The sequence below is a fragment of the Stegodyphus dumicola genome, chromosome 12, assembly GCF_044657685.1.
Source record: "Stegodyphus dumicola isolate Sdum_Otavi_A_Nest chromosome 12, ASM4465768v1".
Lineage (NCBI taxonomy): Eukaryota > Metazoa > Arthropoda > Arachnida > Araneae > Eresidae > Stegodyphus > Stegodyphus dumicola.
This window is the reverse complement of record NC_140779.1, coordinates 14,609,364-14,720,726: the sequence shown is the minus strand read 5'-3', so window position 1 is coordinate 14,720,726 and position 111,363 is coordinate 14,609,364. Positions and strand designations below refer to the sequence as shown.

Sequence of the window (111,363 nt, the reverse complement as noted above, 5' to 3'; positions counted from 1 at the left end):
TAAATGGGCGCATTTGCTAGATTTGGCGCTTTTGCGCATACATTTTCGCTGCAATTCTTTTACGGCCCTCAAAACAGAATAGTACCCTAAAACCTTTCAGATTTTCTTTTTTGTCTTTTTTTTTTTATTATTCATCTCTAATTTTAATAAATCTAATAACTTTATTGCTAAAAATAAAAATTTCGAGATGAAATTTCTACTGAAATTGTTGTTCAGTTCCATAAAAGAAGTACCGGAGTCTTCTTATTTAGGGTTCCGGTGCGTTCCGGCTAGAATTATAATTTATCCTAAAAACTAAGAAGTACCAAAGCCCGGCTCCGGTGGGTTCCGGCGCAATTTAAGCTCTGCTAAAGAGCCAGTCGTTAGCCAGTCAAATCTATTAATGATTTGTTACATTCTTATTTTCTGATAAGTTAGCCACAAGTGTAGGTTAATTGTGAACACCAAGTGCGTTCATCTCTTCATTTTAGTTAAAATAAAAGGTTATTTAAAACCTTCTTCTGCCGTAATTATTCTTCAAGAAGACATAGCGAGTATTCGTTACTTCGTCTTCTACGTAGAGTCCACGTTGTATGCTACTAAAAAGAACACAGAGAGAATCTATAAATTATATGCTACATTTCTATTCTTTGTATCAGGTATTTGGAAAATGTGGCTGCAATCTTTATTTCTTCAAATATTGATTCTAAACGTATTTTTTCCATTTAAGGAGTTGCTTCAAATAAAGTCTCGAGTACACAGTTTTAACACTGTGAATGAAAGGGTTTTGTAAAAATAAAATCTACCGTTTTATATAGTTCCTATAAAGTAAACATTTTGTCTAATAAAATGTTCATTATGCTTTAATAAATTAAAAGAAAGAAATTCTATATCATTGGGTTGAAACATAAGTAATGGCCGTTTTTTTAATTTAAAAAGTTTTATTTTAACAAAAGAAAAAACAGTAAATTAGTCAGTAATATCCGAGTTTTTGAACTTTCCGCATATACCCAAGATGTCGAACTATAGGCATTTGACTACAACCCATTCGTTCGGCTAATTCTCGAGTGGTTTGACGCGCGTTTGTTCGTGCAGAAGTTGATTCAAACGCTCTTTTCATCAAACTCATTTGGTCATCCGGAACGAGAAACGTCGTCGAGGTCGAAATTTCCATTAACAAAAATTAGCTGAGACAAAAAAAAAAACTCAGATACGCCATCATGTAGAGAGAAAGATTCTCTTTCGAATAACACAAAACATTAAGCCAATGAATTTTATTTTTACCGCGTAGTTTTAAACACAACATAAACGGATAATACATATGTTTCAACCCAATATTATGAAGAATAAATGGAGATATTTAGGAAAAAAGAAAAAAAAAAAAAAAAAAAACTGCAGTTTAGAATATTTTGCCATGTCATGTTCTAATGACTCCCTGAAAAAAACCCACGGAAGAAATTCCACAGTCATGATTATGGCACGACAAATACCCAAACAAATTTCTTTAGGGGGGGGAGGGCTTTATCCATTTTAGGCTTTGACCACTACTAAAGCAAAAAATCTGATGTGTACACCACATGACTTCCTTGTACGGAATATTAAACTATACGCATTTTTTCTTGAATTTCATTTAAATTGATTGGATTGAATTAAATCTACTTCGTCGACAGCGCATAAACCACAATAGAATAAATGCACTCTTTAAAATTCACTATATTTGTTTACTATAACGACACTCTGAATGCACAAAATTTATATCATTTGAAGAATTATCGTTGCCACATGTTCTATTCAAATACTATAATAAAGCTAAAACGATGTATGAAAGAAATTAAGCAAACAAAACAGAAAAGAAACAGTTTTTCACAGACGATTTAGTATTTCTCATTTAATTCATTCAGCTCTCACTTCGCGACAAGGCAAAAATACATAAAAACTCAAAATATCTGCATTAAAAATTACGAAGTAAATCTTAAACACTTGTTTCCTCGAAAAAATTCCAGAAAGGATTAAGCATGATTTAATTCGCAATAATAAATGAAAGCGTTATTTTTGTGTTGCGAAGCTTAGTCTCTCTAGATTGGCAACAAATCTACAATTCTGTTGTTTCAAATGTAAACAAATATGTCCGCCATGTTATTTAAAACTTAACTGCACTTAAACAGCTTTTAAATTGTTGATAATTGTACAAATATTGCTTCCAGAATTACGAAAGGCATAAAAACCTTAAACGGAAGATAAAAAACAACATAATTCAATCATTTTTAAAGCAAAATGTACAATTTACAAACATATAAGAGTAAAGATACTGAGATCACTGAGCCGGGTAACAGAGTGGATATATATATATATATATATATATATATATATATATATTTATATACATTTGGAGCGGCCGATTGCAACCAAAATACGAGGTGCACATCTACATGTTATAGCAGACCTATATACAAACTTTCAACGTTCTGAGGCTACTCGTTTTTGAGTTATGCGAGATACGTACATATGTACGTACGAACGAACGTACGTACATACGTTCGCACAGACGCCCCGAAAAATTCTCTTCAGAATTAATTTTAAAGCAGTTTTATAATTTTTTTGGAGGAAAGGTGTCTTTTATTCTGTCCTTACGCACAGATATCAAGCAAAAACATCGTTAAATTGCATTCGATAGCGGTCAAAATGGATATTTTCGTTGAAATATGTTGCCTGAAACTTTTCGCGATTACAATACTTCCTTTTTACTTCGTACAAGGAAGTAAAAAGGGCTTATCATTTTATTATGGAGGCACTTAATAGGCGGTCACTGTTATCTCTTATAATAAGCGATAGACAATTTACATTCATGCCTCTTCTGGGATTCGAACCCGGGCCCTTTGGTACGGTAGTCGATGCCACTAACTACCTTTCTGTCTGAACAGTATTCACACGACTATAAGGTCCATCTAGTGAAAAGCTCACTTGGATAGAGACTCGAATGAATAATAGGCTACATGAATAAATATTTGTACGAAAAAATACAAACACGGAAAAGAGAAAAACATTGGACGCACAAAAATAACCCCTTTTTTAGTTCCTTCTCCGAAGTCCCCCCCCGGGGGTCGACGTAGAGAACTCTGCGAAGCTACTGGCTAGGATCTGTACCTGGGCAGTCTTGGCCACGGGGGTATCACTCAAAATTTTATCTATTGCTGAGAGGTGGACTGCTGCAGCAGCACAATGATTTAAATTTAAGCTTAAAATCTTCATATTTAAAATCAAACAAAACAGTAAAATATCAGTTAAAATCTCAACAATAAAAACAAGTTTCATAAGATTTTAAAACCACTCAGTCTCTTCTTCACTGTTAAAAGCTATAGTATGTAAAATCAAATCACTTAAAATTTGTCAATATAATATCAAAAGTATCTTACCTGACGCGAGAGGTGGGCGAGACAATCAAGATCCAAAAATCTAATATAGCACAAAATCCTTCTTGTAAAAATCAGGAATAGAAGTTTGAAAAATTTGTGAAAAACAAAATAGAATCTCTAAAATAAAAAACACGTAAAAACAAGGAAATTTGTCAGTCCCAGCCAACGTGCTAATTCAGCACCATTTTATAATTTTTATAAATCCAAGTGATCTCTAATAAAACGTATTTCTTCCAAAAGCACCGGGCATTTGAAAAAACATCATGAACTTCTGCATGTTTAGTACCATACTTCTTATTAATTTCTTTACAATTGATACAACACTTGGCAGTCGATTTACATTCCGATCCTAAATGATTTAAAGAACAATTACTGCATGCTAATTCGCTCTTACAAAGTTTCTTCAGGTGACCATATCCATAGCAATTTGAGCATCGCTTTGGACGTAGAATACGGGCCACGGATACCTTGGCCACGGGGCTATAAAATTTATGAACTTGGTGGTTCTGAAGGCTCCAGGAAAGGTCACTTATTGGCCGGCCTCGGAGTCTGGCATGTTCTGAGCGGTTGGATCCGCAGCCGGGGGGTTATCCCCCCCGGTTTGCTGGGTAACGGACTTCTGCGACGGGCTCGGCCATGCAACTGGCAGGTAGCAATTGACGACCAGTGCTGCCTGGTGTCATATCCAGGTGGTGCGCTGCTTCCCTGGAAGGATAATAGTGGAGGTTGAACCTCCACGAAATGCCCAATGGGGGAGTGGACGTGTAATGTGCTTAATTGTTCACGGGGCAGGGCAGCGAAGATTTATCTTATCCTTCTTCGAAGTAATGGAAATACTGTAATCCCGAAAAATTTCGGGTATCATATTTCAGCAGTTCGGTTTGGTTTAGTTGATCATGGCAAAGCACACTAGAAATATCTGCCTAAGGGGTGGGATGCTTTTGGAGAGGAATTTCTAAGGGAAATGGATCTTTATACCTATTACGCATGGGAAAAACCATGAAAATGCCCATGCAGCCACCCGGTTCAACTGAAATAGAACCCAGCTCAAAGCTACCAATGTCCAGTGATTTCACAGCTCGACACTAGTGGGCCAACAGATATTTCAACGGATATATCCATTTTGACTGTACTTGAACCCATTTGGATGACTATTTTGCATAACGTTTGCATGCACGGACAGAATACAGCAGCGGTCGCCAACCGGTGGTCCATGATAACGTTTTGTTGGCCCACAGAAAAATTGGGGCATTATTTATGTTTTTATGAAGATTCAGTCTAAAAAAGAACGAGTAACAAAACCTATTATGAAATACAGATTATACTTTTTAAAAAAAAATTTTAGCAATTTTTAAATTTTTACTTTTCGTGAAATTCCTTCTGAATTCAGCGATTTTTTAGCTACTTTTGCAGGTGCACCAAGCGACATTTGAAAGTGAGAGTTGGTATCCACGGATGTGCTGCTGTTATCAATATTAGCATGAACTGGAATTCTCTTTCCTATTGCATTACAAACATATGCTATTGTAGTCATTAATAATGCACTTTTTCTGCGGGTCAATAGTCAACTTGATGGATTTTTATGAGAACCATCTGCATTCTTGTTTATAATTCTATCACTGGAAGTTTTCGTTTTGTTTAACTGTTGATCGATGGTGGCACTGCTGAGTAAGCGATGATTATTATGTTTACAATAATTAAAAATTCGCGGCATAACGCTATCAGTTTATTGATATCACTTTGCTTTTGCCAACTTGTTTATGCTTTTTGTAAAGTTCCTTTTCAGTGATATGGAAATGTGAAGCTTTCTGTACAAGAAGGTAAGATTTTTGTACTTTTCATGTAATTTTTCAGTGGGAACGAAATATGTGTAATTTGCTAATTATTACTGTATAAATGTATTTACCTTTTTTTTAAATTCATGTTAGTGGTCCGCCAAAGGTAAAATTGTACATGTAGTGGTTCGCGAAGTTCTAAGAGTAGATGAACTCTGGAATAGAGAATTCTTTTTTTCCAAAACGGATTGTAAAAAGGATTTAAAGTGGATTTTTTTCGGAATTTCTGTACATACATAGGGTACGTACGTATTTTTGTATCTCGCTTAACTCACGTTGAAATTTGCATAGGACTGCTAAAACATGTAGTAGTACACCTCCCTTTTTTATTGCAATCGACAGTGTCAAACGTATATACACTGAAGTGACAAAAGTCATGGGATAGCAATATGCAAATATACAGATGGTAGTAGTATCGCGTAGAAAATGTATAAATGCGAAGTGCTTTGGCAGGGCTTTCATTTGTGTTCAAGTTATTCATGTGAAGAGACTCTGACGTGATTATGGCCGCACGACGAGAATTAACAGACTTTGAACGCGGAATGGTTAGTTGGAGCTAGACGCATGGGTCCTTCCATTTAGGATATCGTTAGGGAATTCAGCATTCCGAGATCCACAGTGTCAAGAGTGTGCCGAGAGTATCTAATTTCAGGCATAACATCCCACCATGGACAGCGTAGTGACCGACCACCTGCACTTAACGACCGAGACCAGCGACGTCTGCGTAGAGTTGTCAATGTTCACAGACAAGCAACACTGCGTCAAATAACCGCAGAAATCAATGTGGGACGTACGAGGGACGTGTCCGATAGGACAGTGCGGCGAAATTTGTCCTCCTTGGGCTATGCCAGCAGAAGACCGACTCGAGTGCGTTTACTGACAGCACGACATCGCCTGCAGCGACTCTCGTGGGCTCGTGAGCATATCGGTTGGTCCCTAAACGAATGGAAAACCGTGGCTTGGTCAGATGAGTCACGATTTCAGTTGGTAAGAGCTGATGGTAGGGTTCGAGTGTGGCGCAAACCCCACGAAGCCATGGACCCAAGTAGTGAACAAAGCACTGTTCAAGCTGGTGGTGGTTCCATAATGGTCTGGTCTGTTTTTACATGGCATGGACTCGGTCCTCTGGTGCAACTGAACCGATCATTGACTGGAAATGGATATCTTAAGCTACTTGGAGATTACTTACAGCCATTCATGGACTTCACGTACTCAAACAACGATGGGATTTTTATGGATGACAATGCGCCATGTCACCGGGCCACAATTGTTCGCGATTGGTTAGAAGAACATTCTGGACAATTCCAGAGAATGATCTGGCCACCTAGATCGCCCGGCATGAATCCCATCGAACATTTCTGGAACATCATCGAAAGGTCAGTTTGTGCCCAAAACCCTGCACCGTCAACACTTTCACAATTATGGACGTCTATAGAGGCAGCATGGCTTAATATTCCTGCAGGGGCCTTCCAACGACTTGTTGAGTCCATGCCACGTCGAGTTGCTGCACTTCGCCGAGCAAAAGGAGGACTGACAAAATATTAGGAGGTATCCCATGACTTTTGTCACATCAGTGTATATATATATACAGGGTGTCCCAAAACGACCGCATAAACTCTGCACAGCTAGATTCCTCGTTGGGAGGACATAAAAGCTGCCCAAAGTAGCGTTCCTGTACGATCCATAGTTTACGACAAAAATACTAAAACCAATGTATGACGTCACTGTCGGTGAAAGAAAAACCGCTTTATTGAACATATTAACAGCAGTATATGCACAATTTAAAGCAGATGGTCAAAGTGTCCGCCGTGCATGTCGAGGCAGGCTTGAGCACGCTGTGGAATGGCTGTCATCACACGTTGCAGCATCGCGGGGTCCACCGAAGTACAAGCAGCATGCCCAGACGAGCAACTAAGTCCATTGGTGTTGTCAACTACGTCTCCATACACCATCCTTGAGATGGCCCTATAGGAAAAAATCCAACGGTGTAAGATCTGACCAACGTGGCGGCCATAGAACCGGACCCGCACGTCCGATCCAGCGGCCGGGGTATTCCATATCCAGCCAACCACGTACAGGAGCACAGAAATGCGCCGGAGCCCCATCATGCTGGAACCAAAGTCCCTGTATTGCCGTTAATGGTATGTCATCGAGGAACTCGGTTAAGAGTTCATTGAGAAACACCAAGTACGACTGTCCCGAGAGCCTTTCAGGTAACAGATATGGTCCAAGCAGGCGATCCCCGAGTATGCCGGCCCACACGTTTAAGAGACCAACGTTCTTGATATTTCTGCGGCCGTTTTAAACATTATCGTCTGAAAAAGATATGCCAATACTGTTGTTGATATGTCCAATAAAGTGTTTTTTTCTTGCACCGGCAGTGACGTCATACTTTGTTTTTCGTATTTTTCTCGTAAACTATGGATCGTACAGGAATGCTTCTTTGGGCAGTTTTTGATGTCATCTTCAACTTGCCTGAAAGGATCGGTTAATTAAATTAGAATAATTCGAAGAAAATGAGTTAAAATACAGTTGAGGAAAAAGTGTGCATAATTTAAAAGGCCGTACAATGAAATCGTGTGGTGTCCGGATCAGATTTTTTGCACTCGCAATACTTTCAATTAATAAATTATAAATAAAACATTATATTAATTAATTATATTATGTTAATTCATTATATTATATTAATTAAATAAAGTATTATATTAATTTTATAAATAATATTTTTATTGTTACCAATGCAGAATGTATTTATGATCGTAATTACAATAAACGGAATTATTATGTTTAATAAAATTGTACTTATGTGCGTAATCTTCCGTATTCCAACGAATTTTTTTTTTTTTTTTTTTTTTTCAATAATTATCAGACTTTTATTTGACTGCTTTGCTTTTTAACCGTAAAAATCTAGAAAATCCCCTAGTGAAATTTGGATACTAAATGCTCTTCAAATAAATTTCATAAAAGGTTTTTTAATAACAGTAATTACGGTAGTAAAAAATAACCTACATTAAAAAAAATTAAACTACTCAAACCAATACCAAGGTAACATTTTTGTGTTGTATAAGAATTTCCCTTATAAAGGGGTTTTTAGCTCAAAGACGTGTTAGCCCAGATGGGCTATTGGTCTGGAAATAGCATTTTGCGTCAAATGAATTTTCAAACTGTTGCGACTGATTATTATCCCTGTATTATATTTGCAGAAATTAAATAAAGAAGAATCTACATGAATCTATGAATGTTTCTTGCATTGCCAAAAACGAAGGATACCTAGAGCCATCCAATCTTGAATAACGTAATCCTCCACCCAAATATGGGCACCTGGAAAGTCCCAGTTTGGAATTTGTTTTATTGTCTCTTTCATATTTTGTAAAGCTTAAACGGATTTTTGATTCACAAACTCAACGATTAGCGAGAAACATACTGTAATGCTAGTATAAAACAGAGAACATAAACATAGTGTAATATAAAAATACATAAATGGTACATTTGTAGTAAAGTAAATAAGTGATAATAATGTGAAATATCAATGTGAAAAGAAATAAGCAGAAAATATGTAATAAAATGAACAAGTAATGCAATGTAAAACTAGTATAGTATAAAAATACATTTAGTAGAAAGGTTGCAGAGGCATTTGGTATTTTTTGGTAGCAGGCAAGGTGAAAAATTAGCAACGCCTTTGCCGGGAATCGGACCGCGGACCTCTCAATTACGCGCTGAGCGTGCAGACCACTACACCAGGAAGGCTCGCTAAAAAGACGGGAGAAATACCTTATGTACTAACTTGTATTACAAATTAAGATTTAATTTGAAATTAATATAGATAATTAATGAGAGAATTAGATTTGTGCAGCGCAGTTTACCTGAGATGAGTTCACTTGGGGTCACGTGATAAAAAACTGCGAATCAAGATGTTGTACCATGAAAGCATAGTAAATTCTTAAATTAATGTATTTTTACAAATTTATTGTCTTTTTATAAAATTTTAAGCTATATTAAAATGTTCATATCTTCAAAATAAAATTTTTTCAGAACTGACATTGGTTGACATTTTTTATGTGTATACTGTATATTGACGCCAATAAAGTCTGCTTGGCGAGATTTGCGCCGGCGAAACGGAAAAATACCGGTATTTCTCCCGCCTTCTTAGCGAACCTTCGTGGTGTAGTGGTCTGCACGCTCAGCGCGTAATTGAGAGGTCCGCGGTTCGATTCCCGGCGAATGCGTTGCTAATTTTTCATCTCTCTGGCGTCCAAAAATATCTTAATGTCTCTACAGTGGCGCCCAAACTAAGAGGGTATTGTTTGATGATTTTTTTATTTTGAAGGCATAAACATTTTAATATCGCTTAAAATTTTGTAAAAAGCCAATAAATAAAGACAATAAATTTGTAAAAAGTTATTAATTTAAGAATTTACTATGCTTTCACGGTTCAACATCCTGATTCGCCGGTTCATATCATGTGATCCCATCTCACGTAAACTGCGCTACAAAAATCCAATTCTCTCAGTAATTATCTACATAATTTCAAGTTAAATCTTGATTTGGAATACAAGTTTAAATGCAAGAATTATTTTAATTCGTACGATTAGCTTAGTCAGAAGTTATGTAAAACCGCAGTGCTTTACTTCGCTAGTGCATTCTCATTAGAATGGATGAATTTAACCCTTGACGTTGCCTTTTCTATATTTTCGCCCTCGGGTGAGCGGTGCGATTGCATCCTAATAAACTTAATTACCGCAAATGGCCTTTTGGCATAAAACTGTAAAAATTCTATGTAATTAATTGTATACCAGTATTGAAAGAATCAACCTGATAAGAAATGGCTGCGACTTGTTTTGAAAATGAAGCGTAAAAAGTTACCAGCGAGGATACTCCGTTTGGCATCAGTTGTATCCCTATTGGAGACTTTATCGCCTGCGCCGGCAAAACGGAAAAGTACTTATAAGGTGACAGGTGTCGGAGGGCGAAGACACCTGGCCTTTAACAGACGTAAGCAGATATACGTCCAATGTCCTCTTCTGACTAGGAGCAACAACTCCCTGGAGCTCCATAGGAGTACCCTTCGGAAGTTTAGACGAATACAAATACAATAAATTCGCGGTTCGCCGTTCATTGTAATTCGTATTATCACACTATATTGCCCTAATGATTCAAATTGCACACAGAAATGATCTGTAGTTCTGCACTGCAGAATATATGCTGTTTTGTTGACTGAGGCAGTGAGTCTGAGGCAGTCTTATATGACCTGGTAGATGCCCTTCTGAGGGCTGGCATTCGTGATGATAATCAGACATATCTTATCCACCGTTATACGATTTTTACCGATAATAAAGCGTCTGTGAGTGTCCACATTACTAAAGCACTGACGTAGGTGAGTGGCGTTGGCGAAAGATCGTCGATTGACTTGGTAGTCTGAGAAGCCTTCTGCCCCGCAGACGCACGTTGCAGTTGCCAGAATGCCAAAGCGAAAGAAATAAATAGGAAACGGTCCGTGGTCCTTGAAAAAGTTGGTGAGTTATGGGAAGACAGGTGTCTTTGAAGGCTGACTTTCGGGTAGAAATTGGATGTACATCTCCCGCTGTCACCTAATAAGCACTTCAAAGCCAACCCTACGCATTTGCGACTATAATGCGCGTCGTAATCAATGTACAGCAGTTAATTTCTCCACCTCATTTGAGATTGTAAAGGGTGTCCCAAAATTAACGCAAGATTTGAATTTGGCGCCATTTTTGCATTAAGTTGTTGGCAACCCTGAAAAAAGAACAGTTTGAAAGCCGAGAGTTTAGGCTTAGTGAAAATGGAGCGTTATACGATACAGCAACGTGCCTTCATTATTGAACAATATTTTTAAAATAATGAAAGTTTGGCGGCCGCAGTTCGAAAATTTTATACAAAATATGGTGAAAATAGTGTTTTAACCTCGTCAACTGTGAAAAGATTAATTGAAAAATTCGTGGAGACTGGATCAGTTGGAGACGCTAAACACACCGGTCGTCCAAAAACAAGCCGTTCAAATGTCAATATTGAAGCAGTGCGTGAGAGTGTTGGTGAAAACCAGGAACATCAATTCGGCGTCGTGGACAAGAATTGCAAATTTCATGAAGCTCCCTAAAGCGTATACTCACAAAAGATCTGTGTCTTCATGCTTACAAAATTCAATTAACACAACAACTGAAGCCTAATGACCATGAACAGCGAAGAGAGTTCGTGGAATGGATTATTAATCATCAAAAAGTGGATGCTGGTTTTTCGAGCAAAATAATCCTAAGCGATGAAGCACATTTTTCACCTCGATGGCTTTGTTAATGGCAAAAATTGCCGTGTTTGGGGGTGGGAGAACCCACGTGTGATTAGCGAAAAACAAATGCACCCACAACGTGTCATTGTTTGGTGCGGATTTGGGGCAGGAGGCATCATCGGACCATACTTTTTTGAGAATGAGGCTGGTCAAGCAGCAACTGTTAATGGTGCTCGATATCGCGATTTGATAACACAGTTCTTTCTGACGAAATTGGATGATACTGATGTGGCCAATATATGGTTTCAACAAGACGGTGCCATATGCCATACAGCCAATGAAACAATTCAATTACTGCATGAGACATTTCCTGATCGTGTAATCTCTCGTTTCGGTGATCAAAATTGGCCCCCTAGATCATGTGATTTAACACCATTATATTTCTACTTATGGGGTTATTTGAAGCCAAAGGTCTATGTCAACAATCCCACAACCACACGTGCATTACAAGAGGAAATTAAACGCTGCATCAACGAAATTCAGCCACAAATTTATGCAGAAAGATCATGTAAAAGTTCGACGAAAGGCCATTTGCCCGATGTGTTATTCCATAAATAACCCTATCCTATGTACTTTACGATTCACTTAAAAATAAATATCTAAAGACTAAAAACTCTCTTTTATATTTAATTGAAATCTTGCGTTAATTTTGGGACACCCTTTAGTTAACCAAGTTAACCCTCATTCGCGCTCTTTTCATGAAGCAAAACACGCTAAACGGTAATAAAAATCTGTCGTCAGAAATTTTTTCTAAGATTAGTTATCCCTTTCTGTAATTTTCTACTTCCTTATTTTGCTTTCCTTGAGGATTCTCCAGCTAGTTTCAAAACATTAACTAATGCCAAAAACTTTCGAGAAGTTCCGAGGTAAATATAATAAGAGAAATAAAAAGGAGCTCTTTATAAATTAATTTTTAGATTCAAAAACACTCTTAAGAAATTTGATAAAAGAATGTACAATTATAATTGTAGATAATAGATAGGATATAATATTTTTGACTATTTTTTATCTTAAAACCACAACAAATGTATATTCTTTTGGTTAAAATAAGACATTTCAGAGATTAAAGGGAGAAAGAGACATTAAAATAAGACATTTCAGAGATTAAAGGGAGAAAGAGACATTAAAATAAGACATTTCAGAGATTAAAGGGAGAAAGAGACATTAAAATAAGACATTTCAGAGATTAAAGGGAGAAAGAGACATTAAAAATAGTATCTGCCTCTTCATTTCTGATTAATTAATGATGAAAGAAAAGTTAGATATTTTTTGAAAAGTCGAAAGCTATTTTGCTGATTTCATTAACCTTTTCGTCATGTCAGTGAAATCGCCTACTATCTACTGCGTTCTTAGATTAACACTTCACATTTTTCCCAAACACCGGTAGATGGCGGCATCATCAGACTAGAAATGCACGAGAAGGGTTGGTGACCATGGACCTTATAAGAAACAGACTAACCCAAACGGGTTTGCTCCCTTGTCTGAGGCGTTGCCGGCTGTCACCTTGATCACATCCGGAGGAGTAGGGATGACTTGCAGAAATTGCGGGTATAATTGTCAAGAAAAAGCTGGTTGTAGCGTCTCATTTCACAAATTAGAATTTCTCCTTATTTTTATTTTTGAAATTGAGATTGACTTTTAAAAATTTAGTATATTTAACAAGCATAATTAACGTTCCAAATAATTATAAAGCTATTGCATGCTTTCAGGACTGGATTTTTTTTTTAGCTTTTCCTATGCTGTAAGGAAATTTGTAACTACTACTTTAGAAAATAATATTTTAAATCTGAACTAATAGAAAATTTCAAACAAGCAATTTTCTCTTGCAATTTTTATGCTTTTTATTGGTGTAAATAAGTAAAAAATACTAAAATGTTTAAAAACGAATTTTTGAAAGTTTTGTTTAAAATTCTAAATTGTGCTGCGTTTTTAAAATTATGGATGAGTATTATAGCACAATTTCTATAAAGGAATTTTATTTCAATTATATTTCATAATACATCAGAGTGATAAAGACTTTTGACTCCTTAAAATTTTTATACATTTAATTCTAATATTAAAATTGTATTTAACCGTAATAATTAATTTTGCTTGTATTTTATAGTGATTATTTTTTTTATTTATTTTTAGTTCTGTATAAGATTTTTTTTTTATTTACTGTTAATTTAATTTATTAGCCCAAAGGGGCGGTAGCCTAGAAAGACTGCTAGTTTCGAAGCGGTATTTTGCGCTGTTTTACTATAAATGTCCGTGTTTCCTTGCAAATTGTTGTTACCAAATATTATCGCCCTGTATTACATGTAAAGGAATGAAATAATGAAGAATGTGCATGAATACATGTATGTTTCTCGCACTGTGACAAAAACGACAGTATCTAGAGCCATAAAAATTTTTAATAATGTAATCCTCCACCCGAACATAGGCATCTGGAAGGCCGAATTTCGGATTTGTTTTAATCTATTTCATATTTTGTAAAACTTTAACGAATTTTTGATTAACAAACTCAACGAGTTCAGAGCGAGCACTGTACGGAAAATAACAATTTTATCTCCAGTGCGGAAATTCTAAAGATATGCTGTTTTCAAATGTAGTATGTGGTTTAAGAGCGAAGGACATGATTTTCAATAAATATAGGTAACACACAAAGCTTTTAAAAAAAAGAAAGCTTCTAGATTTTATTTTATCTTTTTTTTTAATTCATTACGCTCAGAAATTTTTATGCTCCGAATTTTATGAATTATTAAAATAACTAATCCACTTTAATGTTAATAATTTAATGATCATATAATCAAATAAATATGATCGTTTTGTAATGTTATTATAGTTTAGAAAATCACTGCCTGAAAATGTTCATTAAATTTTAAAAAAATTATCTGATCTTGTTTAATTTTACCTTATTTATTTCAAAGCATCGCGTACTATCAACCTTCTTTAATTTTACTTTATTTTTACGCAGAATTAAGTTCATAAATTTTGTGCTTAGAGTTGTTACCGTTTTACCAAAGTAAAGATGTTTGTACAAGAATTACGCGTGGAAAAAAAATGCGCGAAATGCAGTAAAAAGTGCTTTAATGAGATATATTAAATCCTATTTGGAAAAACTGTGGCTTTCATGATGTTATCACTATACAATGTATCACATTTAATAATTAAAAAGAGTTATGTGATACAAACGCCATACTATTCAGTATTAAAGTAAACCAGATCGTTCCTACTCTTTCTTGCCGACATGTCGGTGACGCGCACCCCGCCCACTGGGTTAGTCTATCTCTTATAAGGTCCATGTTGGTAACATTGCTAAATTGCTAAGCAACAAAAGTATTAATTTCAAGTTACATTGCGGTTGAAAATGAATCTTTCAAATTAATGATTGCTGTTACATATTTATTAACTGTATTCGGTTAATATTACTGAGTCCGGTAGTTTGAATTGTTACAGTTGTTTTGTAACAAGATATTTTTAATGTTAACAAATACGAGGGTTGGAACTTTAATTGTGACAATTATTTATTTACAAGGAATACAAAAGTGATTCATGTCACCATGTTTTACAGTCCTTCAATATAGTCGCCAGCATTGTGTACAACCCGTTTCCAACGATGTGGGAGTCGCAGAATACCTGTGGCAGCGCCTGTTTTGTTGATAGTTTGAATGGACCGGTCTACTGCCGCAAGAATCTCAGGAACAGATTGGATTAAGTGGTTCCTTCATCTTAGGAATTAAGTCACATCCACAAGGGCTTAGATCTGGGGAGTATGGTGGATGGTAAAGCACTTCCCAGCCCCATCGCTTGAACAAATCAGTCACAGCTTGCGCTGCATGCTGCCGAGCATTGTCTGCAAAATGAGAGGAGCGTTCTGCATAAAGTGTCGCCGTTTTTTTCTCAAAGCTGGTCGGAGATTGTGCTCCAAAAATGCGCAGTAATACTGCGCAGTGACGGTCTTCTGTGGGGGAACGGTATGCGTTAGGATGACACCATCACAGTCGTACACGAGAATCACCATAACTTTCACATTGCTGGGGTTCTGACAAATTTCGAACGTCGTGGTGACCCGTGATGACGCCATTCGTCTGATTGGCGTTTCAGTTCTGGCTGGGTCTCATCCAGCGTAATGATACGGTGTAAAAAAAGCATCTCCTTCGCGCTCATAGCGCTCCAGGTGGGTTCGGGCAGCTCTTATTGTAGCCATTTCTTCATTTCCGTCAATTGATGTGGAACCCATCGTGAAGCAATTTTTCTCATGGACAGGCGTTCCTTCAGAATGTGCAGCACAGTCGTATGCACTAATCCTGTTTGTCCGGCCAGCTGACGAATCGTTTGGCGGCGATCACTGTCCATTAGTGCGGCAACAGACTGCACGTCTGCATCGCTGACACTCGGACGACCTGGCCACAACATGCCTGCCACATTTTGGCGTCCTTCATTGAATGCTTTCACCCATCTTGCTACGGTTCTGTAAGGCAATGCAGATTCCTCGCAAGCCTCTTAAAGGCCTTGATGACACCGTCGTGCTGTACGACCTCTGGCACATTCAATTTTTATCCAACATCATTGTTCTTGTTTTGAAAACATCCTGACAACACTTACTTTAGACCGTGAGCTAATACAAGGATTCGTTCTTCGCGTCACACCGCACGCACGTGACGTAGGCAGGACGAGTCTTTTTGCTGAGAGGTAAAGTAGGTATGTAGTTACGTGTGGTATACGCGATATTCTTTGGTTTTGTTGCGTAGCGTTTTTTCAGCTGTGTTGCCACTATTAAAGTTCCAACCCTCGTATATGTGTATCTCAACGATTGCGTTTTAATATTTTAGTTGTAATGAAAATGCAACAACTGCAGTATGCAAAAGAAATCTGAGTCGCAATGTGAGAGTAGAAGCACATGCTCTAGGCAACTGTCTACTTGTCATATGTCAAAAAAAGCAATGATGGTAGTTTTTTAAGCAACCTTGATTGTGCCTTGATTTTCATAATGGAGCCTTGATTTTCATAATGGAGATGATGTGCCTTGATTTTCATAATGGAGATGATGTGCCTTGATTTTCATAATGGAGAAAATTTAAAGTTGTCATTTCGAAAAACTGCGGAAATCTACTTCACTTGCTCCAAGGACAATCACTGTATATTTCTTTCAGTAACATGCCGTTGATTTCATTAAAGAGGAGTAAGTATAAAAAAGAGATAATTTTTAAACAGATAAAGGAACAAGAAAGCGCAACATGCTGAAGCAACGTTTCGTAGGTGGTCTTCCAATGTAACCTTGGAGTTTTATGAAATAAAAGTAGGGATTTCCAAGAAAAATGGAACAGTTTAAAAGTTGTAAATATCTATATAATCAAAAATATTATGTATTGACTGACATTGTACACACTGATGTAAAATGAAATCCCAACTCCATGAAGGAGTTGTGCCAGATAAAGGAAATTTGGGAGCAGTGTTTTTACATCTGAAAGATGACACTATTCAAATTTCGCACTAGCTGAATAAGTGTGGTACATAAACATGCAAGTCACGTTTGCTTTAAATACATGATGTAAACTTCGTATTCTATATTTATGTTCTGAATTGGGTGTTGTGAGTGAGATTTGAGTCAAGAATATCTTTTAATGAGACGATGAAAGAGCATCAGCAGCTTCCTTGGGTGTGAACGAGGTTATGGAAGAGAGCTAAGAAAATTGGATTGCCTTTTATCCATATTGCAGAAAGACTTGATGGAGATTCGCAATGATGACGCGAGGGTGCTGTCTCAAAAAGGCCGGGGTCCGGCTGCACATGTTCCACTACTCAAAACGAAGACTGCCGTATTCGCTACATGTCCATGGTACATTGCACTGCATCTTCAGCAAACACTCCAGCCTTTGTTGACACCAAAGTGACACAGCGAACTGAAACAAACTGATGACTCAAGAGAAAGCTCTGAACCAAACGCCCTGTACCAGCCATGCCACTAACGTCACATTACTGACATCTGTGACTTCGGTGGTGTCAAACTAAAACTCATTGGAAATTTGATGTGCTCTCATATTCTGTCTTGTTTCCAAAGATGATCATATGTTGGTTGGAAAGAGTCCAAATGAATGCTTGGAACGAAGTGGTCTGCGACGTAGACATATTGGATCTGCAGCAGGTGTTATAGTTTGAGAAGCAATTTCCTATGACAGCAGGAGCGCTGTTTTCATTATCCTGCACACCTTAGTCAGATTAGAGATTGCACGGATTGTGCTGACATTATTGAGGAATATTCCGGGGGGGAGGGCATTTTTCAACAGTATAACTCTCGTTCCTATACTGCTGCTATTACCCAAAAAACGTGCTCTGCAAAGTGTATGCTGCCTTGGCCTGTGATCACCCGAACTTTCTTGCGTCGAGAATGCATTGGACATGATTGGATGAATTGGTCCTGTGATAAGGTCACATAAAGAAAGAAGAAACTGAAGATTAATATGGACAAGGATGTCTCGTGAGCATAAGATGAAAATTATTATTATTTAACTTCCTAATACGTTTTCAATAGTTGTTAAAATAGTTGTGAGTAAAATAATTAAATTGTTGGCAATGTTAAAAACGCAGGCTCGAGAGTCACGTATTGCTCTCGCACGTAAAATGTATAGAATTTGATTTCAAGAAAAGATAGGTTTTTCTCTTGTTGATTGTATGTAGCCATTTCTTTTTGGGCGTTCAGTAAAATTTTCATGCGGTGTCCCATCATTAGTGTTTTCGTTGGAGTTCGACACCACACCGTTGAAGCATTAGCACTACACCACAGTTCATTATGCTGCATAAAATATTAAAATGAAAATACTCATGAAATAAGTGCAAGTTAAAAATACTCATTATTATCTGTAAGTCGCCTATTCCTTTCTTGAAGAAATTTTTCAATGATGGCATCGTAAAAGTCTGTGGTTTTTGCTGTTTATCAAAAAAAAAACCGGTACTATTCGGTTTCGAGGGCCGTAAAAAAATTGCAGCGAAAATGTACGCGCCAAAGCGCCAAATCTAGCAGATGCGCCCATTTAACAGCTCGCCAAATCTAGCGTACGCGCTGATTTCAGATTGCGTAAGTTTATATAGTTCTATATTTCTTAAGACGCCATTGAAATACTAATCTTTAAATCTTTTTTGGATTTTAAATCCTTTTTTGATATCCTATGGATTTAACAATTTGGGAATTGCCCATGACGAAAAGTCGGCAATGGAATTTTGGGTAAAGTGCAGAATCACCCACTGCTTGACTCGTTTTTAAGAATTGCACATACTCGGTATCCATGTGCACATCGACCTATTTTCACTTAAAAAAAAAATCCTAGAATTGCACAAAAATGGCACTGCGCACCCCCTTGACTTTATCTATGTACACATCGACCTATTTTCATTTAAAAAGTAAAAGAAAATTGACGAAAAACAATTGTTTTTACCCTTGTAAAAAGCGGCGAACAAATAAGTGAGCGATTCTGCACTTTACCGAGAATATTTTCAAAGAAAAGGCATTCCAAAGAAAAGGCATTCATTCATTATAGAAAATTACGTTTGAACAACCAAGGAGATGAAATTATGCTTTAGCGATAAGTCGATAGCGAAATAGCGATGCAGGCATCCATTCAGTTACGTTTAGCAATTTTTATATAAATTATAATAATGATCTGAAATAGTTATTTACTCTTTTGCTTCCATTCAGTCATGTTTAGCCTTTTTCATATAAATTATAATAATAAAAAAGTATTATACGAAATTAACCTTTCATCTAAATTAAAACATCAATCTTAAATAGTTATTTACTAATATACTTCCTTTCTTGCCGCAATTATTAGGGTTGCCGCAATTATTTTTGGCAGCATTGGCATCAACAATAGTTTGGCGATTTTTTACTGCCCTCGAAACCGAATAGTCCCAGAAAACCTTTTTCAGTGGTTACTAGTGAGTGAGCCTGTCATCACACTCCGTATTACGTATAGAAGATTTTTTGTGTTTTATACATGAAATCATTCGCTCTATTGTGGATGTGCTGAGTGATATCGTTAATATAAGACTGTAAAATTTGTAAATTTCTGGAAACGCTTCATCCACTCAGTTTCTTTAAAAAGAAGCTCGTAATTTCTGTCACTGATTTACTCCTAATTCCGATAATAAATAAACTGCTATTAATTCACTTCATAAGGTAGGAAAAATTAAAGAAATTATGATAGATTTATTAAAGCGACGAAAATAAAAATTATCTGGTAATAAGGATCTGAAGCCATGGAATTTTTGTGGATCAACTAGCTCATGAAACCGCAGCACTCTGAGAGCTTTGAATTTCACATCCGTATGAAGAATTACTATGTCAATGATTTCCTTATAGAGAGGCAGTTATCTGAGATTTTTCTGTATCATCTTTTTTTCGCGTTGCTTCCTATGAGATTCAAAAACCTCAGTAACTCATTGACACCCTCATTCTCAGCATGGGCAGACGCTGTGAAACCTGCCTAGCAGTCAGGGGAGATCATATCCCCTATTAAAGACCGGATGTTTCTTGCTGGATACCCATCACAGGGATGTTTCGGCTTTCAGTCGCATTGCGCTCCATGCTACTTTTTCAATAAAGCTTCTTTTTATCCCTCTGATTTCTCTTTTAGTAAGTGTTGCTTACATTACTCATGTACTTACGTATTGGGGATCTTACGGTATTAAATGTGTTGATTTGGAAAGCTTTTGTACAAAGTTATATTGAAAAAACCGTCTCGTCCTTAATTTTTGCACACTAGTGTACATCTCTAATGAAATTCGTGGAAATAATATCTTTAAATGAAGTGCAGCAAAATATGTGTATAATTTAATATGCCGTGTGGAGCCGTTGGTCGACAAGGAAGTCATGTGGTATCCCCGTGAGATATTTAACTTAGGTAAACCAGATCCTTTACCGAAGTGCACAATAGGAAGACCGTTAAATAAAGATTATTGATAAAATTGCCAAAAGATAAATCAGTGATGCAATTTATCAATTTTACTGATTTTCACAGTATCCATTCTTATGTTACTACATTTCCCCAATTATTTCTTTAAAGTGAGTGCTGATTCTGCTAACAGAGATCCCGGATGATATAAGCTGGGTTACTAGAAGCTCTTCTGTAGTTTCAAACCTACGTCATTGCCTTGTGACTAAGTTAAGACACAACCATGGTAATAAATACTTTTTTTCCCCCTCATTTGAATTTATTCGTGCATTTCTTAGCTTCCAGATTTCCATTTTCTTATGTAAATTTCAAGATTTTTCTGCGTTTTTGGAATTTTTGCAGTACCTTACCACTTTTCTCTTCTCCTTCACCGTCATTTCTTTTTCGTAGAATTTCTTCTGAAAATGATGGATCAGTTGTTTTGTTCACACTAAATATCAGCATTATTTTCCTTTTTCCTTTTCAGTATTTAAAAGCGCAAATTGTTCAGCATCATTGGCATTATCTTTTCTAATTAGTATATTAGTTTTTGTTTTAAATGCAGTTTTAATATTAGCTGTAATTTCTTTTCAAATTTTGGTTTTACTAGAAGAATTCTTCTTCATCTAACTTCTCTTTTTAGCTACAATTTTCGTATTGTCTACAATAACTTTTTCGCATTCGGGTAGAATCTCTTCCGTATTTATTATTTTACGGAGATCTGAACATTAATTTCCCATTTCTGGTGACTCAGTCTTTGCACTTCAAGTATAATATGAATTTTTATATCGTCTTCCAGTTCAAATTTTTTAGCTTTTTTAGTTGCAATTTTTATTTGTAATTGTATACTTCCTTTTTAAGAATTTTTTTCTTCTGCTATTTTTATCTGCTCTGTTCTATAGTTGGCAATTAATGCAAACTTCAGTCTATTTGCGAGCATCTTTTTAATGTTTGGCCGTTACAAATCGGAAGTCGTTTGCTCTGTTGTAAGTTAAATTCCTAAATGAATTAAGCCATGAATTAAGGATGTTTCTATCTATTTGTTTATGATTAAAGCGGGATATTTTTGATAAGCTGTGGACTTAAAAATTCAAGTGAAATATCCGGTACGGATACCTAACAAACATTCGCTTTCGAGTGGTGCATAGATCATCGCTCTCGATGCATCAAGTCTCAACTTAACATCGCTCTCAGGTTATAACGTCTCATATTCTTGGGCAGCATAAAATGTATGAAACGTCTTAAGACTTAAAGCGAATTATCGCTGTGATTTGTTAAGTACCACAGAGACTGAAAAGAAGGATGCAAAGGACCCTTTTATTTAACTCAAATAAATTTAACATAAGGCACCACTCGGGCTTAGAGAAGCCAGCATTTATGGCTTAAATCAAAGATAATGGTGCTACTTTGGTAGACGGTTGTACGGATTTTTGGCGATTAACTTTGGCGCAATTGTTGGCGCGGTTTTTTACAATAGTCAGCCATCTTGAAAAACGCTGTTTTTACGTATTTTGCGCATAGTAAAATACTCGAAACTTTAAAAAAATAAATACCATTAAAAATAATGGATTAATTTTTTTTTGTTGAATTTTTTTTTATTTATTTATTTATTTCTTTTTTTTTTTTTTTCTTTTTTTTCTTTTTTTTTAAAGATGCCAGGCAAATGTAAATAAATACATTTACTACGAGTATAAAATACTAAAGTAAGGTTAAATTATTATTTTCATATAGCAAAGAAATAGAATAAAAACACAGCTATAAAAACATTGTGCCAACGTTTAATTGGATAAAAATATTACGTAAATTGAATATCGAATTAAAAACCATCATACCAATGTTTAAAAGAATTAAAATATTATTTAAATTCAAATACTTTAAAATAAGTAAATAAGAACGCTTCATACACTAGAGCTAAAATGACAGCAATTAGTTTATTGCCGGTAAAAAAAGGAAGAATGTCTAATACTTTTTTACCATTACAGCGGTTATTTCTTCCACCGTGACCACAATACCATATACGGCCGTCCCCAGAATCGGCTCTTCTAACGATCTTCATCTGTGATCCACATTTCTCGCACTTCATTGAAGAAGCAATTAGCGAAGTTTCCTCGAAAAATTTAAAATATATTTCCTCTGACCCTAGTAGCAATTTATAAATAAATCTTTGATTTGGAAAGCTAGGTTGGCTAAAATAAGGTCACAAAGGACAATTTTTTTATTCCGATACCAATAATTCTTGGTACTTACCAATAACAACATTAATCTTTGAATGGGACATATCCTTTTCCTATGAAATCTAAGGAATTCGAAGAGATGAATAAAATTTTAAAATGGCGCAGTAATGCACAAATATTCAATAACCAATCAGGGAGCTGATTACAGCTCGTTAATGCACAAATATTCTGTAACCAATCAGGGAGCTAATTATTTAAATAATCATACATAATAAAATAATTTTTCAAAAAAAATTGCAAAATTAAATTGTATTTTAATACTTAACAGCCATAAATAATGTTTAAAACATTAGATTAAATTTATAGATATTATTAGATTAGATTTATAGACACCTTGCTTTAAAACCAATTACTTTTAAAGCAAGGTGACGTCATTGATTACATCATCCACAACATAAATTATACAAAATATCATAAACAATAAAATTTTTATTTCAAATAAAAATGCAAAATTCACCATTACAGCAATTAGACAATTAAGTAAGGTACAATTAGACAAGTAATTAGTACAATTAGACAATTAGACAAGTAAGGTACAATTAGACGCAAGTTGGTTCTGACCTAAAGTCGACATGACAAGCTTAATGGCGAGAATAACGCAACGTCGAAGAATACTACTACTACCAAGAAAATCAAATTAGCAACGTGGCCTTCAGCAGGCAGAACACGCTCTGATTCTACTGTCTAAAACCTTCCTCCTTTCTACCGCATTTAAATATACCGAAAGCTAGAAATTTACATTATGGCAGGAATATGGGAAACAAGGAGGACAGGAAGGCAGTTTAACATAACATTTAGTTTATAAACTAGTTAATAAACTTAATGAGACCTTACAAGGTGTTGATGATTTTCCTCTCATAAGAATAGGCATCTCTTCCGATTTTAAACTAGCTGTTCATTATCAGATAGGCATCGAAGATAACTGCCAATGGACAATCTGCCTGATTCTCCTAGTTATACAAACTGATGTTAATATTAAAAGGGAGGAAAGTTGTTTCTTTTTATTTTCTGTCTTTATTTCTGTCTTACTCTCTTTTGCGTCATTACTGGTCAGCTTTAAAATTACGTTAGTTGTCCAAACATTTTTAATAATCATTTGGCAAACTTTGTGTCCGCTGAATCTAATAGATTTACCTTTTTTATGTATCTCTTATAATCCAAGTAATTTGTATTCGTTCCTAAATATTGTCAGTATCGAAACACATGCGAGATGTGGGATCGATTTATTGGTGAAATAAAGTGGATGACAATTAAAGTGGATGAATTTTGCAATAATATACACTGAAGTGAGAAAACTCATGGGATAGCAATATGCAAATATACAGATGGCAGTAGTATCGCGTAGAAAATGTATAAATGCGAAGTGCTTTGGCAGGGCTTTCATTTGTGTTCAAGTTATTCATGTGAAGAGACTTTGACGTGATTATGGCCGCACGACGAGAATTAACAGACTTTGAACGCGGAATGGTTAGTTGGAGCTAGACGCATGGGTCCTTCCATTTAGGATATCGTTAGGGAATTCAGCATTCCGAGATCCACAGTGTCAAGAGTGTGCCGAGAGTATCTAATTTCAGGCATAACATCCCACCATGGACAGCGTAGTGACCGACCACCTGCACTTAACGACCGAGACCAGCGACGTCTGCGTAGAGTTGTCAATGTTCACAGACAAGTAACACTACGTCAAATAACCGCAGAAATCAATGTGTGACGTACGAGGGACGTGTCCGATAGGACAGTGCGGCGAAATTTGTCTTCCTTGTGCTAATCCAGCAGAAGATCGACTCGAGTGCCTTTACTGACAGCACGACATCGCCTGCAGCGACTCTCGTGGGCTCGTGAGCATATCGGTTGGTCCCTAAACGAATGGAAAACCGTGGCTTGGTGAGATGAGTCACGATTTCAGTTGGTAAGAGCTCATGGTATGGTTCGAGTGTGGCGCAGACTCCACGAATCCATGGACCCAAGTTGTCAACAAGGTACTGTTCAAGCTGGTGGTGGTTCCATAATGGTCTGGTCTGTTTTTACATGGCATGGACTCGATCCTCTGGTGCAACTGAACCGATCATTGACTGGAAATGGATACCTTCAGCTACTTGGAGATCACTTACAGCCATTCATGGACTTCACGTACTCAAACAACGATGGGATTTTTATGGATGACAATACGCCATGTCACCGGGCCACAATTGTTCGCGATTGGTTAGAACAACATTCTGGACAATTCCAGCGAATGATCTGGCCATCTAGATCGCCCGACATGAATCCCATCGAACATTTCTGGGACATCATCGAGAGGTCAGTTCGTGGCCAAAACCCTGCACCGTCAACTCTTTACCAATTATGGACGTCTATAGAGGCAGCATGGCTCAATATTCCTGAAGGGGACTTCCAACGACTTGTTGAGTCCATGCCACGTCGAGTTGCTGCACTTCGCCGGGCAAAAGGAGGACCGACAAAATATTAGGAGGTATCCCATGACTTTTGTCACTTCAGTGTATAACTCATAGTCTGGGGAATCGGTTCTGCTGGTATCCTGAACCATTTGAAACTGGACTAATCGAGAAACTAAATAAAGATAAAATGATATTTGGTTCCCAAAAGTTTTTCCTGCTTTTACTGTCTTATGAAATTCAGTAATCGTCTTCGCTAACATGAACTGACACCAAACTTTAGAGGAATTATCGCTGAGTCTAACAATACAAACTGAGACTTGAAAAGGATGTAAAAGAATCTTTATTTAGAGCTAAAGAAGAACAGAAGGCACGTCTGGTGCTTACATCTCAGCCAGCAGTTATAACGAAATAACTTAAAATAACAGTAAGTTCATATTTAAAATAAGCTAGCAGCCGGAATCCTACACATATCAATTTAACTCGAAGTTGGAGCAAAACCTAACCGACGCAGAGATTCAAATATCCACATTTTAAAATGCTCTCCAATGTCCGACTAAATAAAGTCTGGCGAACTCTGGTAGTTCGAACCAGCTCAAATCCTGTCGCCATTTGGCAAGAGAGTTTTTGTAATTTTCTCCGTGTGCAATTTGAATGCAATTCGATTTTTCTTAGAAACCTCTCTTCGAAGATAGTATTTCATTGAGTTGTTGATAACTGCTGTGTGCTTACCTATAATCAGCGGTACGATACACTAGCGAATCATTTAATATCTCTGAAGCTCTGCTGCTTTTATAATTCTCGAACATTTACGAAAGAAAACTGTGCATTTTTGAAAGTTTAGAAATGACAGCTTGTTTTAAACAAAAAATTTTAAGATCTACTTTATTTTTTTCTCTCTGAAATCTTTAATGTTTTCAACGTATAAAACTGTAAAGGATGTATTTGGCATTTTATAATTGTGAACATATTTATGTCACAGTATATTTTAATCATAATGGCTAAAGATCTTAGGAAAGAAATCAAAATTTTCGAAACAGATGTTTAGAATTAAAAATACAAACGTTAGAGTTGTTGATAAATATTTCCAAAGGTATTGATAAAAATTGCAGAAAGTTATATCTTTGTATTTCGTTCTTTGTTCAAACTAATCAAAATTTATTGTAATAAATTTCCACTATTTTAAAAAGTTTTAGTGTACAGAGGGTTTCTGAAATATTTAACGAAAATGTAAAGGGGACTGAAATAAACAGATTTTATAATGGATAGTGCTTTCAGGTGGTAAAGAGGCGTTATTGATAACAATAGGCGAAAGCCATTCGCTGTTGTTATTCATCATTCCCAATGCTGATTTTCAGTAGTATGCAGAGCTACGAAAGCGAAGATTGCTGATTTGCATTTTATCTTTGGATCTGCCGATAGAAACGAAGCAGCCGCCCAAAGAATGTGCAGAAAACGATTCGAGTTAATAGCTGCCATCGTCAAATGTTCCAGCTGATTAACTGACACCTAATGCGAGTGCGAATCTTGTATTACTCTTGGTGGTTTCATTTTCGAGAACCTATCATAAAAAAATTTGATGTGTACACCACATGTCTTCCTTGTATGGAATATTAAATTATACGCATTTTTCCTGCATTTCATTTAAACTTATTGAATTAAATTAAATATACTTCGTCGATAGCGCATAAACCACAATAGAATAAATAAGCTTTTTAAAATTCACTACATTTATTTACCATAGCGATACATTGGGGCTAGGTTTACTTAACAGCGTCACATCTCATTCATTTTATAACTCAGAATGCACAAAAGTTATATCATCTGAAGAATTATCTAATCGTTGCCATATGTTCTATTCAAATACCATAATAAATCTAAAACCGTATATAAAAGAAATTAAACAAATAAAAAACTAAACAGTTTTTCACAGACTATTCAGCGCTGCTTACCTAATGCTCATGCGCTACATTCTCTTCTGTCCGAAACAGACTGGCGACAGTACTTTCTGCTGATATGAAACACTTATTTCCTCGCATTTCATTAGATATGTATTTCTCATTCAATTAATTCAATTCTCACTTCGCGGGAAGGCAAAAATAATAAAAACACAAAATATGTTCCTTAAAATTTTAAAGATATAGAAAAACATAAAACATCAAATACAGTTTAAAAAAAATTTTAAAAACAATATTTACAATTAAAATTGCAGTTCTACGCAAAAACAAGCAGTTCGGCTAGCGTACAAGAAAACAGATTTTTCACTGCAAAAAACTTAAAGTTTACTTTTGGTTTCACTCAACAAAAAGACACCGAAGGCGTGGACGTTATGCTGAGTCAATATGTGGGATAAGTTAATAATTTAAATGCTAATTCCAGAATGGATTAAGCATAATTTAATTCACAATAATAAAAGAAGACGTTACTTTGTTGCTGCGAAGTTAGTTTCCCTAGATTAGCAACAAATCCACTTCTAAGTTTCAAATATAATTAAATACGGCTGCTATGGCAAAAAATTAGGCTTAGCCGCACTTAAACAACTTTTAAATTGTTGATTATTCTAAAACTATAGCATGCAGGTTAACCAAACGCATAAGAACTTAACCAAAAGATAAGAACAACATAATTCAATCATTTTTAAAGCAAAAAATGCACAATTTACAAACATATAAGAATATAGAAACTGAGTTCACTGAACCAAGTAACAGAGTGGATATATATATATATACTTTTGGTGCGATCGATTGACAACTAAAATAGGAGGTGCACATCTGCATGTTATAGCAGTTCTATATACAAAATTTCAACTTTCTGGGGCTATTCGTTTTTGAGTTATGCGAGATACGTATATACATACGTACGGTACGTACAGACGCCATTAAAATGTTTTCAGGATCCATTTAAACCAGTTTTATATTTTTTTTTGGGGTGGGGGAAGAGTCCTTTATTCTGTCCTTAAATACAAATGTCACGCAAAAACATCGTTAAATTGCATTCGATAACGGTCAAAGTGGGTATTTTCGTTGAAATATCCGAAATTTTTTGCGATTACAATACTTTCCTTTTTACTTCGTACATGGAAGTAAAAACTAAATAGTTAAAATGCTTATTTAGTCTTTCTTACTTATTTGTTGTTCGTATCTTCTTTACGAGGCAGTGTTATTTTCACACTTAACATTCCATTACAAGATCTGCTTATTTCGGTCCCTGTCTTTACATTTTTGCTGGATATTTTAAAATCACCTTATATAAATTTAAAAGATTGAAAGATTAATTTATTAATCATAAACCCAACACGCAAGTTTTATTCGTTATTAACACTGAATTTTAATTAGAATGTTAATAAATTGTTAATAAATATTTAAACGTTTTATAAAAAGAAACTTGTAGAAATAAGAAACGAGTTTAATGTTAGTTTATTCTAGTTCTTAACTCAGAAAAACTAAACATATATATTTAGTAACATAAGTTGATAGATAGTGTCCGGGAAGGTCCCAGTACCCTTAGGATTGAGTATCACAGAGGAAAATGTCAATGCAATTTTAGTTGTGGTATTGTTAACGTATTGGCAAGACGAGGGAATCATAGATGCGTGGATACAGTAGAACGGGGCTACATCCATTTCAGGAGTGCGATTTCATTAATAAACAATTTCCAGACAACACGCCTTGACGTGGTTCTGCAATATTTCCAACTTTTCGAAAGGGGTCTTCTCCACGTAATCCCCTTTCGAAAAATAACCCTTCAGATCCTCCGCAATATATCAAAGAGAACATGGAAGAGTATACATCTCTGTGTATACCATAATGTAGCATATACAGATCCACTCGAAATACGGCCATGCTCTCTGGATACTCAAACCAGGGGTATGGAAACTTCTCTCACACAGATACACATAGTTTTAGTGACTGTATCTTAAATTTGCTTTACAATAAAAGGAAAAACATCGTTTGCAACTGTCCTTGGTGGATTTTCTTTTAATATTAAAAGTTTTACCTCTGCAGCATTGAAAACATTCCTTTTTTTTTTACTTGGATACGTATTTGGAACAATTTTTTCACATATAACCGAACTTTGATGTTTTTTTTTCCTTTCTTGTTGACAATATTACCTAGCATAGCTTTAGATATCGAAACACCATGGCTTTCAGAGCGTTTTTTAATAACTAGATACGAATAATTTTCGTTAGAAAAAGCACAAATACATCCATTGTATCTTTAAAAGCGCCATTTTGTATGTAAACAAAACTGTCTAGTAGCAGACGATTATTTATACTTTCAAAGAAATATAGCTGAAGTTAAAAAAGAGGATTTCCAAGCAGACGATTTTTTATAGCAAAGCCAAAATCGTTTAAAAATGTGCAGACAAACTTCTGTATATCATGATGATCTTTTTAAATAAATTATTTTAACAGTAAAATTTCTTAAAGGGTAAAATAAATATGTTACCAAAGGTCAAATTTTGCATAAAAGCTGCAATGAATTGAATGGAGGGAGAGCTATTTTCATTTGAATTCATTTTAACTTGAAGAGTTTTCAGTTTAGGAACCATGTGAATTATCATTATCAGAAGAACTTATCAGTTTGTTTTTCACTTGATTTTAACTTGAAGAAGATAGTATGATATCTTATATATATTTCGATGCATAAAAAATATGACAATCTTTGTAAAACTTATATGGGAAAAAATAGAAGCTTTCAATAAAAGCTTTAAATATACATTTTTTCGGCAACATGTTACCACCTGTAGCTCACAATTATATATTTAGGTATATTTTCATTAAATTCAGGGCTGGCGCTATGCTTTTTGCTGCTCGCAGCGGTCCTAATTACACTGTCTGCTAAAGACAGTCACTACATATTTATATCGCACTCGTATTAAGTCAAAAACTTAATTTAGTGAACATAATGGAAAATGTAAAAATTTCAGTTTACTAATAAGCAGTAGGGAGGAGGGCGGCGACAAGTTTCCTCTTTGGTGGAAGAATAGTTTAAGTGAGGGAGTTTTGAAGTTCAATAAATCTGATAAGAAGGGCTGAACACCATACTTATTCACATACACCCCTTTTTTTTACTAATCTTTCTGCTTGAAAACATGAAGGAGAATACGTAATATAAATAATTGTTGTGTGTGTGAGAGTGTGTGTGAATATGGCAAAGCCTCGAGGGCTATCTGCCTAAGAGGAGGGATGCCTTCGTGGAGGACTTTCTAAGGGAAACTGGCTCGTATACACGTTACACATGGGGGAAACCACGAAAACGCCCATGCAGCCAGCCCGTTCGCGGGATTCGAACCTCGGACCGAACTACCAGTGTTCACCGCTCGGCCGCTGCTGGGCCCTAAATAATTGTTGAAGAGACGGCTTAAGTGAGAAATACAGCGCACTAAAAAGCACACATAAAGACACACTAATGTTATTATATTATGCATTCCAAAGAACTTATCAAATTCAAAAATAGTACTTTTCTTACAGAAATACTTTCCTCTTTGTGCATACATTTTATATTGTTACCATAAATCAGAAATTTCTAAATCATATGCTGAAAAATCTAGGGAGAAAAGTGCGTGAGGGGAAAAATTTACTGCGGTATTTATTAATATGCAGTGGAACCTCGAGATACGAGTTTAATTCGTTCCAGCATTGAACTTGTATATCGAATTTCTCGTATCTAGAAACAAATTTCCCTATTGGAAATAATGAAAATCCAGTTAATCCGTTCCGCACCCCCAAAAATATTAAATCAATTTTTCTAATAAATAACACTGGTAAATAATATAACCGTAGTTTACCTTTATGATAGCTTTCGAGACTGACCTTAATTTCTTCTCGTTAATCGACATCAACAACAGCTTCTAGGAGTTTTGGACGGTGGGGTAGCTCTTTTGCCTACATCAGGTTTCTTAATTTCTTCCTTCTTCAGAATAGCGCAAATTGTCGATGTCGAAAGGCCGTAAGTCTTCACCAATTCCGTCACTTTTAAGGCCCGTTCATACTTGATACTCAACGACGCTATCGGAGGTAAACCGGCGCATGAAACACGGCTCTACCAAATCTAGACATCCGTTTTAGCAACTGCGATGTCACATGCTAAGAGGCTTCAAGCACATTATTGCCCAAGTACCACTTCTTCCTGACATAATTTTACGACCTTCTTACAGGGCATTATCGGGTGTAGTAAGGTCAGGACATCAAGGCAGTCAAGGATAAGGAGCTGGTGAATCCAAAACACTTTCCAGGCTAAAAGCTTTCTTCTCCCACGTGATCAAAATCTGACAATTTGGTGGCTCGTCAACGAGCCGTTCACGAAATCTATCCATCCCCTGTATCATATTTTCGTTATTGTGCTTCTGTTCATTTTCCCATGTATAACGTGTATACGAATCAGTTTCCCTTAAAAAGGTCTTCCACGAGGCCATCCCTCCCCTTAGGCAGATAGCCCTAGTGTGTTTTGCCATAATCTAAAGCAACTGTATTAATGCTTTTCTATTTTAATTCGTCCTTTAAGCTCATAAATTCTCCCACCTTTTTTTTTTTTTTTTTTAAATCTTACTAATTCTTTAAAGCAGTTGAAATTGTTTCATGCATTTCTTTGTAGACAAAGGCAATTAGACCAGGAATTTTGAAAAACGGATTTTTTTTTTTTTTTTTTTTTTTTTTTAAATTTTAAGAACATTTGAATACTCTAATAAAATAATGCTTTCATGTTATCTGCAAGCCACATCAGGAACGTGCATTATTTGCAGAAGCATATCTGGCAATAGTAATATACTAGATGTAAACAAATTCACGTTTTACTTCTATGATTTATTTTAAGGTAAAAGAAAATCGTATATATAGCTAGATGGGGAAGAAAATTCCTAAAAGCAGACGGCATAAAAAATTGAAGTTTGTTGATCCTTGCTACAGCGGCCCACCTCCACGCAGAAGAAGAAAGTACGAATATTTTTATTGCTATGTGAAAAACAAGTATTCTGTGTGTCAGATAGCTGTGTGTAATAATAATGCATGTTTTAGGGGCTAAATTCTGCTGGTGCACGACTTGCGTATTTCTTAGTTTTTGAGTAAAATCAATTTCAATTGGAGTCTCGAATAAAATGGGCTGCGGTATTTAAATTTATTACATGACTATTTTTCACCAATTTTGTGTATTTATTTCTTTTTGTTATTTTATCATTATTTATTTAATATTTTTTTTACCTTTCTTAACGGCTTTTCGTAGGTCTTTGACATTTTAATATAAGAAATTAAATCGTGAGTACAAATATTTCCAGGAACAGAATGTATGATTATGATCATTGGAATATGGCAAAGCTTACAAAGGCTATCTGTCTTTGCGAATTCTAACACATCATTTTAAATTTAGGTGTTAAGTTCTATTATATCCTAGTGAGTTAACATTTTCAAAGTAATCATTGGTGATAAAAATTGCAGTTCTTGTGTTTCATAAGTTTATGGAAATCATGAAGTCTGAACATGATTTGCATGCAAATGAACATTAAATGATTTATTATAAAATGAATGCGATTAAACACTTGTTAGGGCTAATCTTTGGAATATGGTAACAGGTAGTTTGGCGACATTTTGGTAAGGCGATAAAGGTTACTAGCTAGGACTTTAGCAGTATACATGGATAAAGTCGAGTGTGCGCAATGCCATTTTTGTGCAATTCTGGGATTTTTTTTAAGTGAAAATAGGTTGACGTCTACATGGATACCGTGTATGTGCAATTCTTAAAAACGCGGCAAGCAGTGGGCGATTCTGCACTTTCTCCCAATTTCGCACCTAATCTTCATCATGATTAAGCACTTTTGTTCCATAAAAGTTCTTGCATAAGCGTAATTCGGCTAGCAGATTGTTGGAAAAAAAAGTGTTGAGTAAAAAAAGAAAACATGCATTTACTTCGTGAAAACAAAATGGCATTCAAAAAAGAACTAGCAGGTTGCTGTAGCAGGGTTGGTCACCAAAAAATCGCCAAGTTACCATAATCCAAAGATTAACCCTTGTTAGAATATTTTGATTATTGCTTAATTTATTTATTGATTAATATGTTTATAAATTAATGTGTTTTAGAGAACACATTACATTTTGTGGTTTAATCCTAGTATCTGGTGCACATGGGATTTGGCTGCTTTTGGCGACTTTATGAGGAGCGGTGAAAACGGAACATAAACGATGAGTTGTGAACGAGTCATTCAAAGAATATATATAGTTATATATAGTATATATTATGTATATACACACATAGTATATAGACGTTCTTTGGATCATTTTTGGTGTTGGCGATAATTTTCAAAATCGCGCCACCGTATACTAGGATTTTACCCATTTTGCATACAAATGTAGCTTTTGGTAATGTATTTATCATTTTGTTTTTAATCTGAAAGTAAATGTCAGTATAGTCAAAGTAAATTCACATCAAGAGCGTCTTTGTTTATATTTAGCTATACTGAACATAAATTATAAAAAATGTATGTTTTGTACATGGTACAACTGTAAAAAGTATTTTAAATTAATAAAAATGAATGAAATTTATTAATATAATAACTAGAAATACTGAAGGTATTACATTTTTATGCTTCATCTCATATGAAGGTATTTTTTATGCTGGGAGTGTCCTTGTTAGTATGAATATTTAAATCTGGATTGCTTTGAAGTCAGAGTAAGGTTATTATTTTTTATGTATTTTGTTATTTTGGAATTAAATAGCAGCTTTATTATGTATTCATAGAATATCCTAATATAGATATTCATAGAATATCCTAATATATCACAATGAAAATATTGATTACAAAGCCAGTGGTCTTTGTGTGTGAATTTTTTTTTTAATTTAATTTTTTTGTAATTTATAGTTGATATATAGTTATTGCATTTCAATACAGGGTTGATCTTTACAATATGGTAACTGGTAGTTTGGCGACATTTTGGAGGCGATAAAGGTTACTACCTGGCACTTTGATAATAATGTGAGCAGTACTCAGTTCCGATTACGCATTATTTTGTGTGAGGGAAATGAGAGATCATGGGATATGTCATGTGATATTAATGGACGAATTACGGTTCTTTAATCGGAAAAGGGGGGAAATCGGGAAAAAATCTGGAAATTTTGTATGTGGCTTTATTCTGTGTTGTGTGAAACAGTGTTCGTGAATTTTTGGATCCCATGGCCGTAACTAAAGTGAATTCGGAATGGGTATTTATGTATGTATTAATTTAATGTATGTGCTCATTTATATTTTAAGTAGTGTTTTTGAATTTAATTATATTTTAATTAAATGATAGTTATTTTGTGAATTTTATGTTTGTAGGAATTTGGTATACGTTTTAGTTGAAGTAAACGTGCATGGAAATAATTTAAATATCTGACAATAAGTATTTGTAATGGTTCCGGTATGAATTCGTTGGTGACGTGTATAATGTAATAGATGATTTAGAGGTAAAAGTTTTTGGATATTTTATTTATTTTATATGTGGAAATGTTCATTACTTTTTCGCGATCAGGTAATTTCATATATGTTCTTTTTACCGGGTTTAAAGATTGAGAAAATTGTCATGTATTTTCGTGAAATTTTTCTAATTTATGAGAAAAAAGCAGTGTACATGGATATAGTGAAGAGTGTGCGCAATGCCATTTTTGTGCAATTCTGGGATGTTTTTTTAAGTAAAAATAAGTCGGCGTGTACATGGTTTAGTGATATTTTAATTAAATGATAGTTATTTTGTGAATTTTATGTTTGTAGGAATTTGGTATACGTTTAAGTTGAAGTAAACGTGCATGGAAATAATTTAAATATTTGACACTAAGTATTTGTAAAGTTTGCGGTATGAATTCGTTGGTGACGTTTATAATGTAATAGATGATTTAGAGGTAAGAGTTTTTGGATATTTTATTTATTTTATATGTGGAAATGTTCATATTTGGAAAGGGTAAATACTTTTTCGCGATCAGGTAATTTCATATATGTTCTTTTTACCGGGTATAAAGATTGAGAAAATTGTCATGTATTTTCGTGAAATTTTTCTAATTTATGAGAAAAAAGCAGTGTACATGGATATAGTGAAGAGTGTGCGCAATGCCATTTTTGTGCAATTCTGGGATGTTTTTTTAAGTAAAAATAAGTCGGCGTGTACATGGTTTATGTGTATGTGTTATTTTGAAAAACGCGTAAGGAGTATGGTATTGTGCACTTTTTCCCAATTTTGCAGTGAATATTTGTCATGATTAAGCAGTTTTGTTAGATAAAATTTCTAGCATAAGTGTAATTCGGCTAGTAGATTGTTGGAAGAAGTGTTCAGTAGATAAAAAGAAAAGAAACATGTCTTTACTTCGTGAAGACAAAATGACGGCGGGAAAAAAAAAAATAGAGGGTTGCTGTAGGAGAGTTGGTCGCCAAATTTTCGCCAAAAAAACGCCAAGTTACCATAATGTAAAGATCAACCCAACACAGTTTTGTTTTAATATTAGTTGCCAATTAGACTAGGCATGTAAGGGCAGTTTATCTTCAGTTCTATTGCAGTTTTGCAAAACTATTTCAAGTGATGTACTTCTGTTGAAGAGACTCGTGCTCCTCTTCCTCTACAACTAAATTCTAAAGCAAAATCTTGGTTTGAATGATTTTAAACACTGTCATGCTACGAAGACTATAGCATAGCTGCCAACTCTTCTGATTTTCCATCAGATCTGGATCAGTAAATATTTCAGTTTTTAATTATTAGCCTCTTCTAATGAAAATATTCTCCTGCGACGAAGAAAATTTATTGAACTTCTAAAACTTCAGTTGTGCGAATTTCATTCGTTCACTCTTACTGATTTTCAGCATAATTTTATTTGATGTGTGTTGTTTTAACCAATTACAAGCATTTGCCAAACTTTTTATGAAGATTCAACTGATATTTAATCAATTAGTAGTTGTATTTAGTTTTGTTTCCTATCAATAAATGGTACTTCACTAAGTTTATTTACACAATGCTGTCTACATTAGTTATTAATTTTTTAATTATGTTTAAAAAGCACTTTGATAAATGAAAACTTTCTCCTCTTTGAGATTCCTCAGTATAAAATTATAAGAAAATTACAAAATGAAATTAGCCAAAGAATATAAAATTTAGAATACATAATTAAATATTAATATGTGTTACTCTAGAATCATATTATAAATTATTCAATGCCCTGAATTATGTATTATAAAGTTTATTTGGATTTTTTTTAAAATGGTAACGAGTAGCAGCATGAAAACCTCGTAGATTTTCTTATTGCAATGTTATAGTCATGAATGTACAAGCCTTATATATTGATGTGACTAATCACACGTGTCTGATATAAGAAGGGCATGAAATTCATTGTGGCAAGAAGGTAAGTTTGGCCCTGTCATTGATGAGAGTCTTGGGCACCGTACAGGTGACACTATGACTTTGCTCAATTCTGCAATCAATTTTGAAGGAGAGCACTTTATGAAAGCAGGTTCATGAGTCTCCCACTCCTCTTCCTCTACTACCAACCTCTTGAGCGGACTTCTGGCTTGCTGCATATTTTGAGAGCTTCCATGCTTTGCAGACACGCAACACTTACAAACATCCATGCCAAGATTCGAACCAGGGCCCTTCATTACAACAGTCAGAGTCACTAACCACTATCCTGAGTGGGCAGTGCAATCCTCATCTGAGATTTGAAACAAAACTCAGTGACATGGAATGATCAAAATATCATATAGAGCAGCTAGTTACCAATGGAACACTTGTGGAAATTTTATGAAGGAAAAGGATTTTCTAAATTCTTTTTTTTTATGCAAGAAAGCATGTGAAATGTTTTCTTGAGTTCTTCATCCTATGTATTCTGCATAGTAACTTTCAAAATTTTGCCATTCCTTCTTACGATATGTACATCAAAATTTTACCATTCCTTCTTACAATATGTACATCTTACACACTCATATGTACTTCGTACAATATATGCTTGCATATATACACTAGTGTGCAAAACGTAAGCAACTTTTCTCATTTCGGCCATAATTTGGGGAAAAAAAAAAAAAAAATCAACTAGGAGACACGAAATCTATACTCCAGAAGCACAGTGTAGTACTTAAAGGATGAAAAATGTACGATAGCAAAAAAATGAATAGGACACATATGAAATAGAAGAGTAGAAAAATGACAGAATAAATAGAAAAAAGGGTTTATTGACAGAATGGTGTTAGTACAAAATATTGTTTGATGAAGAGAGACAACAAGAAACTAAAGATCCTTAATAAGAGATATGACCACCTTTAACTGCAATGGTTGTGTTGCACTGTCTATCGATACTCAACAACACCAGATTGTCTAACAGGTCTAGGGGTAAGAGTTCCCATTCATAAAGGATTCAGTTTTAGTTGTCTGGTGTTTTCTGGAAGCTAAGATCGTGCTACCAGGCATCTGCCGAAAATATCCCACAGATGTTCAATGGGATTTAAATCAGGGAAGCATGCTGCTGATATCTTCATTTTTCAGCACTCCTCAACAGCATGAGTCCTGTGTGGCCATGCATTGTCATCCTTAAAAACAAAGTCAGGACCAATGGCACCCCAGAAAAGGCGCATATGGACGAGGATAACTTCATCACAGTATTGATCTCTGGTAAATGTACCTCTGTTGAAAATGTGGCACTCTGTTCCAGTTTGTGCTTTGAAGAGCATTAAGTGCTCCTTGCATCAAAAGGAGAATAAAATAAATAAAAGCTGAATGAAATTAAAGGCTTCATTTAGATGACAATTTTGTCATCATAAAAACTTTGTGCTTTAAGTTTTTATTAAGGCATAAAAGTCATTAAGGCTATTTACATCTGTTTAACATGATTTAAGCTTTATCCAGTCAGAGAAGGAAAAATTGTGCATGTGTAAATACATAGCTGACTCAGCGAAACCATCGACTGATGTTTGGTTCACTGTGATTGGTAGTTCTTATGCCAAATCGGCATAAAATTGAAAAGGTAGAACTTTCATGCAAAATTCTTAAACTAGTTTTTATGATATACCAAGGTCTGGTTGCTCAGGAATGAAGCTCAGCTTAAAACTGTTATGACTTTAAAACCACCATGTGAAGGAAGTTTAAAAAATAAGAAGTAGAATTAAAATTAGAAATTTTGAAACTACATTTTGAACATAGAAGTTTGCAAAATTTAATTTCATGTCTCCTCTAGCAGATAACGCATGGCCGTTTCTGTGAATTCTGTGTTCGAGAAGCTTCTGGCTCATTTTTGATCTTTCAAGATTTTCTAGAATCTGCTCAAAGCTTCTCGAAATTTAGACGTATATAAATACAGGTTGCTAATCGATTTGGAGTTGCTTCACAATGAATGTTCATGGTGATAACACTGTGATTCCTTAGTGATTATTCCATATTCTGGGAGTTTTCCGAGAGTTTGATTTTTTAATGAGGTTTAGTTATGTAATTAATTCTTTGAGTGTCATGACTGCTTTTATCCGGTTATGAGATTTTTTATCACTTGGTATATATTAACTTATAATTTAAGATATTTTTCTATCTTACTTTCTTTAATAATACAAATGACAGTTTAATAAATGTAAGTTTAAGAAAATAGAGACTAAAATAAATAAATAGACAAATTTAACTAATAAAGGTTGTTTAAATACATGTAGGTCTTCATGACAGACCCCATAACCTGCACCAGTCAGAGAGTTAATAAAGTAATAAAATTAAATGATTTATTAATGAAAGTGATAGTAAAAGTTATATATTGTACAAAATCACAACCTCTTAAAAGCAGACTCTGTATACTAATACACTGACTACCAATAAGTATTTGGACACCTGTGATAGAAAAGAAAAACTAACTTTATTCAAAATCAATAGTTGGTAGAGTCTCCACAAGAGGTAATTACAGCGTGGACCCTCCGGGGCATACTTTCCACAAGTCTTTGTATGACAGCTAGTGGTATTTTCTTCCACTCGGCTTGGAGAAGACATAGAAGTTCCTTCACCGATTTTGCACGGGTAGTGCACCCCTGAATTCGGCGATGCAACTCGTCCCAGAGGTTCTCGACAGGGTTCAGGTCTGGACTCTGGGCAGGCCAGTCCATTCGATGAACTCCATTGGCACCATACCAAGCCTTGGTTAATGTCGAAACATGACAACTGGCATTGTCGTCCTGAAAGTAACAGGGGTCCAACCCGTAAAACTGCCACAATGTAGGAAGCACATTGTCATCCAAAATAGTGCAGTAGGCATCGGAGTTGAGCTTACCATGAATGGGGACCAAGGGTCCCAGACCATATCAGGAGAAACACCCCCAGATCATAATTTCACCTCCGCCGAACTTGACTGTTGGCACAATGCATTCTGGCAGGAGACGTTCCCCAGGTAGACGCCAGATCCAGACCCTGCCATCTGAACGGTAAAGGGTTAACCTTGATTCGTCACTCCAAAGAACCCATTTCCACTGATCTACGGTCCAATTTCGATGTGCTTTGTACCACATTAACCGAGCAGCGCGGTTGGACATTGTGATCAAAGGCTTATGGGCAGCAGCATGACCATGAAAAACAAGCAGGTGTGCTTCCTTATGGATGGTATTCATTGAAACAATATTCCCGGATGCCTGTTGAAACTCCTCACGGATGAGGGCCATTGGTAGGGTGCACTTCTTCCGAATTTCCCTGGACAGCACTCGTCGGTCTCTATCTCCCAGTTTTGTTGGTCTCGACTCGGGGCACATTCCGACAATCACCGCTCACCTTCCACTTCTTAATCACATAGGCCACTATCGACTTTGGGTACTTCAGATCGCTAGATATGTCCCTTAAGGATCGGCCACATTTGTGATAACCGATAATTATACCTTTCTCGAAATCAGAGAGTTCCGAACTGCGAGGCATCTTGCATGCGACTAAAGCTGATGCTTTCTCCTACACGATATATACTGTCGGAGTTCATGACGTACCTTAGGACCACAGATATCGTCATTTGCATAGGTTTCCAAATACTTATTGGTAGTCAGTGCATAGAAGAATATGGGAAACCATCATGAGTCCCTTCTGCTGCATACTGAGTGATATAGTTGATTTTAGGAAAAGCATTGAAATATTTGATGAAGCAGTGTGCATAGATAATAGCAGTTTTAATGAACGATAACACTGTATTCTCAGTGGTTTCAAATGACAAAGAGTGGCTGTATAAAATGCTATATTGGATGAAATTTTTAGCAAAATGAATTTATCAATATCAGAGAGAAGTGCCACAATTTTTTATGCAAATGCCAAAGTGCCTTTTTAAAAAAGGAAACCAAATGTATTGATTGGGATGTAGAAAGGGAAGCCCTCTTACAGAAACCTTACAAGAAGAAAATAATATTAAGATTCAAGAAAAAATGCTGAAATATATTAGAATATAAAGCTAAAAAAGAAAGATGTGGGTATTGAATGTGCTCAGTGTGAATAAAAAGCTCATTGACCTGATATATCATTGTGAATTAAGTCTCATTTCAAAAACAGTCTACCAGAGTTTTGACAAATTCATTCTATATTTTTTATGTTATGTTTTAATTTGGACCTATAGTATGCTGTAGTTGAACAATAGTAAAATTAAATTTTAATCATCTTCTATAAAGAGTAATACAAATTTCAAATAATGAATGAATATGTGTTTGAAGATTAACTTGAATAAAATTAATTGTAATGATCTTAATGATTCTCTTAGCAGTAATATAAAATTTCTGTTATAACACAAATTGGTTTGATTTATTGAACTTAGGAGATCCTTTAAGTATGGCTAATTTTTGACAGTATCATATTGAGATATTATGACAAATCATAAAATTTTAAATTCAATTTCATTCCATGTACATTGCACAGCTGTTCAAGATGTTTCCTTACTGTACATTCCCTCACTATGTATACTTTTTCTGTACCTCTGCAATACTATTCTTTTAAACATTATCAACTTGTAAGATATAGGATATGCCTAAGGGGTTCCGCTAGAGCAGTTATTTCTAATAAGGGGTACATACGTTCGGGAATCACTGTTCTGAAGCTACAAACACATTATCAAAATGTTTTGCTGTTCCAGTTAATGAATGAAACCACCACTTTTTAAAACCATTTGAATGGGATGTGATAGTTGAAACTTGTAATTTCAGTCAAGAAGACATTTGTACAAATGAATATTAATCTACTGTAAGTTTTTTAAGGTGGTAATATTATCAAAAAACCAATATAAAATATTATATACCACAAATAAGTATGAGCCTTAAGTGGTAATTTAAACTGATTGATGTAACTCATTTTATTATATATTTTGTGTTCTTTAACATGAAAAAATCATTATGTGCCAAAGACATAGTTTAAAGCTATATTATTTTAATAAAATATAAAGTAGATGAATAGTCTGTTTTATTAATTTTTTTAAAGAAATGTAAACAATAATAATTTATACTAGTTTTCTGCTAAGAGGGTATTTTATTCTTGAGAAGAAAAATAATGAAATGAAAGTATTTTAGAAAATATCAAGTACTTTACGTGCTAATGACATTTTAAATCAAACTTTTTTAGAAAAGTGAAGACAAAAAATAACTTTATGTGAATGAATAAAAAAAAAAAAAAAATAATGAAAAACATTTCTGCAGGTGTGTTTCTTTTTTTATCCCGTTCTCACCAAATTATAGCAACAGATTAAAATCTGCACTGCAACAGTGATCCTTGAGTAAATCATAATTTATTTCAATAATTATACTAAGACTGGAAGCTTTTACTATGCTAACCAAAAATATTGATGATAATATAATGTCGTTTAATTTAAACTTTCTTTTTTGCTTGCTTGTTCTAAACTTGCAGAGAATATCTATGTTTTTCATTTTATATTTTGGATTGGGATATCAACATTTTTAAATTATATTTGGAACAAGGAAACATTTTAACTTTTTCATAATGATAAACATTCAAAATTGATTAATATTGAAATTATTTGATATTTTTACAGAAATATTTTGCCTAATGAACCACCATTGGAAGATGATTATCAGGAAGTTCCTCGACAAATGGAAGAATTGATACAGCTGAAAGAAAAAGCAAAATCAAACAAATTTAAAAGAAAGAAAAAGAAGAAAGTATTGAAAGATGAATTTATAATAGGTAAATGTATTTCATCTGATAGATATCTTAGAAAACATTTTGGTTACATTCTTTTTTTGATTACATACCTATTAATTATTAAATTGCATAATACAGCAGCCTTCGACTTTCACACATAATTGGGTTCCTAAAAATATGTGCGAATGTTAAACATTAAGTGTATTTTAAAATACTTATTTATATAATATTTATTTATCAATATATATAATTAAATTAATGAGGTGTGTCAAAACATCTTTCAGTGCTTTTTATAATCTTGTTTAGAGTTAATTAAATACCACTCCCCCCTTTTTTAACAAAGAGTTCTATAACATGCTGTGTCTTTTTCAACTTATTCATATATAACTTATTAAAATTCCCCATGATGCATAAAAGCTTCGTTCACATGTTCGATTGTCAAAGTCTTTACAGTTTTATCAGCTTCTTTTTTAATACTTTCATAGAGTACTTCATTTAACTCTTGTTGATCTATTAAATATTCATTTGACAGAGGTATTGAGTGACTTTCAATCAGCTCATTAACATCTTCATGAAAGTAGATACAAATAACATCTATTGATGTCCAAATTAAGTTCATTCATTAGGCTATTTCATTTATAATAGTTTCCAGAGTTTCTTTAGAATTTATAAAATCGGTCATCATTCATAGTCATAATTATTTCCAGGACACTTTTATTGTTGACTTTTATTTCAGTCCACAAGTCCTCAATATTGTTCATTGCATTCCATATATATAGTTCACTCAGAAATCTCTTAACTTTTTCGCGACGGCGCGCCTTTGTTTAAGACGCTCGTGTGGGACGGAAGAGAATCGAAGGCAGTCACCTTACAGGACGGAGGTTTTGCATTGCTAAGCCTAATTTTATAACAAAAATCAGAAAAACAAAAGTTTCGCTTCTAGCATCGTAACTTTTGGTATCATTTTAGATTATTACTTGAGCTCTTATATATGTTAAAATTAGCCCTTAAAACATTTTTTCCTTTATTTTACATGAAAATATACTTAAAAAATTGCTTATCTTCTAAAATAATTTTCGGAAGCGCTATTCAAATTATTCCAAAGTTTTAATTGATAAAATCAATCAATAAAGTTTAAAATTAATAAAAAGAACACAATAAAGACTATTTACAGTAAGAAGTAACAAAATTTAAAATGAAAACGAGTGTGGTAAATCTCGAAGCACAGAGAAGTATCACTTGTAACTCTTAGAAAAAGTATCACTTTTTAACTCTTTAGAAAATGAATCAGTACTCTCATTTGCGTTAGTAAATGCTTCACTAACCATACTAGGGTATTCTTCCTCTGATAAATAGCGCCTTCCCGCCATAATAGACTAGAGGTGAGGCTTTTCTAAATAAAAAAAAAAGGAACGGAAATATATCTGAAGGCAATGCAAAATGTAAAAAAACTCCGCACAGTAACCCTAAAAAACCGTACATAGTAGAGGGGAAAAATAGAATAAAAAAAGGAATTGGATATAAATCAGATATGAGAATGTTTTCATTAGCACGCAGCGATTTAAAGAGCCCACCTCTGTTTACGCTTTCCCTCTGCCCCCCCCCCATCCTCGAACAGCTGATCAAAGTCAAGTAGAATATATCAAACTCAAGGTCAGGAACCTAAAACTGTGTTCATTTCAAAAGAAATGGAAAACGTTCCCCCTTAAAATGCATATACGCATCACCTGTCCTCTGAATGCGATCCTTACCGATGCGTGGATGGGACGCCCGGCTGTAAGACACGTTCTTAGGGAATGCGTATATGGGACGCCCGTCCTGAAAGGGTTAATGTAGTAATGTAGACCCACCTTTCTGTGCCATTTCCCTTGTTGGTTTGATTCATTATTGTCCTCATGTAATATCATTTAAATGTAGCTTAGCAATATTTGATCCATGGGCTCTATAAGGTAAGTAGTATTGGGAGAAAGAAACATAGTACTGATTTCCAGATATAAATTTTGTTGAGATTTTGGATGCCCCAGAGTATTATTTAAGATTGATAATTCTTTAAATTGTAAATTTTTACAATAGTGCTTAACAATATTGGTACAAAATGAAAAGTGAACCAGTCTTTAAATATTAACACCCATACATTTTTATATGATTTTCAAATGACCGGAGGCAATTTTTTATCTTTCCTTTTCAATATTCAAGTTTTTTCTACTTGATAAACTAACATTGGCATCAGTTTTAAACAAACAGCTAGTTTTGTTTCACTGTTTATCATCAATCCATGATAATATAGATCTTTTTATTTCATCTATCGCTATCCCATGTCTTTTGGAATCAGTTTTTAAAGATTTCTTCCACAATTTTGAACATATTCCTTAATGTTATTTTTGTTTTTCAAAATTAAAAATATCACAGGCCTGTTTATATCATACAAAAGGCTGACTGATTCAAAAGATTCAGATGCTTTCAGAACATATGATTACTTGCCCTTCTGTTTCCATCATATGAAGTTTATTTCATATTGACACTGCAGTTTTTCTGTATCTCACTCATGTTTATAAATTTATTAGGGCAATATATTTAAACATAAACAAACTGGCAAAACACACAATGTATTGACATGTGCCATAACACAAGACTAAACCTGTTTAATACATTGTATACATTCGGTCCTGCCACCACCACTTGGAACCCATAGACCTTGTCCAAGCCTGGATTCTAATGATGTTACAACCATTCTGAGAAGTCCACTACTCTAGGATGCAGTGTGTGAATGAGCATGAGCTCTTTGGGAGCAACTGCATGGAAGCAAACAATTTTTGCAATTAAAAAAAAAAAATTAAGTTTAAAAATGTGTAAAATAGCAAACTGTATGAAAGCAGAATGTGCAAAAGTTGAGGGCTGTCTGTAAATACAGTGGTCAATAACTAGAATGGCATTTTTGTTTTGCATTTTAACTTGAATTTAAAAGATTACAGCTTGATAAAATATACATATTATACCCAGTGAATTATATCTCTTAAAATGAAAGTTTTTCAAACAAATAATGTAAAACAATGTTTTAATTTGCTGTTAAATTTGAACAAAGAAAAACCTGAGAACATAAAAAAGAGCAAGATTTGATATGTGTTTAACTATCTTATACTGAAATTTGTGAAATTATTTTTCTAAAAATATTTATTTAGTTTTTGTTTAAAATCTATGGATGCATTAGTATTTAGATTCTTTTTTGAAATATATTAGCAAAGGAAAAAGTGTTCATATCTAAATTTTTGTTGTTTAATATTATTTAAAGTAGTATGAAGAGCTAATCTAGGTAAATGCTATGAAAAGTTCACTTTTAAACTGTAAATACAATTCTGTTCAGACTACTTCATATTTACTTAGTCAAAAACTTTTGTCCAAATAATAGTTTTTATTGAAATATTTAAGCTTTGTTTAATTTCCATAAATGTAAAAAGAATCAGTTTTCGAGCAAATTTTTTGGTAATTTTTTTTTTACACATACTAAACATATGTTTTCTCTCTATATGTACACACATAATTATACTTGTATATGCACACTATGTAATATGTGGTTGCAAACAAAATTTGTACTATATCACACCTTGTGCTATAAGCATAGACTAGTAAAAAAATAAACTTGCATTTACCCTATCATGTGTGGGTTTATAACAGTTATTAACAGCATGGCTAGTACTATTCAAAATCTGTTCAGGATTGGTTAGTAATCCCTTCTTATAAGTAGTGGCATGTAATGATAGTTCAAATGTATCTAACTAAAGTATCTATCTAATAAAGTGACTGTTTTGTAAGCAAATAAATTCCTTGTTATCCAGGATAAATAGCTTGGTTCTTTTACAGTAGTGATTATCACTTGGCAATGCAAATGAAAAGCATTAACAGGATAGGCATAGCAGCAACTCTTTAGTAACTCAGCAGTCAGCCAACAAGTACCTCAGTATCTTAGTTAGTGAGTACAAGAGCATTAATTACCTTTAAGGTGCACACAGTACATGCTTCCACTGTGCTGAGCTGGCAATGATACTTATTTAAATTTATCCTCCTTCCACTCCCCTCCCCGAGGATGAAGAAGTTCGTCAGAAATTAAGATACCTTTGCAAACTTCTGAAGTTCTAAGTAATAAAGCAGTTGCTCTGATCTCCTTAATGTTCCAGTCATCAAAGTTACCATCTCTTCTGATGTGAATTTCTGCAATCTTCCTGAGTCTCCACATATGGTGAGGAAACATGTCATCTTGTATAAACTGACATCTCCAGTCTTAATCCATGTTCCATGTTAAGTCTTAATCCATGTTCCATAATGAGCACATTTTAATTGATATAGATATTTTATATGCCATCTCTATCAAAAATTATTCAGCCAACTTTAAGAATATAAATTCCTCTTCAGGATGATATTTCTGCTTCAGCTAACTTCTTCAGTAGATCTAGTTAGCCCAGGTAAGAAAGATATCAGTTAAAAATGAAATCTTGTCTAACTTTTAAAGGATCATTATACACATAAGTTATTGGCCAAGAATTAATGATAGCTTCAAATTCCACTGTTACAGTTTGTAGTTCTTCATATGACAACAAATCCTTTCCGAGAATTTGTTTCAAATAAATTTCTATTAGCTTTACCATAATCACCCAAAATCCTCTCCATACAGCAGCTTTTCCTACCATATATTTAAATTTGATGTCCTTTTTTCTGTAATAATCCATAACCCAATCATCTGTAATTGGATTCCATAATCTTTGGAGTATTCTGCTCTTTTAAAAGCCTTTGCATAGCCACTGACGTGGACTCACATAGGCTGCATTTTGCAATGAAATGTTGAAAAGCAAAAGACACACCAAGTTGTTAAGCCTGAAATTGTTGTTAACAACACCAAGTTGTTAAGCCACATTTGTTAAGCCTGAAACCATTTTAAATGAATGATGCAAATGAAAATGGTGCTTATGAAGAAACAGTAGCATGTGATTTTTCACTTTTACCTTTCACGTAAAGTGATCTTGTAACCTCAAATGCATACGATTCCTAAATTTTGCCAAGAGACTGTGAAGCTGTTACCTGATTTCCTTGGTGTGTCTTGAATCCTTTGCATTTATAATAATTGTTCAAAACTTTTTAATGTTTTGCGACCTCCTGTTATCCAATAGCAGCTTGTAATTTATATGAGTGTATCCAGTAGCGTAACTAGAACTTTTGCCACCTGGGGGCACCTGAATTTACTACCCCTCTTCAGGGCCCGAATTAGCCTAATTGGGGCCTGGGACAAAAACTTCTTTGGGGGCCCCCTCTGCTTCACTACTTCAGTAATGAAAAGCTGAACTTTATGGAAGTATTTAAATTGTTCGCCTCTTTTTAGATATATAACAAGAAAATTGACTAGAACCTAAAATCCCCCCCCCTCCAATGGTCAGATGAAATATCGTTCTGTCCATTTTATTGATTTTCTGACAATTCTATGTCCATCATTAAAAGGATACAGCACTTCTGAAGAGCCAAAATTTGACAAAAATGCTATATTAATTTATAATTAGACAATGTAAAGTCTTTTTAGCAATTTGAATTAATTAACAAAAAATACCATAGACAACTCTTATGCACTTAGAATAGGCTAAAAAGCTTTTCTTGATGCATGCCATATCATCTTCATAATGTCAGAGCATCTGGCGCCCCCTCTGATGTGAGGACCCGGGACAAATGCCCCGCATGCCCCTGCCTTAGTCAGGCTCTGCCCCTCTTCCTGTAACAACAAATAATTTAAAAAGTCAAAATGACATACAGAGCAATAAATTAAAACTCCTATGTTTATTTTTGAAGGAAAATATTAGTACTGTTTCTTCATTCAGAAATTCGACCATGAAGGTGTACATTATCTACTTGCAAAATCAAGGTATTTCCAGTTGCAGCAGCATATGGATGAAGATTAGGATCCAATATGTTGGTCTCTGCATCTCTGAGCATTGAGATATCCATGTAGCAACACGTACAGACTTGGGTGCCCAGAAGGTATTCTTTTTCCATATGTTAGATGGATGATACCAAGTGTTTCTTTTCTCTATATCTAAACGTAGAATCACTTTGTAAAGCAAAGGATTCATCAGAACAGACATCCTCTGAATTTCATTTTAATTTACAAGACTACATGCTGAATTCGATGCTCCCTTTGGTGATGGAAGATAAGCAGAATGCACTGTTCCACCTGCCTAGTATACAGACCTCTCATGCAAACTGTCATGGCTGGTACTGTCTTTCCTGTTGCAGAAATAATAGTGTATCTAAGCTGGGATGGTGTTGCAGTAATGTTGTGACATGCATCTAAGTTGCAAATACTTATCATCCGCAGAAAGGGACTTTTTCTGGTAGGTCTTTAAGAGGCTGAACAGTTGTTAGAAATTTGTTTTGCAACCGACTTACCATGGAATGATCGGCATATAACCATCTTGCTATGTCAAACTGTCATTGATCTATTTCTAATCGGCCTGTGGCTCTATAATGCAATTCTGCTGGCAAATGTTGCCTCAAACTCATTTTTATGCTTTGGCTACCTTGAAATTGTTTTCATTCATTGAATAGCTATTTATTCCTAAATTGTGTTGTATTTACATGCAATGCCACTTTTTTGTTTAATGCTACTCAGTAAAGCTTACTTTAATTTACAACATATCAAAATTTTAAGAATTTTAAACCACTTTTAGCCGATTTATCGCATTTTGTAAATTTGTTGCTTTAACTTTTGGAAATCATGGTATTTAAAGTGTGTGGAATTTATTTAACTTCTTAAATAAAATTTTTTCTGTCAGTATTTGCATATCGTAATATTTAAACTTTCAAATATATTATTTCAGTGAAAAAAGATGTTATTGAAGACAATGAGCCAGGAATGACAATGGGAATAAAAAAAATGCCTAATGTTATAAAACAAAGAGCTTCTGAAAATGAAAATCAGTTTTTTAATAGGCTACAAAAAATGACTAATCAAGCAATTGCTGAAGCCAAGGTAGAAGAGAAATATAACATAAAGTTAGTTAATATTGATGAAAAAGGAAATGCAGAGTATGTTTCAGGAGAAAAAGAAGTGAGTGAATCAAAAAAACGGTATGTATTTATGAACAGTAATTATTATAAATAGACAAATAACATTTTCTAAACAGTAGAAAGAATGTGTAATTCTATCATACTTAAAATTTCTGAATATTGCATGATTTTTTTTAATCAATTTTTTCTTTCTTTCCTTTTCTTTTCCTCTTGTAGGAAACGTGAGAAATACAAGGAAATAGTTAAAGAAAAGAAAAAAATGAGAGCTAAAGATGAAGAATTTGATCTTAAAAAAGGTTTTGCTTTTTGTATTACATATTTAATTTTTATTAAATACAAAAATTATGCTTAAAAATAACAAAACAAAAATAATATTTATTTATTTTTATTTAGAGTGTATACAGTTTGGAGAAGTTGCAACAGCTCCTCCATTACTGACTGCAAAACCCAGAAAAGCACCTGAAGGGGTTAAGGTATGCTAACATCTATATTTTAAAACTTAATTTCTAAGAAATTATTTAAAGCAAGATGCTGTGAAATTTCAATGACACATAAGTGTAACATAATAAAAAAAATTTTTCCACAGGAGTACAGCAGCATTGTAAAATCATGCATTTTACTGATGCTTAAACTATTAAAATTATTTTATTAACTCTAAAATTAGAGTTGTTTATACCGGAACTTCAAGAATTTTAAAATTAGCATTGTGCTTGAGTAACTAAAGACTACAAGAACACGGGTGTGATTCTTATGGTTCAGTGGACTGCCTGCACGAGGGTTTTCGTAATTTGCCCCTATTGCAATGCAAACACAAGCCAGTTTTTCTAAGAAAATCCATTATAAAATCATACATCCTCTTAGAGAGAGAGAGAGAGAGCCTTTGGTTGCTTTGTTTTAATTAGCTCACTAAGAAGTTGTATCCCCCTCATCTGGCATATTTTCAAATTATTTTATATTAATTCTACAGTTATTTTATATAAGTGCAGGATTCTATATTAAAAGGTTTTTGTTAAGAAAATTTAAATTTGACTCCAACATAAATTTACTAAAAAAATTATGCCTAGTATGAAATGATAACTATTAATCAAAGAATTATAATTCAGTTGCCACTCTGTCTGAAGTGCAAGGAAATTTTGCATACCAGTATCATAAATTATATGTTGCTTCTTAATTAAATAATAATATATGTTGTAATTTGTTAGAAAATAATTTGTATTGAATTGCTGCATTACTGTATATGTGTACATTAAAAAAAAAAAAAAAAAAATGCTGTATGAAAACAAAAGAATAGTTATTTAATTAAATTACTATTTGTATTAGACAGATGATGTAAAATAAATTAATTAATTAAGAAAAAGATAAAATATACGGAATCAAAATCAATCAGATGTGACAAATTATCTAACAGAAAGGGATTAATTAAAAACAATTGAAGCAATTCATTCAGGTATTATTCAGAAAAGTGTATCTGTAGATAATTATTTTGGACACTTTTTGATGAAGAGCAAAGAATTATCAACTAGTGTTTATTAATTATTATATAATATTTAATGATTTTTATTAGCCCAAAAGGGACTGTTAGACTGAAAATGGGATTTTTCATCGGTTGACTTTAAACGGTGTTATCAAATTTTTCCACCAATTATCACTCCCTGTTACTTTTAAAGAAATGAAATAATGAAGAATCTGCATTCATATATATGCATGCATGTTCCTGCCGTTGTGAAAAAACGATGGTACTGAGAGCCATCCAGTTTTGAATAATGTAGTCTTGCACAAAAACATGTGCACCTGGAAGCCAGAGTTTTGAATTTCTAATTTGTTTTATTATTTATTTCAGATTTTGTAAAACTTTAATGAATTGTTGATTGACAAACTCATTGATTTGAAAATGAGCAATATATATATATATATATATAATTTTAATTAGGAAACTTTACAAAAGCAATGTGTTATCGCAACAGAAGTAAAATAATTTTATCTGCCATGTGCCATTCATTACATATCTGCCTGCTTGTTGCCATTCAGTAAAGCAGATGCTTTCAAATTTAATATGAAAGGATATTGAGTAATAAACCGAGCGATTTAAAAGTAATAAACACAGTTCTTAAGAATATTTTTCCTACTTTTTAATATGATTTATTTAAATAAACATGTATTAAACTCACAGGAATGAAATTACACTGGCTTCACTCATTTAAAATCATTATATACTTTTTTTTATGATAACTATTATAGGTAGCTGGCCACACGAGCAGTTAGTTTTTAAAGAAATAATATATATGGCAAATAAAAAAATCTTTTAAAATTTTTTAAAAAATAAATCATCTGAAATACTATCATTTATTCACACAAAAAGCTTAAATTCCAATTTTTTTTAATTGATTAAACTGATTAAATTTATTTAGTTGGTAGAGTAAGTGGCATAAGAATCTTAGTGCAAATGATAAATGTATGGAAAACTTAAATGTGTATGTATTGTTTATAATCTTTTTCTTTTTTGTATAGCCTGGTAAAAGAAAGTTAGCATTAGACCAGCTTCTGAAACATGATGAACCTGCTGAGCCAAAATCTGTAACAATTAAATGGAAAAATATGTCACCTGTACGACGTAAAGTTATAGAAAATGAGAGACTTAGAGCTATTCAGATGTATCGTTTGTTAAAAAATAAAAAAAGTGGTGCTTAGCATTTGCATGCTAGTAAAGATATTTTATTTTATAAACCATCTTCAGATTTATAATACATGATAGTACTTTTTTATGCAAAGCTAGGCCGAGGCAACTGTATACCCTCTTTAGCCTCAAAGAAGGTATATGATAATATTATATCATCTACAGTTTCCAAACGGGGATCCTCTGCGTAATTTGGGTCCAGGTAAAAAAATACAGGCATATCAACCTAGCAAATTAGCAAAAATTAATGAAATAGCAGTACAAAATTATAACAAAAATTAACTTCTAATAATTATATTATATAACATGTAATAATTGAATATGACAAAGCTAAAATTATCAGCAAACATCAGCACAAAAGCAGCCTATAAATTAGAGAAGCTGTAGAAATTGCCACGAGGCCATTTCATAATAGACATTTTTTTTAACATGTTTGCTGCCAACTACAAGTTATCTCATAGGTCAAAGTTTATGTTTAGGCACCAGCTATGGGCTAATTTGTGGAATGTACCTACACACACAGCAAAAAACACAACAATTTGGTGCAATCCAAGAAATTTATTATAATTAATATAAGTATTTATAAAGTAAATAAATAACATAGGAACTGTAAAAATAATCAAGCAATTTATAATAATTTTTGTTATAAAAATAATCTTTGCTATAAGCAACCACCAACTACGAATATACTCATTATGAGTATGCTCGCAGTTAGCGGTGTCATAAAACATTTTATCAGAAAAACCGACTACGATATAACTCGTATGTTAATAAAGCAATTAAAAATTATCTAAATTCAATATCTTTCCCATAAATACATGCTTTGTATTTTTATTTTAAAATTAATTAAAATTTTTTGGCATGCTGGAACCGTTTTTGAAAATGTCACTTGGCAGCGAGCATGTTAATCTCCTATGCATATGGATGCCAGTCTTAAAAATATAGAAACCAAACAGCAGTAAAAGGAGGTGAACTTGAACAAATCATTCAACTGGATTCCAACTGATAAAGCAGATAAGCCATAAACTCCAACCGATAAAGCAGATAAGCCATAAACTCCGACCGATAAAGCAGATGAGCCATAAACTCCAACCGATAAAGCAGATAAGCCATATACTCCAACCGATAAAGCAGATAAGCCATAAATGCAGACTTTAATTTTGTTTTAATTTTATTTTGACTGCATGTCCTTTTAATTCATCAATATAGAAATATATATATTTTATTAAAATGAAAAATAGAAAAAAATCAGGGATTTCAAAAATGTATATATCAACTGCTGAAGACAAACATTTATCAGACTGTGTGTTGATTGAAGTGTTAACTGACAATTATTGTCTAATTGTCAGTTAACATTTGTATAGAAAACAAATTCAATCTGATTTAAATAAACCTTAGTAATTTTTCGAAGAAAACTGATCTTTCCAGTACAAAATAACAATCCAAGATTTAAAAAGACCATAACGTAATTGCAAGAAAAAATATTTGTGCACATATGAAGTTTCAAATAAATATTTAATTACATGTATATTGTTGGAAGGTAATGTAAAAAATAAAAGCCATGAAAAAATTGTTGAAAATTATAAGAATGAAATTTAAATTCATAATAAATGCAGATAATCAATATTGCATAAGAAATATATAAATAAAACTCCAGAAAACTTAAGCATTCTGTTATATTGATACATACCTAAATTGTTGATACAATGAAATCTCGATTCTTACATATTATCACGTTGACTGTGTAACTAACACCAAACAGCATGATTTAGCATCAATTGTGGAATAAATGTAAAATAACAACATACGCATAACATGTGCTTTTATTTGTTGCAATCCACAATGATTCTTGATAAGCCGCATTTTATTTTTATGAAGATGAGTATAAATTAACTCTTATTGCTGTATTTTTTCTTTCATTTTGAAAAAGTTAAAATTTGGGACCTGCCCATAGATCAGATAGCAGTAGATTATTTTATAGTTTTAAGATCCTTCCGTAAAAAAAAGTATTAATCAACACAATATGGTCAGTTGCATAAGAAACAAAATTAAGCAGATTGAATATTGATTATTTATGAAATAGAGAAGCATGAATTTCTTCAAAATTTCTCAGAAAGGATTGGTGCAATTTTGATGGGATTTTCACCAACTTTCGCAGTTGACAGTACAACACGTTAGAACTGAAATTTCTCTAAGACAACTACTTACAGTCCAGACAGTTTCAGTTTTCTTTCAAAATGGTCACTTTAAAGACGTAATTTCCTCAACTAATATAATTATTCTAATTTGTCTATGTAATTTAGGGAGACAAGATTTTATTCACTCTATTCTGCTAGCTGAGTTTCTTCTTTTTTGGTGTGGCACTGGTATACTTTCAACAATGTTTTCTCTCAGTTATTTTGAGCGTGAACAGTTTCATCTATGAAGGTTGTGTTGATATTAATTCTTTATTATTAACTTAGCTCAGTGCTGTGTGGACTGAAATTTTCCATTTTCGTATTCATAATTTGATACCTACACTAATAACACTTTTAAAAAATTAAAATTATATTCTGATCTACATTGTTCCATCTTTCATGTATTTGATCTACCAAAGAAATTTTCTCGATTCATTTTCTGTTGAATAAACAAGAACTATCAGAATAGTTATATAATGATAATACAGAAGTTTTAAATAATTTCATAATTAAAAATTGGAAAAGCAACAACCTTGTGCTTGGTGTAAGATTTAGTCAAGAACCAATTTATTTTGAGGGCAAACAGGTAGAGGTCCCTCTTCATCAGGAGTAAAGAAATATGCAAGACTGGTAAGCAATGATACTTTGCAATACTGGCATTCAACAGATAATAGTAGGTATTGCTCTTACCAGTTTCCCATAGAATCTCAATTAAGGCCTGGTCTATAAAACATCCACAAAGAGATTTTCTCCATGTGAGGTAGAAATTATAGGGAGAAAGAAACGAAGCACATTGTGTCATAAGTGAAAACCGGTGAAGTCTTAAAAGATGATGAGCTGGCCATGTGGGGATAGATGACAAATCAAGAGATGTGGAGGGAGCTTTGCTAACTACTTCATGTAACAGGAACATAATATACAGATACAGCAATAATAGAAATAAATGCCCATATTTACATTAAGATACAGTTGAAAACTGTTCCTGTGAGAACAAAATCAAACTGTTTTAAACTTGCAAGCTGCCTGAAATCAGGTCTCTAAATGGCTTGCAGGTGCAAAGCCCATTCAATATCGCAAAACAGTTTAAAAGTGCAAAAAATAGCAAAAATATATACAAACTATATACAGTGACTACCCAGAGTGATTGTGAAATTATAGTCAATGTCAAGGGAGTGAGAGAGAATGCAAAGAATAAAGCACATGAGTTTTTGCCTGTGAAATGTTGAATATATCTCATGATCTCACTGGCTGGTAAGGTCATGCTGATTGAGTTGCAGCAAGTGGGTGAAAACGACTATCTTTCTCAAGGATTTCATATTCTAAATGTCAAAAAAGTTGGCAGGGTCGTTTTTAAGCACTCTGTTGAAGAAATTTTATTGATCCAAGTGGTAAAAGTCCTTCATTGATTTTAATTTGAGGTCTGCATGAAGGTTTCTATTTTTGAAATCAATGGCCACAACAATTGTGTTTATACCCTACAGCAGTAAAATGAACTAGAAGGTAGTGCCAACTATCAGCAGAAATAGTAAAAAATTAAGGTAACAGAATTATAAAAGCATTAGAAAGGACTGGATTGGAATTAAAGTAACAAGATAAATCTTTGTGGATGTGAAAAGCATCAAGAAAATGTAATTCACCAATGGAAGAAGCTTTATAAATAATTTTTGCAGGTCCAAAGTCAAAATTATGATTAAATTTCCAACTACGATTAGCTAGTGAAGACTTGTTGATTTCATCTTTTCATACACAAGATTCATGTTCCTCAATACGAAACTTTAACACTCTCTTAATTTGGCCAATATATCTTAGACCACACTAAGACAAATGCTATAAATTCTCAAGAATTAAAGTCAGAAGTGAAATCTTTAAGAAATGAACTGTGGATTTTATTGATAGATGAGAAAATGACTTGAAAATTTAACTTCTGTAAAATCTCTGCAATTTTATAACTAAGAGAAGGATGAAATGGAAGCATGGCAAGGTTGTTAAAACAGTAAAATGTCTTCTTTGATGGCAAGCTGAAATTTTTTTAAGGCTTTGTTAATGATCATGTGAGAAAATTCTCAGTCAATGATAATCAACCTCAGCTAACTGAGTTCATTAGCAAGCAAAGGTTCTGAAGAACAAACTTTGAGAGCACGTAACATGTAATAGTAAAAACAAGCCATTTTTTTGCTTAGCTGGGTGACATAGAAACAAACAGAAAAGTGTTTAACAGTAAACAGTAGTGATGAAATCAGGTTCAGTGCAAATTATAAGAATATCACAGAAGAGAAGGGTATTGTCAGATTCAGTTTTAAAAGTAAACTGGATGGCTGGATCAATTGAATTATATAATGATAATACCAGTCCTTCCTAAAGCTTTTATAATTTTATTAATTTAATTTTTCAGCTTTCATTATTATTTCTGCTGACAGATGGCACTACCTTCTTATTCAATTTACTCTTGAAGAGTATAAACATGACCGTTGCTTTCCAAATTTGCAGATTTCTTTGCTTCTAACGAAGAGGGACCATAATATACCTGTTTGCACTTGAAATTGACTGAGTTCTTGATTATATCTGCATTGCTAATTTTTCATAACTTTGGCATGTTTCTCTTCTGTTCAAATTTCATAATTACATGATCCAAAGAGAATGATTTACTAGCATTACAAATAAAGCATTAAATGCTACTTTGTGATACCTTTAGGTGGAAGGTGGCATTGTCTAGAATTAATAGCACTTTATTTTCCTCCTCCTCTTTTTTTTTTTTTTTTCCTTTTAAATTTGTCACTAGTTTGTCAAAAGAGCATCTATCACTAAGGATTTATACTTTCCCTTGCCCAGAATGGAATGTATGGAAAACCTTAAATCTACATGCCATCTAAACACTATGTTGCGTTTCAAACAGGATCTTCATAGACTCTTTGTTAAGTCGAAAATTTCTCATTGATTAAAAGCCTTCCTTATATATAGGGATTAAACCACAATTAAACATACTGAGGACAAATCGATGATAGAAAAGTAACATCCTTTAGCACACTGAAGCTTCATATATCAATAAAAAGTTGTAATTTTATACGAAAGATTTTTGATGGAGGAAGAAATTGTTATGAGCCCTAGTTAAAAGAATACTGAATGCTTACCTCTTCATGAGGGTTCAGCTGCTGCTCTTCAAAACAGAAGCACTAAAAATATATAAATAAATCTTTTTAAATCGAATGGAAATTTTGAAAACACACAAATGGGGTTTGTTAATAGGTAATAGAAAAAAAATTATGGAGATGCAAAAGTCAATAAACATTTTTAAAATGTTTTAATATAGAAATGCATGATATTATGGGATTTTTTTTCAAAGAACACTTATTACATTTTTCACTGCTTTTAAACTATCACTATCAGAAATCATCATTATACTTGTCTCCTATGAAACATTATCCCTAATCTTGAAGAACTATTATTAGCTTTTGTGACATTCATGCAATATGAAGCATTGCTGCATGTTGTTTTCTTTCTAATCTTAACATCTCAGCTTTACCATTATTTAAATAATCCAATCCTATGATTTTCCTGTGATTTATGATCAAAATCTTTTTAAAACTACATTCGAAAGAAATGATCTAATTCAGATAAATTACAAAACATGAGATTTGATGAAAAACCTGGAATCTTATGGTTTTACCAGGAGGACTAACAACTTTGACATTTTTTTTTTATTAGCAACTGATTGATTTTAACATACAAATTTTTCAACATAAAATTTGTGAAGGTTTTATAATAAAATATTTTTTCCTGAATTTTACTGTAGTAGGGCTTAAAATAGTGTATAAAATTACCTTCAGGATATATGCAGAAAAAACAAATATTGTACAATTTTCCCTAAGTATTTCAAACACGGGATAATACTCAACTTTTTATATATTTAATTTTTTTTTGTAGCATTGCTATATTTTAAAATAAGTTTACAAGTACAGGTAATAAAAGTGCATTTTCTGACATTTTTGAGAACTTAATGATATGGAAATCTTTGTTTTCTATTTAAAACCTTAATTATTATTGAAATATACTCTTTTATTGAAGAAAGAAAGAAGGACATCATCATGAAATACTGATGAAAAATAAAAAATGCAATAAAACCTAAAATATGAATCATCTGACTACAAAAGAGCTGTGAGATGGAAAATTAAGATCTATAATATTCACATTATTAGCTGTATATTATAATTAGGAATGCACTTAAAAAGCAGATGAAAATCTTACCTTTCAGTTAGCAACACTTATTAGGCTACATATGATATTAGAATTGTCAATAATTACATTTTCATAGAGTTTTTGTCACAGTAAATTTTATTGCAAAAATTAAGAACAATTTATTTTTCATATATGGCTACTTAGAAAAGCTATTAAAACAAGCTCATTATCTCAGAGCTGAAATAGTTCATTTAAAAAGAACTGTTGTACAAAGCATAATCATACTTGTATTTTATTGAAGTATTTCCCAGCTTCAAAAGGCAACACATTGTATGTAGCAACTCCAGTAATAGCCTTATCAGTTGGATTTATAGCAGTATAAAATGCCAGTGCTGTTTCTCCAGGCGATACCTAAAAATGTACATTAAATTGAAATATTTGATATTTTATATGAAGTAAAAGAGTGATTTTTAACATTGATAGTTTAAGAGAAACTCATGTACACCTTTATTCATTCTGAATGGGTCCGAGTTAAAATACTTTAAACAATATTTTTATTTCAATCATTATTATACATTAATAATTATTGAAATTAGCACATGGTTTAAGAAAAATTGAGCTTTTACAAGCAAAAATATTATTATTATTACTTTTTTCTGATCATAACAATTAAGGTTACTAAATGAATTTAATGGTGATAAATCTGAAAGCAATATTTTTAACATAAAATGACAATCATTAATTTGTAAACAAAATTTAAGTATAATAATTAGATCCATTTTCAGTTCTTAATAATAGTACAGACTAGCTGTATGGATGCTTTCATATTTAATTCCATATAAGGTAATTATGCATTTTCAGTCAGTTTACCTTAAGAAATGATAGACATAGATATTCTTTTTAAACAGATAGTTCTCAAAAATTCTATAAGCATACAATACTGCAGTCATTTGTATTTATATTCATATTTATCTATTTTTTAGGGTTTTCAGAACAGATTTCAATCTTGATAGTGATAATTAATATAATTCAATCTCCACTGTTAATTTCAAATGAAAAGCGTCACTGTAATTTTGAGAGAGAAATGAAAACCGTTTGTGCTCACAGAATAATTTACTTCTGCATGGCATCTTGATTGATTTTATTTACATCTTGATTGATGAACAAGTTAGAAATAGAAAATTTTTAGTAAATGAAGAATTTTAGGAAATTTATTTTTAGTAAATGAAGAATTTTAGGAAAGGCAGCAATCAACAGGCATTTTTTATACATTTTCAGATGATAAAAAAGCCAGTTTCCATAACCAGTTTCCATTTTACCTTTGATAAAATTGCAATGTATAGACTACATTTCAGTTTTATCAAAGGTGCAGAAAGCATTTATGATAATATAAATAAATATGGCTCTATAAAAGGTTTTGCCAATTCTGGGACAGAACTATTACTTTTGAATCTTCATAGTTTTCAATATGCAGAGCAAAACAGAGCAGAATCCATATGAAATTTGAGCAGGATCCATACAAATGATATGGACACAGTCTAAAAATAAAACTTTCTTTATAAATCACTTTAAAGAATAAAAGCTTACTTTTATGTATGGCTGCTGAGGTTTAAAATTCCACATCATAGTGGAGTTTGTATCAGCATTAAAATTTACAGTTATATTTCGTTTTCTGATTGGCTTCATTTCAGCTATTTTCTCTCCAGCTTCATCCAGCACTGCCTGACCTCCTTTGCCTGTAGTCTAGTACATAAGAATAAGTACCACATTCAAAAGTATTAAACTCATAATATGAAAAACCTATATCATAGATTATTAAATTAAAAAAATGCACTATTTAAGTTAAAATTTACACAGTTAATAAATACTTTACACTAAATTTGTAAATTAAAATGCAGCTACGGAATCTAGTTACAAGAACTACTCTTCAAATGGAACAATTGTTATTATGGAATAAATCTTGAAAACTCCATATAAAGAAATCAAGGTTTATTTTGCTTATTAAAGACAACATATCAATTAATCAGGGCAACTCTTCGCTGAAACAGCCTCATGCTGAATATTTAACATTTACAGCAATAAAAGAATACAATATGTAAATGTAGATAATGAATATTAATCTTAAGTTTACTATTGATTTGAAGAACGAAGACAAAATATCAGTCCTGGTCAGTTGAAAAAGTTTGATAATGGACGGTTTAGCAGCAGATTAATCTTAGATGCTTATACAGTTGTCTGAAACACTAAATGTAGATAGGTCAGTTATTTAAATGTTTAAAAGCAGTGAGGATGATTTAGAAATTGGGAACTGGGTACCATATGAATTGACAAAAAGAGACATTGTGAAATGCTTAACCATTTGTGAAGTGTTGCTTCAAAGACAAAAACAAAAGTCAATTTTGCATGAAACCATAGGCACGTTGTGGTGAACCATCAACATGAAAACTTAATATATATGGCAAGAAGATTATGTTGTGCATGATGTACTATGAGCTACTACAAGCAGGTCAAATGGTAAATGCTGAACCCTACAAAGCACAATTACTCAATTTGAATCATACACTTAAAGATAAATGCCCACAATATGCTCAGTGACATGACAAAGAGACAATGCTTCATAACAATGACAAACCACATGCTGATAACTGAGCGAAGGAAGCCTTGAAGGGACCTTCGATACTAGCACCTCAAAAAAGGGATGGCTGTGAGTGGCTCATTATCGAAGACAGATCAAGTGCATGCTCAAGGCAAAACATGCCAGTGATCATCTGGCTACTACATATGGTTGTTATATTCTACCTGGCGCTTTACTCATAACATTAATGCATGAACTATTGGTTTTGGGAGTTGTTAAATGAAATGTCAATCATTCTTTTCAAGTGACTAATGTAACTCTCTTATGAATGTACCCTCCTTCTCCTTTGTTTAGCATCAACGTTTAGCTATTGATGCTTGCAGTTGCAATCCGGTCCTTAGAGGAAACTGCACACAGTGGCTGAAACTTCACAAAAATCCCCAAGATAGAAGTAATCAGTTCACTTAAGTAGGTTACTGTTAACACTATAGCAATCTACTAAGCAGGAGAAAAAGAAACCCATTCCAACAAAAATTTGTATACATGGGCCTTTCAGATGTTTGAGGGAAACAGATATTGGCCTTTCTCAATGTGAAAGAGTTAAATGCTGAAAACAGAAGGCTGGTTTTTTTTTTTTTTTTTTTTTTTTTTGTGTCTGTGTTCAGAGTAAACAATAAAAACTGAACAGTAAAATCTCAGATTTTTTCCATGAACAATCACGTTCAGTTTCTGGGCCATCTCAGTGTAGAAGGAGTCATTTTTTTAATGGTATGATAGCATCTGTGAAATAAGGTATCAGCATTTATGAGAATATAGTAATCTTAAATTCTGCTGCACTAAAATGAAAAAAATTACTGACAACAAACTCAATAGCTGCGAGAGAAAAGATTTCACTAGAATGGATAAAATTTTAAATAGAATTTCTAAAATTAATGTAACAAATTTAAAAGCTTAAAACTTGAAGTTTAACCTAAAAATAAAAGAAATTAAATCAAAATTGCAGTGTCATAAAAATCAGTCCTTTCAGGAAAATTCTTAAAAGATTCCACCTTAAAATTTATTAATTTGGAGTGTTACATTTTGTTTTGATGGTGAATAAAAGCAGTTTCTTCTAAGAGTATGAAAAGTGACTATATTGAATACAACTCATTGTGTAATTACATTTCTCAGAAATTGGATCATAAATTATCATTAGGGTATTGATTTCCTGAACATCTGGAGTCTGACCTCAGCAAATACACCAGTTGCATATTTGGTTTTCAAGGTTTTTCCCATGCATAATGTGAATAGGAGCTGGTGTTCCTCAGAAAATCCTCTATGAAGGCATCCCTTAGGCAGATAGATCTTGTGAGCTTTGCCATATGAAATTAATCCAAAGGTAATAATTTTATTGTGGTTTGACTTTTAGAAAGCTTTCAAATATTTTTTTGAAAAATCTACAAATTTCAGAATTTTTTCTTTAATGATTATAATATTTATTTAGTTTTCTTTACAATTAATTATTTTCCATTCACAGATAACTTTAATGCTCATGCAGATTATGAAAAATGTTTTTCTAAATTTAGAAACATACTATGGAATGAAATATACTACATTTGAAGATGTATATTACAAGGTGAGACCGAAAAGTAAAATGATTAATTCAAGTACCCTAGTAAAAATTACATTCTTTTGCATTATACGAGGGCTATCCAGAAAGTAGATTACGTTTTGGAATAAAAAAATAAACAAAGTATAGGAAACAAATTTTATTATATACAGATGAAAGCCACACTCAAATACTACTTTTCTACATAGTCACCATACAAATTAAGGCATTTATCGTAGCGATGTACGAGCTTGGAAATTCCTTCGTCGAAAAATTCGGCCGCCTGCGCCTTCAACCACTTCGTTACCTCTTCTTGCCTTCCATCTTGCACAAAACTTGTGGTAACCAAGCTTTTCGCTGATGATTTCGTGCAACAAACTTCGCGAAATTTGTGGAAAACTCAAAGAAAGTTCCGTTATTGTGAAATTTCGATTTTCACGGACTTTAGCATCGACTTTTTCGAGAAGTTCGGCGGTCACTATGCTGGGTCTCCCACTTCGATCTTCGTCGTGAACATTGGTTCGGCCATTTTGAAATCTTATGACCCACTGACGCACTCCACCTTCAGTGATAATGTTGTCCCCATACACTTCACGAAGCTGCCGATAGATTTCTATCGGTTTACAGTTTTTTGCAGTCAGAAACCTTATTACTGAGCGCACCTCGCGGGATTTTCAATTAACGCAGACATTTCAAACCGTCACAGTATCTGAACGGAGCACAGCACGAACCTCTCACTAGCACGGCTAGATGCAGACTGAGCTGCGCAACGCTCTGACCCCAAGATGGTCGCGCTAGCCCCGCCCCTAGCGGACACAGACGGAAACGTAATCTACTTCCTGGATGGCCCTCGTATATATATATGTAAAGGAAATGCTATATGTTAAAAAGAATAATTTTTTTACACACACATACATACAAAAATAAATAAAAATAAAAATAATATAATCTTACCTGGCAATATAAACGATAGAGAAGAACGGAAGCATATGTGCAACCACTAACTAATATTGTAAACGCAGTTAGATAATACAAAGTAGTCCTGTTTCTAGTATTGAGTTCTGTCGGTCTTGTGTAATACCTATGTTGAAAAAATACCACTTTTGTATTCCTTCCTACATTTTTATTCTCTTGCTTTAAATTTGAAAACTGTGAAGTAAATGAAAAATTTAATTTTGGCTTCAAATGCAGTATATTCTTATATGATGAAGGCACAACTCTCCTTAGTGTAAATAAGCACACTTCTGCACTTCTAAAAATTCTGTACATGATCATATCTGGAAAAAATAATAAATAAAATTAGATATCCAAGTAATTATAATTTAGACAAAGAATAAAGATGCCTTTATGAACTTTTATTTTATCTTTTTTTTTTCTTTTTTTTCTTTTTTTGCAGATACACATAAACCTGTTCTCAAACAGTGAAATTTGTTTGGAGTAAAAAAATAAACAAATGGCTGTTTATGATGCCATACAGTGCCATTATCTAAGAATACTTGTTCATGTAGGTTTAGACATTTATTTTCTTAAGAATGTTTCAGAAATCAGTGTTGCTGGCCCCTCTAACATGTCAACCCCTTACAACTCTCATACAACCTACCACAAACAAATCATTTACCTGTTCGATGAGTCTTTAGAGGGCAAGTAACCATCTGATTCATCCTCATTCATGTAAAGATCTACTAACCTTATCCTCAACCCATATATGCCTCAAATCCAAGGTGTATGCTGTAAAGTAGTTGTTTGTTAGTTTATAATTTTTTATTTATAATGTATTTAAAATGCAAAATTTTAAATTTCATTATTCATTTGTTTTAGCATTTTTAATTGTTTCTTCGATAGTATTTATAGCTCTTATCTCATCACATTTTTAGGAGATATGCATAGTGACCCTAACAACATTTTATGAACAAATTTATAGTACAAGTTATCCTTCAGATTGTAACTCATATGTAAGGTGGGATGCATCTGTTTACATCTGCAAAAAAATAGCTACTTACAACAGAAATTAATGAAATAAAATGAAATCAGAAATGTGAGGCTGGAAATCATTCGAGTGGCCTTATGCTCTGCGGACAACGCACGTGGAACCAAGCGGGCACAAACTTTGGAATATCGCAACTCATCGGTTACGATACGCTGAACATTACCATAACTCAGGTCCAACTCTGAGGCAATCTCATGCACAGTTACTCGTCAATCCCTTTGGATGATTTCTTCAACACGTGCAGTGTTGATATCCATCCTTGAAGAACTTGGACGGCCACTCGCTTCCATATTGCGGTTTTCCACATGCTCCCTGCCCGCTTGATAAGAACGACACCATTTCGCTACCTGTTGTCTACTCATTGCTTTGTCCTCATATACCTCAACAATTTGTCTGTGAATTTCAGATGCGGCCACATTCTTGGCCCAAAAGAATCGAATTACGGCTCGCACCTTCATGCGAGACCACTTTTCTAGACGTTGTGCCATTACTGTCGCTCTTAAGTGTCTGCATACTGACGCTACTTACTCGTAGAACCGCTGTAGGACAACTAGCGCCATCTGTCAACCACCCTGGGTGGAAACATTCGCTCCACAATTATTATGTTTCAAATGCTTCTGCTTGCAAACTTTTTTTTGGATCAACCTTTGTAGTTTCATTTGCGCACCATATATTTTTGTAATAGTCTATTTATATATTAACATATTGTAGTATATTAAAGCAAATCAGAACAATAAAGAAATACTACTAGGCTGCTTGAATGAAGTTACTTGTACTGGAACATTGACTGAAATTTATTTTTACAATATCTTACACTTTTGTTTTTCTTCTTTAATTTCCAAATTTTGTTTTAAAACATTTCTTTTTAGATGCTGCAACTTTTAATGTAAAATATAAAAAAGCAATGACCTAACACCTAAAAATTAACAAATAATACAGGACTTTCAAAAATATGATGCATGTTATCCATGCTGTTAAGATAAACCAAGAACATCATATAAAAATTCATTAAAACTTGAAAATTTAAGGATAACGTAAACTTTCTGAAATTTTCTTGCCTTTAAACATTTAATCTAAGAAAAATTAATTTCTTCCTATTATTATTCTCTTTTGTTCAATAGATGGTATCACATGACACTTAGGTGTCACTTAGGACAAGAAATTAAACGTGTAAGTACAGTAATTTATTCCAGTGTCAGATCCTCATTTTTTATATATTATGGGGATATCCAGATTATAAAATGTTAGGAAATAGATATTAAAATAATTACAATCAAAAGTCGTTAATCCGGACTCGTCGGGACTTCGGCGATTCCGGATTATCGATTTTTCCGGATTATAGATCATCAGCTTAAATCGCGTAAGATGGCATGCAGAAATTCTAAAATTAAAAATATGAAACCGTAATTTATGAAATAAAGAACAATTATGATCTAAAGGGTATCAAAATTTACAAAAAAAAAAGCTTAATATTTATTTGTTTACTTTATTAAACATTTCTTTCGATGTAAGTTGTTTAAGTTACTTCATTTTATGTGATAATACTTTCTCTTTAATTCTATAAACAGACATAATTTTTTGTTCAGTTACAAAGTTCCGCTTTCAAGTGCCGTTAATATCTGCGCCGAGAATACCGACTAACTTGTCAATCGAAATTTTTTCGTTTTCACTAAGCTCTCTGTCACATTCTTCATGTCTTTATCCATTTTTTGCAGCAATTCCACTTTTTGTTTGATGGACATCGAAACATACTTTCGTTTTGTATGATCCTTTGGGAGCTCCAGATTCGGAAATTCTATTTGACATAATCGAAAGTTTGAGTTTACTTTTATAAAATAGCTCTTACAGTCTGCAAAAAATAATAAGCCGGATCCAATTCGAAGATTAAGGAACAACGCAATCATCAACATTAACTGAAATAGATAATTAGATAATTTTAGATTATACCATCCGTTATACATAAAACACGCATGCAAAAACGTATTCTACGCTTGCGCACACGCAAATGCGCAGTCGTAAGAGGTCTTACGCGCACGCGTAAACGCCTATGCGCATGTGTCAACGCGGCGCATGCGCAGAAAGTTTTTAGCTTTGAGTCCGGATTATAGATCATTCGGGATTATGGGTGTCTGAAATAACGACTTTTGACTGTATTTCGAATTTAATGATTTTTACATATTGTATGAATTTGTAAGCTATTATATAATTATGACATGTTGTCCTCATTTTTATATTTTGGAATATGATAACCTTAGTCTAGTTTTTTTTGCCTAGATAAGATTGATGAAAAGGTGCTGAAAAGATTCTACATATAATCTTATCAAGAAAGGAAAAAATATGGCCTAAGTAAATGATTAATATCGCCTAAGTAATATTCCTTTTGAATATACAGAGTGATTTTAAATTGTTTTTACAAATTAATAGGGGTGATAGTACTCATCCAGATGAGCAATAATTACCATAAAACATAGAGTCGTATTCCATTCTGAGAGGCAGAAAAGAGGAATATTAGAATTCCAACCTGAACTTACAACAGTGTTGGGAGAGCGAATGAATGAGACTAAAAGTTGCACAATCAGTTTAGTGGAAAACTCATTGCATTTGAAAGCTCATTTGGGGGTGGACACCGCGGCGCGCAATGAATTGGAAGTTGATCTGTCAGCACTATCCTTATCTTCAGGGCAGATGTTTTTATTTTGTTTGGCTTATAATTCCTTACTAAATGTAGTACTTCATCTCGATGTACTTTGTCTTTGATATGATTTAAATAAAATTCCTCGTCATTATAATTCGCTTCCGATAGTGAAGAAAGTGACACAGAGGTTATTGAAAACGAAAAAATTTCGATTGACAAATTAGTCGGTATTCTTGACACAGCAATTATGGGGCTTGAACAGCGGAACTTTGTAACTGAACAAGAAATTATGTCTATTTATAGCATTAGAGAAAGTATTATCACATAAAACGAGGCAACTTAAACAACTTACATTGAAAGAAAGGTTTAATAAAGTAAACAAATAAATATTAAGCTTTTTTTTTTGTAAATTTTGATACCCTTTAGATCATAATTGTTCTTTATTTCATAAATTATGGTTTCATATTTTTAATTTCATAATTTCTGCTTGCATCTTACCAGATTTAAAGTGATGATCTATAATCCGGAACCACCGAAGTCCCGACGAGTCCGGGTTAACGACTTTTGACTGTATAAGTATATTGAAAACAGATGTTAGTAGCATGAGTAAGTTGTTGCATTTTTTCATTCATTACAACATGCTACTTTTTATATATTTCATTGTTTTTCTTCTTTAATTTCCAAATTTTGTTTTAAAACATTTCTTTTTAGATGCTGCAACTTTTAATGTAAAATATAAAAAAGCAATGGCCTAACACCTAAAAATTAACAAATAATACCTCAGGACTTTCAAAAATATGATGCATGTTATCCATGCTGTTAAGATAATCCCAGAACATCATATAAAAATTCATTAAAACTTGAAAATTTAAGGATAACGTAAACTTTCTGAAATTTTCTTGCCTTTAAACATTTAATCTAAGAGAAATTAATTTCTTCCTATTATTATTCTCTTTTGTTCAATAGATGGTATCACATGACACTTAGGTATCACTTAGGACAAGAAATTAAACATGTGTAAGTACAATAATTTATTCCAGTGTCAGATCCTCATTTTTTTTTTAAATGCAATGAATTTATTTAAAATGAATGTGAAATAAAACACTGCATTTCTTCAATTACTAGCAGTCAAACTGGAATGCAAATCTTGTATTTCTTAACAAGCAATACTGTAAACTAACATTTTAGAGAAATTTCATGGACTCAGTAGTGTAAAAGAACAGAAAGGAGAATAACTACCAGTTTCAGATTTTCATACAATATTTCTTGAAACACATGAAGTATCAAAAAATTCAGAAGACTAGCTGTTGGGGCATTTTTGTGTTTTTTCAAGTGTAGTGTAAGGTTAGAGTAGATTGAAGAAGTGCTCCTTGTATTGTCACAAAGTTGTTGTTTCATTTATCGCTAAGTTTTTGTTTCATTTATGGTAACCTGAGTAGTTGAATACAGTCAAAAGTCTTTAATACGGACGTCCATAATCCGGACCTCAAAGCTACAAACTTTCTGCGCATGCGTAAACGCATAATACCTTTATGCATGTGCATATGCGTTTATGCATTTACGCATGCGCGTTTAATGTATAACGGACGGTATAAGCTAAGCTAAAATTATCTAATTTAGTTAATGTTGCAGATTGTGTTGTTCCTTAATCTTCTAATTGGATCCGGCTTCTTAATTTTGCAGACTGTTAGAGCAATTTTATAAAAGTAAGCTTGAACTTTCGATTATGTCAAAAAGAATTTCCAATTCTGGAACTGCCAAAGGATCTACAAAGTGAAAGCATGCTTCGATGTCCATCAAACAAAAGGTGGAATTGCTGCAAAAAATGGATAAAGGCATATCCTCTGTTTCTCTAACCATTCCGAAATCTGTTTATCAATTTCACGCTGCTCTGCGGAAGGGGGGGACGTCGCGGGGCACAATGAAATGGAAGTTGATCTGTTAGCACTATCCTTATCTTCAGGGCAGATGTTTTTATTTTATTCGGCTTATAATTCCTTACTAAATGTAGTATTTCATCTCGATGTACTCCATCTTTGATATGATTTAAATCAAATTCCTTGTCATTATAAATATCACGAATACACATCAAATAGTTTTCTGGTTTCAATTTTTTAATTTCGACTATGCGTAATGTATGCTTTATGCATGCGCGCGTTGAAAGAAATGTTTAATAAAGTAAACAAATAATTATTAAGCTTTTTTTTGTAAATTTTGATACCTTTAGATCATAATTGTTCTTTATTTCATAAATTACAGTTTCATATTTTTAATTTTATAATTTCTGCATGCTATCTTACCAGATTTAAACAGATGATCTATAATCCGGAAAAACCGATAATCCGGAATCGCCGAAGTCCCGATGAGTCCGGATTAAAGACTTTTGACTGTATAGCATTCAACTATTATTAAACCCTATTATGACGTAACTGGCTGCATGATTGTGGTAAATTTTGAATTATGGGAAAAGATTTGTAAGGGCTTGTGGAGTGTGTTGGTTAGGAAGTACATTGCTTGTTTTGTGGTTTAAACAGTAAAATGGCTGAATGTGGTAAGATTAATTTGAAGTTTCTGTACGGTTTGGAAAGAAAGGGGAAAACAGCATTAATTGACTTTGTGTAAATGAAGGTTTACTTAATAGCCATTATTAAGTGTTCTGTTTGTAGAATGGAAATGCGTATGGTTGAACACAAGACGATAATGGCGCTACGGAGGATATTTTTTACTCTTCTTTTGTGAATTTATGTGGCAATGCCAGTATACAGATTTTAGTTCAGATAATTTTAGGAAACTTTTGGATGCTGTTAAGGAATTTTGATTGACTGAAGACACGTTAATTCGTAAATAAGGTAAGTGGATATTTTCTTTGTGTAAAGATTAATTTCCTTTTTTATGCTATTTCATTGTTTAATTTAAAATATAGTTTATTGAGATTATATATTTTTTGTGGCTACATGGATAAAGTCAAAGGAGTGCGCAATGCCAAGCTTGTGCAATTCTCTGATTTTTTCTAAGTGAAACTAGGTCGATATGTACATGGATACCGAGTCTGTGCAATTCTTCGTCTTGTTATTTTGTCTTTGTGTAGCAGTGATTTTTGCACCAAAAATTGCCGCTACACGAGCCAAAATAACATGTCAAAGAATTGCACAAACTTGGTATCCATGTACTACCGAAAATTGCCAATTTTTGCCAAGAAACACCTGTAAATATACTTTTACCGTGTAAAAGTGAATCAATTTCCTGGGGGAAAAGGGTCTCCACAATTGTAGGGTCAAAAGGAGTAGTTTTTGATTATCCGCACCTAAAAGAAGTCTACAATTTAATGCCGACTTTAAGAATTGGCAGAAAACTTTTTTTGGCTATATTTATGTCTTACAAGCGCTAGTCTATTCATAAATAGCCTTGCTAGTGTCCATGTAATTACAACTGCTGAACACTCACTGGGTTCAAGCCCAGGTGAATGAGCAGGCTGCATGCTTAATTTTAAAGTACAAAGTCCGTAATCCGGACTCATAGGGACTTTGGCGATTCCGGATTATTAGATCATCAATTTAAATCTGGTAAGATGGCATGCAGAAATTATACAATTAAAAATATGAAACCATAATTTATGAAATAAAGAGCAATTATGATCTAAAGGGTATCAAAATTTACAGAAAAAAAGCTTAATATTTATTTGTTTACTTTATTAAACATTTCTTTCAATGTAAGTTGGTTAAGTTGCTTTGTTTTTTTGTGCTAATACTTTCCTTTAATTCTATACACAGATATAATTTCTTGTTCAGTTACAAAGTTCCATTGTTCAAGTCCTGTAATTGCTGTGTCAAGAATACCGACTAACTTGTCAATCAAAATGTTTTCATTTTCAATTTAACCTCTCTGTCACTTTCTTCACTATCGGAAGCGGTATTTTCTGTGTCTAGAACCATACTACAGATTTTGTTGTTCATTAATTGATTGATGATTCGGGCATTGTCGTCGAAATGAAAAAAGTTCTGTTTTCATCTGTTTCATCTTCATTTATTACCACTTCTCCACATTTCTTTACAAAATCCAATAACTGGAAAATTTCACCTTTAGTTTGGGATGTCCAAAAACCTTCAAATTCACGGCTATCATCTTCATCATCCTCATCCTGAAATATGGTAGCTGGCCATAAATTATGTCAAGCATCTTTAAACGTATCTGGAGACACATCCTCCCACGATCTTGCAATGCTCCACACAGCAGATTTTATGCTAAAAAATTTCAAAAAGTCTTGCCATTATTCAAGAAATTAAACATAGATTTAAAAAACGCTACTTTATATTTGCATTTCAGCACGTGCACTATTCCCATATCCATAGGCTGAATGATAGACGTACAATTTAGAGGGAAGAATAATATGGATACATTATCTTTCACTAAAACTTTAAGTATGCGCCAAATAGTTGTCAACAATCAGGACTATTTTTGAGTCATCAGGTAAACCAACCGAATTCAAATGTCGTCGAGCCTCAGGTATAAAATGATTTTCAAACCAATCATTCATCAAAGCTTGTGTTATCCATGCTTTTTTATTTGTGCAATATATAACGGGGAAAATCTTTAATCCTTTAAATGCTCGAGGCCGTGCATGTTTTCTAATTACGAAAAGTTTGCACTTGTGCGTTCCTGTAGTATTTGCGCACGCTAAAAATTGCTAGTCTCGCTTTGGAATCTTTGACACTAGTTGGAGCCTTTTCTGTAGAGGTTGCCAAGGTATTTCGTGGTACATATTGCCAGAAAAGACAAGTTTCATCAGCATTGTAAATTTGTTCTGGAGGTAATTGTTCACTAGTAATGAGTTCAATGAATTCATCTGCAAATTGTTCAGCAGCTTCAGTATCAACTGAAGCTTTTCCACCTGAAATTTTTAATTGTCTTATACCATGGCAATTTTTAAATTTGGTTAAGCAACCTGTTGAATATGTGCACTAAGTGTTTAAGTTCATTTCTTCATGAAATATTTTAGCTTGAGCCATTAGCATTGGACCCGTCAATGGCACGTCCTTGCTGTGATGCTGTCTGACCCATTTAATCATCACTTTGTCATGATCATCACTTTTAGCATAACAAACCCTTTTTCTATTATTCATTGCAAGTGGGGTGTCGGAAACCACAAAAATATGTCATATACAGTTGACTTTCTAATGTCATACTCCTCACATAATTTTGAGATGGATATGCCATTTCATTATCATGCCTTTTTTTATCCATTTTTTGCAGCAATTCCACTTTTTGTTTGATGGACATCGAAACATGTTTTTGCTTTGTAGATCCTTTGGCAGCACCAGAATTGGAAACTCTTTTTGACATAATCAAAAGTTCAAGATTAATTTTTATAAAATTGCTCTAACAGTCTGCAAAAAATAATAAGTGGGATCAAATTTGAAGATTAAGTAACAGCGCAATCTGCAACATTAACTTAAATGTCTTAGAATCAGTAAAGATAATTTTAGCCTAGCTTATACCATCCGTTATACATTAAATGCGCATGCATAAATGCACTACGCGTATGCGTAAAGCATACAAAAAGAAAAATTTGTGGCTTTGAGGTCCGGATTAAAGATTATTCCGGATAATGGACATCTGGATTATGGATTTTGTACTGTAGTGAACTGTAAATACAAGCCAGTTTCCCTTAGAAAGGCAGGTCGACCAGGAGCCCAAGCAATAAAGATGCTGAACATTGGTAGTTGGACCAGGGTTCATATACCAGTGAATAGGCTAGCTGCATAATTGGTTATCCCTCTGCGTAATGTAGATATAAGCCAGTTTCCCTTAAAACATCCTCTACAAAGACATGCTTCCTTATAGACAAATAGTTCTCAAGTTGCTTTGCCTTAAAAAATTAACCTAACTCTTAGAAAGTCCTCGTGACTTAGCAACATTAAAAAAGAAAATAACCTAACCCAATCTAACCTAATTTGGCGATAAATAAAAGAAACATTAGCCGGTAGATACTGTTTATTTAAATATATATTTGCGTTAAATTCAGGTGTATTCAAACAGGCGTGTGATATGCACATTCTGAAGTTGGCTGTTGTATTAGGTAAATCCAAAAATACACTAAAAACAAACACAGCATTTCCACAGATTATAGATATCATGTTGCAGATAACCATAAAGTAAGTTAAGAAATTTTGGTTTAATCCTAGTACCGGTGCATACGGGATTTGGCTACTTTTATGATGAGCAGTAAAAACAGGACGTATACGATGAAGTAGTAAACGGGTATTCAAAGAATATATATAGTTATACATAGACGTTTTTTGGGTCATTTTTGGTGTTGGCGATAATTTTCAAAATCGCGCCAAGGCTGCACCGTATACTAGGATTTTACCGAAATTTTTAACATAAGCTGAACGACAGATAAACACTGAATACTCTACATTTTCAAAAATTAGCTAAAAAAGCTTTTACTATATGAGCAAGTTTAAAAAAAGAACACAGTATTATAGAGTTTATACGCACTGTTTGGTAGTTCTTTCCGCTGAATTCAGATATAATTACATGGGTTAAAAAATTTGAACTAGTTCAAAAAAATTTAAGTAAACAGGAGTTGTGCATTACGCTTTTCAGTATCAAGGAAGTTTACATAAGATGAAAACAAATTGGTGCACCTTAACAGTACATCTTTTTTCACGAAAGCAAGATAAAAACGGTCGGGAGAATGAATAGAATACACTAAAGTAAAGTAAAGATGCTTTTCCCTTTCGGCTGAAAGTTTTAACGATAATGATAGTTCGTATTGTATTTCTCGTCTGCTTATAATTTTGATCGGTCGTGAAATTTCACGATTGATCTATTGAACGCAATCTTGTTTACTGTCTGTGAGTCTCTTATAGTTTTATAAATCCATTATTTGATCCATATAAAAACTGAACAACGTTATAGAATAAAAAAAAAAAAAAAAAAAAATTAATGACAAATTATTTTTGTAGTAGCTTAAAACATAAGGGTAGAAAATAGTTAAAGAAAATAAAAATTGCAGAAATAGTTTCGGTCATAAATGATATAACAGATAACAATTTGCGATTGGATTATATTTAATTGTTTAATAAATTCATTATAGTTTATAGTAATTATTGAGGATTTCATAATGGAAGTACAAAAAGTTCCTGTTTTCTTGGAGGAGTCCACTGTAGGTGAATTTATATCACAGGTAATTATTTATTATCGAACCTTATAAAATAGTCTGTTTTAAATTTTAATTTCAATAAACGAAAGGATGTAACAGGAACAAGAACGAGAGTGATCAAATTTAACCCATGTAAAAACTGTTATTTAACTTATTGTAAGAAGAAAAATAAATAAAAAAATAATATAAAAATATGCAAGCAAGTATTACTGTTAAAATATCTAAACGTTTAGTTTACTTATACTTAAAAGTTTGGCAAAAGCTTGAGATCTTTGCTTCAGGTGAAATATAGCATTAAATAAGGGATACATTATATTGTCAGTAGATAATAAACATTGAAAAAAAAAAAAAGCTTTTGAATGATTGTTAACTCTCTTCTAGTTGAAGAAAAAAATGTATTAATATGCATAATTTTAGTTATGACACTTTTTTTCCCCCTTTTCTTTTCTTTTTTTTTCTTTTCTTTTTTTTTTTTTTTCTAACATAGTTATATTTCTAAGCATGAAGAATCAATAGAAAGGTGCCAGACTTAGATAATTATTTACAGAAAGCATATATTTTTGAAAAGTGTACTTTTTATGTATTTTGAAATGCCGTATGAATCATTCTTAATTACATTGAGATATAGCTATATGTGGTATAAATGCTTTATAATGTGTACATCTTGTAATAGATGAAATACAATATTACACTTCAAGAGTTTTACTAAACTACATAGATTACATTATATTTTTCTGAAATAAAGATCATTTCCAGCCCATTAATTTAAGCTTTTATATATAGTATGCCAATTTATTATACATTAATTTATTATGCTACTGTTATATCTATTTTTAAAAGTCTGTATTTATTTTGTAAGCGCCAATGTGCAGTGTTACTGGATTTCAAAACTTTTTCCCACAAAAAATTTTGAGTAAATTATATTGCATATCATTTGAATAGTGTTGTGAATAATGCCTCACAATACAAGTTGTCTTCTTGCTGTATGCATTAACTGATTTATAAATATACTGAATATCAGAATCTCAGCTTTCATTCACTTGTATCTTTTTGCTATTTAATTTTTTATAAATGTGCCAATGATGAGCTGATATATATATATATATATATATATTGTATTGATGTTTTAAATGCTGTATTGTAATTGGTTGATGTTTTGTTTGTTCTTTGGCAGTGATTTCATTAAATTCAATTTATATTTTCTATCAATTTATGACCTTTTTAGCGGAAACCTTTTGTTTTACGGGGAATAAATATTGGAAGTTGTATTGAAAAATGGACTCCTGAATATTTGGCAAGTGTTGTGGGACAGGAGGAGGTTACAATTCATGTGTCAGAATTTCCAGCATTAAACTTTTTAAGGAAAAACTTTGCATACAAGTATGTTTATCTGCCTTAGTTAAACTATTTAAAAAGTTGGTATATTAATATCTGCATTACAAAATGTTGTAATATATTTCTGAATATTATTTATTATGTTCTTGAAAGAAAAAAAATTCTATAAAAATCCTACTTTTTATATTGTATTATTATTTATTAATTCTATTGTGTATAAAGAGTACAGTTAAGTACAGTCAAAAGTCGTTAATTCAGACACCCATAATCCGGAATGATCTATAATCCGGACCTCAAAGCTACAAACTTTCTGCGCGTTAACGCATGCGCATAGGCATTTACGTGTGCGCGTAAGACCTTTACGGCTGCGATAAAATTATCTAAATCAGTTAATGTTGCAGATTGCGTTGTTCCTTAATCTTTGAATTGGATCCGGCTTATTATTTTTTGCAAACTGTTAGAGCAATTTTATAAAAATAAGCTTGAACTTTCGATTATATCAAATGGAATTTTCGGCTGATCTTTGGAATATGGTAACAGGTAGTTTGGCGACATTTTGGAGGCGATAAAGGTTCCTACCTAGGACTTTGGGAATAATGTGAGAAATACTCCGTTCCGATTACGCATTATTTTGTGTGAGGAAAATGAGAGATCATGAGATATGTCATGTGACATTAATGGACGAATCACTGTTCTTTAATCGGAAAAGGGGGTAAATTTGTAAAAATATCTGCTGTACAGCATTAGTTTCATTCTATGTTCTGTGAAACAGTGTTGTTTAATATTTGGATCCCATGGCCGTATATAAAGTAAATCCGAAATTTTTATTGCGTTTATGTGTAACTGAAAAGAATTGCTTAATTGCGGATAAGTATGAATGTCGAACATGTGGGTATGAAATGAGATTGTGGGAAAGGAAGGATATTACAGATAAGTTTGAATGGCGGTGCAAGAAATCTGGTGAAAATGGACATTTTGTGATCTGCCATGCACTCAAGATTCTGTAGAAGATTAGGTAAGTTAGTATTTTTAATTATTTGAGGATATTATTTTTATGCATTGTTCTAAATGTAAGGAGTAAATAAATTAATATGGTATTATTGGAAAATTGTTATTAGCAATGATTTAGTTTAAAGTAATTAGGATTGTAAGCTAATTTTTATTAATTTAATGTATGTGCTTATTTATATTTTAAGTAGTATTTTTTAATTTAATTATATTTTAATTTAATGATCGTGATTTTGAGAGTTATATGTTTGTAGTATTTTGGAATATGTTTGAGTTGAAGTAAATGTGCATGGAAAGAATTTAAGTACTTGGAACCATTTTTAATGTTTGCGTTAGAAATTGGCAGGTGAGGTTTATAATAGATAATTTAGAGGTAAAAGTTTTTGGATATTTTATTTATTTTATACGTGCAAATGTTCATCCTTGGAAAGGGTATATACTTTTTCGCGATCAGGTAATTTCATATATGTCCTTTTTACTGAATTTAAAGATTCACAAAATTTTCATGCATTTTCGTGAAATTTTTCTAATTTATGAGAAAAAAGCAGTGTACATGGATATAGTGAAGAGTGTGCGCAAAGCCATTTTTGTGCGTTTTTTTAAGTAAAAATAAGTCGACGTGTACATGGTTTAATTATATTTTAATTAAATGATAGTTATTTTGTGAATTACATGTTTGTAGCAATTTGGTATACGTTTGAGTGGAAGTAAACGTGCATGGAAATTATTTAAATATTTGAGACTAAGTATTTGAAACCATTTTTAATGTTTTGTTATAGATTCGTTGGTGACGTTTATAATAGATAATTTAGAGGTAAAAGTTTTTGGATATTTTATTTATTTTATATGTGCAAATGTTCATCTTTGGAAAGGGTATATACTTTTTCGCGATCAGGTAATTTCATATATGTCCTTTTTACCAAATTTAAAGATTGACGAAATTTTCATGCATTTTCGTGAAATTGTTCTAATTTATGAGAAAAAAGCAGTGTACATGGATATAGTGAAGAGTGTCTGCAATGCTATTTTTGTGCAATTCTGGGATGTTTTTTTTAAGTAAAAATAAGTCGACGTGTACATGGTTACTGTGTATGTGCGATTTTGAAAAACGCAACAAGAAGTTTGCAATTCTGCACTTTTTCCCAATTTTACTGTTAATATTTGTCATGATTAAGCAGTTTTGTTCCATAAAATTTCTAGCATAAGTGTAATTCGGCTGGCAGATTGTTGGAAAAAGTGTTGAGTAAATAAAAAGAAAAGAAATATGTCTTTACTTCGTGAAGACAAAATGGCGGCGAAAAAAATAGAAGGTTGCTATAGCAGAGTTGGTCGCCAAATTTTCGCCAAAAAATCGCCAAGTTACCATAATCCAAACATCAACCGAATTTTCAATATATATTTGCTAATATGTAAAGGATCTAAAGCGAAAATATGTTTCGAAATCCGAAATCTGTTTATCAATTTCACGCTGCTCAGCGGGGGGAGGGAAACGACACGGTGCACAATGAATTGGAAGTTGATCTGTCAGCACTATCCTTATCTTCAGGGCAGATGTTTTTATTTTATTTGGCTTATAATTCCTTACTAAATGTAGTATTTCATCTCGATGTACTCCGTCTTTGATATGATTTAAAACAAGTTCCTCATCATTATAATTCGCTTCCGATAGTGAAGAAAGTGCCGGAGGTTATTGAAAACGAAAAAATTTCGATTGACAAATTAGTCGGTATTCTCGACACATCAATTATAGGTCTTGAACAGCGGAACTTTGTAACTAAACAAGAAATTATGTCTGTTTAATAGAATTAAAGAGAAAGTATTATCACATGAAACGAAGCAACTTAAACAACTTACATTGAAAGAAATGTTTAATAAAGTAAACAAATAAATATTAAGCTTTTTCTTTTTGTAAATTTTGATACCCTTTAGATCATAATTGTTCTATAGCCTTGCTTTGACTCCAATTTAGTTTTGATTTTAGATTTTTAGATTCTTTAAGCCTCTTTCTCTCTATATATTTATGTATTTAGAAAATTTATTTATATATATATATATATATATATTGAATATATTAGGAAAAGAAATCCTGATTATCCTATCTGAGGAAAGAGGTGTAGGATAAGAATTAAAGGTAAACAATTTAAAATTGACTAAAATATCAAGTTAATCTCTATGCAAAGAAAGTTGGAACTTGTTAGAACAATAGTGTAGTCATTAAAATAAAAAAAATTATTTCCAATGGCAGATTATGAACAGTTACAGTAAAAAACAAGAAGAAAGAACATAGAATACAGCAACACAATGTAAAAAAAAAAAAAAAAAGCTGTAACAGGCTCCCTTAATCTAATATACGAGGGTTGGAACTGTAATAGTGACAACACAGCTGAAAAAACGCTATGCAACAAAACCAAAGAATATCGCGTATACCACACGTAAACTACATACCTACTACCTTACCTCTCAGCAAAAAGACTCGTCCTGCCTATGTCACGTGCATGCGGAGTGACGCGAAGAACAGATCCTTGTATTAGCTCGCTGTCTAAAGCAAGTGTTGTCAGGATATTTTCAAAACAAGAACAACGATGTTGGATAAAAATTGAATGTGCCAGAGGTCGTATAGCACGACAGTGTCATCAAGGGCTTCAAGAGGCTTTCGCGGAATCTGCATTGCCTTACAGAACGGTAGCGAGATGGGTGAAAGCATTCAATGAAGGACGCCAAAACGTGGCAGACATGCTGTGGCCAGGTCGTCCGAGTGTCAGCGATGGAGACGTGCAAGCTATTGCCGCACTAATGGACGGTGATCGCCGCCAAACGATTCGTCAGCTGGCCGGACAAACAGGATTAGCATAGGACTGTGCTGCACATTCTGAAGGAATGCTTGTCCATGAGAAAAATTGCTTCACGATGGGTTCCACATCAATTGACGGAAATGCAGAAATGGCTACGATATGATGCTGCTCGAACCCACCTGGAGCGCTATGAGCGCAAAGGAGATGCTTTTTTACGCCATATCATTATGCTGGATGAGACTTGGGCTTGATCGTACCAGCCAGAACTGAAATGCCAATAAAACAAATGGCATCATCACGGGTCACCACGACGTTCAAAATTTCGTCAGAACCCCAGCAATGTGAAAGTTATGGTGATTCTCGTGTACGACTGTGATGGTGTCATCCTAACGCATACCGTTCCCCCACAGCAGACCGTCACTGTGCGGTATTACTGCTCATTTTTGAAGCACAATCTCGGACCAGCTTTGAGAAAAAAACGGCGACACTTTCTGCAGAACGCTCCTCTCATTTTGCATGACAATGCTCGGCCGCATGCAGCACAAGCTGTGACTGATTTGTTCAAGCGATGGGGCTGGGAAGTGCTTTACCATCCACCATACTCCCCAGATCTAAGCCCTTGTGACTTAATTCCTAAGATGAAGGAACCACTTCATGGCACTCGTTTCCAAACTGTTCCTGAGAATCTTGCGACAATAGACCGGACCATTCAAACTATCAACAAAACAGGGGCTGCTACAGTTAGCTGCGACTTCCACATCGTTGGAAACGGGTTGTACACAATGATGGCGACTGTATTGAAGGACTGTAAAACATGGTGACATGAATAACTTTTGTATTCCTTGTAAATAAATAGTTGCCACTATTAAAGTTCCAACCCTCGTATCTTTTGCCTCCCAGTAATGCTCGCGAGAAAAATCTTGCGCAGAGCAGGACAGTGGGGTAGACATGTGGCATCCATCACCTCTCCAGAGTGCATATCAGAGAAGGAGGAATTTTGAATCTATGAAGATGATACTGTAGGCAGTCATGTCTGGTGGCAAGGCGGAATTTAGCAACCACTTTACGCCTTGGGCTATTACACCAATTCGGGATAGCATTCTTTCAAAACTTATGAGAAACACGATGATAGAGATCTTCCTGAGCAAGTAATGAAAGATCTTTTAATAAGATTCCTTACAGTATGGAAAGGCAAAGGATGAGAAATATTCTGCATGATTAAACCACCCTTTTTATCCAGGAAGTCGGCTTTCTCGTTACATGGAACCTCACAGTGGGCAGGAACCCACTGGAGGACTATAGTTTTCTCAAGTAAAGCCAGGTTTTTAGATAATGTCGACAATCCAATATGTCCTGTGATATGGGATTTTTATCTGAAATGATAGCCAACAGAGCAGCTCGGGAATCATTGAGTATAACAGCTGTTGTGAATTTTTTCAAGTGGCATGGCAGCTGGTACAGAGCTGTGCGAATCGCAGCAGTTTCACCGTCAAATGCAGAACCCTGGCACACAGGGATGTAGAAAGAGAAAATTTTGGAGAAAACTCCATCACCTGCATTAGGATCATCAGACAGAAGGGATCCATCAGTAAAGATCCGAAGCCACTCTGGTTCAGGGTAAAAAATTTTTAATACAGTCAAAAGTCGTTAATCCAGACTCGTCGGGACTTCGGCGATTCCGGATTATAGATCATCAGTTTAAATCTTGTAAGATGGCATGCAAAAATTCTAAAATTAAAAATATGAAACCGTAATTTATAAAATAAAGAAGAATTATGATCTAAAGGGTATCAAAATTTACAAAAAAAAAAAAAAAAAAAGCTTAATATTTATTTGTTTACTTTATTAAACATTTCTTTCAATGTAAGTTGTTTAAGTTGCTTCGTTTTATGTGATACAGTCAAAAGTCGTTAATCCGGACTCGTCGGGACTTCAGCGATTCCGGATTATCGACTCTTCCGGATTATAGATCATCAGTTTAAATCTCATAAGATGGCATGTAGAAATTCTAAAATTAAAAATATGAAACCATAATTTATGAAATAAAGAACAATTATGATCTAAAGGGTATCAAAATTTACAACAAAAAAAAAAGCTTAATATTTATTTGTTTACTTTATTAAACATATCTTTCAATGTAAGTTGTTTAAGTTGCTTCATTTTATGTGATAATACTTTCTCTTTAATTCTATAAACAGACATAATTTCTTGTTCCGTTACAAAGTTCCGTCCCGTAATTGCAGTGCGGAGAATACCGACTAACTTGTCAATCGAAATATTTTTGTTTTCACTAACCTCTCTGTCACCTTCTTCATGTCTTTATCCATTTTTCGCAGCAATTCCACTTTTTGTTTGATGGACATCGAAACATATTTTCATTTTGTAGATCCTTTGGGAGCTCCAGCATCGGAAATTCTATTTGACATAATCGAAAGTTCAAGTTTACTTTTATAAAATTGCTCTTACAGTCTGCAAAAAATAATAAACCAGATCCAATTCGAAGATTAAGGAACAACGCAATCATCACCATTAACTGAAATAGATAATTAGGTAATTTTAGCTTATACTGTCCGTTATACATAAAACGCACACGCAAAAACGTATTCTGCACTTGCGCACATGCATATGTGCAGTCGTAAAGGTTTTTTGTGCACGCGTAAACACCTATGCGCAGAAAGTTTTTAGTTTTGAGGTCCGGATTATAGATCTTTCCGGATTATGGGTGTCCGAATTAACGACTTTTGACTGTATTTCAAAAGTGAGGGCTTTTAAAACAGAGGGATCTGTATTGCTTTTGGTTAATTTTAGACCCAGGTTAAGATTAATCCAGAAAGATTTCAAATAATAGGAGGGAAATTAAAATATTAGCAGGAAAAAATTATAAGGTATTTCTCCTGCTTTCCTTGCGTGCCTTCGTGGTGTAATGGTTCTTGCACTGTGGGCCGGTATTCCAGAGGTGCATGGTTCGATTCCCGGCGAAGGCATTTGCTAATTTTTCAATCTCTCTTGCTTCCAAAATATCTTAATGTCTCTACAAAATTAATAAAAGAAGCAATGTAAATTGAAAAACGGACAATGATAAAACCATAATATTAATATCCCATATTTAATGTTTCAAACAGAACTTGTCAAGGGATATACAGTCAAAAGTAGTTAATTCGAACACCCATAATCCGGAATGATCTATAATCTGGACCTGAAAGCTACAAACTTTCTGCGAATGCTTTGCTTTGATGCATGCGCATAGGCGTTTACACATGCATGTACGACTTATACGGCTACGAATATGCGCGTGCGCATGCACAAAATATGTTTATGCATGCGCGTTTAATGTATAACGGATGGTATAAGCTAAGCTAAAAGTACCTAATTCAGTTAATGTTGCAGATTGCGTTGTTCCTTAATCTTCGAATTGAATCCGGCTTATTATTTTTTGCAGACTGTTAGAGCAATTTTATAAAAGTAAGCTTGAACTTTCGATTATGTCAAATAGAATTTCCAATATATATTTACTAATATTTAAAGGATCTACAAAGCGAAAATATGTTTCAAAGTCCATTAAACAAAAGTGGAATTGCTGCAAAATATGGATAAAGGCATATCCTTTGTTTCTCTAACCATTCCGAAATCTGTTTATCAATTTCACGCTGCTCTGCGTTGGGAAGGGGGGAGGAAACGCTGCGGCGTGCAATGAATTGGAAGTTGATCTGTCAGCACTATCCTTATCTTCAGGGCAGATGTTTTCATTTTATTTGGCTTATAATTCCTTACTAAATGTAGTATTTCATCTCGATGTACTCCGTCTTTGATATGATTTAAATCAAATTCCTCGTCATTATAATTTGCTTCCGATAGTGAAGAAAGTGACACAGAGGTTATTGAAAATGAAAAAATTTCGATTGACAAATTAGTCGGTATTCTTGACCCAGCAATCATAGGACTTGAACAGCTGAACTTTGTAACTGAATCAGAAATTATGTCTGTTTATAGAATTAAAGAGAAAGTATTATCACATAAAACGAAGCAACTTAAACAACTTACGTTGAAAAAAATGTTTAATAAAGTAAACAAATAAATATTAAGCTTTTTTTTTGTAAATTTTGATACCCTTTAGATCATAATTGTTCTTTATTTCATAAATTACGGTTTCATATTTTTAATTTTATAATTTCTGCATGCCATCTTACCAGATTTAAACTGATGATCTATAATCCGGAAAAATCGATAATCTTGCCGAAGTCCCGACCAGTCCGGATTAACGACTTTTGACTGTATATAGCATAGTAAGAAGCTCATTTGAAAAAAACAAATATGACATAATAACTAATAGTAGGTTCAAAATCAAGAAACTGTTGGAGCATAGTCAATATGTCTTTATATACAGACACAGTGCAAAGTCCATGATCTAGAACCATTGGAACTTCAGAAATTTTCTGATTTTAGATCATCAGTTGAAATTTGATAAGATGATATATAAAAATTATAAAAATTAATTAAAAATATGAAGTAGTTGTTTATGAAATAATGAAGTATTTGTGATTTTGATTGTATTAAGGGAATCAACATTTACAAAAAAGCTCAATATTTGCTTGTTTTATTAAACATTTCTTTCAGTGTAAGTTATTTTAATTGTTTTGATTTTATTGTTAATGCTTTTTCTTCATTGATAGGCATTATTCTTGTTTAGTTATAAAATTCCATTGTTCGAGACTTGTAATTGCTGTGTCATGCATTCCCACTAAACTGTCAAGCAAAATCCTTTTATTCTCAAAAACCTTTGTCATTTTCTTCATTATTGGTAGTGATATTTCCTGAACTTAATATCATATTACAGATTTCACCATTTGTTTGTTAAGTGATTGCTAACGGGGGGCATTGCCTTCACAATGGAAAACTTCTGTTATATCATCTTCATTTATTATCACATCTCTGCCAACCAGTAATTGGAAAATTTTGTCTTCTGTAGCATTTAAAATCTATACCCAAATAAAGTGACATGAAGGCTGATGAGAAAGAAAAAAATTCGGTTGATAATTTAGTGGGTGTTCTTGACATGACAATTACAGGACTTAAACAACTTTGTAACTGAACAAGAAATTATGTCTATAGACAGAACTAAAGACAAGGCATTAGCAGATACAAATGAAACAACTTTCACTGAAAAATAGGTGCAATAGCAACTGTTTAAAGGAAACAAACAAATATTTCGATTTTTTTCAAAATGTTATTTCCCTTAAGGTTATAATTGCTTCATTATTTCATTGACTATTGTGTCATATTTTTAATTTTATAATTTTACATGTCATTTTACAAGATTTAAACTGATTTAAAAAAAAATTCCAAATCCAAAATTGTCACAGTCCCAATGAGTCGGGATTTCTAACTTTGTATTCCATTCCTAGACTTAATTAAAAGAAAAAAGAAAAAAAAAAAAAAAAAGCAGTTGGTTCAGATATTAGATAACCCAAATATTGGACATATGGATTTTGGATATTGTTCTGTGTTTGATATATAGTACTAGATTATGGTCCATATATCTTAGTAGAATATACTTTGAATATTTTATTTGACTGATTAATTTTTGTTAATATTTTATTAAGTATGTCAAAAATTTACAATTTAATGTTATAGAATTGCATATCATTTTTTTAAAAAATATTTTTCAAGTATTTTCATTAGCAAGGAAAGTACATAAAACTGCAAATGCAATTATTGAGTCATGAAGCAGGTCACATTTTGGACCAAAATAGCAAATTAATATCATGTGTGACAGACAAGATCACTTGCTTGCTTTATGTGTATTAATTTGCATTGTGGTATTGTTATTTTTGGAATAATTTTTCTATATCTAAAAGGAAATATTTAGAATTCTGGTTTTTGAGGCTAAAAAATGATGGAGAGAAATTTGTGACCTTGATATGTAAACTAAGGGACGCAGAGCTAAGATATGTGAATCAAGTTATACATGAGCTAAGATATGTGAACTTATACACAAGTTAATAAATTACATAAGTAAAGTAACTCCTGTACATAGTGTAGAAATTGTAGACAACTGCAGAGTCATTCGTAATTTTCAGCTACAAAAAGTATGTGTTATAATGTAATTTATAATGAAATGATAAAGTTTTTTTTTTATTTGTAATGCATTAAAAAATTAACATCTTTTGTGTCAAAGCATTAAGCTTTCTTCACCTGATGCTTTTAAAATCCTAAGAGATCTGTGTGAAAAGTATCTGACCTTGAATTTTTCCTCCCAAAATAGTGATGCTAGGGCCACAGCTTAAATCTCCTGTTAAACAAGTGTTAATGGACTTTTATGGCTTAAACCACAAATCCTTCATCTGAATGAAGCTTTATATATCATAAACTTGATGACTGAATATGTGCAGTAAGATCATTTGCCATTTAATGCATGACATTTAAAAAAAAAAAAAAAAAAAAAAAAAACCCACTGATATTGTAGAATTATGTGGTGTTATTGAACAGGTAAATCTTAATAGGAGTTTTTTTTACCATCTGATTTGAATCAAGTTTTAGTATTTTACTCAGCATAATAGTTTAAATGTGTACCTTTTAGTTTTCTTAGTTGATTTGCAGTAAAAGCATCAGGCGTACTATTGTAACTTATGAATTTATACTTTCAAGGGAACTGGAATACAATAAATATGTATAGATTTATGTATGATTGCAAGCTTAATTGGAAATAAGAGTATAAACTAATGAATTGGGGTTACAATGTATTAGACAGGCAAAATTAATGACATGATTTTAAATAATGGAATTATGTATTCAATGAAATGTTCATTATTTGTAGCTTGCAATTCTGCTGGAATTACAGTTTCAGCCAGAAACTGAGAAATTGTGAAAATGGGGTCCTGATGAACTTAAGCATTGGATATATAGTATTATGGGATGATACTAAGATATTTTTTTTTCCAGCACACGAATGAAAAAAGGTGAGACAGTCAAAGCATTGCTAATAATAGTCACAGTATGGGCGTGTGCAAGAAAATTTTTTCAGGGAAGTGGTAGTTTCGGAAATATGGAAAAGAGTGTCCAACATTTTCTGACCATGAGCACCTACCAATATAATTTTAGTTGTCAAGCAGAATGTCACAGGGAAAAAACTTTTTCCTGAGTATGAGGAGTGATTTGTAAGCTGAGAACAAATATTAGGTTCTGTACAAGTAACCATCTGCCTATATTTGGTTAAATCATTCTGAAAAGTGCTTTTGTCCATGTGGAGTCACTAGCATTGGATATGTTTGAGCCATTTATCCCACCAGTATTTCACAATATTAAACCTCTTATAACTTAAAGCACCTTTAGGAATATAAGCAACTGTTCCCATTTTCTGTTCTACAGTTAATCGCAAATAACTGGAATCGGTGACACCGAATGCTTGAATACAGTGGTCTTACTCATCTGTAATACTTTCGACAATGAAAAATATACCCATTCTCAAACAGGAATAAGTTCTCATAAATTTATTGCACGTCTTGGAAGATAAGTTTTTGACCATCCATCCATCCATCCATGTTGATATTGCCGGTGTGCAGCTAGTAAATGCCGCTTTACCGGCTTCTGATAAGTGATGGTACCTAAAATTAGTCGGTCTTGAAGGGTGGTGGTGGAACTAAAGGTCAGGAGAGAAGGGGTGACCCTGCGTCACAGTGTGCGAATCAGACTATTTTTAATGGAGAGCGCGGTGGTGAATAAGCGTAATCCATTCCTGATAAATGGGCATAATAGTACAGTGAATATATGGTAATATATAAAGCATATGAATAAATAAATAAAATAATATATAAACATAAATACATGCATATAAATAATTAGTCTTGGATAAATAAGAATAAAGCATACATAATAAAAGGAGAGTTCCTAAAAATTAAAAACGAAGATTAATTATGATACATATGTACAACACGATGAAAAGGAAATACATGATAAGTAATAATGTATGAAAAAAATGCTGGAATAAATGCATAAAACTGGGCTAAAATATGAGGATACAGATTCAAAATAATAATATACAGATATGTACAAGTAAAATTAGGTAGGGAAATTTTGATCACAGGGTCTCGGATCTCTGTCCTCAGGTAGAACTGTATAATTGAAAACTTGGAAATATTTCATGAAGGGACAGTTGAGCGCTTTGCAGAAGAATTTATCATTAGTCTTCATAATATGATCCTTAATGTAGTCGATTTTTAAATCATTGTGAAGACGGGCATTAGAAACATAGTAGTGCGCATTTGTAATGAGTCGGAGAAATTTGTTTTGAACAATTTGAATTTTCTTTATGTCATTATTTTTCACTGCAGCCCAGGCAGGTGAAGCATAGCAGAGGGTAGGTCTGATGATGGCCGTGTAGATGTGCTTTTTACTTTTTAAATTGAGCCCAGAAAATTTTCCTAATAGTGGCATGAGGCTTTTCATATTTCCGTAGGCTTTACCTTTAATAATATTGATGTGGTCCGTCCAAGTGAGTCTATTGTTGATGGTGATACCGAGGTACTTTGCTTTATTAACAATGGGAATATTTTTATCGAAAAATTTTAAGTTATTGCTAATGATCTGATGAGTCTTTCTATTTCGGCTAATAATAAGGAGTTGAGATTTATCTGCGTTGATGACAATTCTCCATTGCTTACACCAGTTTTCAATGGAAGGCATGATGCTCTGTAATTTATGAATTGCTGCGTTGGGGCTAAGGGATTTTACTGCAAGGCCAGTATCATCCGCGTAGCAACCAAGAAATCTGTTGATCTCGTTGTCTGGATTAGGAAAGTCAGAGATATAAAATAAGTAGAGAATAGGGCCTAAAATCGAGCCTTGGGCCACAGAGGCACGGATGTATTTAAAATCAGAATTTTCCTGGCCAAAAGAAACATAGAATTTTCTATTTTTAATAAATGAGTAGATCAGTTTAGTCATTTCCGGAGAAAAGTTGAGTTTGATAAGCTTGAAGATGAGCCCTTCATGCCAGACGCAGTCAAAAGCTTTGGCCACGTCGAGCTTGAGTAGTGCGACTTTCTGGTGATTGTGCAAAGCACTACCAATAAATTCAATTAATCGAACAAGCTGCTTGGTGGTAGAGAGTGTTTTCCTGAAACCAAATTGCTCCGGAGGAAGCCTGTTGATGTACTGTTGCGTTCTATTAAGAATGATCCTCTCAAAGATCTTGCCAAGTCCGGGCAGTAGGCTGATGGGCCGGTAGCCTTCGGGAGTAGTGGAGTCCTTGCCTGGCTTTGGAATAAGGATGATTTTTGCTATCTTCCATTTCATGGGAAAGTAGGATTTATCCAGGGAGGCGTTATAAATACTGATAAGTTTAGAAATGGTGCTAAGAGGCAGGTTTTTAATGGTAATGTTATTAATTTCGTTGTAACCAGGAGCTTTTCTATTTTTTAGATGCTTAATAATTTCAATGACTTCTTTAGGATTTGTGAACTCTGTATTAAGTCTAACAGTGGTGCTATTAATGTAATCTTGTACAAAGTATCTAACATTATAAGTGAATGTAGTATCAGAAGGAGTCTCATTTGGGACGAATTGCTTCTCAAAATGCTCTGCCATCAGGGTAGCTTTATCTTTATTCGTAATGGATCTCTTATCTTCTTTTTTGATAGGTTTGCTGCAAGTGGGGTTGTTTCTGAGTCGCTTAGCAAAACTCCAGAATTCATTACCAGGCTCATTGAATCTTTGAATTTTATTCTGCCATTGTTCATTCTTGTAATTACTGATATTCTTTTTAATTAATCTATTAATTTTATTTAATTCGCATTTAATATGAGGGTCCCAAGTCAGGTTCCATCGTTTCCTGAGTTTGTTCCTTTCTTTGATGAGAGATCTGATACTGTGGGGGAGAATCTCCGGGAATTTGTTGTCAGGGATCTTCTGTGTAGCAAAATTGTAAGCGTATTTGATGCTATTGGTAAGTGTGTCGATAGCGACTTCATGTCATATGTAGTCTTGAGGCTGCCTATTTTAGGTGGATTATTTTGAAGAAAATCATAAAATTTTGTCCAGTCAGTTTTGTTGATTAACTTGTCATCAGCAATTTTATTAGTACCAAGGGTGGCAATTACTGGTATGTGATCAGAGGTGAGATCAATGGTGGATTCGATATATATAGGAATGGAGGAATTAGTGAGGAGAATGTCCAGAATATCTCCTTCTCTGATATTCTCAGGAAGGTAGGTGAAATTGTCTGGAGCATAAAGATAAACTGGATGATTAGTAATGAAATTTTTGAGTGCAGTACCATTACTATTAGTTTGTCTGCAGGCCCAGTCGGTACTTTTGGCATTGAGGTCCCCGGCTAGAATATTAATATTATCAGTGCAGAGTATGTTCTTGAGAATTTGTTCATCGAGTGGGTTGTGTGGCGGATTATATAAAGAGCTAAACTAGGCAACGCCATAAGAGGGCAGTAGTACAGAAACAGTGAGTAACTCGTGGTTGTTGGATCGATCTTCATTAATAAGGCAGGATTGCAGGCAGCTTTTAACAAAAATTGCAGTCCCTCCACCTCTGTGACTAAGTCTGTCGCACCGGTAATTTGGAATATTATTCATGCGTTTGCTGGGATTTGCATGAGTCTCGGTGATTAAGGCAATATCGATGTCTTTGGTGATAAGGAAATTTTGAAGTTCCGGAATTTTGTGTAGAATATTATTAGCATTTTTATATCATGATTTGTATGGGCGCTTTAATAAGAGAGTTAAGACCCATTATTTGTATTAGTGGTAGCATTCTTTTCCTCATTAGTATTATTAATCTGTTTTATATGTTGGGTTATTTGCAGGAATCCTACGCTTTTAATGATAGATACTAGTTCGGCGAGATCTGAGAATATTTTCTTCGCTTCACTGATAGTTTCATTGAACGTTCCTGATGTCAGGGTTTGTGCATAAGATTTGCCTTCTATTATGCGGCTTTGAAATGTTTTTTGTTTGTCTTGTTTCGGTTTTGGGAATTTAATACACCCTTTAAAACTTGAAGTATGGTTTTGTTCGCAATTGGCACAAAGTAGCGGTTTGTCTTTATTGTTCTTGTCAGGGCAGTCTTGAGATTCATGTGAACCTGCACATCTGACGCACCTAGGTTGGTAATTACATCCAATTTGAGTGTGATTAAAACCCTGACATTTAAAACATTGTAGAGGGCCCTGCCTACCTTTTTACTCCTCTATATTAATTTTTAATCCACATAGGTATTTTATCTGGTATATTTCCTTGGAGGCTTCATTTTTGGGTAATGTCACTAAAAATAAGGGAAGTTTAGATACTTCTCCATTTCTCCTTCTAGTCATTTGTTTAATTTCTTCAGGTTGGAAATTAAGCTCTTCACATCTTCTTTTATTTCCTCAGTTTCAGTACTCCTTAGGAGTCCTTTAATAACAATTTTGAGTTTTCTGTCTTGGGGGAGAATGTAAGAGTGGTGTTCCACCCCCAGATCCTTAAGTATTTTAACCATTGCCCTGTAAGTGTCAGGTTCTGTTGTGGTGATTTTGATTCCATCAGGAATACTATTGCCGATAAATTTGAAAGTTTTCTGTTTAAAAATATTCTTGATTTTACTGTAAGAGTATTTATTTTCTTTAAGTATGATAGAAGGTAATTTACTGGATTTGTTTTCCTGTTTATTATTATTATTTTCAGTCGAAGAATTTTCTAAATTAATGGTAGATTCTTCCTGATTGGTAATATCCATGAGCGGATTGTCTGCTTGTTCACTGGTAGTTTCTATACAAGATTGTGTAGCGTTGCCGCTAGTTTGTTCTTTAGTGGCATTACTTGTTTCCTGATTTTTACTTTTTTTTTGTTGGGAAGAATTAGTATGTTTCATGCTTAATTTAAGTTTTTTCGCAGCTAAGTGCAAATTCCGGATCCTAATCATTTGGTCTCCTCTGCGCTTGCAAGTGATATCTTCGTCTGAAGATATATCCTTGTCGAGGGTGATTTCATCGTCTGTGTTGTTGGGAGAATTATCGTGCAGTTTGATAGGGCTGCTGCCTCTATCATTGTCTGAAAGGGATTTATTGTTAGTACAAGAATCAAGGTTATGGTGCACATTAATTTGCTCTTGGCATTCTTTAAGATTCTCCTCATTGAGAATCTTAATCATACCCAGTGAGCTGATAAGACATGAATGAAATTTTTCTTCAATTGCTGTGAAAGATTCATTTAATTGTTTGGATTTTTCTAATTCTCTAATCTGTATGTTATAGAATTCGATCAACTTCTCAATAGTCTGATTCGCATCCATTGTGACGCATGGAAGCCATAAATCCTGCGCCCCAGCAAATGGAAGAGCCTAAGTTTCTGACATATGTGTGTAAGTTTTAAAAGCATGGATCTCCATGCAAGGATTTGTTTCCCAGGCAGACATGGGTGCATTCAGAAGTTACAATCGATTTTTAAGACTTTCTTATTAATAAAATAAAATGTTAAGAGATCAAAACAATTTTCTATGGAAAGCTTGGCTCAATTTCATAAAAGAAGTGCAGCAGCTACTCTTATTTAGGACTCTTGTTTGCTGCGGCTAGAATTAAGATTTATTTTAAGAACTGAAAAAGTAGTGGAGCCAGGCTCTTGTGGACTTCGGTGCAGTTTAAGCTCTATTTACTGAATGATATTAATTTTTACACTTGCAAATATTACTGTATAAGAATTTTTGCAGTCTCTCAAAAATCAGTTAATAATTAACAATAATTATTACATTCATTTTATGCTGTGCAAGGACAATGCAATGATTTCATCATATTTCATTATCTCACGGATAATATGTTGTAGGTTTACCTTAGAACTTCATTGTAGAACCCCTGTATATAATGTTAAAATAAAATTATGATGATTTTTATGATTTAGTGATAATCCTGATGTAAAGGTATTTTTCAGTAGTCCCTTGAAGTTAGGATTTGACTGAAAATGAAAGTAGAAATTTCTACAGAAATTGAAAATCAGCTTTAGCATTTTTTATTCAATTAATTTAGAATAGAATTCTGAGTATTCTAAATCAAATGCTAATATTGCTAATAAATTGAAATATTTTTCTACATACAGTCATATTTATGTATCATTATTTGCAGGAAATCTAACTCCTTGTGAATTGGTAAAAGTAAACTTTGATATGGTTATATGAACACTTATGACAATAATCTTATTTGTAATTTTAAAAAGCTTTGATATAGGCTATTTTTGTATTTTTATACTATGTACTTTCAGAAAGCTTTCTTTCAATCAACTTCTAAAAAGAGCGACACAGAAAGAGCATTTAGAAGGAGATTATTTTATTTCCAAAGTAAGTTGATCTAAGATCACTATCTAAAAAACATAACTTCATTAATATACAATCAAATTAAAAATTACTTAAAATTCATAAAACTGATTGTTATAGTTTTTTTGTCATTAGTATTATTAAGTCTTTTTTTATACACCTTTAACAATTTTTAGTTTATGATTACTTTTTCCTTTCATATGAAATATACTCCACTACATATAATACATACATTACTCTCTATTACTACATATATAGTAATCCTATCAAGATTGGCTCCAAGTATGGACTACATAAGCAGCCACTTAGTATGCCAGCTAAGATTGTCTTGCAAGCAATTCATATTTTGCTTTAAATTATAAATAAATAATTTAATTAGAATTAAATAATAAAGTTATAAACAAAATAATATATGGGGCACTAGCTATACTGATAATAACTATTTAATTCATAGGAGGTAACAACTGTTTTGAATATCTAGGGCAGCGGTCTCAAACTGGCAGCTCCCAAAGCAATTTTATGCAGCCTTTGACTATATTTCCATTAAATTAATTAGCATTATATGCCATTAATTGTTATGGCAAGATTTTGAAGAAATATTTTAGATTTTAATGATTTTGATTCCAATTTTATATTATTTTAATTACCATTAAAAACAAATGTGAGTAATGTTTCAAAAATGGAAATAATTAATTTACAATGTGATGTAAATGTTATTCAAAGATTTGAAGATAAAGATATGATTAACCTTTTTTCTCACCTTTCAAAAGATGAATTCTCTCAGTTATGAAATTTCGCAAGAATAAACTCTTTGTTTGGGTATACATATGCATGTGAACATTTTTTTCCACATTTGGAATTTAAAAAAATCTAAAAAAAAAAAAAAAAGAAAAAAAAAAAGAAAGAAAGAAACCAGGCTGAGTGATGAGCATTTGCAATTTGTGATAAAGATAATTTCTTGTAATTCTTGTCCAAGGTTTCAAACTTTATTGAAATTGAAGTGATCAAAAAGTCTTGAACTCTTCTGTCTTTATTTTCAAAGCTACACTTTTCCGTTACATTTCTTTTCATATCCTCATATTGTTTCTAGAATCCTCACTATTCTCCTTAGTGGAGTTTTAATCATTTTATCTTTTTTCCTTGGTGTGCTGCGAGAAAAGAGTGGTACCTGTCATCCCTTGAAATAGTATATTATGCATATAATCAGGGCTTAAACGCTGACAGCGATCGGCTGAGCTGCATTTTAGCATCTAAGTGGAACTGAAATTTCAGCCGATGCCTGAAATAAGACAAGGTCCGATACTTTTTTTTCTATTTAACTATTTAAAATTACTTTAGTAGTTTATTAGATTTCTCTTTATCTCTTTGAATATTCTTAATTTTAATTAACTAATTAATCAATTTAAATTTGTTATTTAATTATTTTAATTTTTAGCTATTTTATTTATTTAATGTATAGGTATAGGTGACTAATGTATAGGTGACCTTAGAAAGCTGTCTTTCCAAAGAGAAGAAAGTAAATTTTGCTAAGCTTAGTGATAAATGTTTTTTCAAACAATACAATTTATGGAAGATAATTTATGAGAAATAAGCAGTAGGACAGTACAAAAGTGCTTTTGTGGGTGTGGTTGTAAAAAATATTGATAGAAGAGGTTGAAAATGATTCTAAAGCTGTTTCAGGGTTTCAAAGCATGCAAAGAATTTAAAAATATTAACTATAATGTTAAATATCTCAATCAGCATGAATAATGTAGAGCTGGGAATAATTAGGAAAATGAGTGATTTCAAATAATGCTGGAAATATATTGAAAAGATATGACTATACTTTTTTGTGTGTGAATGCAGTGCTTTATGCTATGTTAGAAATCTTTATTCTGTTCTAGTTTTTTTAATTTTTTTATTAAATAACTGAATCAATCAAAAAATATGCCAGTAAACAGCATACAAAAATTCTTTCAACAGAAAAAGTAACTAGGAAAGATATCCTTATTGTTGCATAAACCAAATGTTTAAATTAAATATTTTCATAATTTTATTATTTTAAATGAAACTGGTTAAATTATTTTGTTAAGTGAATATATAAAAGGTTAAAGTGGTAATGGTTAAAGTAAATGTATATGTATTTATTACTCAAAGCAAAGTGGAAATATTTTTACACAAAAATTTTCTTATCAATAAATTCATACTGTACTTTCCTTTGTTACCTAATGTGAATAAAACATTTTTAGTGTTCTGAAATATGAGATTACACTTTTTTTTTAAATATAAATTCCAATTAAAGTTGAAACTGCATGAAACATAAACTTTATGTAACTATAACAGTTCCTTAATAGAGCTAAAATACTGTAAATCTAATTTTAAAAAATCATTTGTATTTTGTTGTGTAATTTTTCAAATTTCTAACATATAATTACTGTAGCATTAATTTCTTTGAATTGTTAATACTTTTAGAATGAATATTATTATTTACGTTCTGTGGGCAAAGATGTTCGAAAAGATATTGCTGACATACGTCTCCAGTTTCCTCCTTTGTCAAAAGATATAGTCTTTCCAAGCTTTGTTCCTGAGAATCAGATCTTCTCAAGCATCTTTCGTATAGCTTCTGAAGGACTTTCTATATGGACTCATTATGATGTAAATAAGTATTGCATATTCTTTTCATTCTCATAGTGCTGTAATTAACTTACAAGTGGTTATTAATATAATGACTTTTATATAATATTGTTTCATAATCTTAAGTTCAGACAATGAAATAAAAAGCTGATTCTTAAACTTTTAATGAGAATGAAGCTTTTCCTGTACATTTAATTTCCTCCACACGTGCCCTTTTCTTTTTCTCTTCTTTTTTTTAAACTTTGAAAATGAGTGCCAAAAATTAATGAATGAATATGTAAAACTAAGTAAATGATTAAAATGCATTTATTTATTATCATGAGCAAAATGAAACATCAGAATTATTCGAGAGAAAGGAGAGCACCAGCATGGTTAGAAAAGTTGCTTTTTTTCTAATGCTGATCTCCATAACTACAAAAAATAGAGGAAATTATGGATTGCAAAGTTGAAAAGACATTAATACATAAAGAAATGGAGGTAAACATCAATGGTTATTATTTATTACTTTGGAGTAATATTTAGCAAGAAGAACTTAATTTTATAGTAAAGTAATTATTTTTATGCACATATTGATGTAATGTAATGCAGAGTCTGAGATCCGGATTCTTCGGGACTTGGTATTTCTGAAAATTTCCAGATTTTAGATCAGCAGTTTAAATCTAGTAAGTTGACATGTAGGGATGGAAACATTTGGCCTTTGCTTATTGTTTTGGTAAGATAGAAAAATGCTAACCACCCGAAAGGGCTGGCACCAGACCTGATGCGGCCGCACCAATTGGCAGAATTTAGGGGCGGCAAAATTTTTAAAATTCAGAGAAGCACTGAACTGCAAAAATCAAAAATGGCAAAATTTTTAGAATTTAACAGAGAGAGTGAGCAGCAGAATTTAGGGAGGTACTGTAATTTAATGTAATATACAAGTGAGTTGAAACCCTCCTGGCCGATAATGATTGGCCTCATGGTTAATGCAGCATACTCAACACAGACAATAGTACAGTTTAAAGATTAAAACAAAAGCTTAAGACACATAAAACAGAAATACAGTCAAAAACATCAAACCAAAATTCCCAGTAGTGTTCTGTTGCCATTTATAAAGTTCATCAATTCCTTTGCAAATCTAAACAATAGAATGGGCAATAGAATTCCTTTATGTTACCATGTTTTACTATAACATGTCACAATAATATGCAGTCTTCGACAAAATGTCATCCATAGTCTTCAGCACTACAAAAACTATAAAGACTGCTATTTTGTAAATTATGCCAGGAAGCTCCCATTTCCAATAATTATTTGATAGTAATCAAAATCACATATCATTCTCATATTTTTAAAAACTTCAAAGTTCAACAAGTAATCTTTCCTTTTTACCAAAATACTCCATTTCTTTTTCCAACAATCATAACAGAAATCCTTAATTTTACCAATAACAATTCTTTTTGCTGCTTGAATATTGAACGCATCCCCAGCATTACCCATAGCAGCCTCTTTGGCCAGCATGTCTGCCCTCTCATTGGAATTTAGGGTGGTACTGGGCAGCAGAATTTATCACCTGCAATGATTACACTGGGTGGCAAAATGTGTAGCGCCGGCGCTGCCTCCCCAAACCACTCAAGGGCCAAAAGTTCATCCTGGCCAACATCAAATACAATTAACTGCTGAAGGACAGAAAGTTCATCCTGGCCAACATCAAATACAATTAACTGTTGAAGGACAGAAAGTTCATCCTAGCCAACATCAAATACAATGTCAAACAATATATTGTTATTGGCTTCGATGTGATTCCATAGCCAGTAGGCGATTGAAGGTGGCATGCAAGAATCTCAGATGGGAGAGAAAGCATATTTACAGCACATTTTCCTTTTTTGTGGAGTATTCAATTTTCCACATCTACATTTCATGGGGAGGGGAAAGAATCCTTTCTCATTATTTAATTTAATTAATGGATTTATTTATTTCTTGGCTGGTGGTCCAGACATTGGACATCCAGATATCAGACTTTGTACTGTATAAAAATAGATATGCATAATCGTATACATTTATCCATGCTTTATTTGTGTATGTTATGGCCAAAGTGAGAAGTCTGGCATCCAAAGTACATCAATTTCTAATATTGATTAACTGATGTGCCATATCCTGAAATATGTAAGAATTTATCATTACCTTTGAGGTTTGGTTGGTCACTTTGGTTTGACCTGGAGAAACTGGCTAAAGTTAGAAATTACTTTTATTTTGATTTTAATGATTTTCACAAAAACCTTGTCTTTAATGGAGCAAAAATATACTTACTATTTACTGAATTTTATTTATGGCATTTTGTTTGTGCTGCAAAAATAACATAAAAGTAAACAAATGAATAATAAGTATATGTTTCTGAAAGATGTAAAAATCATACAAAGCACATAAATGTAAAGAGGACCTTAACACTATGCTGTGAGAGTAGTGAAGTGTTTTGAAAAAAATTTTATAATTTGTTATGCTATAGTTACATTATATTGCCATTTATGTATCATACACTCACTCTGGCAAGTATTACTGCTGCAGCAGATATTGCACTGCTTCACATCTGATTTTCGATTCATAGGTCACTTAGGTTCTTAAATCTCTGACTGCTCAATTTGTAGACCGAAATTGCTTTAAAAATTGTGCAATTTTTTTTGCATATTTTAAATCGATATATATTAGAAAATTAAGAAATGCATTTTTCCTTTCTAGAAAATATTTTTTTTTTTTATATAGATTTTTATCATGAGAAACTAAGTTGCCAGAAAAACCAATTTCAGATGTTATCACCAAAAAAAAAAAATTTCTTTTAAAATAAATTTCAGTCGAATTACAGTCCATTTCTATTTATTGCATAATATAAAGTAAAATATATAAAATTTAAGAAAATATAAAGCACTGAGGAAAAAATACCTTAGAAATGCAGTTTAGTATGATAGCATTCAAAACAGGGTTCAAGGCAAAGTCCAACTTCACAATCTTTGCAGCAGATTCAATAAATCTAATTAATAATCAATGTAATTATTAATCTAATTAATAATTCAATAATTTAATTAAGTAATCAAGATAATCGCTGAATGTTTTCCAGCAGCCATTTCTGTAAGAAAAAAGTGCAAAAAGTGGAGTTTGAGCCGTAATACCACGTGCCTTCAAATGCCGAAATTTAGTAGATAACTAATGATATCTGTTGGCCAAAATGTAAACTAAACGTCTAATACTGTGTTTAATTTATTTCAGTGGTTAAACGGGGGGAAAATGGGATGTGCTCCTCAATAAAAGAAGAAAAACTCATGCCCGCGGAAATCGTGGGATGAGCAGATTTTGCTACATTTGAGTTGCCTGTGGAAATCGAGGGATGAGCAGCCAGAGGGTTAATGGTCATTGATGACCATTAGTTTATTTTAATTTTAACAATATCTATATCTGCTACATGCTGCCCAGCCAATATAGTGGTTAGTGATCCATGAATGTCATAGTGATGGGCCCGGGTTCGAATACAGGAGAAGGCATCGTTGTAACTGTTCATCCCTTCATAGGAGGCAATGGTGGCCACCTATTAGGTGCTTCCATAATGAAATGGCTACCGTTTCTGGCCCTTGTTAGTGGCAAAAGGCTAATGTCTATTAAATAAAGTGACTGGCCATTAAAAAAATATCTGCTACATTCTCCAACTAGTGACCTATGGGCTGATTTCGAGTATTCATAGATCATAGATAGCTAACTTGTATATCACTGATGACTTGTTTAACATTTTATCTTTTATAACTTTGAACTTAAAAGCTGTAATTGTAAAACTTTTTATGAAGATTCTGTCTGAAGTGTAATTATAATATACAGGAGAGGAAAGATTATTTAATAATATATCAGTTTTGTGTATAATTTGATTATTTTAAAGTTGTTAAGATGTATGCATAATATGTTCAGCTACCACTGAATCCATACTATCATTTTCCTTTGAAGTCCTACTAAGTACTTTGAGTAGTTCTTTCATAAACTACTCTAGACACTTGCCAGAAAGGAGAGATAAAAGAGAAAACATGAAGGAAAGAAAATGAAAACGGCTGCTAAAAGAGGGAAGAAGGGAGGGAGAAAAATATTTCTGCAAATAAATCTTCACCAAGGTATTTACTATATAGTAGTTCAGAAAAAAAAAAAAAAAAAAAAAAAAAAAAAGGTAGGTGATTTGATAATGCTTCAAATGTGTTTGAATAATTACACAGAAATACTATTTTATTTCAGAATGCCAAAACAAACTAAAAATATATGTAATACAACAGAAGAATGCAGTTAAAGACCTACTTTACATTGGAGAACTTATGAAAGAATAAGGCAGTGAAATTTGTGAAAAGAGAAACAATTTTTTCCCCTATGTGATATTAAATGGAAAACATAAACAATCACCATATTTTTTTATAGACCAATAGATTTGCCAAGCATTGTTGCACTGGCAATGAATGATGAAATAATAAATATTGCTTATAGATAATACAGTAACTTTTTTAAGTAGCTATTATTGTATAAAACAGCAAGACTAAATCATATTATATATATAATCAAAATTATACTTATACTCAAAGTTTAGTCTGTGTTCTAATTTACTTCAATTATAAGATATATTTATTAATAAGTAAGATTAATTTCTAACTTTGATTTGTAATATTCCTTGAGTTTCCTTTGTAATTTTAATGCTGATAATAAATCTTTTCTCAGGTATTTCATTTCTAAATTAATTTATGAAATGTTTTTATATTACACTAATGAATAATCTCTTCTCTACATATAATAAAAGAAAGTGTCTGTCTGTGTGTCTTTCGCTCCCGCTGCACGTAAGCTAATAGACTCACGGCTACGAAATTTGGTACATAGGTGCATCTAGACAAGAGCCAGTGCACCTCGAAGCGATTTTTTCAAAATTCGAATTCGAATTTTTTTTATTTTATGTTTTGTGACGAAATTGCGTCATTTTGAGACATAATGGGCTATAGGAAAGCTAGATTTTACTCTACGCTCTCCATTTTCACATCGTCATGAAATGTAGGCACTTAGCTATTTTACGAACTTAAAATAAATTTTGTGTTTCAATAAATCGATTAAATACGAATTTATTTAACAAAGTGAGCTTAACACCTTTTCAACGGGATTTTTTCTAAAAAAGTTTATGCTTAAAAATGTACAGTTTATTTTTGTTTTATTTTTGGACACGTTAAACTTTCATCCTTGCGACTGCTTTTACAAAAAGAATTTTGGAAAAATGATAATATTTTGTATTAAAAAAATTTTTTTTTTAAATGAAACTTCCGAGTACACTTCTCACATCTTTAAAAATGTGATTTTGGCAACAATTTTCCTTGTTGCCAGTTGTTGATAGATTTTTGATTAAATCGCAGTATTTTAAATAGTTTCATTCTTTTAGAAATATGGGTTTGGCAACAATTTTTCATAGTATTTCTTATGTCAGTGTTTTTAAGAGATTGGCATATTTCATTGTCATTTTTATATATAGAGAGAGATAATACATTTTTATTGATGTTTTTTATAAAGTTGTTCTGCAGAGTAAAATTGTGCATGGAATTTTTTTCGCAGAAAATTCTACGCAGTTTTTAAATTTTAACGTTTGGTTTTCCCTTCAGCCATTTTTCCGGTACATTTAAAAGCCAGACGAAGGCTGGCAGCGATGCTGCTAGTATATATATATTTGATTAATAGCAAACATGAAGCTGAAATTTATCTGATAATAATAAAACATTTTCAAACCAAAGTTTTAGCTAACCACTAGAAACAGAGCATAACCATAACTTATCTATTCTAAATCTAATATCATTTTTGTAATCTTCACACTCTTCTCTGTGCTACTAGAATGCTTTTGCTGCCACTCTTCTATCTCCACTAAAAATTCTGTGAATATGTAGAAAGTAAGTCAATAATTTTGAAATACAGGCTGTACATATTGCACAAATTTATCTATGTATGTGCAACAAATGTTGTGTCAAGAACAAAGAAATGTTCAACTGTCTATGACTGCCTGCTACATGTAACATCCAGCTTTCATCATCATCTTTGATTACAAACTGAGGCTTTTCATTGCTTATACGTACACATACACACAATCACACACACATATATAAATAAAAACTCTTTAAATATAAGCTATTTTAACATTATAACATTTTGTCATAGCAAAGTCAATATTTATTCAATTTCAGTAAAAAGGATGGTTATCCAAGAAGTGATCAGAAATTACCCCTGTCCTGAGATAATTTCTGGTCACTGAAAAATTATAATTATTCAAACTGCATAGTACTTAGCATATGCAGTTTTTATATTAATTGGATGTAACTGATTTTTGACTGAAAATTACTTCAAACGATCCAATATATATTAAAGTAATAAGAGAAGGAGATTAATTTTGATTACAGGTCATGGATAATGCTTTGATTCAAGTGAAAGGTCGAAAGCATGCTGTTCTTTTCCCACCAACTGATGTTCTCAATTTATATCTAAAAGGTTAGGATTCAAATATTTTTATTTCTTACATATTAGTTTTTGTACTCATATATATAAAAAATATGCTTTCCTATTTGATACTGTTTCACAACATTATTTTAAGACAGTAAAATTAGTACCCTTAAAGTATCCTAGTTTTTGTGAATAAATGGAGTTAATTAACTTGAACATATTCTTTTACTCAGCTTCTGCTTATTTACCTAAAAGGATACGTTTTAATGTCTATCTAAAAATCTGTTATTTACAAATTTGCTTATGAATATGTCTACAAAATCCAGTGATGTGAATCTTTAATCTTTTGAGTCCCAAGCAGCACGATCACGCTGTTCAGATTTTATGTTGAGAAAACCCAGTACATGTCGAACATTGTGGACAACTGATGGTATACTTGATGTTGATAATGTGGGCACTTGATTTAAGTCAAGTGCACATTGATGTAAAATAAACAAAGCGCTTTCGTGCTGCTTGATATTTCTCATCATAAAATAAAACAAGTGCTATCGCACTGCTTGGGTCTTTTTGTACTTATTTAGAGAAAGCATGGTTGCACTGTTTGGGATTCTTCAACAGTGTTTTTTCAATACGGGCCATGTTCTTCCAATGTATTTCAGATTATATATATGTGTGTGTGTGTGTATGTATATAATTAAACGGCTGGATACCTACAATTTATGTTTTTGTTGGAAATGACAAAGCTAATCAATCATTTAGCTGTTTCATCACTAAAAGCATTGCCTAGAGTGTCCCACATCGAGTGACATATATTACACCCACAGGAAATGGGAAAGGACTCATACAAATAAACAAGTTTTATGGGGAATTCAAACTTGCATCCTGAAGCCAGGATCAGCAGTCATCCTCTACTGTCTGCTAGACCATGCACAGAAATTTAAAGATAAATATAAGATGATAATTTCGACTTATAAATGTTAGTATGTAACCCACTTTGTCTACAAATAAAATGGCCTAGAAAATTTAGCAGTTATGTAGAATGTTCTCTGAAGTTAATCATATACTGTCAAGAAATTAGTCTGGCTTTTAATTTAGTGAATCGCATAAATGCATGTACTCATATAAGGCGAACATGACAAATATAATATTTATCCCTTTTCATAAATGATGCATATCCTATTAAGGCCTGAAAATCTAAATATATATTTCTAAAATCTTAGTTACTGATATTTCAAATTTTATTCTTCTAAATTTTTTTTAATAATATTTGTGTGAAAAAATTCTATAATTATAATGATGGGATTTGCTAATCTGTCTTTCCGATTATTTATTAATATTTTATTGTACATCTGTACAATGCAAACAATCATAATTTAGATTTTAAAAGAATATTATGGTATATGTAAATAATGGAAACTTGACTAAGAAATTATGACTATCTCAGTGGCTCTTTCAAACTTAAACTGTATGCATTTGATATCATAAATAAGCTTAGAAATTTTATCAACTGAATAGCTTCAGTTTTTGTTTAAAGAGTTTATAAATTAAACATTTATGTTCTATTTCAAAAATAAAGGGGGGGGGGTAAATCATGCATATAAAAACTGAATGAAGCATTAACTATGCAAAATAAGCACTGCTTCATATTAGATTTAAAAGATTTTTGTTATTATCTCCAGTGTAAAATGAAGTTCAGGCAATTTCACTTTTTATAGCATTAATAATACCTATATAATCCTCTGCATATTACCTTTTTTAATATTTTATATATTTCCTTTCTGTTAAGTATTTTGATTTAAATATTTTATGTACAGGGTGTGTAGTAAAGTTTTTAACACTAGAATAAGTTTTGAATGCAGACAGCTAAAGTCGCAGAAGTTTTATTTTGTTTACCATTTTACTACCCTATTTACTATCAGGTGAATTTGTAGCATCATAGAAACTGAGTGAGAGTTCCTAGAGGCATATTTTTTTTTTTTTTTTTTTTTTTGTAAAATAATGATCATATTACAAAAAATGTGAGAGATAATGAAAAAAATAGAGGCGCAGTGGCTAGCGCATCGCAGCAGCACCACAGGTCTGGGGTTCGATTCCCGGGCTGGGCACGGTCGACTCAGCCTTTCATGCCTTTATTTTTTCCATCACTTAGGTCGATAAAATGAGTACCAAGTTCGCTTGGGGACTAAACACCGGGGGTCCTGCGACAAGCTGACCACTTGTTCAGGGTGTATACTTATGCACCCGGAGCCCATGGTCAAAAAAGCAGATTTCGGGCACTGCAGGCCTTGGCCCATTAGGGCTTTTACGCCACTGAGTTTAGTTTTAGTTTAATGAAAAAAATAAATAGAAATATACAGATATAGAAGAGCATCACTGATTTATAGTATGAAATACTATCCTTCGTATACTATAAATTTGGATAGAAATCCTGAAATGCCAATCTCTCAATATCTGATCATCAGCGTAAATATGTTACCAGTGACATCTCAAAGTGTAAAATCTTTAAATGAATTTACTTCCAAAACAGTGATGGATGAGTGAAACTATACAGATAGAAATTTTACATCATATTTGATCTGGATGCATATATTAGCAGTCAGAGGTTTGTCAAACAGCATATGGACCCAAGTTTTTAGTCTAAAAATGGCTAACTATTCAGTAGAGGATGAAAGATGATTATTTTTATAGATAATGTGTTTATTGGGCAATAAAAGCAATGTGGTAGTATGCATTACATTTAATTAATCATCTCATCCTATTGTGGCTATTGTCATCAATGTCATTAGCCAGCTTAGAGAAACAGTGAATGTTACAAGTCATTCTTGTTCAGATAAACCAAAATTTACAACTGTGCATGCGAAATCAGTGGCCATTCTGTTTTATATACTAGCCCACCCACAAAGCACAACAAACATAAGTGTAGCATGTGGCCTTACATTTGGTCGCGTATGGAAAATTTTGCATTAATTGTAGGCTTGCCTGTGCAGTACTAAAACAAGTGTTGCTGCTAACATATTATTAGAAAGAGTAATATTGCGTGGACTGGATCTTTGAGCCTAAAAATGTCTAATTACTCCAGCAAGGATGCAAGGTGATTCTCTCATATAGAGAATGTGTTTATTAGGCAATAGAAGCACTGTGGCATTATGCATTACATTTAATTAATCATGTTATGCTATTGTGACTACTGTTATCAATGTCATTTGCTAGCTTGCATGAATCATAAGCTAACCAGTATAGTGCAATACTAACACAAGAGTTGTTGCTAATAGACTATTAGAAATTTTAATCTGTTAGCAGCAAATCTGGATGCAATTTCCTGATGGACATACAGCTGAATTTCTTGGCTAACATTATGTGAATGAATGAGGCAAAATTTGATCAAAATGGGATATTAAATTCACATAACTTGCACTTGAAAACTCGTCATGGCAATAAGAGGTTTATTATCAGGTACAATTGGTTCTCCAACCTTTGTTGTGGGATTTAGAAATACTCACATTTATAAGATTCCATATTCTGTGATAGAACCTTAACTAGATGGAGATATTTGGAACTATTACAGACTACAGTTCCTGATTTCCTAGAATGATTTTTAGTTAGTCTATCTCTATTCTACATTGGTTCCAGTATAAAAGCTCCTCACCACATTAGCTAGTAGCAGTGAAAAGCTTCTTGTTAGATAGTTTCAAGAGCAGGATCATCAGTTATAGTGGTAATGTGGAATGGCCCATGAGGTTGCTTGACTAACTCTTCTAAACTTCTTGTGGAGTTACAAGACTAGACACAAAGTTTGATGTTTTGTGATATTAACAATCTGTGGATCCATATTATCCAAGTATGCTAACTATCAAATTCCAAAATACCTGAAATGCAGTGGAATCCAGCAAAAAATTCTAACTCGGATATAGATGTGTGTTGCTAATGCATCGAGCATGCTTAACTATTAATACTAACATTTCATAATTCTAAAGTATTATTTTGTCTTTTCAACTTTATTATATTTTACTGCTGTATGAATTTATTGTACCTTACAAGATACAATAAATTGTACCTTGCTGAAATGTATGAGTAAATTTGCATATTTCTTATAATGGCACACATGCAGTCTAGTGACCTAGTCTAGCAGTTTTTAGATACCTAGAGATCTGCAATTTAGGCCTTCAAATTATCAGTGTGTGCAAGGCATCATTTCATATTAAACTGATGATGCCCTACATGTTTCATTAACTCTCATAGATTTTTGGAAGACGAAAAGCATGTCTTCAGGAGATTTGCAGTTATAAATTATAATACAATATACTAACTTTATTGTAGGTAATCACAACTTCAACTGTGGCTTTTTTCAGAAGTTATTTCAGCATTTAAGGATTTCATTATGCATCCTGTATATGTATTAAGAAACTGTTATTTTCAGTGATTAAGAAATAAAAAATTCAATAGTGTTTAATTTGCATAAATTCATATCATGTATGCAATAAGATGTTAAAAAGTTGCCCTCATATTTTGGCTGTTGATTCAAAGAGAAATTATATTAGCTAATAAAAAGTAATTTTACTTCATAGGTGATAAATCAGAAGTGTTGAACATAGATAATCCAGACTTAAATAAATTCCCGAAATTTCAAGATGCAGTACGTCATGAGTGCTCTTTACTGCCTGGTGATGTACTATATATTCCAGGTGGGTTATTTTTAAAATTTATTTAATTATTATATTAATTTCATTTGCCAACTTGTAATCCATTGAGAAAATTTATAAAGTTTATTTTTCAAATAAAACATATTTTCAGGTAACGAAAATCATCTTGAAAATTTTAATTTAAGCAACATGATTTGCTTTCCAAGTGCCAAGCATGTTAATCGATAAAAAAAGAGATGGCAATCTAGTTGTCAAATACAGATTGGTTCCATTAAAGAGAAACACAACAGACTATCTTAAAATGAATATAGCTTGGTTCGATGTGATTGCTTTGCTTGAAATGCACTAAATCTTTTTGATTTGGATTCATTATAATATGCGTATGTTTCATAATGAAATTATGCTACTAAAACAGTTAGATATTTTCACGGATGCAAAATTAAATTCATTTACTATATTTTGTTTCATTATAAATTATCATCTACACATCAGTGCCTAAATGATAAATGTACCTGTATTTGATTAATCTTGCATTTGATTTTTATCTAAAGGAAGATTTATTGGTCAGTTGACTTCCTTCATATGTGAGATAAATTTATAACTCTGAAAATAATAATTTAGCAGATAACACATGATGTAATACTGAATATGTTACTATAATTTAAATAATGTAATCCAAGAGTTTTCAGTTTTTGTAAACCTCCCTTTTTTCCAAATCTAATTATTAAGTAATTCATAAAATACTTTATCAATTCTATGATTTGAGAATCATTTATATCAGTGATGGCAAAACTTGTGAGCTGTGAGCTACATGCAGCCAGTGAATTCCTTTCCTGCTGGTAAGGTTAAAAAAAGATTTATTTTCAGCATTATTGTTTGTCGTACTATGGGAATCCTGTTATATTTATGTTTTTGTGCTTTCTTTTAAGCATGCATAGTATAAGTGCATGTGCATATTTCTGAAATTAAAGTATATTGCTGAAAATTAATTGCTTCACATAAGCATTCACAATGTTCCTATTGACTTATATCAAAAGCATAAATATTTATTGAAAAATGTATTTAACAACAGTATTTCAATTTTTTTTAAACATGTACATATTGCATTTTGTTTCTATACTGTTTAATTTGCAAAAGAGAATTTTAAATATAACTAACAACTTAAGATAATCTATACTGTTATTCCATAATAAGGACTATATAAAACATTGAGCAGTTTCCATCAACACACATTTCACCCCCATTCATCTGTGTTTACATACTACATCAAATGGAAACCTTGGGAATTTAAGATAAACTTTTATAAATACTGAACTTAATATAAACATTGGTACTAACTTCTATTTTTTATTTGCTGCAGATACCTTGTTAATAAGTTGAACAACTCCAATTCACCATCTTAGATGTAAACAACCTTTATTTAGATAAAATAATAAAATACATAAACATTGCTGTAAATAAAACCCAAAAAATACATATTTTCACTAATAAAACATCATTATTTTTCTACTTTTACATATTACCTACACCACTGATTATTTACATGTTAGTATTTGATATTTTATGAGTTTTTCAAAATTTATCCTTTAATGAAGCAATATATTTTATCTCTTTAATAATGCATTTATTTTTTAATTTTAGCTTTGTGGTTTCACAACATGAAATACCTTGATTTTGGTATTGCTATAAATGTATTTTGGAAAGAGCTGGATGAATCCCTTTATGACAAAAAAGATACATATGGAAACAAAGATCATTTGCCTGCACAACAAGCTTTTGTATCAGTTGAAAGAGCTCTTGCTTCATTATCAAAATTACCCCCTGATTATAAGGAATTTTATTGCCTTAGGCTAATTTCACATATTCAAAAGGAGATAGAAGAGCTTAAAAAATAAATTTTTAAGTTTGTTTATAAGTATTTATTTGAATAAACCTACATCTAAAAGTGTTAAAACTGCATTGAATTCATAAATTAAAACATCTATGACTGACTGACTCCAAATTCTGAAATAATGGTTGAACTAAGAGGTTAACTTAGCATGGGTTACTACCTAAACTAGACTGCAAGTTCTGTAGAGAATAAAAAACACAGAAACATACAGCAATACGTTTTTCAGATGCATTTTGCAAAACCCAAATTGCTGAGACTCCGCAGTTCACTCAAATTAAATACAACGTCCAAGCCAAAGGTCTGGAATTATGGGACTCATTAAAAATATTAAGTAGTTGCTTATAACATAATAAAGCATTCAAAATTTACAACAATAACAACAACAACAAAAAAAAAAAAAAAAAAAAAAAAAAAAAAAAAAAAAAAAAAAAAACTATGCTTTTAGGCACTCATTGGTGAGGACCTCAAAAGCATCTAAGATAGTTGCTTTGCCTTAAACCACTATTTTTGATCACCAAGAAGGTGCTTGGAGATATTGTAACTTATTTATTATTTTATAATTGCTTATGAGTAACAAACAGACAATGTGTTCTTTGCTAAGTAAATACATAAAAACATGTAAAATTTTCCCCAATACTGTCTTTAATGGAATAATATTTTCATAAAATATCCTTTAGTTTTTAAACTAAATGTTAAGAAATATGCAAAATGCTCATATTTATAAAAATATTTAAATAACTTCACTTGTGATTACATAGATATTTAGTTAAAACTTTTATTTATTCAAGAGAAAGAGAAAATATTGCATTTGATTAACTTGAATTACATATACAAGGTAACCAAAAAAGTTAACTTGCTGTTTTGGACAGTCAGAAAGAAAAAGTCATAAAACAAATAATAATCACCACTAATCCTCAAAGTAATCACCATTGGCATCCAGTGCCTTTTGCCAACGAGTGGCTAGCTGTGCAATACCATTGAGGTAAAACTCAGGAGTCTTGGATGCAAAGAAGTCCATGAGGGCCTTTTCGAGGTCTGGCAGGTTGTTGAAGCATTTCCCACAAAGATGGTTGTCCAGGGAATGGAAAAGGTGGTAGTCTGTTTGTGCGAAATCTGGGAAGTATGGTGGATGGGGTAGTGTCTCCTAGCCCAGTCACTGGATGGTGTCCTTGGCCTCCCTAGCCACATGTGGCCTTGCATTGTCCTGGAAAAGGAGTACACCCTTACAATTGACCAATGCTGGCTCTTTATGCATCAGTGCCTGATGCACACATTCCAATTGCTACTACAGGCCTGCCATGATGGTTTGGCCCACTGGCAGGAGCTCATAGTGCACCACTTGATGACTAGTCCACCACAGGGTCCCGTGAGGACAACCAATGTCTGGAACACCTTAATGTGTCATACTGTACTCACTTTTCATCGCTGGTGGGTACTTAATCAAATATGGATGCATTGTGATGCCGAGTAAGCAATGGCAAACTGGCAGCGACGCGCTGTTGCTTGTTTGCATTGGAGTGTGAGTGGGGTACCCACTTGCTCAGCTTATATGCCTTTCCTATGTGGTGCAAATGGAGTCATTGTTTCATCAGATACCTGGAAGTGTGCAGCAAGCTAACCACATGTTTGGCTACTGTCACCCTCTATAGCTGCTCTCAGGGCCTCATTGTCTAGCGCTTGTGGCCAGCCTCTGCATGGTGTATCACTAAGAGACATATCCCCTGACCTGAACTTCTGGAACCATTGCCTAGTGGTTCATTCTTTAACGACATCATCCCCAAAGGCCTGTTCAGTGACTTGATTCTGCTGCTGATAGGCCCAATTTAAAATCATACAGCAAACAACTCCGAATGAACGCCTTTGACGCATCCATTTCAATCAGTCGCTGTGTGAGTTATGCTTGAATACCGATGCAACACACTTTAATACTCTTGGTCAATGTCTGGACTCCCATCCTAAACACTTCATGGCCAGGTTTGGCAACTATTTTTTGTTGAGGTTCATTCTTTCAATGTCATATCAGAAACAGCAAGAATTTTTTTGGTTAGCTTGTAATTACATGCAAAGAATAAAATTACTTAAGCTAGATAAAAATTAACCACTAGAAGCGTACTTTAATAAATTATAATAAGCATACATTTATTAAACACAAACTACATTGATAATAAATATAATAATGGTGAATTATTTACTCTTTTTAGAGCAATACTCATCGCTTACTGGCTTGCTGAAGTTCTGTTCTAATGCATTTAAAATATCTCTGAACCTTTAATATGTGTTGATTTGAATGCGATTTTCATTAGAAAATATTTTTAATGAGCTCAATTTTATTGCATACTTACATTACAAACAATATATACTATGTTGTTCAACATAATATAATTGTAAGCAACAATGCAAAGTTTAGTTAAAATTTCTGCATTTTGTTATATAAAATATTAAAATAATCTAGAGCATAACATCTGAGTTTCTAAAATATAACCCGTAACTTTTCTAAAAGTTACAAATTTCAATTAAAAAATTATCAGTAAATAAATGAATAAAATAGAACCTTAATAAGAAAAGAAGCACAGCATCTTGCTTTTTTATATTTATTTATTGTTTTTAAATATAGATTGCTGGCAGGCAATCTATATCCTAAATGAAGAATGATTCTGTCTTATTTTTCATTTGAAATGCATAGAAGTTTTCTATAAAACAGTATCATTCTAAGGCTGAATTTTATCTAAACTACTGTAATGATATTTTAACTTGATTAGCATATTAAACAGAGTATCATTTTAATTTAAATAACTGTCACCAGTCTGAAATGCTTTGTCAAATCATTTAATGATTTTTAATGAAATTTGGATTAGTGCAATTTTTATAAACATTCAGAATTAATAAAATAATAAAAACTTTTTTTTTCATTTTTTAATCACATTATTACATCTTTGGTCTGCAAAACCCGATTAATAAAATCTGGCCCTTGACCCAACATTGGTGCATTTAGCCGGTAAAAAGATGTTGTCTGTTGTAGAAAATTATCACATGTAATAGAAAAGATTTTCCAAGATATTAATATTTTAGCTAAAGCAAGCATTTTTTTAAGTATTATTATTAGAAATGCTTTTAAGTATTTTACTGCAATTTTATTTTTGCAACAGCAAAATTTTTGTATTTTATACTGATCGCTGTATTTT

At 32.9% G+C, this 111,363-nt stretch overlaps 3 protein-coding genes across 3 annotated transcripts; 2 read left to right on the top strand and 1 right to left on the bottom strand.

Annotated features, from left to right (window-relative positions):
* The first annotated feature begins 31,820 nt into the window (after positions 1-31,820).
* LOC118184069 (coiled-coil domain-containing protein 137) lies at positions 31,821-51,879 on the top strand. Its single transcript, XM_035353714.2, has 6 exons — positions 31,821-31,998; positions 42,032-42,183; positions 48,996-49,245; positions 49,402-49,481; positions 49,579-49,658; positions 51,694-51,879. Exons 1-6 carry the CDS (start codon positions 31,907-31,909, stop codon positions 51,871-51,873), a joined length of 834 nt encoding a protein of 277 aa, XP_035209605.1. The 5' UTR covers positions 31,821-31,906; the 3' UTR covers positions 51,874-51,879.
* Positions 51,870-73,651, bottom strand: Cox11 (Cytochrome c oxidase copper chaperone COX11). Its single transcript, XM_035353715.2, has 6 exons — positions 73,493-73,651; positions 63,327-63,649; positions 59,797-59,952; positions 58,495-58,620; positions 57,165-57,206; positions 51,870-52,085 (listed from the first exon to the last, which is right to left on the bottom strand). Exons 2-6 carry the CDS (start codon positions 63,645-63,647, stop codon positions 51,945-51,947), a joined length of 786 nt encoding a protein of 261 aa, XP_035209606.1. The 5' UTR covers positions 63,648-63,649; positions 73,493-73,651; the 3' UTR covers positions 51,870-51,944.
* A 103-nt stretch (positions 73,652-73,754) lies between these two features.
* On the top strand, positions 73,755-108,205 carry LOC118184068 (tRNA wybutosine-synthesizing protein 5-like). The gene is made up of 7 exons (XM_035353712.2): positions 73,755-74,183; positions 75,385-75,539; positions 92,530-92,605; positions 95,033-95,215; positions 101,611-101,698; positions 106,216-106,332; positions 107,932-108,205. Exons 1-7 carry the CDS (start codon positions 74,121-74,123, stop codon positions 108,183-108,185), a joined length of 936 nt encoding a protein of 311 aa, XP_035209603.1. The 5' UTR covers positions 73,755-74,120; the 3' UTR covers positions 108,186-108,205.
* Positions 108,206-111,363: the final 3,158 nt, after the last annotated feature.

Excerpts from the sequence above, each read along its gene's own strand:
- LOC118184069 (XM_035353714.2), top strand. The coding sequence starts at position 31,907 with ATGGGGAAGAAAATTCCTAAAAGCAGACGGCATAAAAAATTGAAGTTT. Across the intron at positions 31,999-42,031 it reads CCTCCACGCAGAAGAAGAAA|AAATATTTTGCCTAATGAAC; the intron begins GTACGAATATTT and ends ATATTTTTACAG. Across the intron at positions 42,184-48,995 it reads GAAAGATGAATTTATAATAG|TGAAAAAAGATGTTATTGAA; the intron begins GTAAATGTATTT and ends ATATTATTTCAG.
- Cox11 (XM_035353715.2), bottom strand. The coding sequence starts at position 63,647 with ATGATCATGTACAGAATTTTTAGAAGTGCAGAAGTGTGCTTATTTACA. Across the intron at positions 59,953-63,326 it reads TCTATCGTTTATATTGCCAG|ACTACAGGCAAAGGAGGTCA; the intron begins GTAAGATTATAT and ends CTTATGTACTAG. Across the intron at positions 57,207-58,494 it reads AATACTTCAATAAAATACAA|TGCTTCTGTTTTGAAGAGCA; the intron begins GTATGATTATGC and ends ATATATTTTTAG.
- LOC118184068 (XM_035353712.2), top strand. The coding sequence starts at position 74,121 with ATGGAAGTACAAAAAGTTCCTGTTTTCTTGGAGGAGTCCACTGTAGGT. Across the intron at positions 101,699-106,215 it reads TCTCAATTTATATCTAAAAG|GTGATAAATCAGAAGTGTTG; the intron begins GTTAGGATTCAA and ends TTTACTTCATAG. Across the intron at positions 106,333-107,931 it reads TGATGTACTATATATTCCAG|CTTTGTGGTTTCACAACATG; the intron begins GTGGGTTATTTT and ends TTTTAATTTTAG.